General features: G+C 39.0%; 7 protein-coding genes across 16 annotated transcripts; 3 read left to right on the top strand and 4 right to left on the bottom strand.

Moving 5' to 3' along the window:
* Positions 1 to 8,339: 8,339 nt before the first annotated feature.
* Positions 8,340 to 16,181, top strand: s1pr3a (sphingosine-1-phosphate receptor 3a). 2 transcript variants are annotated; one of them, XM_044129693.1, is made up of 2 exons: positions 8,340 to 8,583; positions 10,145 to 16,181. In XM_044129693.1, exon 2 carries the CDS (start codon positions 10,223 to 10,225, stop codon positions 11,411 to 11,413), a length of 1,191 nt encoding a protein of 396 aa, XP_043985628.1. In that variant the 5' UTR covers positions 8,340 to 8,583; positions 10,145 to 10,222; the 3' UTR covers positions 11,414 to 16,181. The 2 variants fall into 2 exon arrangements, with proteins under 2 accessions (XP_043985628.1, XP_043985627.1); XM_044129692.1 differs by having other exon boundaries at positions 10,112 to 16,181.
* An 11,096-nt stretch (positions 16,182 to 27,277) lies between these two features.
* Positions 27,278 to 49,370, bottom strand: shdb (Src homology 2 domain containing transforming protein D, b). The gene is made up of 7 exons (XM_044129973.1): positions 49,028 to 49,370; positions 48,063 to 48,429; positions 45,414 to 45,564; positions 42,435 to 42,656; positions 34,275 to 34,368; positions 30,677 to 30,796; positions 27,278 to 28,295 (listed from the first exon to the last, which is right to left on the bottom strand). Exons 2-7 carry the CDS (start codon positions 48,390 to 48,392, stop codon positions 28,109 to 28,111), a joined length of 1,104 nt encoding a protein of 367 aa, XP_043985908.1. The 5' UTR covers positions 48,393 to 48,429; positions 49,028 to 49,370; the 3' UTR covers positions 27,278 to 28,108.
* Positions 49,371 to 52,509: 3,139 nt separating this feature from the next.
* On the top strand, positions 52,510 to 67,277 carry ankrd24 (ankyrin repeat domain 24). Its single transcript, XM_044129890.1, has 24 exons — positions 52,510 to 52,637; positions 52,848 to 52,894; positions 55,305 to 55,435; positions 56,203 to 56,291; positions 56,403 to 56,467; positions 56,545 to 56,602; positions 56,781 to 56,851; positions 56,942 to 57,048; positions 57,529 to 57,701; positions 58,161 to 58,183; positions 58,433 to 58,525; positions 59,748 to 59,870; positions 59,967 to 60,086; positions 60,205 to 60,334; positions 60,458 to 60,636; positions 61,726 to 61,889; positions 62,296 to 63,056; positions 63,138 to 63,454; positions 63,607 to 63,840; positions 64,439 to 64,615; positions 64,712 to 64,879; positions 66,004 to 66,069; positions 66,636 to 66,752; positions 66,943 to 67,277. Exons 2-23 carry the CDS (start codon positions 52,859 to 52,861, stop codon positions 66,702 to 66,704), a joined length of 3,354 nt encoding a protein of 1,117 aa, XP_043985825.1. The 5' UTR covers positions 52,510 to 52,637; positions 52,848 to 52,858; the 3' UTR covers positions 66,705 to 66,752; positions 66,943 to 67,277.
* A 654-nt stretch (positions 67,278 to 67,931) lies between these two features.
* shc2 (SHC (Src homology 2 domain containing) transforming protein 2) lies at positions 67,932 to 86,189 on the bottom strand. Of its 5 annotated transcripts, none has more exons than XM_044129886.1 (15): positions 86,109 to 86,189; positions 85,531 to 85,620; positions 81,791 to 82,057; positions 77,785 to 77,855; positions 75,625 to 75,685; positions 75,366 to 75,485; positions 74,221 to 74,274; positions 73,980 to 74,031; positions 73,698 to 73,824; positions 73,120 to 73,300; positions 72,410 to 72,503; positions 71,369 to 71,536; positions 70,936 to 71,282; positions 70,695 to 70,846; positions 67,932 to 70,338 (listed from the first exon to the last, which is right to left on the bottom strand). In XM_044129886.1, the coding sequence occupies exons 3-14, from the start codon at positions 81,971 to 81,973 to the stop codon at positions 70,718 to 70,720; spliced, it is 1,587 nt and encodes a 528-aa protein (XP_043985821.1). In that variant the 5' UTR covers positions 81,974 to 82,057; positions 85,531 to 85,620; positions 86,109 to 86,189; the 3' UTR covers positions 67,932 to 70,338; positions 70,695 to 70,717. The 5 variants fall into 5 exon arrangements, with proteins under 5 accessions (XP_043985821.1, XP_043985823.1, XP_043985822.1 ...); XM_044129888.1 differs by having other exon boundaries at positions 85,531 to 85,634; positions 86,109 to 86,140; XM_044129887.1 differs by lacking the exon at positions 86,109 to 86,189 and having other exon boundaries at positions 85,531 to 85,661.
* A 4,150-nt stretch (positions 86,190 to 90,339) lies between these two features.
* Positions 90,340 to 94,072, top strand: cks2 (CDC28 protein kinase regulatory subunit 2). The gene is made up of 3 exons (XM_044129700.1): positions 90,340 to 90,541; positions 90,874 to 91,001; positions 93,599 to 94,072. The coding sequence occupies exons 1-3, from the start codon at positions 90,483 to 90,485 to the stop codon at positions 93,640 to 93,642; spliced, it is 231 nt and encodes a 76-aa protein (XP_043985635.1). The 5' UTR covers positions 90,340 to 90,482; the 3' UTR covers positions 93,643 to 94,072.
* odf3l2b (outer dense fiber of sperm tails 3-like 2b) lies at positions 93,772 to 97,081 on the bottom strand. 4 transcript variants are annotated; one of them, XM_044129695.1, is made up of 5 exons: positions 96,740 to 97,081; positions 96,571 to 96,650; positions 96,031 to 96,141; positions 95,466 to 95,579; positions 93,772 to 94,621 (listed from the first exon to the last, which is right to left on the bottom strand). In XM_044129695.1, exons 2-5 carry the CDS (start codon positions 96,608 to 96,610, stop codon positions 94,131 to 94,133), a joined length of 756 nt encoding a protein of 251 aa, XP_043985630.1. In that variant the 5' UTR covers positions 96,611 to 96,650; positions 96,740 to 97,081; the 3' UTR covers positions 93,772 to 94,130. The 4 variants fall into 4 exon arrangements, with proteins under 4 accessions (XP_043985630.1, XP_043985631.1, XP_043985633.1 ...); XM_044129696.1 differs by having other exon boundaries at positions 93,772 to 94,618; XM_044129698.1 differs by lacking the exon at positions 95,466 to 95,579.
* Positions 97,082 to 98,847: 1,766 nt separating this feature from the next.
* On the bottom strand, positions 98,848 to 139,693 carry cpamd8 (C3 and PZP like alpha-2-macroglobulin domain containing 8). Of its 2 annotated transcripts, XM_044128365.1 has the most exons (45): positions 138,913 to 139,693; positions 135,953 to 136,104; positions 135,558 to 135,580; positions 134,987 to 135,152; positions 134,193 to 134,245; positions 133,681 to 133,698; positions 133,184 to 133,238; positions 132,899 to 133,012; positions 132,602 to 132,686; positions 130,847 to 130,955; positions 130,368 to 130,595; positions 130,096 to 130,266; positions 129,879 to 130,007; positions 129,535 to 129,733; positions 129,233 to 129,408; positions 127,131 to 127,280; positions 126,836 to 126,997; positions 126,610 to 126,752; positions 125,685 to 125,747; positions 124,127 to 124,358; positions 122,679 to 122,832; positions 120,428 to 120,558; positions 120,260 to 120,311; positions 119,786 to 120,084; positions 119,303 to 119,371; positions 119,054 to 119,210; positions 118,324 to 118,500; positions 116,737 to 116,818; positions 112,961 to 113,117; positions 112,013 to 112,087; positions 110,466 to 110,631; positions 110,019 to 110,105; positions 109,764 to 109,900; positions 109,214 to 109,369; positions 108,517 to 108,579; positions 107,382 to 107,644; positions 107,210 to 107,297; positions 105,013 to 105,087; positions 104,797 to 104,902; positions 104,523 to 104,633; positions 104,235 to 104,447; positions 103,584 to 103,679; positions 103,153 to 103,224; positions 99,920 to 100,115; positions 98,848 to 99,806 (listed from the first exon to the last, which is right to left on the bottom strand). In XM_044128365.1, coding segments are annotated over exons 1-45 (5,697 nt in total). In that variant the 5' UTR covers positions 138,999 to 139,693; the 3' UTR covers positions 98,848 to 99,805. The 2 variants fall into 2 exon arrangements, with proteins under 2 accessions (XP_043984300.1, XP_043984301.1); XM_044128366.1 differs by lacking the exon at positions 103,584 to 103,679 and having other exon boundaries at positions 138,913 to 139,691.
* Between the last annotated feature and the right edge of the window lie 1,198 nt (positions 139,694 to 140,891).

Here is a 140,891-nt window from a genome sequence, read left to right as displayed (position 1 = left end):
TGTGCAAATGTCAGGTTTACTTTAGCTCTTTCAGAGATGCTGGAGTGATACTAGGCTTGTGGTGGACCAGTGCAAACACAAAGCTCTTGGAAACAATGATCTCACAAAGCAGGCAATTCTTTCTTTACCACAGAGTTTTCCCCAAACCTGGAGGAACCTGGACTGAAGAGGGCATTGCTGGCGCCCCCACTAGCGGCCTGTTTAATTTATTTTCACACCACATTCCCTCTGTTTAACCTTTGACAAGGTCTTCCACCTCCTATCCTTCTCCTCGTTCCTCTCACACTCCATCAATAAACAAACCATAAACCTCACAGCAACTCTTTCTCATCAAGTGTTGAAGTATGTTGCTGTTCCACCACCAGTGGTCCCACCGTGTAGTCACAGATGAGAGAGCAGGACACGTGGGTTGTCCAGCAGGCACAGTGGGAGGCGACGCTGACTGTTATGATCTTAGCACTGTGGTGGATCATAATGTTTCAGACTTATAAACACAGGTGGGTTACAGTTCTGCAGGCCATGAAATCAAATATGTGCAGGCATATGTGTGTGTCTTTCTGTGTGTATAAATCACCAGGCGACATGCAGCACCATATGCCCAGCAGACGCTGAGGACCTTGGAGACATATTGCATCTACAGTATCTATGTGCTTTTATTCCACGATTAACTGGATGACACAACATGCTCTTACACATGCAGCTCCTCAGGTATTTGGTTTAGTATAAATCCAATAAAATGTAAAGGCTTCCACTGCATGACATGTCTTTCAACTGGCTTATTCATTTCGATATCAAGTTTATGGCTTAAAAAATATATTTTCTGGAAAATGTATGCATATTTATATATTTATGTATATATTTTATTGTATATCTGTGTTCATTGTCTTGAATGTGTTTTTGTTTTTTGTTTTATTCTCTCTTGGAAAATAAATCTTTTTGATCTATATGGGACATACCTGGTTAAATAAAGGTTATGGTTATTATTCCTATTATTCTTATAGAATCAGTTTAAAATCAATCCCAACATGGGGGTTATTTGTTTTAGAAACAAAGACAGAAATAATGATAATAAAAAAAATCTACCCCATACATGTTATCTAAAATGTCTGACTTTTAAGCTTTGCCTGGAATACAATTTGGTTGGTTTAAATGGCGGGACTGTCTAGGCTCCCAGTCAGATGTCACAGTGGCCCTGACTAATGAGATGTGAAGTGTGTTTTTTCAGCCTTTATTTAAACCTGCATGTCTCTGGAGCCTGGGAGCTTCAGGGTGTCAGCGTCTGATGGTCGGCATGTCTCACTGTTGTTGCTGGATGAGCTGCCACCCACTAGTCTTTACTACCTCTGCAGATCTCTATCAAGCTTTTCTTATTGTGAGGCATCGCGGTGTAAAACATGACCATGGAGCTTACTGATAGTCAGAGGCCATTAAACCAGTTCGTCGCCATTCACAGGGGTAATTCATTCACAAACGAGGATCTTTCATTCAAAACAACTCCCACAGCAAGGCTAAACATGAGCATGTAGAGCATTATACAAGTACAGGCCATTTACCATGAGAACATACTCCAACTTTCCTGTACTGTGGGACAGGGAAAAGAAAGCCCAGTGTTTATCTTCTAACATTCTTGTTTATAATTTCCCAGTAAAAACATTTGATGGACTTGTATGTTGGGGGAATTAAACTAATTTTAACACAGACATACCTTAAATAGATTTGGTAAACGTCTAAAACAATCAGAGATATTTAAAGTCATATTGAAAGGTAACCAGGTTAAAAGTGATATCTGCTTTTTGAGTATTTATGTCATTTTATATATATATCAGATTGGTCACTGACCACAACAAATGGTAAGTCCTGATGCTTCTCATGCTTGTATGGCATAACATTGATCATGAGCTCATCACAAGATCTCAACATGAACTGCTGCAGGTTTGATTAAGATAAATAATTTGGAGAAGTGATGTTTGATACTATTTTATTTAATTTCCCTTTGGGATTAATAAAGAACTTTTCTTTCCCTTGCAATCGCATCTCTGGGAATTAACCTTCAGTGCACTAAGATAGCCAGTATTGCTGCTTTGGATAGGATGCATAATAGCCCGTCTTCTGAGTGTGCCTTAAATCTCTTTGGATTTGCTTTCGGTAAAATAATTATTGTGTTAAGGGAACTTGAACACCCAACTAAACAAAACCAAGAAGTCTTCTCTAAAAAAATATATATATTTCTGATGTTGTCGTAGTTTATAACTAAAAAAAAGTGTCTAATCCCGGCACTCTACCTACACAGATAAACACACACACGCCCACCCACCCCCAAGCACACACACATACCCACGCGCACACACACACACACGCACACTGGGTTCTTTCCCAGACATCAGAAAGGCAGTTCTGAGGGGAAAAAAAGAGCATGATTGTTTACTAAGCCAGCTCAGAGGTATTTTTAATGTACTTTGGCCAAGAAATGACTTGAAAACTATTTAGAGTTTGAGGCTCTTTTCATAAAGAAAATAAATAACAGCATACAGATTGTGACATTCCGGACTGATTGTGGTCGAAAAACGACGTTGACGCTGGAATGATAAGGGGCTGCAATCAGGCGTTTGGATATGTGGCTGTGTTTTATCACAATTTAAGGTGAAAAGTGGAATACTGGAAAATCTCTCAGTGATGCCAACTTCCTAATTGAAATGTGCTTAAAAACAGGATGCAGTCTGGCAAAACTCCCCACAATTCCAAATCTTTTCTCCTCACACATCCATTTTCAGAGATGTAAGCGTAGAAAAGGCAAACGTCCATGTTGAAGCTTTTCATCCCCAACAAGACTAACCTATTTACTAAGGATATACATGAGAAATCTCTCCCTCTTCCAGGTTCTATCTGAGCAGGCTTTTGTTACAACTTGGCGATGAATCCTGATAAAGACGTTATCTAGAGGAAGCAGCATGGCAGTCCTTGCACCCACTGCCTGTGTGGCAGTTTTTGTGTCATGCAGTCACCTTGTGTCTTAAAAGATTTCAGACAGCTGCTGATAACCCAGCAGCAGCACCTCGGCCCTACAGATAAATCCATCAGGCCTCAGCTTTACTCGCACCCTCCTGCAATGATGTGGGAAGCTCAATTTAACAGAGAACGTGACAGACCTGGAGATTCAGATAACATTGCAATGGACTGAGTTACTTTCTTGTAGTAATTTATTCTTGGTGCTGTGTAGCTCCAATGAAATAAATGTAAAATCATTAGGCAGAGATATGGCAAATCCCTATAACGAAACCCTACTAACAATAATGATGAAGAATAAAATAAAGAAACGTAAAATAATCAAAGCAAATAATCAGAATGCAACTAAGTACATATTAGTTCCCTTTAAAGCACAATCTAGAGACTAGAGACTCTGAACATCCAAACAAAATCAATAACAATCACTGTTTTAACACTGGCCACAGAACACCTTAATGTGATCTGGGATGATGCTCACAGTAAATTTACAAATGATAGTTAAATCAATGCTGCAGCTCGCAAACAGCCCGTGGTCACGTTGGGCTGTGGGATTAATATTTTAAAATTTATACAAATTTTAAAACATTCTTTTAGAGGGAGCAGAGGAGTTTGCTTTGCAGCGGTCTTTGAAGTGTTGTGAATTAGCTTTTCAAGTGACTATGAGGGAAATGCTCCTTGACGTGCTAACAGAAGTTTACACAAAGGCTTAATGAACTGCAGCATCTGAGTCAGGTTTGCACACACACACCCACACACCCACACACGCGCACGCACACACACACACACACACACACACACACACATCTTTTTCTGCTCTACTCACAAGTTTTCTATGGAGCTGTGATCAGAGTTTAGTGATGATCACTCCAAAACATTGACTTTGTTGCTGTCTTAGAGCTAATTTGACACTAATATGTGAAGTTGTTGCTGCAATAATGTTTTTGTCCTCATGATGCCATTTAATGCGCAGTCGGCTCAGGAAGACATCCTCACAACATGATGTTCTTAGGCTACGTGTCTGTCCCACAACCTCCAATATGTCATTAGAGGTAAAGAACAACAACAACATGTCTCCAAAAGTTAAGTACTTTGTCCCAGCTGAGTGATTACCAGGCTTCTGCAGCACTTAATTGTATACCAAGGAAGCAATGCATTCATTCGATTCAGGTGTGCTGGTCCAGGGATACATCTAAAACATAAAGGACAGTGGGTATATGTTGTCCAAATTGGTCCGCCATCCCGTAAAAAGTGCATTTAAGATGTTTCTGTGTGTCTGGTGGTTGATGCACCACAATTTTTTAATGCCGAGGGTAAAAATCAGGAGATGGGTGAGGGTTGAGGTCTTTCTTTTCCATTTACCACAGTTCTTGTTCTTTTCCCACTGCACTTTGCATTCCTGAACATCTTACTCACCATTAGAGTGTGCGTCAGCATGCCCTGCCTCCCAGTCCTGCAGTTCATATGCACACAAGTACAGTACAGGGCATTATTGGTGCAACTGTTACAGAAACATTGATACAAGGCCAGTTTTTCCCTCCTCTGGTCCATCATTTATTTATTTTTTTTAATTAACTGAGCATCAAACATCCAGAAGTTCTGGGTTGAGCTCCTAAAAAATAAATTTGAGGCTTTGGGGTTGTTTTTATGCTGTTATAAATGGGCTGTCAGAGGGTCTGTACATCCCTTGCTGCTCAGGGTTAGATCAACAGCTCTGAGGGTTATTCATTAATCAGCACCAGTCTGATTTAGGTGGGCTAAGCTGCCTGGGACCCTTCGAAGTGTGATGCCACCAGGAGGAAGAGGTCAGAAAAACCTGCCAGCTCTTAGTCTCCTGCTCTTTTTTTGCTCTCACCATCCTCGCTTCTTTTTCATCAATATTTGTTACGTCTCATATAAATCAACACTGTCATCCATCACAAGCTCTTTTCAAGGAAGCAAAAGCAAACAGAAAAAATAAAATTAATGGATAAGCTTGAAAATATAAACACTTGTTAGGAGTAGAAAATGCAAACAGTAAATAAACCTTTCCCGCTCTTTCCAAACAACTCATATATGAATTGTGGCATTTTTTTAGCTTTGTTTTTTCAGGCAACACGAGTTATCAGAACCACCATCTGTGAGTTTTGCAAGCTTTATTTTGTGCTTTTTTCTGATGCTTTTTATTGTGCAGCTGCTGTCATTTCAGCTCAAGTTTTATCAAAATGTACAAGTTTAGACTTACGATTCTTTTTCAGGCATGACTAAAGCGTCCAATTTGTTCTTCAAAAACAGATTGTTCCACAAACATTGGAGCAGAACAGATGTTGAAAATGTGATTTTTTTTTTTTAAAAAGACTTGTGGTTGGTTTAGACTGAGAGAACCTTTCTGACTGCAAATGCTGTCAAATGGTCTGAGTATTTTAAAATGATGACAGAAAGTTGAAAGGGTTTTATATGTTGCAATTGGTTTCACAATAACAGGCTATATGTACTGAAACAAAGACGTGAGTCTTTTTCTCTGCCATTTTATGCTTTTGTTTTCATCACAAGGGTCAGTGTTCATGAGCAAATGGTTTAATAAAATTATCAAATCAAATAAAATCTTATTTGTGTAGCACCTTTCAGCAGCAAGGCATGTCGAAGTGCTTCACATCATAAAAAACACAAAAATACAAAGTCATAGAACACACAGTCAGAAACATTACATTTTACCGTGACTACACATCAGATTATTAATTAATGTTTCATGATTATGTTTCAAAAGCAACTCTAGACAGCTGGGTTTTAAATCTAGATTTAAAAGAACTCAATGTTTTGTTTTGCAGTTTTCTGGAAGTTTGTTCCAGGTTTGTAGTTCATAGAAGCTGAATGCTGCGTCTCCATGTTTGGTTATCAGGTTGGTTGTAATGAGTCTATCCTCTCTGGTGGGACACCTTTTGTTTCCTGATGAGGAAACTGATTCACCAAGCCGACGTGGTTTCCTCATTATTTCCAACGGTGTGATCAACATGGCGACACCTCACTTTGACTACATCTCTAAAACAGAGTTGCTTGGTTCAATGTTTAATTTAAATGTGTAGCCGAACTCAACAAATCAGCCAAATCTGATAAAACATCTGGTTTTTGTGTGATTTGGTGTGTCTATGTTTTATATTTTCATTTCATATTTATGTTGGCAGTGATTATTTGGTGAACTTTGACTGTACTGATAGATGGTCTGTGATCTTATGGCTCCAATGAATGTTTTGACCTCCGTTTAATAGGAAAACTCCCTCAAAATCACATTCTCTTTTTAAAGGTGATTTTCCTGCTGACTGTTAACAAATGCACCATCTGTCTCCTCCTTTTTTTTACATCTTCCCACCCCATGAATTTGATTTCCCCAACTGGAGGGGATTCAAACACCTGCTATCACATATTTCAATAAGTCACACTGCCTATAAAGACCAGTAGGAACTCTTAGCTGCCAGGTTGTCATTAATCATTACTAGTTTCTGTAATCAGTTCTTGTCATATTGCTTCCAGTTACTCCTTGTTGCTCATTCTCCATTACTCAACTTCATTCTACAATAAGTAGGACTGGAAGTTATGGGAGTTTGACCTGGGTCAACTCCCACAAGGGTCTACTGCTCACTGTAAGAGCAAAACTTTGCTTTCCTCCAGTTGTCTTCTGCTCTACTCTCTAACCTTGTACCACCACTGAGATTAGTTATCAATGTGACAACTTACCAATCAACATTTTGCTCTCACATTAAGATCTTAAGTAACCACATCCAGAGCTACTCAACCAACCAACAAGTAAGAATTATTTCTCCCATAATGTAGTTTTCTCAGTACTTAACCACCTTTGATCTTTCACTCAACGTCTCCAGATGTTCACTACACCTCAAATCGAGCTGCAGTTATTCATATCTTTACAGTTTGATAAATGTCAGCATCATACTCTTTTCAACAGTCTGCTTAGTGAATCCACACCAAAACTTTCAAAACATGACACCGGTGACCTGCTGTCTTCCCCCTGTTTTTTTTACAGATGACTTTTGTCTCAAAAAGTACATAAAAGGACAAAAAAAGAATAACTCATCTCCTCCCATCCTTTCCAGTTGGCTCCAATGCAAGAGGTCAGACCTATCTCACACTATAAAGTACCAAAGGGGCCAAGAAATATTTTATTTAAACAAGAAACAAAACAATGACTCATTATATCAGAAAAAAAACATGGATTCCAACTTCTTAGGTTATGAGTTGAAAAGATAAAGCTCTCGGAGGAGACAAGAGAAACATGCTGATTGTAAGAAAAAACATGGTCAGGAAAAATATTTGTATTTTATTACTCTTTTTCGCCTCCTTTGCCTAATAAACAAAGACCTACTGATACCTTAAAAGTGTGGTAAATTTTACATTATTTAAGCTTTACTGACAATTTGCCTTTCATTTGATTTGAGTTTCTGACTTTCTGAGTTAATGCACACTCATTCAAAAATTAAAAAAAGGACAGTTTATTTTATTTTTTTTTCACTTGGGGCAATTTTAAATTCTGGTTTGAACCGGCTCTTTGATAAATCAATATTTTTTTTAAATTAATCATTTAAAATAGGATAAAGGTTCAACTATTCATAAACCTTTAAAGACATCTACATTTATTGTAGCATACTAATAACCCATTAGACACGTTTGAGAAAAGTCAATCTCTTTAAATAAGCTCTAAAATGACTCAATCCAAAATTTGAAAGTCAGCTTAAGTAAATTCATATACCTGTTTACTGTTGCAGCAGTTTATGAGTAATATACCCAAATGGTGCAAATAGAAAAAAAGGGGGAACCCTCCAGGTCATTCCACCCAGGGCAGAGAGCCATATTGCCTACATCAAAAACTGCTGCAAAATTTAATGAATAATTTATGAAGTCACTCACACGAAGGTAAAAAAAAAAATTAAGTTGCAACAGAGAAGCACAACAGATGAAATTATTGGCTATATAAAGTCCTTCAGACATAAATTACCAGAGCGCAAAATCCCCGTGGGGCAGTGAACTAACGTGTTGGGCCAAGTATGGTGGCAATTACATGATATGATAAGTAATCTGCTTTCTGGTTAAGATAAGTAAATTAAAACTTATTCCAGCAACTTTTCTTTTGAGACTCAACAGAATCAGTCGAATTCACCGTGACTTTGAAAATCCAAATATGTAACCACAGTTTGGCACATCTCTTTCAAAACAGTTCATTTTGACACGCAGTTCATTTTGTGCCTCCTGACTCACAATTGAAAGGAATAAACGTTTCAGGGAAGATCCCGCCTCAGCTGGAGCTACGAAAAAGAGGAGGACGAGAAGGAGGAGGAGGGTGAGCGGAGTTATCCGGACTGAGAAGTCACTGTGCGCAAAGGGGAACAGAAAACTTCCACAAGAGGACTCATTCTGGATCTTTTCAGGATAATAATGAGCTATACGACGCTTAGGTGTGCACAAGTTCAAAATACGGACTTTTGACTTCACTTTGGACCGGAGCCACGTTTTAAAATTTACTGCTGTTCGCAAAGATATTCTGCAAGTCTCGCTTCTCTTCTGCGATGTTTAAAAGAAACCAAGTCATTTAGAAAGGTAAGGTTGTTCCCGAAAAGTAAAGCCCGATAGTGTAATAAATAAATGTTTATATGCTGTGATGTGTGACTATTATCTGAGTGCACGTCTGAATAACTTAGGAAAGGTTCTTAAAGATGTTGTGTTTTTCTCCCCAAGAGAAAAACCTGTTTTGAACCTTTTTTCCCCCACGCTAATTTAGCTTCAATAATAATTTATTAATTCAATGTAACATAACGTAGAACAAAAAATAACAAAGTGAGGATAGTTGATGCTGCTTGTATCTTTTTTTCCAACTTTTTTATGTCCGACTGTTTAGAGTTTAATGTTGTCTCACGTGTAAGTTGTATTGGTTAAAATATTACATTTCTGTAGCAGTAATGCACTTTTTTTTGTTAAATTAAATTCCAATTGAAGGGATATGTTATTTTTCTGGGCTTAAAATAGAGAAGAAATAATAATTAGAATGATACTTCTTACTGATTGGATTCTTAAACAAAAACTAAATTTCAGGCTCTTAACGTGATAACACTGGGCTTCAGGCATAAGAGGAGTATTTTATGAAACTAGAAAAGTTTTCCATCATAAATGTTAATTTATGGTCATGGTAATATAGAAAAAGTGGTCTCAGTATAATTTGAAGTATTTCTAGTAGAAATGTTTTAAGAATTATTTTTACGTTATTTTATTTTTTTCAGTGATGAAGTGTAAACTCTCAAACTGCCTTGACCCAATTAAGGAGAGATAATCAATCTAGGGTGCTTGGATGTAGGAAATAAGCCATTGCCCAGTTTTTTGAAAGAGTCTCATCGAGAGGTGTTCAACCTGTACGGTGAATCAATGGGTGGTGTTGTCCTGCTAGATCAAATAGTCAGCCTGTACCACACAGAATCTGGGGAAAACATTCAGTGCCCACCAGATGCAGGAAGCCACACAGCACAGGAAAAACACACTTCTACTGTAACAAATGTAAAATCCACCTGTGCTTCATGCCACTCTGAAACTGCTTCAAGTTTTCTCTTAAAAAGTTAGAGATTACATGACAATGCCCAGAAAGGTGATGCTTTGATAACTGTGTAATCGGTTGTTTCCTGTTTAGCAATACTGTACATAAAAGCATGCCAGTGCATTTGAATGTTCAATCAAACATTAGTAAATGCAAAACTAGATTTTGTATTCTTTAGGCTCCTTTCTGACATTTTCACAAACAAAATATACAGACATTCAGTTTCAAAGGTTGAGCTCACACCTAATTAGTTATGACATGAAATCCATGTGAAAAGTAGAGATTTTGTTTCTTACATTTTAATGACATCATTTAGTCATAGTGTCCATTACAATGGATATCAGAAAAACATATAAAAACATTTATTATTTATATGATTAAGAGGAGCCAAACTGTTTTGGCTCGCTAGAAAAACATCAGGTCTGAAGAGGTTTTTTGACAAATTTTCTTTACTTAAATTGATATGTTTTAATAAACATAATATTGTAAAAAATAAAAATAAAAATAAATAAATAAAATTACTCTGTTTGGCCTGTTTGGCAGGTTTGTGTGTGATGGCTGATGTGACACTTCCAGGGTGAGCAGCTCCTGTTTTCAGTGCTGTGACGCCCTCTGCTGTGTGGCTGAGGAAGATTCAGGACTGGGAAAGCAAGGATGGAGAATGTTATCAAGGAGGGGATGAACACTGTCATCATCAACCACTACAACCACTCGGGGAAGTTGGACCGACCTCGTAACGGGGGCGTCTGCAAGACGGTGTTGCTGCTAATCATCTGCATGCTCATCATTCTGGAGAACATAATGGTTCTGCTCGCTATCTGGAGGAACAAGCGCTTCCACAGCCGAATGTACTTGCTCATTGGAAACCTGGCATTGTCTGACCTTCTGGCTGGTGTGGCCTATGTGGTAAATATCTTCACCTCGGGGAGTAAGACCTTCTACCTGACACCAGAGCAATGGCTGGCTAGAGAGGGAAGCATGTTTGTGGCCCTCAGCGCCTCCACCTTCAGTCTCCTGGCCATTGGCATTGAGAGGCACATGACGATGGTGCGTCTGCGGCCCAATGAAACAACCGGACGAGGAAGACTCCTGGTAATGTTGGCAGCATGCTGGGTTGTGTCTGTGCTGCTCGGGGCCCTGCCCAGTCTGGGCTGGAACTGCCTGAACAATCTGGATTCCTGCTCCACAGTTCTGCCATTGTACGCTGAAAGTTACATTGCCTTCTGCATTAGTGTTTTCAGCGCGCTGCTGGTTGCTATTATCATTCTCTACATAAGGATTTACCGTCTGGTGACCTCCAGCGGCCGCAGGGTGAGCAGCCGGCCCTCAGACTGCTCTCTGGTCCTGCTGCGGACGGTTGTGATTGTTCTTGGGGTATTTGTCGTTTGCTGGACCCCTTTATTCGTTCTGCTCCTGCTCGATGTCGGTTGCAGCCCGCAAAGGTGTGAGGTCCTCTACCAGGTGGACTGGTTCATCGCCCTGGCTGTGCTCAACTCTGCCCTCAACCCTCTGATATACACTCTGTCCAGCAGGGAGATGAGAGGAGCTTTCTATAATTTACTCTGCTGCTCACAAACCAGCATGGAGCCATGTGGGTCTCCTGCACTGGGTAACCCTCCCCTGGGCACCATTATCCCCACACTGGAAAACAGCAGGACCAGTTTGGGTGGAGGTGGAGTCAGTGGGACTGGCAAGTCTGCTCTAAAGATTCCTGCACCAACAAACTCCGATAATAAACATGCAGATCCTTCTCCCACTACAGTGCTTCACCCGACGGGGCCGGCGGACCTACTCTCAGCTGTGCTTGTGAAGGCGGGGGCACTGCCGTCCCTCAGCAAGTTCTGAGTGGCATCACCTAAAAAATAGACTCGTATCAGACATTACTTCACTATCAGCCACTTTTTCTTTGTTTACTATTGCTCATGTAGCTTATGAAACTTAGTTTGAACGGAGAAAGTCACGACAGTTACTTCTGCTCAGACTACAATAAAAAGCCCTATAGGCCACTACTGACACATGGTTATAAATATCAAAAACCAAAACAGTGAACAAGATATAAGTTTGATTTTCACAGTTCTTAAAGTTAAGTAACATTTCTAACCATCAGACTCAACAGGAAACTGTCATGCATGCCATGATTCAATCTCTTCACCATGCACAGTTCACAGCAGAGTTTACTCACCTTTCACAATATTTATTCCTCATCATCATAAGCCAGCAGCATTCAAATGGTGGTACTTTTGACATGTTGGATAAACTGATGGTGCTACGACAAGCCTGACTTAGCCTCTTATCCCAGATTTTGTAATCCTACTTTTGTAAAACAGCCCTCTGGAGGTCACTTTTCTGGATGTTTCATTAAACGAACTGGTTATTTTCCCAGCTAAGTGATACTTTGAGGTTACATTATGGAGATCACCAGCAAGTTTTGAAACTTGTTGGTTACTTCTTTTAGGTATTTTTACCTAACTTACACTTTTTATACTTTATTAGTTATCTTGCTATTAGGTACTTTCCTGGAAAGGTTTCTGGCATGCTCTGGAAAGTAACATCTACGTTCCTGGTAAGTACTTTAGAGGTTTTGAGGAAAGTGTCCAGTATGTTTCTTTAAAAGTCCCTTGAATTACCTGGCAAGCTTCTGGAAAGTTCCAGAAAGTAAATGGTAAGTCCATTGAATGTAAGAGCTGTATTATGTAGTTCTACCAACCTTTATGGTACTTGGAGTTTATTTTACTTCACCTTTATTATAGTAATTTGTTGTGCACTATGGGCGAGAAAAGTATTGCCAGACTAGCAGCTTCATGAGGCTGTGATGAGTTTTACATACATAAAATATGTGGATAAAAATGTTTTAGATTCCTGATTTGTTTTCAGGAGGAACTTGAGGGTCTTTAATGCTTACCTTGTCACCAGATGTGTGTACTCCTCCTGCAGTCTGCAAGCAAGATTTGCATAACCACATGTAAAGATATTTGCTTCTCTCCAACACACGCAGAAACCACTTATATATTTATATTTATATATCTATCACTTAACCACTTGTGAATAAGAATGTTGGATGTGAATTATTTAATGATAGTAGACTATTGTGGTTGATGTAGTGTCTGATAAGGCAATAGAAAAAATAAAATTCTATTCTCTTTTATCAGGTTGATCGTTTGTACATTTTGCACTCTCAAGCTGTGTGTGCTCTTCTTAGCAAGTTTCCCACACCTTTTTGTCGCCATGTTTCTGGATATTTTACAATTTGACCTCTTCTCTCATCAGAGTTTGGTTGAAATTATTTTTAACTGCATGGTTTCCTAACATTGGTTTAAACTTGAACATGATAAAGTGTTCATTTATGAAGCTGAAGGTGGCAGCAACAGCACAACCACCAGCTTCTTCGGCCAACTCTTTCCTCTTCCTCCATTTGGTCCTCCTCATCTTCATTACCTCTTGCGATTTCTAAAATTTCAAAGCGCTCCGGTTCAATTTGAAAAGGCTCAAAGACAAAAGTTACATTTTTAAATCCTGAAAAGCCTATAGTATTATTGCTGTATACTTTTACATCCAAAATAATTACTTCTCGAATAAAGTCTATTGTTATAACTAATTGTGGATTTAATCAAGCGTAGGTCTGGGCTTTGAGAATCTCAGTTTAGTCTTATCCTGTTTTCCATTCTCAGACCAGTTTTGTGCAAGCTTCTGATTATTACTTTGTTGAAACACCCTGTTGTGTTTTCGCTCTGTTGAGTTTATATTTGAATTTGAGCATTTGTTATTAATTTTTACCCTTCAGAAGTTAGAGAAAACCCAATGTCTAAAGTTATGCACCTAGTTCTTTTTTTTTAAAATTGAAGTCGTTAGTTGTTTAGTCCTTTCACCCAGGAAATAAAAGCGTTTCAAATTCAAAGTCCAAAATGAATTTGCAAGAAAACTTCTCACTGGCGCTGCAGATGTTAGCTCATACTAATCCACCTTATGAAAACTTAGACGAAACATCAGTCATATATGTTATTATAGAAATTATTCAGCTTTATTAATTGCTTCCCAGTAGGAGGAGAAAAAAGAAAACTCATTAGATCTAACCTTCTGCACTCCTTTATGAAACATCCTGATGTAAAACTGATTGATGCTCTCATATTGCCTTTCATTGCCAGACCGGGGTCAGACAGGAATGAATAATGCAGAGAAATTCCTGATATTATTACTGGCAGTTTCCAGACAGTCAGGCCACTTATTAATTAGTCATGAAAGCAATATTTCATGAAACCACCTCAAAGGAAATATGTCTTGTCATCGATTAAATCCATTTCAGCTCATTCACAGGTTAAATGATTCAGTGATGTGAAAGAATTTTTTAAAAGGGCATCATATCAAAAAAAACATTGAAAGATTCAGGGTTTTTTTTTTTTCACACAAAATAACAAAAAACAAAACATCCGGCTTCACTGAAGGTTGGATTAAACTGAACTGTTCAGAGAGCTGATTAGGAAAGAGTCTGCTGCACACAGCACGATGCGCTGCGAAGATCAGACAGAGCTGACAGACTGGCATTTCATACTCACCTCCACTAAAGGATGTGTCTCGGCTCTGCACCTCCAGTACTGATGAAAAACGACAGCGAGGATGCAACACCAGCAGAGCACTTCCAGCTTAAAGGTCACTGACTTCTTCCTGTCAGAAATGTTTGAACACTCTTTCCCGAATCAACCAGGGAGGACGGCGGCCTCGTGTCACGCAGAGCATTTGAAAATGCCAAAATGCTGAACAGCGTTGATTCGTGGCCATTAAATCCATCATTTCCTGCTTTCTTCTTTATTATTTTTTCCTTGCCACTGAACTCTTTATTAATAACTGTGATTTTTTTTTAAAACAGTATAAGACAAATGTACAAATTTTAGGATTAGGTGTTGTGTTAGTAAACTTTTTTTTTAAAGCAAATTCATCACAAAAAACACAAAACATGGATTTTAAGTTTTATCTTTTCTCGAAATAACATCTTTACATAGATGGCATCAGAAAACATCCACTCCTGCGTCCATTAATCATCCATGATCAGGTTCTGGGGGTAACTGGAGAATCCCAAACATCCCTCTCTTCTCAAAACACTCTCCAGATCATTCTTAGGTAATCTCTCAGATGTAAATAGATTCTTGAACACCCAATCAAATTAGGAAGAAGTTAGTTCTGCAAAGCGCAAAACCACGACAGGCAATTTTGACAATTATGCTTGCTATGAACTCAGACCTCGTAGTAGTTAGCAGGAAAACATGGAGAGAATCCATGCATGACCAGAGAGATCATCCAAATGTTGCCATTTGAAAGCAGTACACTGCTACTGTGAAAATGGATTTCTGTATTTATGGTTCTTTTGGTCATTGGTGTATTTTAAATCATCATTGGTTAGTTTTTTGTGTTAAATTTTTAGTTCCCATGTTTCTGCTATAAATGTGATAATGATAATAATGTTCTCCGGTGCTTCTATTTTTCATTTTCCTGATTTATCTCCTCCTATTTCCAGTGAGGTCATGAAGGTGCCTCTTACTTGATTTACTTTTGTAGTTTTGTTTTTTGTCTCGGTTTTCAAAATTGAATCAAATTCTAAATGTCTGCTGAGTTAAGGTCTGGGACCTGAGGAGTCACAGCATGTGACTTACCAGCATACAGAGATAATTTCTGTCATCCATGTTTTATCAGCATCTTTGTATCATACAGGAAAATGCCATCTGGAAAATTTCTTATATATCTTTCCAATAAAACAAGCATGTGATTCCTCTTATTATAGTGAATGACCTAAAGACAAAAACTGAAAATATATAGTACACATACTTTTTTATAGAACAATTCTTTGACATTAATGTTTCTTCTGTCATAGTTTGAAATTCACATTTTTCCAAGACCTGTAGTGAACTTTGCGCTGAATGTTTGTAAAGATAATGGCATGAATTTAAAGTCAAAGATGAGAGGAATTGTTAATTAAACCTAAATGTTATATTTTGATTTTTGTATCCTATAATAATTTTTGTTTCCTAAATCAGACAGTTTGTTTCATTTCATTAGTAGAAACATTTTGGTTCTCTGTATCTCGTCAACCCTCCCAGTCTATTCTCATAATGATTGCTTTCCGGTCAAAGGTTCTTTCGCCTACTGTAAATTTTAATCCCTGATGTCATTTGTGCTGTCTTGGATCAGTCCTCTTTACAGAAACTCTCTAAATCCTTCAGGTTACTTATCTGGTACTTGGCAATTCAAAGCTTCAGCTCCATCCACAAACCTATAAATGTGTCTTCAAGATTACGATCCCTCGTGGAACAGCCTGTTTACCTGGGCTAATCCCTGAACTTTCTCATGATCATCCTCACACTATGAGGGATTTTCTTTTATGGAGTTCCAGACCAAAGGGGTAATGTGGGTCAATTTATGCATTCGTCATTTCTGAATTATCACACTAACATTTGTCAGAGTGTCTTGTTTGTGATCTTGTGGGATTTTTTTCCCCATATTTCTTCTCTGTAAACCTTTTGCTCTTTTCCATAATGACTGAGAAGTCAGAGTGGGACATTTCTTTCTGTGGACAAATGTGTTTTATAAATGCAACAAATTAAGGTCTAGAGCAGGGGTCTCAGACTCGCGTCCCGCGGGCCAACTGCGGCCCTCGGGACGATAGTTTGTGGCCCCCACCTTAATATGAAAGTTTAATGTTAGTGTGGCCCGCGGGCAGTGATGTCAGTAACGCGTTAATTTGTAACGCGTTACTGACGTCGGACCACTTTTTTCAGTAACGAGTAATCTAACGCGTTGCTATTTCAAATCCAGTAGTCAGACTACAGTTACTTCTCAAAATCATTTTTGCGTTACTATCTTCTTTTGTAATTTAATCGTATTTCCTCTACTCGTCTTGTCGAGTGACCGACGTCTCTATGCGACGGAAATGTAAACAATGGAGGGAGATGCGCATTTTGTTGGTGGAAAAACTGGAACTATTTTGAGATTCTGCTGCCAAGTCCGATTATTATAAGCGGCTTTGGGCTTCATTTTTTAAAGTCGCTTGCCGATTTAATGAGCGGCGGGTTGCGCTTTTTTGGGCTCGTTTTTGAACGTGAAGTTGCTCATTTGGGTTTGGAAATAAGCAGAGACTCATAATAGCTAAATCCCAGAATTTGTTCGTCATTAAGGTAGTCTTATTCCATCTCTCCCTGTTCATCATTTCTCAGATGATCCGTCCCGCTGTGTCTTTGTTAATGTCAAGTTAATATATTACCTCTGAATGACGTCGAGCTTCGCGTTGCGCTCCAGAAAACTACAAATATTGAGACCAATATGAACAGCGCAATAAACGTGAAAACAGCCACGAATGAACGTGTCCGGAGTTTTAAATAATTATAATGGCAACTTAATTCTAATTATTAATACTAAGATAAGTGTCAAATCTGTGCAGCCATCTGAGCTGTGAGCTGCAGGAGGAGCTCTGTGCGCAGTGACACCAAATGCAGGGCCGTAGCAGAACCTGGAGGCTGGGGGAAAAAATCCTTCTTAGAGTTTTCCAGACAACAGTGGACCACACAAACTACTCACGTTTTTATTTTCTACAATCTCCTCTTCAGTTCAACCTTATCAGTGGAGACACATTGTTGATGTTACCATTATAAAATAGCTTACAAAAAGTATTGGCAAAGCTCAATGTGATTTTCACAGGAGGCGGTGTTGTTGTTAGCACCTGCTGAAAGTAACTAAAAGTTACTTTTAATGTAACTTAGTTACTTTCCAAATCAAGTAGTCAGTAATCTAACTAAGTTACTTTTTCAAGGAGTAACCAGTAGTCTGATTAAAGTTACTTTTTCAAAGTAACTATGCCAACACTGCCTGCGAGTTTGATATGATTGGCACTTTTCAGTGTTGTGTGCGGAGCTGAACTAACTTACCAATCACAGTGCTTCAAATGGAGCTCATTGACCCGCAGTGCCACTCTGAACTCAAAGCCAAGTTCAGGGAGGTGAGTGGAAAAGCAGACAAGCTTGGGCAATTTTTGAGAGAATTGCCACCCAGCTTCCCTGAGCTTTCCCAAATGTTCAAGCGGACCATGTGTCTTTTTGGGAGCACATACTTGTGCGAAAAGCTCTTCTCTACCTTGAACTTCAATAAGTCCAAGTACAGGTCCAGACTTACTGACGAGCATCTTCAAGCTCTACTTAGGGTCTCAACTGCCTCCTCCCTTAAGCCAAATGTGGCTTGTCTATGCGAGAGGAAGCGCTGCCAGACCTCTAGCAGTAAGAAGTAGGCAGAAGAAACAGTTTATAAACTGTTATATTCATAACAGTTTATGTTCAATGTTCCATTCATGTTCAGAAAGTTAAAGGTTAAAGAACTGTTAATACAGCCATTTGAATCTGAATTATAATAATTACATTTATCTAGTCTTCTATAGCTGCTGTGTTATTATTATATTTTATTTATTTATTACTGATAAAAAATTTTTCTTATGAATTGTTAATTTATTTATTTTTTCATCTTATTTTGTGTTTAAAAAATAAAAATAAAGTCATTTGCTAACATTGGAATGTTTTTGTAAGAGCTTTTCTTGTGGAAAACCCGATGCGGCCCAGCCTCACCCAGACTCTACCTCCATCGGCCCCCAGGGAAATTGAGTTTGAGACCCCTGGTCTAGAGTCTCTGTTACTGATTTATTAACTTTAATTTTAGCACAACATGAGCAATGTTATTTTTTGCTGGGTAAAACCAGGGAAAAAAAATTATTGGCCTTGCCTTTGATCAAAATAAAAATTTGATAAAAACTCTTTCAGAATGAAATTAACTAATATTTTTGGCTACTAAAAACAGAAGGAGATGAACTCTAATCACATCTAATTGCAGTTGTGTGGGACAGTTACATTGTAAAGCAATACAAATAGAGTCTGAATGAATAACATTATCACCTTATTTATGCATCAGTACTATATCAGTTTGTGTCAATGCTCAATTGTTTGCAACAATCCAAGTTGGCTGCATATCTATTATTAAATGGGAGAAGCTATGTAGGTTTTGAAGCAACATGAGAGAAGTCATAAGTGAAAAGTATATATATTTTTTTTGTCAAAGCAAATGTTTTGTAGTTGCACATTATTTATGTTACCTGAAGTTCAGATTGAAACAGACACTTTGCTCATTAAAACTGAACTAAATTTCAACAAGCGCAAACAACAAGCAGTTGTTGCCAAATAGTTGTGCTTACAAAAAGAAAATAGCTCCAGGTGGGGAGCCCGATTGCAAGAACATCAAGAAAACCCATCTAGTATATATCTGAACATTAATTTTTATTTGATGTAGTATGTCACGCTTTGACACAAATTAAATTTGTTCAATCACCTATAGTGAACAATAAATGGCCCATGCAATAACTGGGTCAAAAACCTTCATAAATCATGTTAACTAAATAGCCGTCACTAGTCCTCTTTGAGGATTTAGACATGGTGGATTTGTGTCTTTCTTTGTGCACAATGTGCATTTGCATATGACAAATGCGAACACAACAGAGGACAAGAGACTCACACCCCCGCCTGCCATCATGATCCTGGTTTTAAACTGCTGTGGGCAGGGTAACGTGTGCGTGCGCTCGTGTGTGTGTGTCAGGTTTGGGAGTTTTTTGTGGCTTTTTTTGCACACAGCCACGTTTCAGCCATGTGTGTTTGAGCAGCGGAACAAAGAATCCATCTGGTCTGAGCCACTGAATGTGCCAGTGTGAGACACTCTCGCTCTCAGGTCCCTTTTTGATGCAGCCGGGAGGTGGAGTGAGAGCAGGCCGAGAGCGGAGAGGGGTTTTATTTGATTTGTCCGCTCATGCTGGGAGCCACCGAGTTGAAGACAAGCCCCCCCACGTCCCCCCATCTTTGCAGCCGAGCAGTGTCACTCTCACCCGAAGAGAAGGGCTCATTCATTTTCCCTGCCTTCACCTGCACTAGATTTCGCTTCAATGTAGTGTAATTACACGTGGAACAAAGAAAGCGAAGAGACAGGCAGACTTTGGTGATAAGCTCTCAGATCAGAGGGCTTTATCCAGGAAGCAGCTGGGAAGAAGCTGGAGGAGCATAAAGCAAAGGTCACGTTGTGGGAGGATATCTGAGGGAGGAAGCTGAGATTTGGATCGGTGAACTGTCCTCCTTGCATTCCCCTTTAAATCCCTACTTCCATTAAATTTTCTGTCCTGGGATGATCAAATTTCTGGAAAATGAGACGTGTTTGAATCTTGTCGTATCTTGCGCAATAACAGGACCTAGTTTATGTTATGAAACTGAACAAAAGGCAGCAGGAAATTCACATTCAAAATAGTGGAAACAACAGGTTTTTTTTAAGGAGATGTAAAATATTTTCACTTTAAAACATGAACTCACTTAGAGACAAGCGTGTTTGCTCATTCGAATAATCAGCTTTTACAAGGGCTCCACAAATCATGGAAGACTGACAAGAAGGCAGCTGTTGCCATGACTCCTATTTGCAATTGGCCAGGGACCATAAAGGGAACAGATCCGGTTGGATGAGACAAAAACTTTTAATTTTCACCTGGATGCAATATACATCAACCCTGAACAGAATTATCGCCACAGTCAAACACGGTAGTGGCAGCGTTATTCTGTGGAAACACCGACTTCAGCAGAGACAGAGGAGCTGGTCAAAGTTGACTTAGAGATGAATATGGCATTCAAAGAGGGAAACCTTTTAGAGGTAGAATCTGTGGTAAGATCAAATTGCCGATGCTCTTCATGTAATCTGACTTCGCTTGAACTATTTTGCAGAATGGTCTCCAGACTGGTAAAAGTAAAGCGCAAATAACTGGCAACTGCAGTTTAAGAGAGGTAATAATACAAAAGATTGGCTCAGGGAGAATGAGATTCAGATATTTATTTGTAAACATTTTCAAAAGCCATGCATTCTCTTGTTTTCACTTCAAAGCTTTGTAAATAGGCAACTATTGGTCATGTAGTCCACAAATCTGGTCTGTTTGGAAGTGTTGAGAAGAGTGTCAGAGTTAAAAGAAAATCATAGGAAATCCAATTTGCACTTTGCAATAAGCCGTGTGATGCACTCAGCACCTGTGAAATAAGACGTTTTGCTTAAGTTAATACTGCATTTCTGGCAGACATGCAAAATTAATTAAAATATAAGCGATGGAAAAACAGCACTGTAACTTTCAATACCATCAGCACTGCAAAAACACTGTGGTTATTATGCTGAGTGAATGCTTTTCAATAGCAGTGACAGGAAAGCTGTTGAGAAGATTAATGGAGCTAAATACAAACGCCACACTTTTCCAATGTTTAATTGGAAAGAATTTGGAAAAACGTGTCCGTTTCTGACTACTGGCACAATTATGTTGATCTTGAGTCAAAAATATTACACTTTGTTAATGTATCTTCAGCGTTTTGTTGAGTCTCAATCATATTATCCTTCATCGCATAAATAATTCATTCTGACAGTCAGCTAAGCTAACAGATAGGTGGCAGAAGTGCGTAGGCGATCTTTTTCAAACTCTTCCCCCACTCCGATCCCCCGAAAAACAGCAGCTGCTTTTCTCTCCAACCCCTCTCTGATTGCAGCTCTCTGGCAGGAGCCTGACGACATGCGCACACCTGCTCACTCTGACCTCCAATCTATCTCCTCCACGCCTGCCTGCCACAACTGTAGGGATTATCATGTCTGGGTACGGTGGGGGGATGAGAGAGGGGGTAAGGACGGCAGCCTCCGATCTGACACGTATGTTTGGGCCCTCACTTGTGGCGCTGAAAGTGTGTGCACAGCTGGCTAATTCCCTGCATCTGAGCCTGCAAACAGCCTGGAGGCCTTCATGCACAGTGTGAAGGAAAGGAGCAGCTGGAGGTGGGGACAGCCGTGAATAAAGTTACATTGATTTTTTTGATGACTTCTTTTTCTTTTCTGGCAACTTTCAGCTGGTTTAATTCGTGGTTTACAAATCATGAAGATTGGCTCAAAACAGTTGAAAGAAAGAAAAATTCCCACCTGGTTTTCATAGGCACATTTTCTTTTAACACCCACCACGTCTGTTAGCTGGTGTCCAATGGGCAGCAAGGCTTTTACAGTATACTCACAAATACTCAATATTCACCGATTCAATCTCTCACATATAACACAAAGTCATTTTCTCTAGGAAAAAATATTCTATTGCACACAGTTGTTGCGACTAGAAGTGGACAGATAGTTTTGTGCTTTTAATTTATATAGAGGTATTAGCAAAATATTTTGGTAAAATAAAGTACAAGGAATCAGGATTTACAGTCATGTTCTCTTAGGCTATAAACAATAAATCTCTTACCCACAGCAGATAACTCTGTTGGTGTCTTCATTTAGTATAAATCTAGTTTAGTTGGTCCTGGAGGCTAAAGCTAACCACTAGTCTGACTGGGGCCAAGAATTTAACTTGCTTTTACCATCTTAAAACATTTGTTTGTACAAATGTTGCTATATGAACCTTTAAATCATCGCCATTGTTCTATTCTTGGGTTATGTACACAGATCTTAATGTCTACATGGAGGCCTACATGCACAGTGCATTGAGGTTGACAGTGGAATATTTGAACAGGTTTCTCTTATATCAGCAAGTCAATCTGCTCATGCAGAAACATTACATGTACATGGCCTTGTGTGAAAATGTATTTGTCCTGTAAAGTTAACAACTGACTGGGCCATCTTTAGTACCAACAACTGCAATCCCAAGCATTTGGGATAAATAGCACTGAGTTGTTTTCAGCTCTGGAGGAAGTTTGCCCCTCTCGTCTTTACAGAATCGTTCTGACCTAGAATCATAGGAAACATTTTTACAATCATGCACAGCATCTCAACAGGACACAGATTAGGACTTTGACTAAGGCATTCCAAAGTCTTCATTTTGTTTTTCTTCAGTCATTCGGAGGTCCAATTGCTGGTGTGTTTTGGAACATTGTAAAAATGCAGAACCCAAGTTTGTTTCAGCTTGAGGTCACACACAAACAGGTGGCCGGATTTCCTGGCAGACGTCAGAATTTATGGTTTTATTTATCACAGCAAGTTTTCCAGGTCCGAAGGCACTAAACCGCCTCAGGCCATCACACTACCACCTCCATGTTTTTACTGTGGGTATGATGTTTTGTTTTGTTTAGTTTTTTTCTGTAATATAGTGTTAGATTTACGGCAGATGTAAAGCAACACACACCATCCAGAGAGTTCAACTTTTAACTCGTCAGTCAACAGAATGTTTATCTCAAAGTCTTAAGGATCAAAATATGTTGTGAAAAGAATTTAGATGAGCTGTAAAGCTCTCCCTCTTTTTTTGCCATGTAGGTGATTTTGGCCCGGTTTTCTTTCTCATGGTGGAGACATGACCTCTGAACTTAACTAAAGCTTGTGAGTTCTGCAGTTCTTTGGATGTTGTTGTTGGGGTCTTTTGCGCTCTGAGGGTCGGCTTGCCGCTCCTGGGAAGTTTCACCACTGTTCCATGTTTTCTCCATCTGTGGGTAAGTGCGCTCACGTTTGTTAGACTCCCAAAAGCTTAGAAATGGCTTTGCAGCCCTTTCTAGACTACTAGAGGTCAATTACTTTCCTCCTCAATTAGTCTTGAATTTCTGTGGATCTCTTTTGACGATCTTTAGGTGTATAAGTGTTGTCTTGATTGAGAATGAAGGAAAAAGTGGTCATTTTTTTACATAAGGCCATGCAGGTTTGATTATTTTTTCTCATTATTAATAAACAATTAATATTAATATTAAAAACTGCATTTTGTGTTTTTGTGTTCCCCTTTTTTAAGTATTTAAATTGGTGCCTGTTCTGAATCTGTAAAGTGTGACAAACACACACAAAAATAAGGGACTCAGGAACAGGCAAGCACTTTTTCAAATTATGTAGCTACAGATATAAATGTCTTTATTTTAGTTTTTGCTGCACATTTGAGTCATGAATCTCTCCTGGTTTCATAAAACGCCGCATTGCTCTGTGGCAATCACAGGTGTTCATTCCTCCAATCTTATCTGGTGGATTAACAGCTGCCGCCTGCGCCCGCCAAATCTGTCATCCCAACACCCATTCCGACTCTGATGTGACAGACAATGAAACACTTGGGAGGGCACAAACTTCCCAATACAAACCCAGAGGCTATCTGAATAACTTTAAAACGGTCAATGCAATTTGTTAAAGCATGGAAATAAACAGGAAAAAAAAAAACCTCAGTAAATGTTTAAATATGATGTAAATTAGCTGAAAGAAAAACTCAAACGCAGTCAGAAGCTAAGAGCCAGACAAAAGCCAGAAGAATACAAGCGTATATTTGTTTGATTTTTACATGCTGCCTTGCTGCTGTCGTTATTATTCATATTCATCCCCTGGGAGGCTTGTATGAAAAATGGGACTGTATCAGCCCCCACCCTGTATGTCACCGTCTCACTCTTCCTCTCTCAAGCACACACACAGACACACGCACTAGTTTGGAGTCTTGTTGAGGAAGTAAAGCCAGGGTGCTCCTCCCTTCTCTCCCTCATCTAGCTGGCTGCCCCCCTCCCTTTTTTCCCCTTCTTCAGTTTTTCTCCCCAACAAAGAGCGATCCAGCTCCTCTCCTTTCCGTCACGCGGGTAATCAGCCTCTGCTATTTCATTTGGCTCAGTAATGAAAGCAATCCCAGTGCTTTTCACAGCAGCGCAGCCCAAATAATGAGTGCTGGCTTACCCTGCCTCCTCCTCCTCCTTCTCAGCCACACCTCACCCCCCAGTCCTCACCCTCTTCCTCCCAACCCTGCTGTTAATGGATGAAGAAAAGCAAATGTGTGACTGTGTGTGTGTGTGTGTTGGTGCACGGGTATGTGAATCGCGCAATCTTGCCAAATCCTTTGTGCCTCTTTTTTTTCCTCATTGGGCTGTAAAGGAGTCTATTGTGTCAAATTTGATCAGGAAAGCTCTTAAATAATTTGAAAATTGTTAAACAATTTGAAAAGCCAAAGTATTTTAGCCAAACAAATCACAGAAAAACTAAAAAGTACATGGTTGTCCTGGGTTCACTTTTAAGACCCGGGTTATTTGGTCCAAGTCTTCCAGTTCCCGTCCAAAACCATAATGATCTTTACATACTTTCGTGTTCAAAATGAGATGTTTTGATCCAATCAGTTTTTGATAAATCTTTCAGTATTGAAAGTAACTGACTGTACTATTAAGTGTGGCAAAGTAATAGAAAGTCACTGTGCCATGTTTGCTGCTAATTCCATGTAATTAAGTCATTCATTACTAGAGGTATGTTCAAAGTAATTTTAGTGAAATCATTCATCATGTGAAAAATCAGGTGTTAAACAGATGATCCTCATAGGAGGAAGAAGGCAGCAGATGTTGTTCATGGTGATTAAAGTGTAATCTTCTCTGAAAATACCAGTAAAGTTGGTTCTTCCATAAATTGCTCAGGGGGAGAGGTGTTGTTTTAGTAAAAAGTATGATTCAAGAGGGGAAATATAAAGAAGTGCAGAAGGCTGCTTAGCTGAAATGATGTGAAAGAAAAGCCAATGATCAGCTGCTCAGGCATTATAATACAGGAATGCTTTGCGCACTATTGTGTCAAGCCTGAAATGTTTGATTAAATCAAAAATACTAAAAGAGGTCATGTTGCTTTATGCTGAAGAGGAAAATATGGATGTTTTAACAAGTGAGCACCATGCTGGTTTCAGACCAACTAGATCAGGGGTCTCAAACTCCAGTCCTCGAGGGCCGCTGTCCTGCAGGGTTTAGATGTGCCACAGGTACAAAACGCTGGAATGAAATGGCTTAATTACCTCCACTTTGTGTAGATCAGTTCTCCAGAGCCTTGCTAATGACCTAATTATTGTATTCCACCAAGTAATTCAAATAAACTCAAACTTATCCAATTGCTTATCCCTTTTCTTACACTAGGCCTCAATTTTATGAAAAGACAATGTATAACAAACTTTCTTAAAATATTGCTTTGGTTTTAAAGAACACCTTTGAGAACTTCTTTTACAAGTAGACGACAGCAGTCAGAAATATTACTTCATAGGCAACAACCTGAAACTACAGTGTGACAAATATTTGCATTAATTTATTATCATTAACCTTTCTTCATAGTCTGTGGAATTCATCTCGGAAATGATGTTGTGCTTCATCAGGCAGTGGCAATGTCTCTCAGAATGAATTTTAGCACCTGAGCAAAGATAAAGCAGAGTTTGATTAAGCATTCTCCCCAAAATATTGCAGTTTTGTGTTGCATTAACGCTCGATGGAAACGTAGCCAGATAAGAGAGGGACAGATGTGGTGTAATCCCTAAACATCTGCTCCACTGTTTTGGATAATTTTAACAGAGAAAATGAGAGTGGCTGTATGAAAACTGTGCCTCTAACCCTCCGGATACACACACCACAAACAGTTTTAAATTGCCTCAATATTTTGCCGCCGAAATCTCAGCATCCATGTGAACAAGAGATGCGAATCAGAAAAAAGTGTTTTGCAATATTTTTGAGGTTTTGTGGGCGGGGATTCAGAGGGAAATTTTCATGGAAAAGTCAGGCTAACAATTCAACAGCAGTCATATTTTTTATACGCAAGTAAAACAACAATTGGGTTGCTATGCCAACTGTCTGTCTGCTCTAGACTAGGACAGGACAAATTCTTTCTAGTTTACTATTGTTTACTGTTGTGTAAAAAGTAATGGTTGACTAATTTTCCTTTCTTATTTTTGATGATTGTGAAAATACACCTTTAAACAAAACAAGAATTGTTAGCTTCTATTTGACAAAAAATAAATAAAAAATTAATCTGGCATGCACAAGAATAAAGGCCTCCAAATACTGCTTAAAAAGAGCCAAAATGCTCCATCTGTACATTTGTATCTTCTGTTGTCATCTCCGAGCAAGGCAGTGTAAGCCAATATACTCAAAACTCTTTTTCTGCAGACAAAACACTGCTTATCTTTCTAAAACAGCATTTGTGTCAGCTGATGTGATTTTTTTTTTACCTCCAATTTGTAATCTAGTCATTCGGTTTTATAAAAGAGAATCACCTGATTTTAGCTTGACTACCATGTAGCTTTCATTCCTTTTTTTTCCTTCCATGGCCTGATTTCATTCTGATCATAGTTACACAACTACATGTTGCAGTCACATAGCTTGTTAAATCTGTTTGAAATTATATAGAAATCCCTTCTCATAATCGAACAGCATGTGAAGTAAAAAATGTTTAAAATCTAGGAGTTGCCAAGCAAAACCAGGGTATTTATAAGAACTTTTTGTTCACTGTAATCAATTCAAGTAGTTTCAAACTTGAGCTTTGTCTGCATTTGAACTTTACAGGCAAAGAGTAACCGATGCAATTTAGATACTTTAGGGTAAGGAAACAATGACTTAAATAAAAGTGTTGGCTCTAGTGGTGTGGAAATGCTTTCCCCTAAAACTAGCTTTAACCTAAAAATACTGCAGCTTGACAGCTGACATTTAAACCCATTCCAGACGGCAAGAATCGAGTGCAGCTTACATTCATCCATGTGACGGAGTTGGCAGACAAAAATCTGTAGGAAGTGAGAACACGACTGCATACACTGCCAACATTTCTAGGTTTTTCAAGTTTGAGTGAATACTGAGTCTCTGCCTCATAATCTGTGGCTTGCAGCTCAGTTTGTAGAGTGATCAGATGTTCAAGTCATTTATAAGACAATGGCAGTAACTCTGAATAAATAAAGTGCAAAACGTGCAGGCAACAAAAGGTAAAACTCAGTTTTATCAAGTACCAGAACAACACTTTTTTTTTTTTTTATACAATGAACAAATAACACTGACATGTGTCAAGCAACCCTTACAGCACACAAAGTAGGCTGGGTTGAATTAAACAGCTGTGAGTTTGTAAAAAAAAAAAAAGAAACAAAAATGTATCCATTACTGGTGTAGGTAAAAATTGTCTGTCTTTAAAAATAGCTTTCTTTCCAGTATAGATTTTTTTCTTTAAACAATGGTTTCTTGTCTTTCTTAGCCTAATTTATTCATTTTCTTAGGGGATGAAAAAAAAAAAGCAAAACTATCAGTTTAAAGAATCTTGCAAACAGTTTTGTTTTATGGTTGTAAGGTTGTTTAGTGTTATATTGTAATAATTTATAATGTCTTCTGCTCATTTTCTTCAGTAAACTGGAGAATCAGTACATTCACAATGTGCAGGCTTTCTTGCAGCGGCTGCGCTTCCAAAACCCAGTGCATCTCTCTTGAATGAGAAAGAAATGCAACAAAGTGTAGAAAATGTTCTGAAGTGAACCCGCTTGGTTAAGCACGTAGATGAGAGGAGCTGCAGTAAAGGTGCTGATAGCTCAGGTACTGCATTTCATGGGAATTGATCCCCAAGATGTTTTGCACATGACGCAGACGCAACAGCTGAGAGCATAAGCCACTCATGTGCTGAAACACTAAAAGTAATCCAGTCAAAAAAAAAGAAAAAAAGAAAGAGATTGAGTAGTTTCACGCCGCTGAGATTTTTCGGTCGAACATTCATGGTTTTCTGTTTCTGGTCAAAATGAAATCATTCAGGTCCACAGGACTGAGTCAGTCAGAGGGTCTGCACCTGCACTGGAAAGAGCAGGGACAGATGCTCGGCACCTCGTATCGGGAGTTTATGCGTTGTGTAAAAGTGGACGGCCTCGGGAATGGTGTCAAAGGGGGGGCTGTTCTGTCCCAGCACATACTTCCCATCTTTACACAGGGTGAACTTCATGTGCATAAAACCCTGGCAGCTCCTGTGAAGAAAAGATTAAAAAAAAAACATTTAAAAGAATGAGTGTACAGCTTCTAACAAAAGCAAAAAACAAAAAACAAAAAAAAAAGTAAGAGTGTAAGGGGAGTAAAGAAGCATAAAATGAAATTTGGAGCGCCTAACATCACACATTTGATCCCATGATGGTGTGTGAGCGATAGCCTGGATTTATGTTCGCTTTTTATTTCACTCTGGGAACATGAATCCAACAAAAACCTAATAACACTGACACAAATAAGAAAGAGAAGGGGGTTTGTTTGATGGATGAATGGAGTAGTAATACAACATAAACTCAGAGGAAAAACAAGGAGGCTGTGGAAGTGGATTCACTAAGAGCCACACTTTCCCTTCAAAATCCATGCAGCTTTGAAAGGACTGCTCCTTTAAGAGTCATCGAGCCAGCAATGATGTATGTCTAATTATAGGAGCGAAGCAAAAGACAAGCGCTGGAACTGGTCAGCAAAACTATCATTGTTCAGAAAATTTAAACCTGAAACACTTAAAGTGACAAATCTTTTGAGCCTTTGAGGATTTTGTTACTTTTATAGAACTGGCACAGTACTATTTTTAGACCCATTTGATATAATGTTTTTTACAGAAAAACGATAAGTGTTTGTCTTCAGGGGTTGTTGTAACTATTCTGTTCTGTATTTCTTTCCGCTTGCGATGACTCTTTCAGTTCATCTTCAAAAAGGAATAAAAAAAACAAAAAAACAACCTTTGACAGCCACTACAGCTATTGTTTACATTTCTTTGTAATCTGGGACACAGTTTTTGGGTGTTTCATTTCTTTCCCCCACAGGAGATGATAAAACAAAGTCAGACACATTCTGATAATGTGTGCATTTCCCCAGTGAATTCAGTTGTACTGGGTTGTTACACCATAACAGTCCTTGTACAGAAGTTTTACTGACATGGCAGGGGTATTTATAGCAAAGGGACCCAGGGCCCAGTTAAAACACAGCTTGTTAAGACTAAGCTGGTGGATCCAGTTTCAAAAAGAAATGTTCTTAGTCTTGGCCTCATTAAGGCAATTTTGTGGCAATACAAGACAAGATAGTGGTGAAAAGACAATCAAGACCGTTTGACATCAATTGACAAATTTTTGGTAATAAAATGCCAAAGCTTAGGAAGATTTACAAAATGGTGTTGAGCAGTTGCTGATCTGAGCTTTAAAATTTACCCCGTGGGACAAAGCTTTTATTATATTCTGAAATAACAACAGTTCTAATACCAAACAGAGCAGAGATGTGCAGCCTCACTGTTTAGTGCATGTAAAAGCAACAGCAGCAGTAACGCAGCTTAATGAACACATAAGTTCTGTAGCTTCTAAACTTTCTGGTCAAAGTTGAGCTTTGAGACCCTTCTGAATCTCCATATGTTCTTATGCTTGACCCAAATCAAACTGATCTGAAGCTCTAATACATGTTAGTGGTTAACTTGGCATTCTTTATCCAACAGAAGCTCCTCTAGCTAAAGGCTTTATTTATGGGGATGAAAACATTCATATACATGCCCCAGCTTCATAAACTCGATGGAAAACCAGAAGCAGAACGTTTCTGCTAATTTGGGTAAAAAAAACAAACAAAAAAAAAACAATCAAGAGGTCATAAAGTTTACGGATCTTGATAAATTCACTTCTTTAATCCTCGTGTGTTCGCTGGGGAAAAGTTTCAGCACTGACCCTGTGGCCTAAGCAAACATGATCAGATGCACGCGTGTGTGTGTCAAAACCACTCCACTCGTTTAAATGAGTAATGCATGAGCTTGTTTATATGTCACCACAACACTGACGCCACTCCCCTCATTCCCATTCTTCCCTATTCCCTACCTAATTCCCTTCATGGGTGTCCCACAGACGGTAATTCATATTCATTAGCCATTATGTGGAGGATGATGTGTGCGCTGAAGTGTGCTCTACCTGACTGATTACCACTTAGACGGCCCGCTGGGGCTACGGAGGAAGGCCACCAAGGGGGAGGCCAAGGATGCTGAGAGGACAGAGTGATGAGGGAAGACCGGTGCAAGGCCGGCACAATGGATCGCGATTGTAATTACAAGGGAGAGATTTGACCAGATAAGCAGTATGGTGCCTCACACATGAGCATCAGTAGAGGAATCAGTGCAGCAGTGATGTTAAGTGAAGGTGATGGTAGATGGGAGAGGAAAGCCAGAGACAGATGGAGGGGTGTTGGGAAGCGCAATAAGAGATGAGGAGCTCAGGCGTCTGAAGTCGTGCACGTACACACAATACAAAAAAAAAACATGATAATGTGTAATTAAAGTACAGAGCTTGTCAACAGACACTGACAACGAACATAGCAAGGTGTTGAACGGATTCTAGTTTTTAGGTCTACGTCTTACCTCAGGCTCAGGGAGAAGTCCGAGCGGTTGTTCTGACTGTTCCTCACCAAGTAGCTGCACTCTTTACACAGTGTTAGCAGCGACTCTGCCTCCGAGCGCGACAGTGAGCCGTGGTACCATCTGTTGGGTTACACACACACACAACAACAATAAGGTGTATATATTTGGTAATGTCACAAGCAAACAAAATATATCCGCACTCTTTACTGAGAAATGTGGAACCCACAGCTAAGAAGCTGTGGTGTCGTGATCCTGTCATTCTAATTCGTTATTTAAACATTCCTCAATGAAAAAAAACAAATGTTGAAACACGGTAAACTGGATTTCCACCCGGTTTAGAGTGGCTTTACAAATAATTCATAGTTCATGCTTTTTCCCCCCCCCCCCCAGTTTGTCACATAACTTCCACAAGTTCTCACATATTTTAGTGGGATTCCACACTACAGAACAACAAAGTGGCATGTAGTTGTAAAGAGAAAGAAAAAGGGTGCAATGTTTTCATATATTTAGTTGTAAAAAGGGTTTTAAATTGTGGCTTACATTTGTGCTCAATGAACACCAGTAAAAATGTCATAGAAACTCCAATTGTGGCAATTACAGAAGCAAATATTTTGGGTGTCTGTCAACAGAAACTTTACAAATATACAAAAGGACGACCCCCTTGTCCTTTGGAGCAGTGGTCCCCAACCACGGGCAGCATGGACTGCAGTACCGTCCGTGGACCAATTGTACCGGCACGCAAGAACTAATAAAATATCTCCGTTCTATGTATTGAGTCTGGAGGAGCTTTTATTTTGAAAAGTCGTACATCGGATGCCGAGGGTTGAGTCTTGCGCCAGCTCACAGCGCGCGTGCAGTTCGACGATCCTCACAACGCATGCACCCCCCCACCCACCCCGGTCCGCGGAAAATTACAAAGGCTGTGGCCGGTCCGCTGTAATAAAAACGTTGGGGACCACTGCTTTGGAGAACAGCAAACGTGGATTGGACAGAGAACATCTGAACAATTTTATAATTTAACACAAATCCTGCCTTTGTTGCTTGGCACTACGTTTAGGCTTGCTGTTTTGATGAAAGGTGACTCAAGGGTTTCTTCCTGGATTAACCTGCATGTAGCTCCACCCATTACTCCTCTATCAGTTTTGACCAGATTCCCAGCCTTGGTGAAAAACAAATATCCACAGCATGATGCAAGCACTGCCAGGATTAACAACGGGAAATGGAATCCATATGTTTAGGATCATGTGCTATATTAGATTTTTTTTTGGGGGGAAGGGGGGGATTGACACGCTTTGAATGCAGCATTTTAAATGTAGCAGCTTTTTCTACTACTATAGAGTAAAAAAAGCTAAATTTTGATTTAATCTGACAAGGGCATCTTCATAAATATTGCTGATATGTCTTCTACATGGTATGTAGTGAACTGGATTGTTTTTCCTTTCTTGTCTGCAGTTGTCTGCATGATCTTTCCATTTTCAGGTAACGGATTAAAACTGTACTCTCTGAAATGTTCAAGTATTTGGCTATTGACTGATACCATAATCCTGCATAAATCTTCTCCAATACTTATTCTTAAAAAGAAAAAGCCTCTGAGGCCCTCAGTTATATTTGAACAGAAATTCAATTAGATGAAGGTGGACTCTATTTACATCTGAAGGCAGGTTGTTGCACTGGGATAATTAAGCACAGAATAAATGAGTCCTGAAGTTTGCAGATTTTTTTTATGCAACAACTTTTGAAAACCTAAGTATTTCACAAACGCACTTTACATTAAGGCACTATTTTGGGATCCTTCACAAAGAAGTTAAATAAAATATAATGCAGATTATGGTTGGAGTAAGTTCAAACGCTGACTGAATAACTTTTCACAACACTGTAAATTGTTGATGACCAGTACAAGGTGGATTCATTGACGACTGAGGAAGAAGACATGCCCACCTCAGGTTTACAATCATGTCTTGCATTTTAAAACTGTGCTGAAACCACAAATCCCCAAATAGCCCCAAAGTGATTATAATGGCGTAACGGAGCATGACAACTCGTCACGTGAACATGTTCACATGTTCACATGCACACACACTGCGTGTCTGGATTTACATCTGTGCTTAAGGGCTGCTGTACTCTGGAGTTTCATTAGGGAAGCAGCTCTTTATGTGCACATAAATTACACCAATGATGTTTGAAATTAAGACCAAGGTAAATGTGCATCTTAAACGCTTGGACTTAATTTGTTAATGTTTAAACCTCTCCCACCACTGTTTAGTTGAAACACGTAACGGCTCCGTTTGAATTTGTCCAAGCCCATAATACATCAAAGCAGAGCAATAAAAGTGTCTTTGACTTTTTAATGGGGTTCTTTCCACCACGGTGTCTGCCCTTACATGTTCATGATGACTTTTACATAAACTGTATTAAATGTATCCATGAAAGAAATGAAGAAACATTTACTGCCTTCGTAAATGAAATTGCATGCATAAGTACCGGCATAAACTTGTGAGGCTTTTAACAAATGCTAGTTTGAAAGAAGGACCTTGCGAACAGAAAGCGGTAGGTGGAGTGCACAACTTCTAAGCCCATTGTTGTACATGTTGCCTGGCAGCAGCACGACACCAAGAAGGCTTCTCCGCATACTAAGGTCAAAATAGAAGGATTTTGTTTGGGTGTGTCCAATTGTAAGAAATTACGAAAGTATTAATGTCTTTAATAAATATGAACTAAACTTTAATGGTTTCTTGTTTAAATGAGTCTTACTGCAACTATCCTAAGCACCCCAGACAACCACTTTTCTCTTTCGCAACAACCGGAGTGGGACAATCACGGAAGCATTAATCATCATTTGCTGAATGAGCTCCAGCTCTCTGCACTCATCCTGGAAACTCGTGCTACTAGCTGTTGTTGCTTCCTCGTTGTCGTTTTCCTCCTCAGTAAAACAAAAAGAAGCCAATATTAGTTTTTCTTTTTGAAGAAAGTATCAAGTTTTTCAGGTTGCAATCTCCATTTGTTTGTCAAACTCTGAGCAACAAAGTCCAGGTGCCATTTGAACTCCTGTGGTTCCCTTCAACCACTGCGGTTGGCTAATACCTAATCCAGCCAGATCAGGACTGTAATCCAGCAAACCTTGCAGATAGAAAGCAGTGTGCATTGAACTCACAAACAGAATAGGACTTGGATCCAGTTCACTTACCAGTGTTGCACTGGTAAGTAGTTTGCATAATAAGCTCAGAGGATGCACAGTTTCACAAGGTGTTTGCTAATTGCTGCTGCCACTAGTCTGAAGGAGCTAAGTGGCAGAGTTGCAGGGGAGGGGTACTCTGAGAAGCAGAAGCTCGACTTAGAGACTGCAGATCTGAGGAGCTCATTGAAAGCGAGCGTTTATGCAGCCTAAATAGCTTCCATGGGAAATTGAAGGATTTTCCAAACATGTATGAACAAATTCTGCATGTTTGAGGTGTGTTTTTGATGAGTGCATAACATTATAACATGATGAGATGCTGAAAAAACTCAATTTCACAAAATTTAATTGAAGTGTGTGCCCTTAATTGAAGCTACATTTTTGATGCTGGGTTCCTGTTTGCCTATCAGAAGACAGTATACATACACCTGTTTTTCCAGAGGCAGAGTAGGGTCTACTCTCTCCCCCATCATGGTGGGGCTTTCATGAGGCGTTCGGAACTTCATTCCTCCTCCTGCTGCTGCCTCAAACAATCATAATTTAGAAGAATAAAACCTGACGACAAGTCAACTCCATTGGAAATTACACAAGATGACAAGATGTGTTCTTAGCTAGAAGGGCAGCACCACTTACATAAAGTATTATTTAAATGACCAAAAGTACAACCCTCTAGCAGAAGTTAAAACACAATAAACCATATAATCCCTATAAATATGTTCTCACATGCACTATAATTCAAACTTTCTACACATTTACAGTAGGACTAAAAAGTACAGTAATTTTTAAATGAAGTTAATTTTTTTGTGAAATTTATGCAATTGCCTTTCTGTGAATAATCTCCAAATAATTTTATCATGGAGTGCCTCAACTGATAAGAACAAATGTCTCTGCTTAAACATTTGCAGCAACTGCATATGCCGTAATGCACAACTGAGTCTCCATTAGCTGAGCCCTGAACCAAAAAACCACCTGTACTGCCACTCTTAATCCTCACTTCACACCCATAGAGAAAACAGGATGCAGTAACAAACACAGTATGAAATTACAACACAAAAATACTGATCAGTTATCAGAAATAGAAACGTAGTAAAGATCCCCAGATCTTTATTGTATGAACCAGTGGTTTACATAGCAAAGTTTTCAGTGTCAAGTTGTAGACATTCATAAAATTTTTTACAACAATCTCTCAAATAAATGAATTTATCAACTCACAGTTTGAACACAAGATTTTAAACCAATACCTGTTCAGTTTCTTGATAGAAATCAGGCCCTCGGCTAATTTGATGGCAGCAATTCAACAGATTTAGGAATCTAGATGAGGTGAAAAATGAGCATTATAACGTTAAAGAAGGGGGCCTTACGTGACCTTGACCTGGTCATAGTTGTTGTTTCCAGATGGCTGATCTGAGCATTTTATAGTCTTCTAATCTACTGTGATTTTAATGTACAACCACATCACAGGGCTATAGGAAATTGTCTTCAGGAGTGTGGGAAAAGAAATAGCGCTTTGGTGTCAGAACAGAATAGACAGACTGGTTTGGGATGACATAAATGCTACAGTAACTACTTGTTACATGCAAGGTATCCAAAATACCCGAGCACACAACATGTGAAACCTTGAAGCAGATGAGCTACAACATCTGTCCCTCAGATGTTGTAGCTAGTTGTTTAAGAACAACTAGGTGTAGATTGTTTTTAAACCTACACCTAGTTCATGCCCTAGGTGTAATTCATGCAGGCTCAAATATGTTCAGTGGTCAAATCTAGGTGAAGACCACATGAAACCATAAATCCATCATGTCTTGTTTTCAAAGGCTAGTAGTATTGGTGTAATACTGAGTGGAATATTTCATTAACGCAATGTAGGCTGCAAAGAATAAATCCAATGTTACCTCTATGCCAGATGGTTTTGAAAGAAAAGTGTGTTCAACACAGTACAGGCTGTAATCTGGTCCACTACATCTAAACTTGATGACTGGAACCTTGTCCTAGTTTGTCCACCTCCTGCATTGGCAGAAATTACCATACATTTGGATTTTGACATTGGGAAACTGGAAAGTGGAACACATATATCTGCTCCCCGAACACGACAAAAAAAAAAACAGACTTTCTCTGATGCCGAAGGAAGTGTTGTTGCACTGAAACACTTCAATGCCAAAAATAAGGAAGTGGGTTTTTTTTGGAGGGGGGTGGGGGGGGGGTTCTCTCATTTTAACTTGAAACTATGAAACAGGTGACAGCCAGGTAGTATGGCAAAATCTTCAGCCTGCCTCAACTGGCAGGCTATTTTAGGCTATCTACTATTTACCTGCATGCTGATAAATAGTAGAATCTATTTTGTGGGAGGGCATGCTCTTTTTTTAAATGTGGACAGAGAAACCGTTGCTTCAGGTGAGAGATTACTGACTCTTAGACACAGCAGCTGTATTCTATGTGTGTTTCAAATTGTGAAAGAGCAAAGACAAGAGAACGGCTAGATTTATTCGATTAATGAAGACATCCATCCCCACACACAGCTCTGGCATAGAGTCTCTGCAAACAAAGACCTTCTTGTCAAGAGAAAGCACTCATATGTACAGACAATTACAGGAAAAGGACACATGCATTTGCAAAAGTACATCCTTAAGATAGTGGAAGCTTTATGATTTCTTTAAGGTATTTTTACTGAAATGCATTACTGATTTGATTCACCTTTCCATTTCATTTTTAAATCCTTTCCTTATATTTATTTGCTTCTAAGTGGATGATAACCTCTTATTTCATATTTGCTTGCCCTGTCCCACTTATATTGAACAGTGAAGATGAAACACAAGGAGATGGCTCTCCATTAACGTCAGAGAGGGTTCTGGCTGCAACAGGGAAAAAAAATAAAATCAGAAAAGTGACAAGCAAGCGAAAAGGGGCAGGGGAGAGAGAAAGCAAGATGATGACAAGAAAGAGGAGGTGGAGAAAGAGTGAAGGGGGGAGCCCTGTGGTTCTGCCAGTAAGTTGATGAGTAGCTGGTCAGATGGCCCAAGGGTCTGCTTATAGCAGCAAAGAGAACCATCAAGCCAGAAATGGAAATCTAATTTTCTTTTCCTGCTTGCAGGTTCTTACCGACACACACACACACACACATGCGCACGCCTATGCGCACACACACAAATATGCATGATGCAACAATGCAGGAACCCTGAGACTGTCAAAGCATACAATCACGACAAAGCTCTCACTGACACACAAACACATCATGGTTCAATGTTTTTTGTTTTCCTCCCCAATCTCTGTATAACAAATGTTTCCATTAATTAAAATGTTAAATTGCTGCCATTAAAAGAGGAAAAGACAATGCATTCTAATGTTAAGTGTCGGATACAAAAGCTGTACTTTGTTTAAGAAATCATTTGATCTCATTTCCAATGTCTGGTTCTAATTTTTGTTCTTGAAACCAAAATTCTAAAAACATTGCTAATTTATTAAACGTAGCCATGCTGAGTTAGTTATTCAGCTTATGGTTTTTGACTGATGGCACGCGTCATTTTGTCTCACCACCATTCCAGAATTTTTTTGGGAGAAAAATAGAGCAGACTTCCATGTCTTGTACCAACCATGCTTCATTCCTAACCCAACAAATTGAACAAATGCCAACAGAAACAAATCTAAAATTTACAAAATCTAAATGAGGTTTCTCGTTGTCCAGACAGAAAAATAACCTTTGTTCTTTCAGATATATGTTAATGCTGCCAAATCCAATAAGCTGAGGGCTTCAAATATAGCCTAAATATGGTTGACGCCCAATCATAGTTTTGCTTCAAATTCAAATAATTCAGTGCTTTATTTTGCAAGCAAAATAAATTGTGAATTTTATTTTCGATCCAGCAAGTGTAATCCTGAATCCATAACTGCGAGTGTTTTTATCTCAACCTTCATTTTAGGACGCACATGTTCACCACGGTGCAGAGATTCTATGAATAGTCCAGGTCTTTTTCTGTTGCTTAATGAGCAGCTGCAGTGGAACAAGTGGAGGATAAGTGCTTTGCTCAACAGCAACATTACAGTAATTGCTAGGGGTGGTGATGTTATTCCTTCTCCTTCTCTATCCAGCTGGTTTCGGGCTCTACATCATGAGCTCCGCTGCGCCAACACTCACATTCATTGGCTCAAACCTTTTGTTGTGGTCTATAAAACTTAAACACATTAAAAACACCTGAAACACCCACACGTCTGTTCATTAGGAGCAGCCATCAGAGAACTAATAAGATGGTCTCTCTCATTAGATCGCTAATAATGCAAGATGGCTGCAGGGACAGTTGTTTAATGCACGAATGTCCATTAACATCCAAGAATTAATGACTGCTGTAATCTGAGGTGGATGGTAACACTTTGTCTTTTTTTTTTTTTTTAAACCATCTACATGTCAAACTCTGAGGGACTGCTGGGATCAACTTCACACGACTGCTTGAAAATATATTAGGCGGGAAACTCATTTGGACTTATTCAGAAAAAAAAAAATAGCCGCAGTGTTGAATTTTCACACCAGCGATTACATTTGAGCCTGGATAAGCCGGGAGAATTGTAATCATAGAGATTCTGTAGAGAGGCTTTTGCATAAATAAAGTACACATAACCCCCCCACCCAGCCCCCTTTCACATCTTCACTTGTGCCAACATGCACGCACAATCCTTTCACGCTTGAATTAAGTCTGTGGTCATGATCAGGGCTGTAAAAAAACAAACCAAAAAAAAAAAAAAAAAGAGAGAAAAAGTTGGAAACCCACATATGCGTCCATGAGCCTGAGAGCAAGTACTCATGAGGGGCTGCTGGCAGATACCCCTCCTACTGCCCCCACCATTTGCCCACCCGCGGCAGGTTATCTGAGTGAGTATGTCACATCAGCAGGGAGGAGAGGACTGAGGGGACAGCCCCATCACTACTGGAGCGATTGTGTGTACATGTGTGAGAAAGTGTGCCTGTGTTAGGGGATGACTGATTGCGCCATGGCCGCAGTGGCCCTGAATCCCCCGTTACGAGCCGCTCTCCTCACCTCGCAACATCTCCTGACCATTAATACTCCTCTCCACTGAAACACCAGGCCTCCATTAACATCCACCTGGCCGCCACCAAGCATCTCGCAGCATCGGACGTCCCTTTTCATTTGCATGCAGCCTCTCTCTATCTTATTCTCCATCTCTTCTCATCTGCATCCCTCTCAAACCTCCGTCCTCATCTCTTTGTTCTGTCTTCTGTAGCCATGCCTTTGCTGCACCGTCCTTGCCATCGCTTCCCGCTCTCGCATTGTGGGCCATGCTTAGCAATGCAGAGAAAGTCCTGGGGAATATGGATTAAATGTGAGAATGGAAAATACTGTTTGTGTGTTTACACGCCGGTGCCTTTGTGCGCCGAGACAGACAGCAAGCCTGCTCGGAGAGCTGACTCCAAATGGAAAAAAATATATAAATAAATAAATAAATAGTGAAAACAAAGGGTCAAAGAACTCAGGCTGCACCAGCGTTTTACTACACTTCATGCTCTGATGGTGGTATGAGTACTCCCCTGTAGTGACACATAATGCATATGTCACAAAGAAGAGACATGAAACAAGGAGAAAACAAACAGATACAGCAACTGAGGGGGGGAAAATTAGGTGAGCGATGACTTTGGCTTTTAAATTAACATGAGCGCATCTTCATTTGACATCGTCTCCTCTGTCCAGTAAGTTACAGCGCCTCTGTGCTCTTCACTGGTTTGGCTGATTTGAGTTTTAATGCGATGAGAATGGATTTCTGTGTATGTGCATGGGTATCCAGACAATGCTGTGCTGACCGTGACTTTCCTATTAACACTGGATCAGTCACACATGTGTAGGCATGTAATTAACTGAGGGGAGGGGAGAAAGGGATGGAGGTGAGCGAGGATGAGGCGAGGTTGATTTATTATCCCATCACCTTGACCTTGGTGACTTGGAGATACAGCTCAATTAAGTTGACCTGGCCTGGCATTCTTTACACCTACATCCCCCTTCTTAATGATTTATCAGGACTGTTTGCTTTCACCATCCCTTTGCTTTAAAAATACTATGAAGCAATTGTACCTTTTCGCTTACTATCTCCTTTCCCCTTCCACACAATCCTGACATAAGAGCAAACCAAAGCTCCTGTCAGTCTTGGTGATCATCTCAAAGCTTGTTGAGAGTATAGTCAACCACATGTCAAAGCAAAAAGAAGTCAATATTTTTCCAGAAAGATTTCAACTCCAAAAGAGAGAAATATATGCCATCTGAGCTCATACAGTGAAGGTCACAGTACTCCATTTCCAGTTAAAAAGCTGTGGAGATGTAATGATGGGGGAAGGTAGATGATTTTTTAAAGGTCAGGACAGTTAGAATATTACTTTTTACCATGTACTATCAGCAGAAAAGCAGTCTGTGAGCTCAAATGAAGGTTCTGACCTTAAAAAAAAAAGATAATTTTGAAGCAAGTTCTAACCACTGAATTGCTAAAAAGAATTCTACAGAGAGAGTCTCTTCAAATGCACATTCGCTGAGATACTGTAGAGTTTTCACTCATCTAAAAGATTTAAGGGCCTTGATCTTTGGTTGGCAGACATTTACACTTGTGCTGGAAAATATTTTAATAAAATGGAAAATAGTCTATAAATTTGGGAGGGCTTTCTGTGAGAAAAACTGAGTATTGATCAAGCTTGGCAGAAGCAGAGCTAAACTAAACAAATAAACCAGTGAAATCAATGACTGACCACATCTTTGTAACAAAAGTGCCTTGGAAAAGCATTCACTGCCTTTGAACTTTTTCATATTTAGTTGCATTGCAGCCACATGTTTTTCTCCGGTTATGGGAACAGTATTAGAATAGCACCAAATCAAAACAAAGTAGCGCATAGTTGTGACATGGAGGAAAATGTATCGTTTTCAAAATGTTAACAATGAAAACTCTGAAAAACGTGCCTATTTACGTTCACAACTTTGAAATCTGATACGCCCAGAACAAAAGTCCAACAGATTACAATGACAAATCACCTACTTGCTAAATGTAGCCCACCTTTGTGTAATTTGATCTCAAAATAAATCCAGCTGTTGTCTCTTCAGTTCAGTTTGTACGTTCGTTGAAGGTCTCAGAGAGATTTAAGCAAACTTTAGCCGAGCAAACGGCATCATGACGATCAACAATCACAGTCAATAAATCACAGATAAAGTTGCAGGGACATTTTAAGCAGGGTAGATTAGAAAACCATATCTCAAATTTTGGACATCTAATTATCCAGAAACAGAAAGAGTATGATGGCTGCTCAGACAAGCGAAGAGAAAAGTAAGTAGAGAGGAAATTGATAGGCCCATGATAACTCTGGAGGAGCTGCAAAAACCCACAACTCAAGTGGAACTTCTGATCAGAGATCACTCGTCATTGTTGTCACATGCTTAGCTTTAATACCAAGTCAGTGACTCTAACTAGTTGGCTGGATTTCCTAAAATAAAAATGCCTTCTTCCAAAACTGGCATAATAACCTGAGCTCCATTCAACTGTTTAATAAATAGGATTGAATTGGAATGCATGCAAGTGACTTTGAATCTGTCTGTAAAGTTGTACTGAATTTACTGTATTTCTGTTTATAAATCAGATTGTTTTGTTTAGTGCACCAACATTTGTTGTGAATTGGAGATATATAAACAAACAGCCATATTCTACATTAGTTGTGCATATCTAAAGCCCTGTCCTTCATAGGAAAGTGCTGAAAAACAGATTGTCAAAAGAATGCTCAAAGAATGCCATAATAACACCAAACTTCACCCTGAACACACACTCCCCACAGTAACCTATAGCAGTAGTTACATCATGCTGTGGGAATGCTTTTCTTCAGGGACAAGGAAGCTGGTTGGAATTAAATACAGCTAGAGGCTTCGACAGACTTGAGGCTGGGGTGAAGACAACCCTAAACATACAACCGTGGCTGCAAAGCAATGAGTTAGATCAGATTCATGTGTTAGAATGGCCTAGTCAAAGTCTACAAAAGATTACTCTACAAGCGAGATCTCTTGCAGGTCACTCTACAACTAGAAAACAGTTGTAGATCAGTTGTTTCTGGAAAACAACTAAAAAATATTTTTGCAGACACCAGCCAGTACTTTCATCTTGAGATGTCCAAAGCTGGTAGATACATGCACAAAAACACTTGCATTGGCGGTTGCAGCTTAAGGTGATTCGACAAAATATTAAGCAGAACAATGAATAGATAAAACCAAATATGTCATTTTCATTTGTGAATACATTTTAAAACCAGGCATCCATTTCCCTCTAAGTGAGGGATCGTTTTAACTTACACCAATCTGTTACATATAATCCCAATGAAAAATTTTGTAACTGCAGTACAAAAAGATTTGACAAAAAAAAAAATAAATAAATAAATAAATAAATAATTAAATCAACTGGTTTGTGAATCATCACATAAAATGCCATGATTATCTGAAAAACTAACATTTACAGGCTTGATGCAAAGGCCAGATGAATATATTGGAATGATCATTATCTGGCTTTTCCATTTAAACAGTAGGGTTTTTTTTCCCTTCAGTTCTAGAGCATATCTTTTCTTCCTACCTGCAAATGCTTTGGAGATGTGATCCTTTTTCCATTCCCAGGGTTGGTCGTACTCGTCTGCTGGTCTCTCGTCATCTTGCGGTAGTCTGCTGGTCTCCTTGCCTTCCTCATGAAGTTCTCCGCAGACGTAGCCCAGGCGCCGCACTCGCTCTTCTTCATACGGAGTGTCGTAAAGCTGCATCCCTCCACGCATTCGTCCTCCTCCGGGGGTGCGCTGCAGTTCTGACATAGTACATGCAAACCAGAGAAGAAGAAGAAGAAGAAAAATCACACAAAAGAAGATGAATATGCAATCATTCATATATTTATCATATTTAACCAGTCAGCAAGAAAAATAGCTCGTCAGAAGCAATTACTCTTCTCAAAACACAATCCCAAAAACATTCATCCATCCAAATTTAAAATAAACAAAAAGCTTGATGATCTCCGACATGCCCAGAATTATAGAAATTAAAATAATTATGTTTGCACAGCTTGCAGGAGGTTCAGAAACCAGTGTGGTTGGCCCTAACAAGAAACTGGGTTAGACGCCGAGGGGAAACGCGGTACTTTCTCTCTCCGTGTCCATCCTGCATCTCAACCAGCAGATATCCAGCATGGCTCACAGCAGCGTTCATGTCTCCTTGTTAACATTTTCATCAATTTCTCAGTGGGGTCCAGACAACAAATGGTTCTCAGCACCTGCATCTGTTTTGTGAAGTCAAATATGGCCATGAGATAAAATGCTTCCAAAGGGATCTCCAAGCAACAGGAGTCCCAAAAATCCAACAGTGTTTGATTTATTTATATATTTTTTTTTACCAGAAAATGTAGAATGAGTTGAAATTGTATTAAAACAAAACCCATGTTTGTGTTTACATAAAAATGGAAACAGGACCACTATAGAGTTTCCCGTGACAAAATAGTGCTTTCAGGCAGCTAGTTATTACCATGGTGACCAAGAGGGAAGACCCTGACGGAGAGACCCTGAGGTTATAAAAAGAAGGGTAGAGGAGAAAAGGAGAGAAAGGGGGAGCAAGGCCAGGAGGGGAGAGAAAGAGGAGGAAAGGATGTGGTAGATTCAAGAGCAGTGGGAGTAAGAAAAGGAAAGAGAAGCCCTGATGAAACAAGTGGAAGAAAAAGGCAGAGAGAGAGAAAGGGAGGGAGGAAGGGAGAGATGGCATGAGAGATTGAGGAGGGCAGGGGATTGTGGTCTGTCAGCATTTGATGTTAAGTCATGAAGACAGAAGCACAGCAGGGTTGAATGCTGCTCTACCTGCACTGGGATCTGGTGGTGTCACGGCAGCCAGGTTACAGAGAGGAGATGAAGGCTGGGAGATAAAAACAAGACTGGAGGAAATAAAATGAAAAATTCAAAGGAGGCACGATGGAGGAAAACAGGCAGGGATTTGAGACTATGGGAAGGGGTGAGAAGACAATTTTACGGGGACAGAAGATCGAGCGAACCGATGACAGGAAGGAGTGGGGAGTGTGTTCAGGACTTTTATCCACACGAACTGAATTCATGAGTCATGACAAAGTGAAGAAATCTTTAAATTTAAACAATTTTAGAAGCCACATACTGGGTGAGGGATAAATATTATGCCAGTGTCACATTTGCCTGCTGCTTCCATGACTTTCAATGACAAAGAAAGACTGAGATAGACAGTCAGACAAAAGCAGGCTCTAAAGTGACAGACTCAATTCAAAAACCGATGACAGAGCTCTGACAAAGCTGTGCCATCAGCTGTCTGAATCTAACCTCTCAAACGGCTCCATCCAGGGTCTGTAAAAGCGTGCCTCAAGGTGGCAACAGATTAGCTCCTTTCTCTTATTCCTGATATCGTCAAATCCCTTTCACCACCAAAAGGGCACCACGAGCAGGAGCGATGAACGGGCATAATATATACAGTGGACTTTCACTAAAGGACAGATTAAAGAGACAAACCAAAGAATCCCCTTGGGGGGGGGACAGGGGAGAGCCCTCGAGATGGAGAGATGTAGAAATGGAGGGGAGGAGCGATGGTGGTGGAGGGGTAAGCCTTTACACTAAATGACTGGGACAGACCAGGGAGAGCACTGGGGAGGGGGAAAGGGTCAGAAAAAGATGTTGCAGACGGAGGGAGAAATGGAAAACGATGGTTCTGTGATGGATGATGTGGGAGTAAATTGCGAGGGCAGAAAGGGGATCTGAGCCTGGACGGTGAATAAACACTTCATGATGTTGAAAGCTCACTAGGCTGTGGTTGACAAAAATCCAGGGTAGTAAGATGTTTTAACGCTTTGGTAAATTCCAAGTACATTGTAATTAGTCAGTCTTTTCAGTCCTCTCAAAAGACATGATGCCATCATTGACATGCTTTGCTCAAAGAAACTGCTGGCAGTACAGACAGCATTATTCATGTTTTACCCATGAATTAATATTTTCAGATTGATTATGATGACTTACCTTTACAAACACAAAGTACAAAATGAAACATTTCAACTTCCCATTTGTTCAAATAACATTGATTGCATTTCTCTAGTTTACAATTCAGTAAATTGTAAACTAGTGTTCAGTTAAATGTACGCTTTAACTGTTAAAATATAATTTCCCACTGGGAATGATCAAGTAGAAGAGTAAAAACTAAAATAAGTAAAACTGAATCTGACAAGGAGGTAAATTTGATCTTTTTCTGTTAGTCTTTCCTGTCTGGTGTAAAAAGCACAAGTGTTTTTTGACCTTCTCTTTTGTACAACTAACTCTGCTATTGTGAAGCAATACACACAAACCACTCAGGAAAAAAAAAAAAAAGACTAGTGCACAAGCATACTGTACAGAGAATAACCTTAATAATAATTAAGTTGAATTTTCTTTGAACTGGTCAAGTAGAACAATAGAGCCAGAGAAAGAACATGCTAGAAATCACATAGGTAGCTGGAAAATACAGACAAACCACTTCATTTGGACTCAATTTTTTATTGCTCAAAAGTTGTCTCCATCTTTATGAGTCCACTGACCTGTTATGACCCTCTGAGCTTCATATGGTTCCATATAGCCATTATTCTCGCAAGGGACAAGACCAAGATCTGGATCCGGTCGATGTTCCAATCGCGCATCAAATGGATCTGAATAATCTGTGTCCCCTGCCATTGGGGCTGACGGGACCACCTAAAAGATGAAACAAAAACCCACTTATGAAGCAGAGACACTTTTTGAGGTAAAACTCATTTACACCTGAAGAAGAACAAAAAGGAAAAAAAAGCTGACTCAGGATAATGAATTCAAATCATCCAAAGAATTGCACAACAAGGCAAAATTCCAAAGTGGCTAGTTAGTTTGACTTTTTCAGTTTTCCCAACATGGATTTTGTAAGATTTGCATTAAAGTTTTGAAAGCATCATTTTAAAATAATCTGTGAAAGCTAAAGAAATAGTCTTGGGGAGACAGTATATCTTCAAGACTCTTAAAATTATATTTAAAAAAAATGGCCTATGATCACTGTTGAATAAATTAATCCACTAAATCTTTATGCAAAATATATAAACATAAACATAGTCTACATCTCCATATCGTTGTTAAAATCCTGAATAGTAAAGGACAGGTCCTTAAGTTTCTTGGCTTCAAAGGGAGTGGACAGAGATAAAAAAGAAGGAGACATGCAGTCGACAGCTTTTGTTTCTCCATGCAAGCACAGAAGGAAAAAAAAAAAAAAGCAGTGGTCATCTGGCAAAGTGACAGCAACACAGCCAACCATATGGTCACACAAACACGCGCATATACAAAAACACGTGAGAGCCAGTCTAGAAGCGTGTACATCCTTTGTCTCTCTTTCTTTCTCACAAAAGGAAATTACTGCAGAAAGACCCCACTTCCCAAAATCCTGCTGAACAGGCTCACGCCCTGGTGAAACAACGTCCTAATCTCTTGTTGATTCTCTAACAGGTTATCTATTGATGCACAGGAATCTGTTATGGTAATTAGAATGAGGATGTTCCCACAGATCATGGGAAATTAATGTGCATTAGAGGGAGAAGGGCAGACAGGGGAGCTATCGACTTTAGTGGGAGTATTACTTCAATCCACTTCAGAATTTTTGCCCTTTCTAGCAGTTTCCATGAGTTTGTTTGTAGATTAAAGGGCTATGATGAAGATTCTAAGATGTTCTCCAACTTAGTCAGCGCTTTTGAGTTAATGTCCTTGTGAAGCCCTTTCTTTTGCACAAATTGTTCTTTAAACATCTTTCTCATTTGTACCTAAAGGTTGAGGGTTTTTTTTTAAATCATGCATTACATGTGTGCGTTTAAAAATCACGTCCACAACGACAAAAACCATACTAAAGCTTGAAATATAATTCTTCGTAGCCCTTGATACCTCTCCAAGCAGTATAATGAATGTGGCCCTGCAACATGTGCACGTGTGATGGTCCCTCTCAGCTTGCAAAACCAAACCTCATCTATTATTTATGGACGGACATAAACTCAGGGGATCATGGCCCCCCTCTAGCTCAATGGTGCGCCAAAGCCATCCATTTTTTCCCTCCGCCTATAGTAGTAAATTTATGTGTGTAGGATGTTATGAGATTTGTGTAAGCAATACATATCTTCTGACACACATTCCCAAGAAGTTGATGATTGAATCTGATCATTAAAACTGTCACCGTGATGGAAATGGGATGAAAGAAGAGGGAGTTTTTATGTCTTTTGGTTGGCTTCTCTTTATGACTCCAGCCCATCTCATTTGACAAGAGGAAGATATTTCACACAATCTCTTTTGTTGTTTGTACATCTGTGAGGAAGTTAGGGAAGCACTGAGAAGAAGTACTTTCAGTTCAATCACCACTTAAGGGTGTGCAGTCAATTGGAAACTTAGAAAGTGAAGGCAGAGAAAGCTTAAAAGCTGTAAGGAACTATTTAAAAAAGGAAACTATGGTACCTGTGAAGGATCATTGGCTGTATATTAAGGAGACTACTAAGAACCAGACTTCCTCAGGCATTGTTTATTTTGCCATTTTTACTAAAAACATTCTGTCCACTGCTGACAACATTTTGAGGAACAAAAAGACACCACCTACCACAAGATGCTACTTTGTACCTCTACTGGGGACATGCTGCAAATCGGCCCAGAGCTACCGTCAACAGCAAACAGGAAGGCTGAACAAACTACAACAAAGTTGCTCTGTTTCATCCTTTTAAACTTTAGATCACCTTCTGTTATAGAGCATCCTGGATTTATACACATTGGAGACCTTTTTGAAAAATTTCTGTGAAATCAGCGAAAAAGTCCACCTTCCCTATGAAAGAGCCATATAGACTGCTGTTTACAGTTATAATGCTAACCATACTAGTTGTGCAAACTTCTTATATAAGTTGCAAAAGGAATTTTAAATGTCAATTCATTAGTCTTTCATTGTTTTGAATTATTAAAGCCGTGCTTTACAGCAACTGCTCCCTTTTATACACAGCAAAATGTCAACTCAACTCCTAATGCAAGAAATTATTAACTTCCTTCATCAAAGGAAGATTAGAAAAATATTTTGAAAGTTGTTTGTTGTTCTGAAAGAGAAATCAGGAAGTCAAAGGTTCACCAAATCTGGACATTTGAAGTCAGGTACAAGTCACTGATCAGTGTATGGCTAAAAACAAATGTTAAGAATCAGCAGGTCTTACAGGCTCTGGTTGGTCTTCCAAAGAGACGGAGCTGAGAAGAATCTTGGTGCGCCCCAACTCCTGGGAGTCCACTTTGATCAGCCTGTGTTTAGGAGACTTCATGTCCACACTGGAAGACTTCATGGGAGATCCGTACACCGGTGTGGAAGGGTCAAAAGTCCCAGATTCCCCTCTGGACCTGCTCTCCGCATCCTCATATGGATCTTCAAAGTCGAGGTCTCTCTGCAGGCGGTATGCTTTGAGGATCTCACTCTCTGTATAGTCCGGAGTGGGTGGCTGTGGGGGCACCTTCCTGCCAAAGCTCAGGTAGTCCTTTAGCCACTTGGCCATGCCGGTTCAGCTTCCGAACTTGGTGCTGGATAGAAAACTGTGTGAAAAATGTTGGGGGTGGGACAGATGCAAGGTTATTGCTGGGCCTTATTTCAGATGACCACTGCATAAGATATGAAGTGCTTGTAAAAGGACTGCGTACTAATATATAAAAATGTCTATTCTATCAGCAACTATATTAATCCTTCTATCCAAGATCTACCTTCTCCTAATCACAGAGCAACAGTCTGTGTGCCATTACATGCCTCCATGTGACATTAACCTACGGAGACAGCTGGGCTTCATGGGCTCCTTTTGTTTCAACCATGGGAGCAGAGCGTCTGGCAACTGGACTTTGCCCAAAGGCTTCTATTACATCTCACACCCCTGCAATAAAAGTCCGACGATAAAGCCAAGGTGTAAACATATATAAAAGACCAAGAGAAGATGTTATTTAAAAAACTAAAAAACAAAAACAAAACTAACTTCTTAACTTTTTGACACATTTTTACAAACATTAAGTGTGAGTTAAAATTTTATATAAAATAGGGGGCTAAGACAGAAATATTTTTGCCCAAACTTCTGTTCCACAAAATTACCAAAACAATGGATTTAAACATCGTAGAAAGCTGCTTTCCGAACGCGCAATCACTTACCACGCCAATTCAGTCCCTCGGCCACTTTGAATGCAAAAATTCGCGCTTCTTCATGTCACTAACGATAAAACTACACACAAAAGGCTGTAATCCTTGTCGTAAAGCCCGTTAAACCTCAGAAGAATGAGAAAACAGGAGCTTTCGGAAACCTTTCTTTCAGAAACTCGAGCGCATCGAAATCCATCCGGACTACCTCCTGAAAAATGTGCGAGTGAAGAGAGCGACGACAGCTCGGAGAGAGAGGCACAACTCAACCGAGCGATTAAAGGGGAGGCGCTTCGGTCCCAGAGGAATATCCTCCTGCTGCCTTTCGCAATCAGCAGAGCGTTCATTCATTCAAATGTCTGTACACATCATGCGCCATGCAACAAGAAATAGATCCCCTTCTTCCAAACAGTCGTCAACGCAACTGAGTCTACTGGCAGAAACAAATTTCTCAGGTGTGAATTATGTATTGCCATGACATCACTGGCATTTCTTTTTTATGTTAGAAAGTCAATTAACGTTACCGTAATTGTTTTTGGTTTCAAGAAATAACGCACCAGAAGATGTCCAGAGAGGACTGCGTAAAACCGAGAAATCCACTCATCCAAGCGAGATAAACCATGCACCGATTAAGATGTGGACATAAAACAAGACAATCTAACAAAAACATAAATTAGACTTGTCCAGTTTTAAAAGCAGTTTTAAAGAGGTATTCTTTAGTGTATACACTCTGCCTCCTTGATGTTTTTACATGTTCTCACTTATCTTCTCCCGCATGTCACATTATCCTTTGTCCAGGCTGCTAAATTGGATTGTATGCTACACTGAGCCAGGCACATCTGAGTCTGTTAAAAGATCATAAATGCCTTTTTTTTCTTTACGACTCTTGTGAGCTCACTTTCTCCCAGGGGGCGGGTGACTGTATGAGGTCATCGAGCTACAATCCACCCCCACCATGGCAATCATCACAGCCATCAGCACTGTGACATCTAGACTTTCACATCCTCCCCTTTGCATGTTCACTAGGAACTATTGTTCACCAAGAACAAACACTGGTTCTAGATCAAAAGAAACAGGTCCAATACGTCCATGTTCATTTTATTTATTTATTTATTTATTTATTTATTACTACAGTCCAATTTAAATCACTCCTCATGGCTATCTTGAACATCCTTGACTTGACTACAAACAACACTGGGAACCCCCACTCCTTATTCACAAAACATGTTTAAGCAGTTGAAATCTTATAATGGGTGCAATTTATTAAATTTGTTGTAATTAATACTTGTGCTCTCCCTAGGCTTTGCCACAATGAGACATTTTGAACATATTAAAATCTGTCACTGAGGACAGTGAACTTCTGTGGTAAAGATCCAGCAAAGGTTTTTGTTTACTTCTGCTGGACCCTGGATCTGGGAATGGCATAAGATCACATAAACTGTTTTGCAGATCAGAGGATTGAAACTTTGGATTTGGAATATTAAGAGATGATTCTAATACAAGCTGACACAGATGTACTTTCATGCATTTTGAACATACACAATGTTTTTTTTTTCCCAAACAAAACTTTTATGAGACTGTGTTTTAATGACATACAGCTGTGAACCAGAAGCGTAAATAAATAGTGTTTAAGTACAGCTATGAAGAAGTTGGTCGGCATCCATGTTAGATTTTGAGGTTGGGGTTGGTGAGCAACCCTCTAAATTAGTATTCCAGCTTGTTGGGACATTTCTGTCAACTGTTTCATATTTAAACTTTAAGAGTGGAGGTATAATGCATTCATAGTGTCTGTCTTCCTTCAAGTCCTGTTGTACTGTTTTAAAAGGTCAATCCCTATGGGAAAAATGTGCATACAAGTATATGCATTTGTTATAAAAAGTGGATGAACCGAGTGGATCTCCTTTTTTCTCTTTATGCAAAGATTTCTTTGTTCAGAGTCTCGTTTTCACATGTCAAGAGAGTTAGTATGCAGTGTTAAATGTCTCACAGAAAAAGAATTAAATAAATTGATTCATTAAATGACATATTGCACTAACAATCCGCAAACAAACATACTTTTTCAAAAAATACCATTAGATAGTCAGAGATGTAATCCTTTCCCCATATGTCAACAAAAACTACTGAGCAGCAAATTCCTTTATCCCCATCTTGTCTTTCCTGTGCCATAAATGATTTCTTTTTTTTCCCTCATGTCATATTTTCATGTTGCAGCAATCTTTCCCTTTTTGTCCCTTCTCTATCCTCCTTTATCCACTCAATTCGCTCTGTACAGCTCATTCTTTAAAACTCCCCCTCACAGGAAAGCAACATTGAAGATTTAATTTATGTTTCTATCTTGCCCAGACTGAGATCCATGAGTTTATGGATGAGGAGATTGAAACTAACCTGGGAAAAAAGCAGTGAATGTAGGTTAGGCTGAAATGAAAATCAGGAGCTCTCTAAGAGGAATCTTCAGACACAAAATTACAGGCAACCAGACAGGTATCTTTCCATTTTATTATGCTTTTATCATGGAGAAATAAAAACAGTTGCATAACAGCTCACACTCTAATTACACTTTTTAAAAAAGAAAACAGCACCAGCACAAGGGTGCTATAGAATTGATCAGAGAACTAATAACATTGTCTCATTATAAAAGGCTAAATATGGAATCAACAATTCCCGTGAAGTTCAGGCTTAACTGGCATTTCAGTATTATGAACATTATAAACATCCCCAGTTTTTCTACCGGATTCAGTGGGAGGTAGATATTAATTACATAATAACAGAACAAAAGTTATTTTTGAAAGCTTTGAATTTAATAAAACCCTTTGCGGTTATCAAAGGAGTTGGGGGGGGGGGGGGGGGGAAGCAAAACTGGAGAAATAATTAATTCTGTAATTTCATCTGCCTAGCACTTACTGCCCTCTTTTGGTGGCTCATGTGAATTGTCTTTTAAAAATAGACTGCCTTATTGTTTGGGCTCAAACTCTTGAGTATATATTATAGAACTTTGGTTAAACGTATTTACAATTTGTAAACTATTACTCTGCTGTAATAGTTTACAAATTGTTATTTTATACTTCCAGATATATATATTAGTTTCATAGCACAAAATTGCATTGGACTAAAAATAAAAATCATTTGGACTGAATTAGAGTTTATAAAAATACATAAACGCGTTGTGCTTTTTCTGTTCAGTCTTGAAATACCTTTTCTGCCATTGGTCAAACTCACAGTGACGCCATGAAGACCGCCCAACATCCCAGGACACAGGAACTTTCCCGGCACTAACTGTGTAGAAATCTAAGCTGATATGACGAGCTTCAAACCGACAAAAAAAAATGTTATGTCTTTATTCAGAGGTGAACACATTAACAATTGTCAACATTGTTTTAAAACGAAGAAAAACGATATTTGTGAATGCTCGTGCGTCGAACGATCGCTGAACAGATAAGTCGACAGCTGCAATACATCATCGCCAATCAACCACTGATCCGGCCTTGTGCGCGCTGCTGATTGGTTGATTTCGGACTGGGGCGGGCTCTGTTTGTGCATCGGGCAGTCAGCAGTGAACTCAGTATTTTTCTGTGAGAGGTTGATGTGCAAGTGAAACACCTACCTGAAACTGGACTGACATCCACAGGTAGGCGGTAGGGTTGGCCTGTCAGCTAACATTTACTATTTAATTTACTATTTAATAGAGCTAATATTTATTCCTTGGTTAGTGCCTTATGTGTTTTAAAATGTTGCTGTTTCCTGGGTTCTGGGACTATATGTGATATTAAGATGTATATTTATTAGGTCTAGAACAACGCCAATTTTATGTTTTTAATATTGTCTTTTTGTATTCCAGTTCAAGACATTATGAAAAGTCTCAAAGCAAAGTTTAAAAAGAATGAGGTAAGATGCACCTGGTGTGGACAGTAGTCAGGATTAAGTGTGTGAACTTTATAGGGACATGTCACTTATCATGAAAATTATTTTTGTCCTAACCTACAACATTTGCTAGTTGCTTTCTGCAATTTATTTAAATGAGTCTGAGGGGGATGTATTAGGATACAGTGTCACTAAACAGCAGGAAAGCAGAACTGCCAACCAGTGATCTCAAGTAGCCTTCAATTATTAACATGTAGCCCATGCAGACACACTGACTCAAACACACTGAAACAAGTCCTGCTTCATGTCTGTCACTCTTTTTCTAATTTTGGGAGCTACTTTGAATACAAGCAGCAGTTAATAGAAAAATATGTAGCATTCAATTGCAGACTGTTGAACTGCTGCTGGGCCTTTAAACCAACTGATAAATCAATTATTATATAAATTTAAAGCTATGCTCCTTCTAATGGTTTGTGTGTCAAGTCAATGATAACAACCAGTTTAACCAATATGGGTGAACATGGTTAAGGGTCTTTTTAAGGCCAGCTACGCAGACAGACTCTGCCACCCGAACCAGCAGGGCAAACAGGAGCTTATCCCACGTTTCTCCCCCCTCTTTTTGCTGAGTCCTCACATCACACAGGCCCCGCTCCGTAGCTGCAGAGAAACAGATCTCACTGTGCTGCAGGAGGGGAGCAGGGACTGGAAGAGGGAGCACAGTGCAGGACTTGAAAAAAACTAATGGTAGCAAATAAGGGAACTGCTACAGAGAAGAAGGCAGCAGGGGAAATGATCAGTTCAGAGAAATGAGGACAGGAGGGAGGGGTACTGTTGTGGACAGACCGGCTGGGCCAGTGCATGCAGTTGAAGCAAGACGAGAGGAGACTGTTTCCGAAATCAGACAGAGGAGGCTGTTTTGGGAGGTGTTGTGAAGACAGGGAGGGTTGTGTCGATGTGTGTATGTGACAGTTTATAGATCACCAGAGGTAGGATTTAAAAATTGTATAGATTCTCTGCTATGCAGATCTCTGCTGTGATGTTGCTCTGACCTCTGGAAGGTTTTTTTTTTTGTTCCAGATTGATTTTCCTGAGAGACTGAAATGTGATGTAGGTATGTAGCATACAGTGGTAAAATTGAACTCTCTGGCAGTGTTTAGTTTTGGTTGACTCTGCGCTAGCAAAATGGATCCCCAGCAGCCTGTTTTTAGCCTAATGAAGCGGTTCTGTCCTTGTCTCAGCCTGCTGCCGCTGCCAGTAGGTATCCTTTGTCTCTGTAAAAATTCTAAACAAAAATTGACCATAATTTTGCATTTTTTATTTTTTTGCCATTTATAACATAACTCAATGAATAGTACTAGCTGGAGCTATTTTTACATGAACAACAGCTTCTAAACAGTGTGTTGAATGTTCAGAGGTACAGGCCTGGTCGGGTATTTACATACACTCATCATCGGCATGATTTCTAAAGTAATTTAGGACTTTTAATGATACATTTGATCTTCTCTTGAACTTCTCTCACACAAGAAACAAATAAAGTCAAAATATTGAATTTTCTAATGGGTTCCTCTAATTTAGACAGTCAAAATAGCATATTTCCTATTAACATTTGTTATTTCGTCATTTGAGTAAGTTGAACCCTATGAACCCCTACTATGCAGTGATAGTTAGCTACAGTCTGAAAAATGTCCTTTCCATGAGCTTAATTTTGCTCTGCTACATCCATTTCAAAACCATTTGTAGTGAGTTTCGGATCATATTTCTGCTGGAACACCTCGCCATGTCAAAGTTATGTCATTCACTTTGTGCAAAGTAATCCCTGGCAACAGCCTTTACCATGAAGCTGCTACCACTACCATGACAGTGGGTGTAATGTTCTGAGTTTCAGAAGCCTTCCCGTGACTTTTTGCACAAATGTGGGTAAATAGCTCCATATTTGTTCCTTTGGACGGTGAAATATTTCTATGAAAAGTATTTGATTTGTACAGGTGGGCAACTGCAAGGTTCAGTCATGGCAGACGTTGCCTATTTCTTGGTCTACATTCTTTCAACCCATGGTGACGCATACTGACCTTCTTACACAGTGCATACCCTGGTGTTCCAAAATCTTGGAGTTTATGACGAACTTGAACTTTGGCAATTTCTTTGTCGGTTTTAGCAAAATCCTGACCAATTTCCTTCCATCGGAGGTGGTAGTTCTGGTCAGGTGAGGCAAACTTGGACACAGTTGGGTGTTTTAATGTGACAATGACTCTAAAAATACATCAAAATTGTTTTTTGAATGATGAAGGAAGGCTAATATTAGACTTTTGGCATTCATGCCACTTATGAGTATATGTAAACGTCTAGCTGGCATTGTTTAAAGAGGGTTTTCTGTTTTCATTGGGGCGTTGCTGACCTGAAGGGGAATTTTGCTTTGGCTCCCCTGACCCCATAGAGTCAAGACTGGAGCAAGAGTGATGAAAGGCTGCTGCAGGCTGTGGAGCAGAATGAACCTGACAAAGTCACTGCCCTCATTGTCAAAAAAGGTCTCTGTCCAACCAAGCTGGATGCTGAGGGCAAGTCAGCGTAAGGAAATTTTGTTATTGCTGTTAATTGTTTTGTTTTTTTTACTTAGTTTGAGCTTATTAGCTCTATTCATTATAGCTGTTGATATATATATAAAAAAAGAAAATGCAACTGCCTAAGCACAAATAATTTTTCTACTAAAAAAAAAACATTTTTTTGAGGTAAGCTTTTGCTCATAAGTTTAATTCAGTTTTTACTGCATGGCCCTTTGCTCATGAAACATGTCTTCTTTAGAACATTAACTTGGAGATAAAAATTCTTCTTTATTAACGGGAATCATTCCAGATGATTTTCCCTCGCAAAACTTTTTCCCATTTTGGAATTTTACAAATGCAAGCTTTAGTGTGTTTTTAATTATTATTATTATTACTATGATTGGTATTTTCTGTATTAAAACAACACAGTGTTTATAGTTTTCAAATGTTTTTACAAAATAAAATCTGAAAAGTTTATTATCTTTAATCTGACACCCCCAAGTAGAATCTAGTGCTACTGATTGCCTCATAATGCCACTTAAGTAGAGTGAAAACCAATTTTTATCAAGAGTTATAGAAAGCTTATCTTTTGCTATGCATAACCTCTGTAGTTTGATTGTAATACTTTAATGTGATCAGTTTCAAATATTCCTGTGGTCTTTCTTGTAACATAGAGACTAAAATATGATAAGATTAAAAATATTTGGTAAAAGGAATCAAGACAAGAAATATCAGTAAACGCCAGCTGTATTCTTCTCATTTGTATTGACTTGTTTGTATATCTTGTGTCAGATTCCACCTCTGTGCATCTAGAGGCAGACTAGATTGCCTGGAGGTAATCATATCTCATGGAGCAGACGTCAGTGTCACAGACGGAGCTGGTATGATACCTGATTATGGGAAGCATGTTATAAACATGTTATATTCTTTAAGCCTCTGCCAGATATGCAAACATATATTTTTATTTTCTGTTTGCAACCTGCTGACTACAGGTTTCAGCGCACTTCATCTTGCAGCCAAAAATAGTCAGCACGAGTGTTTAAAGAGACTGCTGCAGGTAAAAATCAGTGACAGATCATGCAAAGAAAAAATGTTGCCAAATTTGATCGTTTGGTGTTTTGTGTGGCGCCTTAGGAGAGACTGGCGGTAGATTGCACAGACAGCATTGGCAGGACACCACTGCATCATGCAGGTACCAGCAGTGTTATCTGAAAATATCAAATTCTTCTTTAGAGTTTCTTATTATAGGTTTGCATCTAAGAGTTACACGATGCTGACACCAGTTGATTGAATCATACAATGTTATAACATTGCAAAAGCTGTTCTATACCATTCTTTTTTTTTTTTTTTTTTTTGATTGGATTGTAAAGCGATCAGTGGCTGTCTGTCCAGCACTGAGACACTGTGGGACTTTAAAGCCAACCTTGATGTCCAGGACAATGTAAGTTCGATGACTGTAGTTATGTTATATGTTATTGGTTGCTGTAAGAGTGTAATGCTCTAGGTGATGTTTGAATGATGTCATTTTCAGGACGGAGCCACGCCGCTGATCCTTGCGGCCCAGATGAGCAGAGTGGAGCTGTGTGACTTTCTGTTGGGTCGTGGTGCCAATGCAAACACACAGGACAACCAGGGGAGGTACAATGTTGCTCAGATTTTTTTCTCCAAGACTAAAGAATCTGTTGCAGTAGAAATAAATGACAACTTTTGACATTTATTCTCTTAGTAGTCAGACTCAGGATGCATGGAGAGCTCCTAAGTTGTAGAAAGTGCTGTACTAGTTACATGTTTATGATCCAGCTGGGATCACAGGCTCTCACTGTTTCTCCAAATGGCAGGTTCTGAAATGCCAAGTGGAAGTTCTTGGAATAATCCAGATATCAAATTAAATTAGATTTTCTAATTGCAAATATTTGCACAGCAAAGACAATCATCATAGATGGAGAACAACTTTCAGACAGCTTTTGGAAATATAATGGACTTTCTTTTTTGAGTGAACTAAAAGTTTTGTTAAAACTAGCTCTCACTTGGGTTATTGTAGGATATTTTTTATATATCTTAGGTGGTATTATCGAACACTGGTACTTATTTTTCTAATAATTGTTTCTTGATGGTCAGGTCGGCATTGATGCTCGCCTGTGAGAGTGAAAGTGTCGAGACTGTAGAGGCTCTACTGAGAGGGGGCGCAAGCACACAACTGGTTGACCAACTTGGCCACAAAGCTGCTGACTATGCCATAACTACAAACAACCAATGCATTGTTCGCATGTTGCAGGATGGAGTACCCCCAGGTACAAAACAAGGCCTTCTGGGTGTTTTGTGCCATTCTTGTTCTTTTGAAGTGCATAAATTTCTTTTCCTGAATGGGTTCACAGGATCTCCTGTGAAGCTAATTGAACCATTTATTTGTCTTACATAAAGCTTCCCCAGAAAGTATCTGTAATTGTTCGATAAGAAGCACAACTGGGTGTGTTTGTAGACTGGAGTAAAAGAAAGAAACAAACATTTTGCCAAGTGAAACCGTGTACGCATATAACAGATAGGTCATGATAATGAAGAAGATTTGAAAATGCACGTTAAGCCTAACCACGAAATGATGTTTTAATTTGGTGGATTTACTTTGAGATTCATCAACAGCCCAGACAACAACGAAAAAACTGGTGGCAGGGACAATTCGCCAAGTTTTTATTTTATTTCAATGTATCTCTTACTTTCAACTCACTGTGTCTTTTTCCTCAATGCTTACATAGCTTCTGAGAGCGCAGGCATGGAGGTAATGTCGCATTGTTGTATGTTGCATCACTGCTTCCATCTATGAGACCATGACTTATTTTGGCCCATCATATTGTGCATGTTTCCAATATGAAGTCATTGTTTCAGTGTGCTGCCTTCATTTTCATGGCTTTCTCTCCTCTTTGTTACTGACCCTTTCTGTTATCTTGGGTTTTCTTCTGTTCTGTTTCTTATTTTGAGTTCAGCTTGACCTCTGCTTGTCTGTGAACCCCCTTTTACTCCCACACAGCCCATTCAAATCCCCTCAGCCGCTTCATCAGTGCAAGGGGGGACAACCCCCCGAAAACGGAAAGCTCCTCCTCCACCTCGCTCTCCTCTCCAGGTACAATAAAAATCATTTCAACAGATGGCAAGTATTTTTGCATTTATGGTTTTCAGCCTTAATGTACATTCATCATGTCAGCTTGCTATCTACTATTATTTCACCCACAGTACAGATTTAAATAAATTGATCTTTTATTTCAGATAAGAAATATGTTTTGGATGATTATTAATGTATGTGTCCCTTAATTATTGGTATCTAATGTTTTGCCAAAAGGGCAGCACTTAGTATTTCCTAATAACATTTCACACATCTTTGATCATTATTTCTATGAATCCAGACTCCTAAAGGTCTTTTCTCATGCGTTCATTTCTTTAATTCTCACCACATGTTTTCAATAAGATTTAGGTCTGACACTTGGTCATGGTAAATGAATTGTTTTGTATCTCGTGAACTATTTCTGTTTGGATCAATATCCTGCTGGACCACCAACATCAAGCCGTTTTCAGTTTCTAGCACAGACCAGCAGGTTTTTAATTAATTGTTCCTTTAGTTTAAATAATTCATGATGTCATTCAATCCAACAAGGTCCTCAAAACCGAAACCTTTGGAAGGGAAATGGCCCCACATCATTACACCTCCTACACCATGCTGAACAGTAGGCATGATAAACTTTTCCCACAGTTAAAGTCCAGCAACATGTTGCAAACTCCGTATGTCTAAAGTGTTGATAATAGGAACAATATATATCCCAATAATCAGTTGGGACAGGCGGTATAGTTGTTATCAATATTAAACATTTTGCGTAGTTCTGTAGCGGTAAGCTTTATAAATGTTTAACTTCCTTCACATTCAACCGAAAGATTTATTTTTCTTGTGTGCTCAACCTTCTTATGCCACCAACGCGGCAGCACCCCTAGCGGTTGTATGCGGAATTGCACAGATTAACTGAAATAACCCTAAAGAATTTATTGTAACAAGGAATTAAAGATACAAAAAGAAAAAAATATGTTGGGGTGCCTATTTTCTTACTTATTGTTTTCATTCACTATTGACTTGTTTTTTACCTCTCTACAAATGCAGATGTCGGCAAATTTAAGTACCGTAGGTATAGTCACTTTCTTGTTGTCATTTGCTGACTTTTTTACCCAAGACAAAACCATATAAAGAAAAAAGACATTTGTCTCAATCTGTGTTCCCATGTAGATATTCCTTTGGGGAACATTTGATGGGCGGTATCATCTCTCCCTTGACACTTTTTGTCCTTGTTCCAATCGCAAAGATCCAGGACCTCTCAGCAGGATCTGCCAAGTCTTCAAGTCCAGCTCTCCCTGCCAAATCCCCTGAGCCCCAGAAATCCCAAACTCCATCTCCCCAACCCCCTGAAACTCAGCAATCATCTCAGGTAAAGCTTTACTTTTACTACATTTTCATGATTTATTTGGTCCTCACGCTGCACAAAATTCTGTCTCCGATTTCTGTGGTTGTCTGTGTGGATTAGGCAGAGGATGAGGAAGTGTTTGAGGAGATCCGACGGCTGCGTCTGGAAAGAGGGCGCCTGCTTCAGAAGATTAAGGCCTTGGAGCAGCAGCAGCAGAGCGCACTATCTGCTCTGGAAGAGGTACATACTTTTAGAGAAAAGTACTTTCTTCTGCTTTTAGTGCTGAATCAGTTAACTTTATTCCTAAACTAAGTAATAAGAATTAGTTCTAATCACCAGTTATATGTGTGCACAATAGCTGTCCCAACTAAAGCAGCATCTGAAGGAGGCAGAGGCTGAGAGGGACAAGCTGCTGGAGGAGCTGAAGGGGGCTCATGGGATAGGGGCCAGTGACTCAGAGGAAATGGATGAAATGCTGGATTTCCCTGGTATACAGTCCTGAGAACTTTCCCATTCTAGGAATGGAACATGGATAGACTTCCCTGCATCACACCTGTCTGAAAGTCCATTGATTCACTTTTGTTTTGGTCTCTCCTGAATGTTCCCTGTAGAGAAGCTGCTCTCCAAGCGTTCTAGAGTGTCCCCTGCCCAGGACGAAGCCTCTTCACAAACAGATACAGACTTACCCGGCCCGTCTCCTGCTCCTGCAGACCCAGGAGCAGTCGCTGAGTTGCAGAAACAAATAGAGGAACTAATTTCACAGAACGCCGAACTTGTCCTTAAAGTGCAGGTAAGGCAAAACAGCATATCGTTGTCAATTAGATGTAGGGTTTCCTGCTGAGTGTTCCTGAGTCGCACATTAGTGATAATCACTAAAAGAAAACTCATCATGATGCTGCACTCACTTGCAGGTGACAGAATTGGAGGAGAAGTTCACAGAGAGACAGAGACAGTTGATGACTAAATCACTGAGAGAGTCATGAACAAATTAGCATCAGATGGAATCATTTTGTAAATATCACCCTACATCTAGATAATTTTGGTTGCAGAAAATATAACTCTTTATCTATGAAGTTTGTGTAAGGTTTTTGTTGTTTGTTCGCCACTGCAAATATGACCATCAGAGATCCAGGCTCAGAGTGTAAGATTGGCATTGCTGCCTGACAAGAGACCTCACAGAGAGACGTCAGCTCAGAGATCAGGGATAAAACCAGAAGAATAGACTTTGTAAGGATGAATAGAAACAAGAAACAGAAACCTCTTCTAGTGGCTGATAAGCAAATGGCAAAGTGAGTTTGGTTCGCAGGTAGACACTGGTGACTTACGGCTTTAAAATGCTAAATATCTATGGTTAGGTTTGAAGTTCTTAAGCTCTGTTAAGAATTAAACGTATACTAAACTTTTAAAGGAGGGACCATTTTCAAAACTGGTTTTAATCAGTCATTTTTGCTCCTGCGCTCTCCGATTTTCAAAACCAAGTTTGGTATCAGCTATTGACCCAGTCAAGGCCGTAATAATCTCATGGTTTTTTGTTTTTTTTCAAGCCAGAAAGAAATCTGAGGTTCTTGTGACAGAAATAATTTGAGCCTGTGTGAAATCTTGATCGAAGAAAATCACAATGAAGTTAAACTCTAAATGTAGTGTTTTTTATACAATAATGTATTAAAATACATAAATAGTTTAAAGTACAAAAAGGAATAGTAGTAGACAGTTCATATGTCGGCAACATTATTCACTACTTGAGCAAACAAAAGTCTGCTCCTGAAAGTTTTGTTTTTACAGTATGAATATAAAATCCACAAATAAGGAAGAAAAAAATGTGTCCCTACAAGATTTGACTCATCTTATTTGACTATGACTCTTTCTGTATTGTTTACAGATGCTGGAGATGTTTGAGAAAGACGATACGGACATGCAGACCTCCAGCTCAGACTGTGTGCCCATGACTCAGTATGAGACTTTGAGGAAGGAGTTTGAAGCTCTTCAGGAGCGCTTCTCTCAAGCCCAGGCTTCACTGGAAGCCTACAGCGTTTCTGACGAGCAGTGAGCTGACTTCATTTATACACCACAAGCATCTCAGTGCAGCTTCTACACGTCACTTAGCCATGAATTGTTTATTTTTAGATCAGCACAATAATATCTCTTTCAAAATCCCAGTATGTTTTTTTTTTTTTCATAGGTCCTTTATTCACAAAAGAAGCCACATATTTACTTCTGTGTAGATTTATTGCACCATGGTTTCCTTTTTATCCTAAAACACTTTTGCAAGGTTGTTAAAGCAACAGTTTATATTAAAAGTATCCTCTTTGTTGTAATAATAAATTAAATTTACTAGATTTGATAATCTCTTTACAAGTAAAAAATCTTTCACGGCTAGAAAGTGACTTTTGATCTTGTTTGCTGAGAAGTTGCATGTCAACAACGTTGACGTCACTTTATTGTCGTGCAGAAGCAAAGGCAGCTCTCAGAATGGAGGTGGAGATCCAGAAAGCACAGCAGCTCTAGAAGAAAAGTTGCGTGGTTTGGAAGAGCAGCTGGCCTCCTCCCAGTCTGAGCTGGAGGAGCTAAAAGAGCAGATGCGTCTTGGGGTGCTGTCTGTGGAGTGCGCTGAAGGAAACGTTAGTGCAGCAGCTGCTGAGGCTGCAGAAGAAGAAGGTGCGAGCCAGGAGGCGCAGCAGCTGAGAGCCAGGGTGACGGAATTGGAGGAGAAGCTCGCAGAGAGACAGGGCGAGGCAGAGGGTCAGAGCAGCCGGGACAATGACACAATCAAAGAGCTGACAGAGAAAGTGAAGGAACTCCAGGCTGCTCAGATAGAGTCTGTGCTCAAGGAAGAAGGAGAGGCAGAAAGCGTGAAGTCCCTCCGTGACAGAGTTGTCGAACTGGAGGCAGCCCTGGCAGAGAGCCGGACTTCAGGGAAAGAGGGAGCAGCGGCAGGAGATGGGGACCGGGTCCGACGTCTTCAGGAGCGCTTGGCTGAACTGGAGGGAGAGCTGAGGAAGTGCGTCCCCCGTTCAGAGCTAGACGAGGTTCAGGTGACCCTTGGTCTCCAGTGTGAACAACTTGCCAGGGAGAGGGCAGAGGTGGCTCGGCGGCTCAATGATGCCCTCCTGGAGCTGGAGAGACTCAGAACTCCTCAACGTGGAGATGAAGAGGAAGAAGAAGAGGAGGAGGAGGGCCATTCAGAGAGCTCAGAGCCCTCCGTCATATCAGGTTGGCTTACCTTTCTGGATTGGATACATTTGTGTTTATTGACAATATAGCTTCCGTTGTCTTCCAACTGTGTCTGGTCAGATCGATCCAGGCAAACGTTGGCAGCAATGAAGGAGGAACTGGAGGTGGCGAGGCAGGAAGCAGCCCAGGCTTTGGACTGCCTCTGTGCCGAGCGAGAGGGCCGTGCGCAGGAGGCCTTGCAGCTGAAAGACGCTGTGCCACTTTTAAAGCATAATGAGGCACTGTCTGCAGTGTCGGAGCAGCTTGCTCAAACTCTGCAGGAGCTCCAAGAGGAGAAAACATTAAGAGCTCAAGCTGAGGAGCAGGCAGCTAAACTCCAGACAGAGCTGCAGGGCAAACAAGATGCCATTCCCAAAGAGGAGCATGAGAAGGTCAAGGTCAGTGCAGAGGAGAAAGAAATAAAAAAAAGTAACGCAAGAAAATACTACAATTTTTTCCCCTTTTTGCTTCAGTTTGTTTATAATATTCAAATCTCCCCTGGACAGATTTTGAGACTATGAGATCTAACCTGTGCTTCCTTGTTTGAAAGGAAGAGCTCCAGCACGCCCTGCAGGCCAGTGAGAGCAGTGCAGCAGCAGCGCAGGAGGCTCTCAGTGAGAAAGAGACAGAGCTGAGAGAGCTGAAGTCCCAGAAGGCTGCACAACAGGGTCTGATCTCCAAGGAAGACCACGAGGCGCTGCGCCTCTCTCTACAGGCGGATATCAACGCCATGACAGCACGGTTCAACGACCTCACCAGGAAACACGAGAAGACGTGCACGGAGGTTTGTTCAGCATGTTACTGGGTCTGTTGTCAGTTCTCTTCAGTGGCCTCTAAAGCCAAAGTAGATGCTATTGTTTCTGCGACATACTGAGCCGCGCTTCCTTTGGGGCCTCCGTCTACCCTTTACATTATTCATCTAATGCTTTTCCTCTTCATTGCCTATCATTGTTGCAATGATTCCTTTTTGTGGTCATTGATGTTTTAAAAGTAGTGTTGAATTAGTACTCCATAGTTTTGCTACATCTTGGAGACATGTTCTGATATAAATACATATGGATGTGCATTAATGTACATACAGTCCTACTACAAATTCAAATTTTTGTACAAATAAGACTTAACATTTTTTAACGTAACATTCCAACTATGCACTACTTTGTGTTGGTCTTTCAACATAAACTGTCAGGATAATATACATTAAAGTTTGTGGTTGTATTGTGACATAATGTAACCAAAATCTTAAGTTGTACATTGATATGTTTGGCTAGTGAAGGTGAAAGAATCCTACAACTGTAATCAGAAAACCCAGTCTGCACAAGTGTTTAGACTGGTGACTGTTGACAATTTCTCTTCGGATAACATTTGTTGTCAATCTGGTCTAGGTATTCCAGGTGCAGAGGGAGGCGCTATTTCACAAAAGTGAAAGGCAGGCGGCAGAATCCCAGCTGGTGACAGTGCAGAAGCAGCTCTCTGAGCTACAATCCCAGTCCAGCCACATCCAGGAGCTCCACAAAGACATCCAAGAGTCCCAGGGTCTAGTCAAAGAGAAGGACCGCAAGGTAACAGAGTACAGCTCTGGTTTTAACAACAACAACAAGCGTGGTTGAGGTTTTGAGATGTCAGACTTCTTCCCGTCTTGTCTGACTTTTGGTTAGATAACAGAGCTTTCCAAAGAAGTCTTCCGGCTCAAAGAGGCCTTGGGATCTCTCTCCCCTCCTCTCGGAAGCCCATCCCCTCCCTCGTCCTCTGCCACGCAACATGGCAATCCAGGCCAGCAGGTGGCGCTGCAGAACAGGATTGGCATACTCACCCAACAGCTGCAGGTGAGCAAAATGTGACAGAAATAATTTAATGTGAAAAATATGAATACCATGAATATTTGTTGTATCAGATTTAGGGATGTATTGATAAATCTGAATAGTTTTTGCACACAAATTAATCCAATGTATAAGCATGATAACAACAATCAATATTTTGTTTCAGCAGACGTTTGTGCAGGACAGTTTGTTGTTTCTAAGCATACAGTAATGCCAAAGGTATTCGGTCTCCACACACTATGATCACATTCGGTTGCTTCTATCAGGTCACAGATGTAAAAAAAATAAAAAATAAAAAATGTAGACAGCTAATTCACTTGCATGGGAAGGCATTGGCAGGGTAACACCTGGCTGAAGCCGCACCATAAATCTGGGTGTGGTAGTTGTCAGGAAAACTGCCCTTACCTCACTGCGTTGTGTCAGGTGTAAAGTTAGGTGCGGAGAGAATTATGATGTGGGAATGATTTTAGGAGTTGAACTCAATCCCTTAGTTCAGATTGAATTACCTCTTGTTGCAAAGACATTTTGGGTAGTTTCATGCTCATAACTTTGTCAGAACAGTTTGGGGATGTTGCCTTCCTGTTTCAACATGAAAGTGCAGAGGAGTTTGCTCAGCTAATCCTGAAAAGACTTGTTGATAAATTAACTCATATTTTGGTGCTGTTCTAGTTAATCACACTCAAACATGGCAAAGAATAAAATAAAATAACTGTCCTTATAACCTTACCACTTTGTTTTGAATGTAGGAAAAATTTAAATTGCTCTCAGGTGAGATCACGCAGGCTGATGGGGAACTGTTGCAGACAATAGACTTTCCCTTGCAGGGCTTTTGACTTAACACCCAGACTTGTTGGGTCAGCAAAATAAGATGCTTGGGTAGTAAGACTGTGGGCTGTGATTTTACATGCACAAATTGCTATATAGATTGTGAGGGGTGTGACAGACGCAATAGCACAGATGATACAACAACAACCTGGATCAAGACATTGAGTTCAGTAAAGTACTCCAGTACAGATAATTAAAAATAGATCCAACTTAACACTTGGGTTGGATCAGATCAGGATATCTCTAATCAGTATATTGAGTATCAGATACTCTGGCTCTTAACTCTGAAGTGCTCTTTTTTCCAGGACTGGGAGAGAAAGCACAAACAGGTGGTGGCTGTGTACCGCTCACATTTACTAGCAGCTGTACAGGTCAGTTAATAATACATGTATATGCACAAAGTAAATGTAAAACTGTCTCATTGTTAAGTGTATGTTACATTCGGTTAGTTGAGTATATGTGGTTTATTTTATCTGGTTCATTCATGCAAAGCTTTCATATTTGGTTTGAGTCCTGATCTAATCAAATTATGTTTGTACTGCAAAAAAAAGGAGAACAAAATGGATTATGAGCAACTCGGCTTCTGGAATTACAGTTTGGCCAGATAAATATATGTACTAAAAAATGTAATGAGAGACTCAAGATGTAATGAGCTTATTCTGTTGATTAGCCTTATACTGTTCATACTTGAAGGTAGGAAAGAACTTCTTGGACTTCTTTAAAAATTGCCTGAGCTGACCTTGTTTGTAGTTTTAACTAACAACTACTGGTATGCCTAGGTTGGCCAGTGTCTGAAAGGGTTCAATTAAAGTTCCCAATGTGGAAGAAATTCAGAAATGAACAGTGTTCATGTAATAGTTTAATGTTGCTGCAATCAGACCAGAGATTTACAGCATAATCTTTCCCTGGTAATGGGCTTTGGCACTTTGCTCAACAGGGTCGCATGGATGAAGAGGTACAATGTCTGCTGCTTCAGATCCTGAGGATGTCCCAGCAGGGACACTGAAGTCTCTGCAACGTGCACCACACATGTAAAGCTCCATCACTCTAATCCAGGGGTCTCAAACTCCAGTCCTCGAGGGCCGCAGTCCTGCAGTTTTTAGATGTGCCACAGGTACAAAAAACGCTGGAATGAAATGGCTTAATTACCTCCACCTTGTGTAGACCAGTTCTCCAGAGCCTTAATTATTCTATTCAGGTGTGGTGCAGCAGAGGCACATCTAAAAGTTGTGGGACTGTGGCCCTCGAGGACTGGAGTTTGAGACCCCTGCTCTAATCTATAGGACCAAGATAAGGGAGACCTAAGTTAGAATGCCAAACACAGCCAATCCGCGTTCCAACATCGCTGCATGTGTATATTACGAACCTCAAACAACAACCCTAATTCTTGCCTGATTAGTAATATTCAAGAGAATTGAATGGGGATTGCTTCTGTTTTGTTTTTGTTTTTTTAATTTGTAAGAACCTAATGATAGGAGATGTGTAGATACAGACTGGGTATTTTGATGATAGAATCAAGCACTGATCGTGTGACAAGTCTACTGATTTTACATAAAGTTGTTATAATAAAAAGGAAAACAACTGCTCTCCCTTGTGATTATTTTTCACAGTTAGTCAAAAACTTTAGAGGTAGAGGTCCACTTTTCAGCTGAGTGGCCATGGTGTTCGACTGGCCCTGTCAAAGTTCAGACCTTAATCTAATTGAAGAGTAGTGGTATAACTTACAAATTGCTGTCCATAGATGATTAACAACCAATTTGGCAAAAAATAAAAAATAAAAATTGCCTTATTTGCTTTTGTTAAGATGGTACAAAGATATCTCAAAGAACACCCAGTTGTAGAATCAGCATAATGTGTTCTAAGTACTAACTCAAAAGGGTTGAAAAGATTCATGTACATAAATGGTTTACTCACTATTGAGCTTCAGTTTTGAAAACTATCTCTTTCCTTCCATTTAACAAATATACAGCACTTTATGTTGGTCTTTTGTCTAAAAGCTTCAAAATGAAATGAAAACCATCTATTTTTAGTTGATCTGAAACTAGAATAAAACAAATTAATCTTTTAACTCAGTAGCATAATTTCTCACTAAAAGTGAGAACAACAGCCTAATTTGAGTGCATTAAAGTAATTGGTTTTCACAGTCAGTGGTGTGGAACCAGTTAATCTTCCCAACAATATTTTGTAAAACAGCGTTTGGTCTCCATAGGTCAAGACACAATAAAGAGCGATATTTGACCATTCCCCTCTGGATAATATTTTTATTGATACTAGCAGGTGGGGACAAGTGACTGTCAATGAAGAAAGTTAAGGAGTCACGATTAACAACACACTATTTTATCTGTACCCTTTCATAATTTATTTTATTGACTAAACATAAGAGTGAAGAAGGGGATTTTTTTTTTTTTTTGAGAAATTCCTGAGAACACAAAGGTGGGGTAAAAAGCATTAACAAATATTCACATTCTGATCTCATCAAAAGATTTATCTAATTTAATTTTGTCCTTGATACACAGAAGAAGAAAAAAATAATCCAAAAGTACTACAGTGATACAGATGTAATGAGCCACTTCCTGGTGTGCCCTGAAGAAACAACACAAACCTGTTTAGCTTAAATATAAAGACGTGGACACAGACGTGATCGTTAAAGTACCGAATTTTCCTGAGCCTGGACAAATGGAGGGATTGCACATCCTTATCACTATTTTACGTCCAATCACTGCAGAGAAAAGCAATCGGTGAAAGGAAAGGATGTCTTTTCTGAGGATCTCACAAAAGAGATTAATAATAAAAACAGCTGAAAGACTGTGATTATCTAGCAGAAAACAGGAGCAGCTTACATCACTGTTTACAAATATAACAGCTTAATAATCCTGAACTTTGTTTATCTTTTCGTTGGCATGACAAGAAAATGTAGTCCTTTTGCAATGAGTGCAGAACTGCACATTATGTACACTGAGACAAATGTCTGCCAGTGTAGTTATTAAGGCACTGGAAAAAATACATGCAGGTACCTCTCAACAAATAATGGAATTAAAACTTTCATTTAGTTATTCAACTCAAAAAGTAAAACTCCTGACTTAAACTTCTGTCTGAGGTTCAGGTAAGGACAGTGGTCTGCCCAAATAAGCAAAGTGTTACCACGGTCATTAAAGCAGGTATAGGTACTTTTGGCAGTGTAGGCAGTTGCCAAATTCTCCTGAAAAATGAAATCAGCATTTCTTTACAGCTTGTAAGTAGAGGGCAGACTGAGTTGCGCTAAAATTCCCTGATAGACAGACGACTGCGTTGATTTTGAACTTGGAAAAAACACAGTGGACCAACACCAGTTGATGGCTGTGCCTCTTCACTCTTCCTCCAGACTCTGGAACCTACATTTTCAAATGAAAATAAAAGTTTACTTTCATCTAAAATGATGACTTTGGACCAGTATGACGCTTCATATGTCTCTATTGCAGGAGCAATTTGAATACAAGACATATTCAACGTCCTGTGATTCACCTGTGTGTCACCTTCACTGGACACAGCACTTTCTGTACAGCCAGCTACTTTAGCAGTGACGTTTTGTGACTTATTCTTCTGCTGGTTACGTCGGTGTTCTCACCTATACTATTATTGTAGAGGGCACAACATGATTGTAATATAACATTTCTTGGTTGTAATTAATTTTATTTTTTTTTTATTCTTAATATTTAGATTTTTTTTTCTTTTGGAACTTAAGCAGCTATAAGTCATAATCAATAAGATTAACATAAATAAATGCTTAGAAGATGTCACTATGTGTGATGGTGGATCTATAGAATATATAAATTTCACTCTTAATTGTATTACAGACTTAAATTATTTCAGATATTCCAATTCATTGAGATGTACCTGCACAGTTAGATAGAAATGAAGACATTAGCTTTGACTCAGGATAGAGGATTCATCGCAGAGTAAGTCCGCTCGGTCACAGGCTTGTGTAAGTTAATTATAATGCGATAAACTCCTTACAAACAGCAAACAAGACCATATTTGTTAATTGATGAAAATGTAGAAAAGCGTCATGTTTTGCTGATACTGTGGCAAAATATAAAGTACATAAGCGTGTGCAGCTCGTACATCGAACACCGAATCAGTGTTTCTTCTTTGTGCCTTCTCAGATATTGGAGACCGATGTAAAAACAGCAAGTCATTGCATCCCAAAGAGAGAGACGGCCTTCTGTTCTCAGAGACACAAACCTACAGTCATTTTCTGCATATTTGGAGAAATTTGCTTCTCAATCTGAAGGCTGACATGTCTTGAGTTTATATCTGTGACAGATAATCGGTTTCAGTTTTTCCTCAGGTCAAGTTCACTGTTGGCGGAAAGAACGGCCGGTGGTTGTGGATTACTGGAAGCACTTGTTAGTTTGTTATGCTTAATGATGTGGCATTCTGGATTCTGGTTCGCTTAATGTCCGCATGTCGAGGCATTTATGACGTACACTTAAACGTTTGGTTTAGACTGACAGCCAGAGGAAAGAAGGAGCTTGACTTGATTCTGCACTTTCATGGGAAGTATGTTCAAGGCAAAAAAGTAGAAGTGTTCTTTCAGGATGAAAATAAACCATCTATTCAGTTCTTAGGCCAAATGTTTCCCAGAGTCCAGACGAATTCAGCTGAGAAAAATGACAGAGAGAAACATATTATAGTTACTGAAGAATAACATATTGTGTGAATCATATGTATTTCCATTTAATATCACATATGTGTAAACTGCAACTAATATATATTGCTAAGATGAAACCTTCATAGTCCTTAAGTGGCTACAGTAAATAACAGGCAAATAATACAGTGTAAAGTAAAAAAAACATGCATTATTTTCTTAATAATGTTGCTTTTCGCATGAAAAGCAACAATTGCTCTGATTGGTAAAACACTAAGAATGTAAGCTGCAAGCAACTTTTAATATTTGCACGTCAAAGCATTCAAATAATGACCTCTACTTTTAAAATCAACACATGCTGTAGCTTACCATCTCACAACAACCCGGGTGGTTCACTGTTTCCTCCGGACAGCTTGTTTAAGATGAAGCTCACTTTCCGCTGCAACAATTGGCAGCTCGTTCTTCAAGTGGTACGTTATAAGATGGCTTATACTCTCAAACAACATGTCTTTAGTTCGGACCTGTGTGGGGATAAACAAGTTTTACATTATACAAACAAAATTTTGGTGTCCAAAAAACAAACAAATAGTTTTATTTAAATCAGACTCACTACGCCTTCCGGGTCCACTAGCAGCAGGTGTTTGGGCAGGCCACAGTGCATGCCTGTTAGCACGTACTGACCAGGGTTGGTGGTGCTCTCACGGACCAGGAAGTCCCCATCTCGAACCAGGAGCTTCTCTGCGTCTCTCCGGCTCATGCGACTGTGGTACCACGTTTCCCTGCGTAGTTGCTCCTCGTTTGGGGCCACGGGGGCTCTGCGTCTAGGCGGGCTCGGCCACTGATCCTCTACGTTTCGAACACCCCCACCACCAACCTGAGAACCAGAACCCACTAATACACCGGACCCAACAGCTCCTCCACATGCCTCATGGAGCTTTAGGGCATCCTCGAAGGGCCCTGCAGAGGCACAAGAAGTTTAGTTATTCAGTTTAGCTGTTTTTTCCATTTTCTTGGGTATGTCTACGGTAAATCTCAAGACTCACTCATATCAAAGAGGTCCTTTTTGGGACTATCATGTGCTCTAGCCCCTTTAAGTCCACCTGCTCCATGTGTAAAAGATTCAAGGTTTTCCAAACTTTGTGTATTTACATACTGGTGCTCTTCATAGTCCTTGCTGCCTGGTGGCTGACCATCAGCACACAAGTAACCATCTAATGCAAGAAATGAGACAAAATCCAATTAAAATAACACTTTAAGAATTTTTTTTATAACTTGTTATTGTGACTGCAGTTTTAAAATTTGACTCTCCAACAGAGTTGATTAAGTTGTTCCTAAGTGTACCTTGTTGTTTCATACAAGAATCACACAGACCTCTTTTTTAATAACTGGCCTAGAAATCAAGGAGGGTAGAAAAGGCTAATATCATCAAATATCCAGAAACTTAACTATAGTAAACTATATTTACACTGCGCTTTATAAAGCGCAGTGTAAAAGGATTAACCTCTTTGAATGTTTCATCGTTGAATAACATGCAAAAGGATCAAACTAATCAAAAACTAAACACTAATACAAGAATGTAAGTGTAAAGCAATACAAAAAGAGTGTAAGAAGTAACTAAGAAATTTAATACAAATAAATAAGTTCACCATGGAACAATGAACAATAATTGCCAAACTCAAAGAATAAAGTGAGAATCTAAAAATACAAACACTTACTGATGATGACAGAAATAAGACGTTTCTGGAAAAAAACAGTGAACCTCCACATCAACAAAAAGTTATTTGGTCAAGATAGTTATTACTAAAACATTAATGGAGGTTGTTGCTACTAAGTCAGTAAGTGTAAGGGGACAGATACTTTTTTACATCGGGCCAATTTTGATTGGATGGCATTTTTCTCTTGATCCAATTATTATTGAAAATTTCTTTTAGCAGTTACTCAAGCTTTTATTTGTTTAAAATAATTGCTTAATGATCTGAAGCATAAGTGTGAGGGGAAAAAAAGCAAAACAGAAGAATTTTATCAGGGGGCAAGTACGTCGTTTTTAACCAGCAATAGCTACTTTCGGCCGCCAGGTGTCTCACCTGAGCCACAGGTTGTCTCAGTGTCCCAATGAAGCTCATAACAGAGTTGACCGGGTGGATAAGATCCCTGCTCTCTCCTGACCTGTGAGCCCATCTGTCAACACAACAACACATTTTAAACACACAGTTATCTCTTCACCCCTCAATGCAGTTCTGAAACACACAATTTAAATATTTCCTACAGTATGTCTGTATACAGTGAACAGGCAGCATAGCGAGAGGAATACAGTTTCTTTTTATGCAATCATGTCTATAATAGTTATGGTGCAGGCACATCAAGATGAATTATAGCGCATATATTGGGAGCTTGTGTGGTATGATTCTGTTTTAATGTGGGGAAGCAGCAGACAAACACGTCATAACCAATTTGAGGGATGCTAAGTCAAACATGGCATTTTGGTAATAAACTTTAATTGTACAGCAGGTTATGAAGGTCAGCTGTACTTTATATAACATCTGTGACAATATTGGATTGCAAGATAGCCATTTCACTGCTGGCAGCTTTAGTGTTAAAGCTGAATAAAAACTATAAGAGTATGTCAATATTAAGCTGAAAAACATCAATATTACATATAAGTTATCATTTCAACTTTACAGGTGTATAAAGACAGAATTTCACCCACACTGTTCTTAGCAAAGAGTCACAAATGCACATTTAGAATCCACAGCCTGACCTGGCAGGATACCGTTTCCACATTCATGATGCTCACCTGAGTTGCTGCCTTGCTTTGTGGCTGGGTGTGGATGTGACCCAGCAGGGCCCCACTGGGCCTCAGCCTAGAGTCCACGAGTCCCCCAACAGGAGGCTCCTTCCCAGGGATGCTGTTGTAGTAATCATGCTCTGATGCATCTTCGTCCTCGCCCCACACCGGCTCCTCTGTCCTGACAGGCCTAAAGTCAAATGCACATTCTCTGAATTCATGGCTAAATGTCACAGGAAATAACCTAAGATTTTCTAAATGCTTTCCAGTTCAACTTCTTGCCATAATTAATTAGAAAAGGAAATATCAGTTCACAGTTGTGCACGTCCAAATGTGATCTACAAAACTATGAAGACTTGCTGCTGGTCACAGGAAGGTGGATGTTTATTCAAACAAACACAAAAGTAACACAAGAACAAAAGTATTAAAAGATCAACAGTAGATCAGGTTTTCTAATGTAGCCAATATGCTCTATATATGAGCTAGCAGAAAGGCCTGAAAAGCCTAATATTTAACACTTTCCTGTGTTTTTGTTTTTGATGTTTACTTATAACTTCATGTATGCAGTTGTTTCAGGACTGTGTTACCTCTCAACAGATGACATGGTTTTAGGAGGGCTGTGTAGATACTGTTTGAACTGCAGCTCAAAAGCCTGGCCAATGGTGTTGATGACACTCTGGGCTAAGCCATCCGAACACTCCAGGATGTGACATGCTGTAAAAAAGCCAAACGGTTATGGACCCATACAGAAAAACAAGTACCCACACACATCGTCAGTGTATGTAAAACGCAATGTGGATGATTTATATACTGATAAATACAAATTTAAAGGAGTATAAACACTTTGTGTACAGAAAAATAAACCTTACCTCTTTGATTTACTGGATCTTTGGCTACATATGCAACATAATCTGGTGTGTCCTGCAGCAAAGAAAATGGAAACTTCAATTAGACCAAACATAAATAAGAGGTTCTTAAATAAACTAATTGATTTTTGGGCCACAAAATTGAAAACCAGTAAAATATAATTGATATGGATATGTTAAGATGAAAATGTCAATTCCAAACAGCAGGCATGGAGAGTCTGGGGGTTAAAAATGCCACACTCACTGTGTCTCCTCCAGAGGCAAATGAGATGGACTGCATGGGATGGTGTGCAATCACCTGCAAGACACACATGTGTGAACATGAATGGCATGAGACCATTTAATACAATCAAAAAACATGTACAGTCAAATATGCTTTTTTTTTTTTTTTAAAAAAACTTGCTTGGAAATCAATGATTCAGCAGGACCAAAAATCAGTAAGTCAGTTAATTAAATTGATTGATTGATTTTTATTCTGTTGTATACAAATAGATGAAGATATTAAATAAATGTAATAAAAAAAGAAGAGCATTATCGTAATGTTTATCTTTCAACTGCCTGAGTCAGAAAACTTTGCTTTGGTGTTTCTGTTTGTGACGCTTTAGGAGAGTTTGCCTGACAACAGCAGTTGTCAGTCAAAGCCCAAGTAAGAAGTCAGAGCTCTGTTTCTGCAGCTGCCCTCTGGGACGAATGTTAGGAAAACTTTCAATGTCCTCCTCAGTTTCCCTTCACTTTCCACTATCTGCATAGTCTACATTGCAGCTGAAGTACTAAGCTGAGATGTAATAAAGCAACACACTCTCAACAACAGCTTTGTTGAGAGTGTGCTGGGCAGGAGGGATATTTGTTTCGATTTCTCCAGAAAGTGCAGGATTCCAGCGGTATTCTTGGTTTCAAAAGGATTTGATGCAATACAGTCTTTCCACTGCATTCTTTTGGTTGCTGGTCAGGCGGTAGAAAATTGTAGACTCCTAACGTCTTTTTGTCCATGTTACAAATGGACAAATTTGCATCAGCTCTCTAGGTGTTTGTCTTCTTTCCTTTACACATACTCGTTACTTCCATGAACAAGATCATGTATTGATGCAGACTTGGGTGTTAACAGAGTGAAAAATGATGATTTGCATGGCCTTGAGACACTCCAGTCCTCATTGTAATAAGAGTTAGTTTGACTTGACTTGACTTGTTCAAACAGAACAAGTAAAGTTTATCTATTTGTCTCTGGAGAATGGTTTCTGGATGAGTGTTTTTTCTGTCCAGATGAGAGAGATCTCTGTGCAGTTGGATTTTAAAGATCTTCACACCACCACAGATCTTGAAAGGCACCAACACTAAATAAGGAGAGCTGTCTAATTTAGTCTTTTAGGTCGTAGTAGTAGATAATTTCACCTGTCGTGTAGTTGGGACGAGAAGTCCAAGGCCATCTACAGAAATGTTGACAGCGATGTTCATGCCTGCAAATCGTAGGTTACTCTTGCCCATGACTGACTGTAGAGCTTTATTTGGGGTCTAAATGAAAGGAAAATGAATGCAACCACATACAGATGTTAATTGAGTTAATTAAAACCATACATGTTTTGGTAAAATAATACTCATTATAAGCATATGACACTGAAGTAAAGATTCACGGTAAAATATTACTACTGACCTTTTTCCTCCAAGCCCCCTTTCCACCAGGCACTGCCTCACAAAGCCTGTTGATGGCTTCCCTGATGAAGAAAATGTGGAGAGGATGCTGGTCACACTAATGAAAAAGACATTGGTCACTTGTCATAAACAAGTCTTCTAAAGTAAACTGAAGTCTTTTATTGAATTCCAAGAAATTGGGAAAATTAGAGCAAATTTTAGTCAGATGCGCTGTGTCCCAAATCTGTTACAATTCAATGGTGAACAACTGTTTTCTATCTGGCCTGTTGTTCACAAACTGATCTACAAAATGTTATGTGAAAGCTGAGATTCTCTGCTAAATCACAGAAAAGAATAATCACAATGTGATGGGGAAAAAATACAGTGCTTGTTGTCTTTATATGTGTTTTGCACAAAGCACCTCTCTCTCCAGGATTGCTCTAACTAACTCTGCAGTGAAACAGCTGCAACCTGTGGGAATGGTGACCTAATGGCTACAGAAAGCTTGATTTCTCCGTGTGTCTCTGATGGTGGGGGTGAAGTATAATGTAGACTTGAGGCTGTAGCTTGCTATCTGAACGCCACAGGATGGTGGGGACAGAAATCAACAGGCCCGGCTAGCCCTATCGAGTAGCTCATAAATATTTAAAAAGCAAGCGTCCTGGGCCTTGTCTCGGGTAAAGGTCTTCTCAGGGATTTTTGAAAAACACCACCACGTTCAAATGACTCATGCTGATGAAAGCAGAGGGAGGTGGAGGGACAGGAGGAGAAGAGAGAGAAGTTGTTGTTATTGTCTGCAGTGCTGGTCTTTCCCTGTTAGTCCTGGTATCTAAATGCTGAGACTCATTACCAACCTGTGTTCCTCAATAGGAGCTGAACGTTTTATTTATTTTTTTTATTTTTATGAATTGGTAGTTGTAGTCCTCAAATTGGGAGAAAAGAGAAATAGGTCAACCCAAAGGGTCTCGCAAAAATATTAATGCCGATTGAACTTTTTGAGATTTTGTCACATTATTAACAGCAAACTTTTTTTTTTTTTTCCATGATAGATCAAGACAAATGAGTGTTGATCTCATGGAAGAAAAAGTAGAAGAATCTGAAACGTTTGTCATGAATTGACTGAACCACCTTCCAGTTATACTACTGGTTGTTTTGAAAACTGATCAATACCAAATTTGCACATATAGACCTTTTTTCCCTAGATTTCTTAATATTCTTCAAGCTCAGTCAGATTGAACGGACAAGGTCTGTAACGATCAATTTTAAAGTCTTGCCACAAATTTTCAGTTAGATTTAAGTCAGGTGTTTACCTGGGCAAATCTAACACCTAAATATAACCGTTCTATAACCTAACCCTAATATATCCCTGTCTGGTTTCTTCTTCTGTCTTCATGTTGCTATTTGTCACTAATATTGACACAGAGGTAAAAAATAATTACCTGAATTTATCTGAACAACCAAATCAAATTAGGAAAAGCAAAAAGAAAAAGAAAATATGTCCAAAACATTAGCAGCCAGAATTGCCTTAGCAGGGTTCATCCCTTTGTTTTTCTTTTGCTGTTTTGTTTTGCACACCCGTATCCGCCTCCCTCTCCAGAACTTGCAGCCAAACACATTATGCGTTCACAGAGACCACTGCAGCTTTCTACTGTCATTAGCAAACATCATCAATTATAGATCCCCTCCTATATCACTCCATCTCTGCTGCATCTTCCATCTCCTCCTCTCCCCCTGCACTTCAGCTTTGGAAGCATGGTAGGCTCAGATTACTGATGATCGATTGTAGAGGAGAGATAGGAGGGTGAGAGGTGGAGGGGAGGAGAGGCAGAGAGGAGGAGGGCAGAGGAGTGAGCTGCTTCTTTGGGGTTGAGGATGACAACAACATCACATGCAGCGCAGGGAAACAAAAAGGATAAACAAAAAGAAACTCGCATGCCAAGAGTTTCAAGTCTGAACAGCAGGAATTGGAACCATCTTTGATGCATTTATGGGAGAAAAAAAATCTACTGATCCACCAATTACTAATCAAATTAAGTGATTTAATTAAGCAGTTTGATCTAAACATTCATCTAAATATTCAAGCACTGTAATATTACAGCCATGTACATGTAAATAAACACTATGCTTATTGGGTCAAATTCTACTGACTCAACACAGGCAGTAAAGACGGTTGCTGACTTACCTTGTCACCTGAGTCCGTGTGTTGAAGTCCAGGGAGCGCATTGACTTCAGCACTTCAATGCAACCCATATACTACAGAGGAAAACATTAAATCAGATGGGGCTCTGCAATATGCATAGAAACATATTTTTGTTCTGATTCTGACCCTGTTCTACACTTAAAATACAAATAGTTTTATTTCTGAACCTCCATGCTTTTAGACCGTTATATCTTCCATTGTTAAACGTGATAATTCCCATTTATATTTTATGTTACATCCACAGACTAAACATGAAAGCAACTGTCTAGCACAGTGTTGCACTAATGGCTGTCAAATCAGGGTGCTAATGGCACCTTGACTAGATTAGCATCACTCAGCTCCAGATTGCGTACAATCTGCAGCTTCTGAACCCTCTGGGGGGGACGATTATCTGTGAGGGTGTTTGATCCTGCAGGCAGTTCACGTGAGTATGTCGTCTTGTCTGCATCGATGTGAGAAAAAAAATAAAAAAACTGTCATAGAATAAAATCCGGGATAATTTTGTCTGCTACAATTAATAGCGCAAAATCACCTCCAGAAACACTTCTCAATAGCTGGTTGATTGTTCCTGCTACAAATGAATAATAGAATCAGTGTACTGAAGTGTCATAAAGTTTATGCTCATATTTTGTCTTCTGTCTGGTTAGTTTAGTGTTGAGCAGTTTTTAACACTGTTAACACTTCTTATGAGAAGTGCTCTCAAAAGTGATGCTTTTCAGTTTGTCAAGCAAATGGGATAAACGTTACAGGAGGCTCCATGACATTTTTAGTTTCATACAATGCCTTGAAAATATTTTCACATTTTCTGAAGTTATAGACCCAAACTTCAATACAAAAAAATTATTGTTATCCGTATATTTATTGCATAGAGAGGAAAGAGAAGCATGATTTTCAAATTCATTTAATGAATAAAAATCAGAAAAATGTGGCATGCATTTGCATTCATACCCCTGTACTTCAATTAAATTGTCAAATAAGAGTTCGATTTAATCTCAGCACAAATTCAACTGTTCTGTTGGAGAACATTAATGAACAAACAGCATCATGAAGATCAGGGAAGACAACAGACCGGTCAGTAAACAAGTAGGAAGCTTTGGGTATTAAACAATAACTTAAGCTTCATAGATCTCACAAATCACAGTACCCCATACACAAATAGAAAGACACAACTACAAACCAAAAGGCTGTCCACCTAAGGTTTCTAGGCTGTGCCAGGAAAGACTTGATCAGAGAAGCAGCCAAGAGGCCCATAGTAACTCTGGAGGAGCTGCAGAGATCCAGAAACCAGAAGGGAGAATCTGTCAACAGGGCAACGCTCCACAACTCTTCAACATTATTATTGAAGCTGTTAGTGGTGCAAATTATAGTTTGTAACAAGGCATAAAGGCGACACAACAAGCATTTGCAAGAAGATTCTCTGGTCTTATGATATCATGATTGAACTTTTGACCAAATGCAAGGAGAGGAGAAAAGCTTGCAAGTAAACATGGTGAAACATGGTGGTCAGTAAAAAGTACAATAGAGGGTAGTCACTGAAGAAAAGCCTGCTAGAGGAAGCTAAAGGTTTAGGATTGAGAAAAGGCCACACACATATAATCAGAGCAACAGTTTGAAAACCGTCCTTTTCATTTCACTCTGTTTTAACATATAAAATCCCACCAACATACACTAAAGTTTGTGGATGCAACATGACAAGATGAGGAAAACTTCAAGGGGTAGGAACATTTTTACAAGGCAGCGTATTTGGAGGATAGTTTTTTGCAAGAAGCAACCGCACAGCAGAGATTAGGAGACAGAGAGAGGACCTCTGAGTCTAAATGAGCTTAATAAGCTCTCTAATCAGATTAAGGCTTGAGGGAAGTCTTCCATCAAGAAATTTGTCCCTTTTTTCATTTCCATTTCATCTGCTGATGCAACGTTCCCCACACTCACAACCTCCACCCTTTCTCATCATCTGGATGTTGTCCTTCTGGGCTAATGCTCTGACTTATACATCCCATGACTAGAGATACCAGGTTCTCAAGAAACATTCCTTACAAATTCAATAAAACTGGTATCCTCTTCTCAAACTCTGTTGTACATGCCTCTCTCTTTGAGATAAATTCTGGCAGCTGGATTGTTTCTCATGTCAGGTAGTCACAATTTTGTATCTGGAGGCAAGAATCACAATAGATGTTGCATAATGTTGGCTAAACGGACAAAAACACCAAACAGATTCTCTTATTAGAGCTCAGTCAGTGAATGCTATGTCTTTTCTGTGTGGGAGTAAAATTTTGTTTGTTTTTTTTGTTATCTTAACAAGTCACATTAAAGAAGATCAATATGCATAAGATGACTGTTAAAAAAAAAAACTGCAATGAAACAGAGTACAAAGAGCTTAATATGTGTAATAATAACACCCGCTGTGGCAGCTGCAGTGCTTGTTTTAATGGCTGCGGCAGCGCTCTGGCTAACAGAAATAGCAGATGTACGAGAGACACAACACAAGACATGTCTTTGTGGACACCAGGAAGATATAAACACATGACTAAGAAATCCATATGTCTGCCATGAAGAGGACTGGAAGTCTGTCAATGACTGACTATATGTGCAAACTGAAACAGAGAGAGAGAGAGAGGGGTGCTCACTGGGATGATTACAGTGCAGCACCAATTCACTGTCCCTTTGACACTAATACATGCAGCGAAACGCTCCTCCCTGCATGGATTTGCCACTGAATTGCTCATACGGGAGCACAGCAATCCTGTTATTTTCCAAACTGCCTCTTACAGGTCGTCTGTGACGACTGTTACCACGCCTACAATGCCGGACTCTTAGAAACACGTACGGATCATTAACAGGAGACATCGATCAGAGTCAAGAAGAGCCTGCATTATGAAGCTCGGAAAGCAGAGCTTTGTGACGAGAAATCACTTTTGCGAAACATTCCGACCTCTTCTGCTGCTGATCCAACTGCCTCATCCTCGTCACATGATGCAAATAACTGTGATTAAACGTAATTGAATATAGGAATGAATGGTGCTCGTATAATGTCATTAGAAATTGCACTGGGGCCCCCAGACTGCAGTAATCAAGAGCCGTGTCATTAAGTTTGAGGAGGAGGGGGAGGGAGCAGAGGTGAAGTGTCATCAAGGAGGACGCCATGGGGAGACGAGTGATAAACAAGACGCATAAGGATTCAGATAGCTCGGATTTATGAGATTTACCATCTAATAATTACTTTATCTATCCTGATTTTATTTATTATTTATAAAACCCAACAAAGTTCTTTAATCTCCAAGGTTCCCCTTATCCTCCCCAAACTAAACAAACAACAGTATATCATATTCATAAGCAACAGATAAAATTGATGCATAAAATCAGTCTATTCACTTCATAGATAAATGTAAACAGGCTCAAATCCACACAAAGAGAACCACTCCCACACTCAGAGCTAACAATCAGGCAGATTACATGCTCCATAAACACAGTTTTTGTTTAAAATACAGTGTGACAGAAGCCATATTTATTTAAAAGTGTGGTTGAGCAACAATAGTCTCCACAGTCAGGAGACATAATTTCGTGATTTATTTTTTCTCTATCCTGAAATCGTAAGAACAGCATGATACAGACTCTTAACCAGCAGCACCAAGCCGTCTATCTGGATGAAATTATGTATTCCCTCGGCACTGCCACATGAGCTGCATAACAAAGTGCCTGCTGTTGAGATGCTTTGGTTTGTTTTTTCACATTCACATTTGGATGAAAGTGAATAAATAAAACAATTGGAGCCTTGATATTCTCTTCTTACTATGGGAGTCTTTAATTATAGATGCATCACTTATTTTGCATTAGAATGATCAAATTTTCTCTTTATAAGCAAGCATTTCTGATCTATACATAGATCAAAGGGCAATAGTTAGGGACGTAAGTTTTGGTGCATAAATGGGAATTAGTGTGTCACTAGGGTTAACAGTTAACTCATTATCCTCCTTTCAAATGTACTTACCCTAACAATGTAAGAAGCTCCTTGTCCCACAATTTTCTTGTCTGGGTGCAGCCAACCCTGAGAGGGCTTGTGGATGAAGCTGCCCTTGGTGTGGAGCTCATCTCCCCCCAGCCACATGCCCTCCACCCTTGTCCTGCGGTTCATCCCTGACCTGGAGCTGCTGGAGACACCAGGGCTCACCATGACCTCTGCTGCAACCCCAAATCCATGTCCTGCTGGACCTCCAGAGGCTGCAGCTTGTGCTACGGCCCGCTGCCCTCGGATGGCCTGTAGGGAACAGGGGGTGACACAGACAGGGTCACAGGAGTTAAGTACGGCCGCAAGGCTGGCCACAGGGCCGCTGGCTGGGCTCGCCCCATTGGTCCTGTTTGATGGTGATGAAGATGAGGCCTGGGAAGAAGCTGTCTTGGTTGAGTCCTTGCTAGAGCTGGAGCTGGATGGGCTTCTGCTGAGTAAGGAGTTGGAGAACTTCCACTGGGGCATCTTGGGGATGAGCATGCAGAAGGTTGTGGTGGCCTCCTGCTCCCCATCCAGGCAGGGGGAGTCTGCCAGTGCTGCGGCCCCAACCAAGGAGGAAGACCTGGCGCTGGGATCCAGAGGAGGCAAAGGAGGCAGGGGGAGACTCTGTGCGGAGGAGGAGACCCCCGGTGTGGCCACGACTTTGCTGCTCATGGCTAAGCTCTGCATCAGGTCGTCAGAGGAGGTTACAGACTCGTTGCGAAAGCGGTCATACTTTGGCTTAAGGAGCATGCCCGGAGGAGCCGCCTGAAGCAGGAGCTCAGAGAGGGGATAACTTTCAGAGGATGGAGGAAAGAGGGGAGTGGGGAGGGGGAGGGATGGAGTAATGAAAGAGGAGAGGAAAACAAAAGAAGAAAAATTCCCAGACCGCGTCCTATATCCTTGTCAAAGTCAGCTCAGCACTGTGTGCACCTCCGCCTCTCAGACATTCTCCCGCTCTCATGCTGCTGCTGCTCTCCGCCTCCTGCTCTGAGCGGGCCTGCTTCCTCTTACTGCCTGAGGAGAGATTGCTTGTGCGCTTTCGACTGTCTCTCCTTCTTCATGGATGATGTCATTGGCCTGTGAGTCCTGCCCTGCCCAGCTGCTCTCAGACAGTATTTGCTGAAACACACATGCTTTAACCACCCTCCTCTGAGACACATACACATATTCTGCAGATCACCTGCAGCTCTGCATGAAGCTACAGTTCAGCAAATTGCTCCATTTTGGGTTATTCAATAGCAATAGCAAAATCCTAGAAGGGACCCAGAGATAGCAATGCATTTCTAATTATTAATGGGTTTATGTTGCTGCTAATTAGATGACAATAATAAAAGTCTTACTGTTCTGATACTGGTGTAAAAGAAGGTGGTAATCAATACTGTTGCTCAGTGTGTTAACCTGCAATCAATAAGATGTTTTTTTTTTTTATTTTTTTTTCTTTTTATAGATCAATAAGACGCAGACTGAATGTGAAAACAGAGGCCCAACAAATACGCAACAGAAAATATGATGGTACTTTAATAAAGTAAAAATTAACCCATGAACGTATAGTAGAGACATGGGAACAAGACTAAACCAATTAGTTGAAGTGAATTTTGTATGAGTCAGCATGATCTCATTTCACCCCAGCTACATAGAAGCACCTAACAAAAGGAACAATGGAGTCACCACCTTAGAGGACAACCCATCTGACAACATCCCATCTTTTCCATTTGCTTGGATTGTCTTTCCCTTCACCCTCTCATCCACCTCTCAGGGGAGCAATCAGGCATCTCAACGTGACCCTTTTAGCTCTTTACTTGCACCTTCCCCTGTGTGTTTCACTAATTCCCTGCCATTTCTACTCACTTTTCTACTCTCTCATATTGAGTGGGAGTTTACTCAATTAACCATAACATTATGAATAGTCAAGGGATGGCCTAAGAACATCTGGGGCTCCTGTGGGGTGTGTACTCATATGTAGAAGTTGTTGGACTCTTCTAGCTTCCTTAAAATGGAATCAAATATTTTAAGTGGATATATGGTATGTTTTTTGGGGGGACATTTCAGCTTCTAACCCTGGTGGACTCTTTACTGTCTCACTGAGGATGAAGCTGGGGAAAGTTACTTCTGTAGTAAGGTTCTGTTCCAAATATATCGAAGTTTGCCAAAATTGTGCAGCTGGTGATATGCGTAATATTAACATCTAATGTCAGCTCATATTTTACCTAGTTGATAAGTGTTACATTACCTGTCAGTTGATATGCTGCATTTAATGAATTGCAATTTGGACCTCTTTCCTTTTAAGAGGCTCCTGCTCTTTTTGCCACTTTGCCTTCACCACCTTATCACAACAATGTTTCTCCATTAAGCCTTTAACAATGTTCTTGAGAGCATTGCACCAAGATGTAGGTCATGTGATGAGCTCTGCAGATATGCAGTTCCACCAGGTGTTTGCTAATTGCCGCTGCCACTAGTCTGGGGGAGCTCTGCGAGGGAAACACGGGGAGGGATGCGGTGCTTGGTGAGAGCAAGCATTAATGCACCCGGAATGGTTGCCAGGAAGACTAAAGAACGTCTCTAACATACTTGAAAGAATAAAGCAGCTCTACAGGTATGTTTTGATGAGGGAATAAAATTATAATTTGACCTAAAGCTCAAAAAAGTCAATTAATACACCAACTTTAAAACAAGATGTTTGCATGTAATATTTTATCTTAGTTTAATACTAGAATCACATGTAATTTATTCAATTAGATTTCCTAAATTGAAAGAAAAAAATACTAACTAAACAGTATTTCAGATATTATTGCATCATTTCTACTTCTTGAAATTTACCACATCTTAATAAAAAATGTCTCTGAAGGAAACATGTAAACATTCAGAACAATACCAAACAAAAATATGTTTGGTGTACAGAGCCATGAAAAAGTATTTTTCCATGTGTAAATTTCTATTACTCCTAAGGATTGTTTATCCTAAGTAGTGTTGTGACCATGATCAGGTCACAACAGAAAAAGGTCCATAATTAATCCCAATGTATAAAAATGAAAGAGCATTTCAGAAAAATAATGTCCATACCTCTAATAAAACACGGTGGTGGTAGTGTGATGGTCTTGGAGTACTTTGCTTCTTCGGGCTACTTGTCAAAATTAATAGAACCATCAATTTGTAGAGCTGAAAATCCTTACGGACAATTTCCAGTCATCAATTTGTGACTTCAAGAGCACTCAAGTTATTTAGCAGGAGAATGATCTGTAGCACACCAGCAATTTTCTCTAATACACTTAAATGAAAGTTTTGAACTGACCCAGTCACAGTCTTGATTTAAATGGAATTGAGAAGTTGTGATATGAAATTAAGGAGATTGTTTATGCTTGGAATGCCTTTCCTGTGGTTGAATTAAACCAATTCTGCTAAGATTTGTTGAAAAAAGAGATGCAAAAAAATACAGACTGTGGGTGGCTGCAGCTGTTGCCTTCAAGGGCTGCACAACCAATTATTAGATTTTTGGAGGCATTCGCTGATTCATGTACAGACAGGTTGTTGTCATTTTCTTTCAACAAATGGAGTCATAATTTGAATACTGTGTAATTTATTTTTTCAGGCAAACATTGTCTGATATAAGAATTTATCTAATGGCATATGAGACTCAAAATTATTTAAATAAGCGAAAGAAACCTGTAAGGAAACACATACTTTTCATAGCATTCTAATAGTGGGAAATAATTCAGAATGATATCAGGATTTTAAATATTTACCTCAGAATGAAAAAAAGATCAAGAGCTCCTCATTTCTGGCAACTTCTAGCTGAAAACATCTGATACGACGTGTTCTTCAGCCTCCAAGTTCTGCAGAACAATGACTGAAAGTAAGAGCAACTTATTTTTGCAATGGATAACATGTAACATATAAAACCACTGTGCCTTTCGGTAAATAACCACTTATTTTTTGTTTGCTGTTTAGTCATAAAGTTACTGATAAACCAGATGTAATCGATGTATGTTGACAAATGCAGCAACAGCGAGCATTTCTCTGTATGTTTTGCTCTCTCTTTCCAAGAAAAAAAAAACTACACTAACACAGAGAGTGATAAAAATTTAAGTTTTTATTCAAATTAAATCCAATAATCAGATGTCATTACTATGCAAACAGAACCTTTTTGTACTTTATGCTGATTATTAATTTGAATAAAATTTTTTTTTTACAATATTTGGACCAAGTGAATATAAAACTATGAAACTCTGAGTAGAACATATTTACGGAAAAAGAATTTATGGACAAAGATGGTTTTTTTCTATATTAAATGCAAAACGTTGATATTTTTGTACAGTTTTACCTTAGATGCTGCTCGTTGTTTAGGATTGTAGCTTCGCTTCAGTCAGTTTTATTTTATGCAGCTGCGTTTCATTTTTTAATTAAAAACGTCCACTGTATGTTGAGCTGTTTTTGACTGTGGCAGAGTGGTGCTCGAATGTCCTGAAGCAGCAAACGCACCATCTGGACAGCTGCAGGTGCAGCCTGGATTTTCTGATTGGCGCCACTTGTAAGAGAAAATGACCCGAAAAAGCTGCACAAGAAGCTTTTTAACGATTAAAAACTCCCCCCAAAATTTAAGATAAAACAATATAAGGCCATTGTGGGAAATTAAACGCCGTTTTTAATTGGAGCTGAGGTGAAAATCACCGTTCATGCTCGGCTCTGGAGAACTCGAACAACTCTAAGTTTGTATGTTTGTTTTCATTAGATGAACTATTAGAACTAAAACCAGAACCCGCTACGAGCTGAAAAATAGAGCAAAAAATGTCCAAACAGCTAGCAAAGAAACCACAGGCATATATAAAGAATCGATTTAATTTATCATAAATCGCTAAACGCCTTTTTGCTGGAAACCTTATCCAGACAGCTATCATAGCTATCGTAGCTATTAATTTTTTTAAACAATAAAAAAACACATTGACTCCAAACAACTTTTAAAACCTATTTGTCGCTCTGTTCAATACTCCCATCCCTCACTTCCAACGTCTTGTCATGGCGTCTCGAATGATTGAGTGATGCAGTTGCAAAGGATAAATTTTTTGGGTCATGTGGAACTGATCTGATCGTTTCCATAGAAACGAGCAGAAACAAGACATTGCCTCAGAAGTACAGTGAGGTCATTGTAGCTATGACCTCATCTGTGATGTAATCAGAAGATCAAAGAACTTCTGAGGTTAAGAAAGCTTGTATTTCAAAACATCAGTTCATACTCGGTCAACTCTTCGAATCTCAAAGGTGTCTTTCAAGGATTTTAATTATGAGCAAGATATTAGCTGGCGTGTTTTTCCCCCTTGGTTTCGGTGTTGGGTATTTGGTTAGCACCAGAATGCAGAAGTTTTTTGATAAACTACTGCCTGGTAACAATTCAGACGAAAGTGTCTCCAAGGAAGCGAGCACTGAGTCTGCCTATGATCCTTTTGATGCTTTCCCTGTTGAACCTTCCTCGACGGGGAAGGTTCTTTGCAATCCTTCCCTGACTGGGAAGCAAGCTTCTCCAGCTGGGGAATCTTGCTCTTTTGAGTATGATGCTGTCAATGCTTTTCTATTTGAACCTTCCCCGGCTTGGGAAGCTCGGATCTCTAAGTATGATGGAAAGGAAAAAGTTAAGCCTGAAAATGCAACAGTTCCCTTGACGAAGGCAGCACTAGAAGATTGGTCCCAGGCGACAATTGATGCCTGGATCCAACAAGACCTCGCTTACCAGGCCACTCTCCGAAGGAACGATTTGTCCAATCTTCCCTCAGAGTAGTAGACGGTCGAGTCTGAAAACTCAAGCTTTGCTTTGACGAAGGCAGCACTAGAAGCCTGGACCCATTAAGAGAGCATTTTCCAGACTCTATGGGTACAACTTTTGTTATCGCGGCTTGCCTTTACTTTGGTGGGTTTTTTTCTGGATCCTCCGCCTTCCCAAGACAATCTGATGAAGAGGATGGTCAGGATTGTCCCTAATATTCTTGATCCTATGAAGAATCCTTCTCTGCAGGGGCGATTCTAGGATCTGACTTTTAGGGGGTCTTAGCCCCCTGCAGGGTTTTTTGTTGACTCGTTACATCCAAGTTGCATTGCGCTTTTTTTTTTGTTAAAATGTGAAGTTCAGGGACTTTACAAGGCGCTGTAAAATCCAAGCAATTATGTGACTTACTAATTACGTGTGTCTGTTGTTACCCATCGCCTCCTCCTTTCACTCGCACGCGGAGCTCCAAGACATCCGCAGTGGCTTCCTCCAAGTGAGAGATGATTCTGTCTAATCGTCAGTAATAGAATTTCGCTACATAAATCATAAGATTTGGCGACATGTAAAATCAGCAGCGTTTCACTTTCACGGACGGTGGGGACTTCGTCCAACTTTTGGTGTCACTTGGAAAGGAAGCTTAAAGATAGGTAAGCTATGTGGACGTGATGTTAGCAAAGCTAACTGTACAGAGACAAATATGTTGCATCTTCGATGTAAACACGTTGTCAGTCATGCGCTTAATTTTGAGGATTGAGGATATATGGGACAACGCTGTGACCAAAGTCTGCTATATAGTGATATAAAATTCACGAACGATCCAATTCTTCTGGACGGATCTTTACTAAGTCCTATAGGACTGAAGCCTCACTGAGAGATGTTCTTTGTTCTTGTAACGCTCTGCATACACTGCAGAAGCTATTATTATTTAATGTTTAAAGGAGCTGACATGGGTGATATGGGCAAACGTCCAGGGCATTATCTTTTAGGGATGGTAGGAAACCATTGCGGATTGTGGCACAGAGATGGAAGCAAAGCAAAATGAAGAAGAGTTTGAATTGATAATGATACTGATTAAATTTATTTCAACTCTAAGTATTTAATATCTGGGTGTTTTTATGGAAATGTGGATTTTTCAAATCAATTTGAGAAGCAATTTTGATAGGTACAATTAATTTTATTGTGTCATGTAGCTTGGGACGCTGGTCTTGACTACAACACTGCTACGTGGCTCCTTGGTTGCATGTTCTCCCCCTCCCACAATCTTTCCATTCCCTTTCTATTGGATTTCTTTCAAAATAAATGCCACTAGTGGCAAAAAGAAAGTGAAGTTCATGCTATGTTCAGGAGACAAGATATTTCCATCCCTGAAATTATGGCACAAAGAATCACATATCTAAATCTAAACTGTCACAGAGAGTAAACACAATAAAAACATGCTTTATCTGTGGCATTGTTCATTAAAATGGCACATATTTCATATATTAAAATTAAATACGATAGGTACACTTAATGATATTGTAATTAGAGATTAAGTAATGCATTCAGCAAGTACTTTTACTTTTAATACTTAAGTATTTTTAAAAGCCAGTACTTTTTTACTCAAGAAAAATGTTAATGTGGTATATATACACACGTATATATATATACACACATATATATATACACACACATATATATATACATGTGTATATATATATATACGTGTATATATATATATATATATATATATATATATATATATAGTTATATATATGTTTGCAGCAAGAAGGTCCTGGGTTCGATTCTCGGCCCGGGGTCTTTCTGCATGGAGTTTGCATGTTCTCCCTGTGCATACGTGGGTTCTCCGGCTTCCTCCCACAGTCCAAAAACATGACTGTCAGGTTAATTGGTCTCTCTAAATTCTCCCTAGGTGTGAGTGTGTGTGTGAATGGTTGTTTGTCCTGTCCGCGACCTGTCCAGGGTGAACCCCGCCTCTCGCCTGGAACGTTAGCTGGGGATAGGCACCAGCAACCCTCCCAACCCCATTAGGGACAAAGGGTGTATAGAAAATGGATGGATGGAAGGATGGACATTTATACTGGATGTTAAATTTATCTCAGAAGAATGTTATTTGCAGTCATTGTTTTGACAATAAGAAATTAAATGATATCAGACTCGCATAGAACCTTTCAGCAACCTCAAAGATGTTTTACAAAACATTTATTTACATTCACACACCCACACACACACCTACACACACGCAATAGTCAATTCACACCTTTGGCCTAAACCTAACTCCTAATCCAAAAACAGCATTTCCTCTCTTAGGGACCAAGAAATTTTATTGCAATTTTCAATAAGGAGCAGTGACTCTCACAACCCCACATTGTAGACAGAACTAGGTCCCCACAAGGAAACAGGGACCTGGTTCACACACACAGAATATAACTTTTGAACTTCACTCAACCTTTGGTGCGTCGTCGATCTTTTTGTGTCTGCTTTTCTTTGTTATATAAGGTAGAAATTATACTTTAGTCTTGTACAGCATTGCGAAAGGTGAGCATACAGTATGCTTGTCATTCTTGTTTACGATTTTATGGAGTCCTGTAACGCAGAGATAGAGAGACGCTAAAGCTCTCAAGATATTCTGCTTACTCAAATCCTACCACGAGCCAGTTTTCGAACTAACCATAAATTTTGGCTAAATATATACTGCTTTCCTATTCAAATAAAGAGAAGACATCATAAAAGCTCATATTTCTGGAAGAGTGGCTCATCTTTTCAGAGCTAGACGATCACTCTGAGTCAGCGAGCTGCCGACTAGCCAATCAGGAGGAAGCGGGTAACGGTCGGGATTTGAATTGTCGTTGGAAAACAGCGGCAGATGACAGCAGGTTGTTACGCTCGTAACTAACGCAAGCCAGTTTATTCACTCGGGAACAGGATTATAACTGAGATAAGATGTCCAAGAAACAAATTTTCTATTCTGACAAGTACAACGATGAGGAGTTCGAGTACAGGTACTGCACTGTTCAAGTTTTCTATGCTGGTTTTATAGGCTAACATTAACATAAGATCACGATTTCTCAGTTCTCTAGCATTGTAGCTCGTCATATAACTTAATATATACTGCCAGCTTATATTTTGATTGCAGCATTTTTGTGCATGAGTTAAGTGACTATTATAAATATATCAGTATTAAGTTACCGTTTTCCTGTAGAATCAAAACATCATCCGGCTAACTGTTAACCATGCTAACAGGCTTATGCTAACCTCGGTCTCATTAATATTTAAATAGTGTCTTTGAACTTGGCAGGTTGTTTCAAATGTGATCAAATTTATCTCCATACAGACATGTTGTGCTTCCGAAGCAGCTGTCTAAACTGGTCCCCTCCTCCCATCTGATGACAGAAGAAGAGTGGAGAGGACTGGGGGTGCAGCAGAGCCAGGGCTGGATCCACTACATGATTCACAAACCAGGTTAGTAACCAAGGATCCAATGGACAAGTTTCTGAGTAATGTAAAACCTGTTCTGCAGAACTTACTTGTTGCTCGAATATTGCTTAGTGTTCTAAATTTCTACAGTCACATTTCTATACAAACATATAAACTGGAATTTTCTTAAAGAAATCTCTGAGCAAACTTGAGATTTTGTTATGAGAACTATAAAAGCAAGTTAAAATGTAACATTCAACCCATCATTTCACAGAGGCAGAAGGTATTCAGCACTCTATTATGTGCTGATGTACTGTTTTGTCTTTAGCAAAGAGTCATATATATATATATATATATATATATATATATATATATATATATATATATATATATATATATATATATATATATATATATATATATATATATATGACTCTTTGCTAAAGACAAAACAGTACATCAGCACATAATAGAGTGCTGAATACCTTCTGCCTCTGTGAAGAAGGTATATATATATATATATATATATATATATATATATATATATATATATATATATATATATATATATATATATATATATATATATATATATGACTCAAGATTATCTTGTTTGTGCATCATAGTTTATGTCCCTCTGATTCTTTTTAAGTTCTTAAGTGTGTAGAGAATGCATGCTGTTGGTAAATGTAAATAGAGAAAATACATTTGGGTGTTCTGAGTTTGAAAACATTTAACAAGTGGAGTTGGTGGGTGTCTTGTTTCTTCCCAACATTTAACCAGCTAATCATTGATTCAAGTTTCCCCATAAACTTGAATTAGTGTTTTGTTCATCTAAAATAAAACTAGAAACTGGTGTCAGCCAAATTGTTGTATTTCTGCTTAATCCACCTTTACCTCACAGTATAAATTTATACTTTATCTAGCTTTCATGTAACATTTTAGATGTTGTTGATGATGAATCCAACTTTTGTCCTAAGCCAACAAATCAGATGGTATAATTTCATTCCCATTTGATTTAGACATTAAAACAAATTTGTGTCCTACATGAAAGATGTTGGAGTTAGTAGAGCAATTCCAAAACTGTTTACTCTCTAATACTGCACTATTTGTGCTAGGTTTTACCATGCAGTGAAGAGCACATCATGGTGGAAGTCGATGATCTCACATATTAGTAGTAGGGCGAACAGAAGCACTCTGTTATTATTAAAATAACAGGAATCTAATTTTCCTGCTTTTACATTAATGTATTTTTGGAGGAAATGCCTTCATTTAATATTATTCAGTCTTTTCTTAAAAATTAAGGTTAGAATTTCGACTTATTACAATTGAATTACATTTTTAACAATATGCAGAGATTTAACCTCTTTAAATCTGTTTTTTTATGTTATTTGTTATGGAGTCCCACTTCCCACATTTTGCTCACTTTAAAAAATGTTTGTATAAGAGAGTATTTATACAGACTCTTACTCAAAATTAAGGAAGAATCATACTTTAACAGGTAACAATCATACTTGTTACCTTTATAGGTAACAAGAATCATTATGTAAATGAAGGGATTTACCATAATTTACTGATTGGAAACATTTCTTATTTCCATCAGTTTAGTTTACCCTGTAAATCAGAATAAACTACTCACTACTGGATGTCTCTCATCATATTAGGCATGACTTAGCTTTTATGTACCTGAGGACAAAATCTCACTACAAATAAAATATTCTGATTTACAGTGTTCTACACAGTCATGACAATGTGCAAAAACATTTTATTACATTTTCAGAACTAATAAAGTATGAAAAAATCTTTCACATGGTTACTTATTCAGTTTTCCAAAACAATAAGTCTAAATGTCTACAAATTATGTGCTTTTCCTTCAACAATTTCTAAGTAAATCAAATTCTATCTTTGTTTTGCCACATCACAATTTGATTTTTACATTTTTACAGTTACTATTTTTGGTTTACTAGATTCTATCTGATAACCCTCACATAAATTCACAGCCTTAAACATGGGCCTGTGTCACTGCTTTTATGGCTTCAAGACAGCTTTCAATCTTGGATTCCTAATCTTAACACGATGAGATTACATAGTATGCAGCTCATTTTTAAAATCTTCAAAACAGAATAAATTTATCATGGATCAAAAACCATAGAGTCAGCAGTTTATTGGAAAGCTTAACCATTCTATATTTTGAAATGGAAGTGAACTCAATAAGTTAAGAAATCATAACGCAGTGACATAGAAGTCCTTTACCAGGAAATGAAAACTAACTCCACTGCTTAGTTCATAATTTATACAGATCTAAAAATCTAACTTCGAGAATTTAATGTCCACAACGTTCTGAAAACTGAAATTGATTATTATTATTTTATTTTAAAGAATATGTTTTTTTCACTCCTAAATATATACAGTCTCTGCTAAAATAAGTTAAAAATCTTTTACTGTTTGGGACACTTTTCTACTTGGCTGTGTTTTACTTTTGTTCTTCATTGTTGACTGTTAAATCCCCTGCTTTGTATCACTCCCAGTGAGCGAATGAGCCGTATCGCTAATTATGTAAAAGAAAAACCACACAAGTCTGCCCTTATCTTATATTCTATATAATCTGATTTGTCTTGTCTTCTCTTGCTTTGACTATACAGAACCACACATACTCCTTTTCAGAAGGCCTCTTCCCAAGGACTGAATGGGAAGAATCTTCAAGCTGTAAAGCTCCTTTGCATCATTGAGCTGCACTTCTCTTCTACTTATATATCTCTAAAAATGTTCTAATGATTTTTGTAGAAAACTTTCCATTTTCCTTTCAGAATCCCTATTTTTCTTTTTTCTTTTTTTTGCTTGTATTGAGAGGCAAGCTGCTTGTGTTCACTGTGAATAAAAACCTTGTATATGCTACTATATGAAGGGGAATGTTTACTTGTCCGTTGTACACTTTAAACAAATTTTTAATGTCTTTCCTTGTTCTTCAAGATGCATTTATGTACTGAGTGACTATAGGGTTTTTTTTCTGTTAAACTTTTGTTTGCGTTATGTAAATTCAATGTTATTAAATGTTCGAAATGTTGCAAACAAGTACCTTGTTACTTAAAGAACAAAATAAAATGTTAACTGCAATATGTTGTTGCTTGTTTTTTTATTTGTTTTCAAAATTCCAGGCTTGTTTATTTGACTCTGTTAGTCAGAAAACCCGACCACTAGTGGCGTGACAAATTCTGAGTGTCTGACGCCCATGGAGTATGCTGGTGCTCTGGTCTTGTGAGCCGTGACGTTCTCGGGGTTGTACGTCCCTGGACCGGGCTTTTTGGTCTTGTCTTTGGGTACGTCGTGACGTCCCAACATGGAGAACGCAGGCTGCCGCGGTCGATACACACTAGGGTCCGTACTGTTGTATCGGCAGGGTCCGGGAGTCTTGGCTAAATCTTCAGATGCTCCCCCGGTGCTGAAAGTACCCAGCATAGTGTAACTTGCGCTGGCTCTCTTATTTGGGATGTGAGATCCCAGGAGAGGAGGCAGGCTGTACTTGTTGGGAGCGGGGACCGGGTCTACGGTACGGTAGCGGGTACGACGGCCCATCGTGTAGGAGGGCGGTTTGCGCTGCAGGTTGCAGGGTGGAGCTTTCTCAGGACTGTATGTACCAGGTCCAGGTGTGCTGAATGACTCTTCTACTGATCAGAGAACAGGAAAATATAAATACAAAATAATAATGGTGGAGCCTAGTAGGCCTGTCACAATAAACATTAAATCAATTAATCGCATGATATATTAAAAAAAAACAATTTTCATTTGCTTGATGTATCGTTTTTCCTCTTTTCTATCTCTTTTGGCCAAAAACTGAATGATTGTCAGTCTCGTGTTTTGCTCCCAACTAGCCTTTTTGTGAAAGATAATTTTGTTTACAGAGACTTTGCAATTCATTTTATTTGTTGTTTTCTTTATTTTAGATCAGGGGTAGGGAACTCCAGGCCTCGAGAGCCGGTCTCCTGCGACTTTTAGATGTATCTCAGCTTCAACACACCTGAGTCAAATAATGAGGCCATTAGCAGGACTCTGGAGAACCTGACTGCACTGAGGAGGTCATTCAGCTGTTGGATTCAGGTGTGTTGAAGCTGAGATACATCTAAAAGTTGCAGGAGACCGGCTCTCGAGGCCTGGAATTCCCTACCCCTGTTTTAGATCATTAAAATGTCTTCCGGTTCCAGTCTTTAAATGTTATTGATCCTTCAAAATGTGCTCTTGTGTTATTGTGCCATTATTACTATTGGCATTACTATTGCTTTTATATTACTTGAAAATGGGCTAAAAACAACAATATTATCGTTTATTACAATAACTTCTGGGACAATTTATCATCTAAATTGTCACTCTAGGCCTGGAAAGGCCTAGAGTGTAGTTCATATAGTTCATAGGTAACAAATGAAACTTCATTTCTGGAAAGATCCAAAGGAAATATAGATGAATAAAATGTATGAAGAGTTAACATCCAGCCATAAAGAGTGAGCAAAAACTTACTCTGTGCTTTCATTCTACTCAACATTGAATATGCAGGTGTGCCATCCTTTCCAAAGCGCGTGATTTTTGCATCAACATGATACAGAGGCCCTGGACTGGAATCGAGAGAAAGCACTGCAATAATAAAGTAAAAACCTTCAGAACCCGCTTGATGTGCTTAGGTAGAGAACTATGAAGCTCTATCTCCCTCTAGGGGTACAGAGCCATTTCTACACCACACAATGGAGTGCAATCTGGTGTGAAGGATATATCCTGGGAAGATGAAATCATTTTTTGAGTTGATGTTTATATATAAATACATGAAGAAGCATTTTTATATTAACTCAGATGTTTTCACTTATTTTTTTATCAATATCTGACCAGATCGTTTATGAACCCAGCGCAATCTGACTGTATGTAGCGTGACAGTGAGAAGAAAATAAAAGCATCTCCACAGCTTTAAACCTTTGTCTTTTTTCTTTTCTTTTGGGTGAAATTTTTGAAAACCAAAATCGTTTTTCACATGTTTTGGAACATGTGAAAAAGTTTAGTAACATACTGCATCTATAATCTTGATGCCACTCACTGTTATTACTGATCTTGCCGTGGAAAGAGTAGGCCGGGCTGGCTGGTTTTGTGAAGTCGTGGCCAACAAACCCAATGGTGGGAGGCAATCCATAGCGCCCAGGTCCTGGTCCTGGAGACAGGTGTCTGATGAATTTGCTCATACACAATCTCACGTAATCTGTATACTCTATTGCATTCACAACACAAATGTTTAAATACACAGCTACAAATAAAAACCAATAGTAATTTATTGTGTACTGTAGCTTTGTGGAGGGTTGAGAGTTTCCATTTGACCAACTTAAATCCAGACGAATTATTGTTAAGCAAACGATTCTGCTCCAGAAGATGTGTGCTGTGGAGCTGCAGCAATCATTTTTCTCAGAACAGAGCGAGTCCTGGCAGGTCGGCACACTGTGTATATTCCCTCTTTTCTCATGTCAGTTAAGTAACCAAAAGTGACTGCAAGATTTAATGCTAATGATGTTTATATGCACACAAACTGTAAAGCTAGATAAATCAATAACAGCATTAAGATTTATTATTTCTGTCAAGCACTCACCTTTCTCTTTCCAGGCAATTGCTGGGTATTTCTTCTCCATTGGGCTAAGGGTCCTTCAGGATTTAAAAACCGTAGCAGCACTACAAAGATATTCATGCAACATGTGAAACTGGATGGAGGTGGGAAATAAAAGAATTTAAAAAAAACGCCAGAAAAGCGAGTTATGCACCTCATTGAAGTCAAATTCTCATGTCAGCCAAAGGTGAAGCAGGGTATGCACCAGATGAGCATCAGTGATGCATCTTTCTCTCTACTTTATCCCACCATGGAGAACTTTTCAGCAGCCATTCAGGATCAATCCCTAGTTTTTCTCTGAAACAATCAGGAAACCTGACACCAGTAATGTACATCAAAATGACAACAAAGCGATAGACTCCTCCCTATAGCTCAAATTGTAACCCTCTGCCAGCTTGCCTCTTTTGTATAAATAATTCGTCCAAAGCAGCTCAGACAGGTGAATAGCCTCAGTCCCAAAAGGGTCGGACATTTATAGGTGCACTGAGCTGGTACTTAGAAACAATGTCATCACTCTGATTCACTCTCATGTAATGCTAGCTGTCCCCTGCAGAGCATGGAACCAAGATCCCCGTCTCCCCCCTTCCTCTTTTCACTCTTTCTGCTCATTGGAGCGTGGACGTGAAACATCACTCTTCAGCCATGCATGCAGTTGCCACAGAGACTGCCTTGGGTAGCTTGTTGCAGTCAGCCCCCCTGCAGTGGTGGCTTGTTGTCTAGAAATGTTTTGATCAATCGTGAATGCTAAGATACAACAGATGCAGCAGCCACAGAGTATTTGTCTGGTGTATCGGACTTTCACTTTTGGAAGTTGAACCAGCAGCCTCTGAGTTTATCTTCTTATAATCATTTGGTTACACTGTCTTCATTGTGGCTGAATATCAGCAGCACACTAGCTATTTTTTTTAATGTATCTAGTGATTAGAGACACAGAGGTCTGACCTGCAATCTGCTGGAGGTTGAGGTAACAGAGGGGGCCGACAAGTGCAATCGCTGAACATTAAACTTTAACACGGTCTAGCTCCCTCTCAGCTGTTGCTTTGGTGATATGAAAACAAATATGATGTACCTCCATGTTTTGAGGTACACACTTCCAGTTAGAACCTTTTGGTCATCATTGTCTTGTAATTCATTTACAAGATTTGAATTCATTTTCACAATTTGAACCAAAAATACGAAGCTAGTCTAGAAATTAAAAGAAAATAATTTTATCAGTTCTTCTGTTTTCTACAGCAAAATAGCACCAATTGAACAAGTTAATTCTATTAAATATTATCATTATTCAGAAGAAGCATATTTTTTGGCCACAAAAGTTTGATATTATTCTTGGACTATACTGTAAAATTAAGTTTTATTTTGAAAATGCAAATGCACAAATGGCTCTTTTGATTGTAAAGGTTGCTGACCCTTGTTCTACATACAACTAACCCATTATAACATTGTGGAATGTTTTTTTATTTTTTTATTTTAGCTTTTTGCCTATTCATTAAAACTAAAAAAGCAAGGAAATCACATTTAAACAATTCACAGCCTTAGCTACGCAGCTAAAAAAAAAAAAAGCTGTTCCAGATCCTTCAGATGATTCTTCAACTGAAATAAAGTCCACCTGGTAAATTCAGTTGATTGGACTTGATTTGACACACATCTGTCTATATAAGGTCCCACAGTAGTCAGACCTAATTCTAGTTGCTGAGTGTCATTGTACAAAATCATGAAAGTTTAACATAAACTGAGTTGGTGAAGGAAAAAAAGCTACACCCCAAGAGAAGACTGACATTTCTTGGTAATCTTCTCAAGAAATTAAAAGTAAGAAAGGTTTCGTATTCAGACAATAGCAAAACCTTTGGAATAGAAAAGGTGAGACTTTCAGGCCAAAGGACACTGTACAAATGTCAAGCATGGTGGCATCATACTGAGGGACTATTTTACAGCCAGTGTTGGAATAATAAAGACAAGCAACTACCTTGCTATTCTTCAACTCAATCAAAACTGTTTTAGGAGGAAATAGAGCAAATTCACATTAACCTTCTAAACTTGCTCCATTCCTGACTGTGCTTTAAAGCCAATCACATGCAAAGACACCAACTAATTTAAATCCACTCTACCAGTTCGAATAAAACAAGTGGTCAAATATCCAACCAAAAATACCCCCAGAAGCTAAGGAACAAATTGCTGATGTTTATTTTTGACCTATGTACAGTTGCACTGTATAAGGATAAAAAAAAAAAAAACCCACCATAAATTCAATCCTGGAAACAAAAGCCTGGTTTGTGTATAAATTTTATTCTCATTTGTTTCAAAAGCAGTATTTGATATGAATCAGGATTACATTTGGTCAAATTTGGTACATTTACATCAATCAATTTCCTCAACATCCTTTAGTTGATCGACAACAAAATAGCTTATGATCTGTACAATCAGCTTTCCTGGCAGGTAAGGTGAATGGTGAGAGATGGTGATTAAGAAGTTTCAGAGACAAATGCAGTGTCCAAATGCAGCGACATTCAAAAGCTCCAGTAACATCAAAGTCTGCAGTTTGACAAGACCTATCTGTTGTGTTGCTCTCCCTGTTTATGTTTCCTGTCTCTTCAAAGCTGTGCAACAAATAAAAAATGAGGATAGCATCTTACAATGAAAGAGTACATCAGCTTATGTTTCTGTAAAGCATATGGTTAACATATGTGTTTCTCCAGCAGCATACCAGCACAATAATTTTCATCAGACCTTTCAGTTATTCGGTGTTAAAGCCAAAAAAGTGTTTAAATAAGCACATCAAAAACCACAATGTGGGGAAAAAGTAGTCTGTGTGGGCAGGTAATGTACTTTAAAACAGAAATGAGGAGTTCTAACTACAAATAAATACCACAGATAGAAAATATAATAAAACATATTGCTTAACATTGAGTGTAATAACAAACTAGTGATTATAAAGGCAGCACACTGGTTAAAGATTCTACGCTGACTATTGATGAGTAAAAAGGCCTGGAGGATTCTAGTTTTAAATCATTCTCATTCACATCCTACCACACACAAAAACAGACACACATGATAAAAGCATCCATTCTTACTCCATTCAACTACCAACATAAACTCAGTTCCCAGACCACGCCGACTTTCTGTCCAAGCCAGTCCGCATAGTATCCATTTTCTTTCCATTCACAAGCATATTCACAAATATGGTACAATTTTAAGGTGGGCGTATGGGTTCGGTCTGCGTATTTCTGTGGACAAGGAGAAGAAGAGAGACGACGTTGTTACAAGAGTACCTCAAAAATCATGCAAGTAGTTCCAGTCAGAACAACCAGAGGAATATCAAATTCAGAGACACACATACCATCGCTCAGGGGTGCTCTTTGTGTCCATTGTGGGTAGCTGGGTATTTGCTTGTAGGGGCACTTTAGGCTGCACACCTCCCCCACCTTCTGGTATGTCAAAATGGTCTCCTCCCTCTCCATCAGCAAGGAAAGGATCTGAGTCATATTCGTAGGAGTAGTAGGACACCTCTGGCATGGAGCCTTGTTCCTCTTCACCTAGAGGGACAGACACACGTTCAGTTAAATAAAAGCTGATAATAGACAAGTACGGTCAATGACTGATCACAATATCCACTGTGTAAAGGAGAAATTAAGTTGTTGAGCAATAAATTATCATCTTAGTAGCATTCTAGAGTAGGGTTTATGTCAAGTCATCTCAACTGGGCACAGAATCCCTGGGATTTTGGTTACTTGCCATCATCTCTTTGCATTACAGTGGACCCCCTTGTATTCGCGGATTCACCTATTTGCAGATCTTTCTGTGGAACGCAGCTCTAAAGTATTCATGGAGGATTTTTTCTTCCATACACTTCTCTCTATATATAAAACATCTAAAATATTTGAAAGAGAATACATTTGGGAAAGTGAAATACAATGGTAAGTGACCCGATATTGGCTGGCATTTGCAAGGCTGTCAATTTAAGCGATCCATTCACTTTCCTTGGAGCTGATTGGTCGGACCCCCAAGACAGGAAATAAGGAAGACTGTAGATATTAGCTTCTGTGGTAGTACTAAGATAGTTTCCACTGTGTATATTAATGCATATCAAGGTATATTTGGTGTTATTAAACATTGTCTGAGGGGGTCTGAAGTATTTGGGGATTTATCAATTCATAAGTGGCTGTGGCCTGTATCCCCCACAAACACTGGGGGTCCACTGGTCTCACATGCAGGAAGCTGCTGCAACAAATAATGATGCATTGTCAAGAGATAGACAGAAAAGAAGTGTCCTCTTCAAGAAAAACATGAAGGAAAGTCTGCAATTTTACATAAAGTGCAAAAACTGATAGTAGAATATTTTCATGTTAATCTTCTTTCTGGTTGCTTGGTTTAGCTGGAGAATCATTTCTCCAAAGATGGAGATTAGCTGTTTGTGCAAAGGGCAGGGAATTATGAGACAGCCTTGATTATAAAAGATTATATTTAGTACATTGTATACAAGAACTTCCTAAGATGGAGTACCAAATGTTGTCCAGGAGGGGACCCCCTTCCGTAAGTTGTTTGACACAGTATGTGACTAAGTCTATTTTTCTTTAATGTTTTATGTGACTAGAGGTATTAGAGTTTCACTTTAAAGCTCAGATGGAACATGTTGCATGAAACCCCACATTTAAAGACTTGCACATGTAGGACCCAGAACAAATGATAAAAGAAATACCATAGATCAAATGAAGCCTTCAAGTCTGTATTTGACTGTATGTTGACCGTTGCAGCAGGTTCATTAATAAGACAAGTCTGCACATGGAAAGTAATTCCAGAGCTTCAACTTCCTTCGGTGCGTCTCATTTTCTTGGCCGAACTCATCTTTACCTTTTGCTTTGTTGTTGCTCTCAGAAGACTTAAGTTTAATGGTTTACAGTGACAGTGATTTTACAGTTCATATAATAATACATCTAAAGTGTCACTATAGCTGAATGTGTGTGTCAGTGTGGCTCAAGAGACTGCAAAAGACATGAGATATAATAATTAACATTTTGCATATTTGCTTTTGATTGCAAGTGACAGGCATATACCTGCATTTGTGCACTACATTCTTGTGTCGAGCATTTCGCTTTTGTACCGAGGGAGACCTTTGACTGAGAGAAGCTTTGTGAGGAGCAGCTACTGGGAGTCAGAGGCTGAGAAACAAGTCAGAGCAGGTCACACGACATCAAACATGCATGCACAAATGCACACCTGGATACCGCTAAGAAACTGTAGATAGGACTAATGTTATGTCCCCCCAAAATTGAACACCCCTTCACCCCAACACACACACACAACATTAAGGTGTTAGAACCTGACACTTTCGATAATGTGTTTTCATGCTGTCATTGCCAAAAGGTAATAAAATTAGATCCTACATCCACACAGTGAAACATCCTTTCAGCAATTCTGTGGTTGCTTATCAGGAGAAAAGGTAAGCTTCCTGACAGCAACAAGCAAGCCCGGTGTGTGGAACTTATCCTCCCATTTATCATACTGATTGTAGACATGAGGTGGTGGCAGGGGAATGTGCCGCCACACACCTACGCATCAGTTTAACCCCAATCTCCTCACCCCTTTTCCTTTGTGTCTGCTCTGTGTTCTCTTGTTTAGTCCTGCTTGCTTCTCTTTTGACTTTTTTATGCTTTGTCACGCAACAACCATAAACTTCATTTATTGGTATTTCACTTGACAGACCAACACAAAGTAGAGAATATTTGGCAAGTGGAAGAAAAATGATGTATGATTTCAAAAATGAATGACTGAGATTCTTGTTCAGTCTTCTTAGCAAAGTACACCTGTCAGACTGAATGGAGAGCATCTGTGAAGAAATAAATATCTTGCCTGAGATTCTCAATTGGATTTAGGTCTGGATTTATTTGTACCATTATAACAAGTGACTATACTTTACTCAAAGTATATATTTTTTCTTTCTGAGCATGGAAAGTAAGTCCCCTGGCTCAAATCCAAGTCTTTTGCAACTTCATACAAGTTTTGGTTCAGTTTTGTTCTGTGTTTTGCTTCACCCTTCTTTCCATTAACTCTCACCAGCTTCCCCATCTCTCCTGATAAAAAGTATCCGCACAGCATGAGCTGCTTTCACCATGTTTTACTGTGTTGATGGTGTGTTTAATGTAAAATGTACAGTTACTGTTCCGAATTATGGGAAAAGCAAAATTTTGGTTACATCTGACGACAGCACAGTTTCCACATATTTACCATGTCCTCTGCATGGCTTGTTTGGCAAACTGCATATGAGGGATACTGTGGTTTTCTTTCAGCAGATTTCTTACATTATCATGACTAAATATGAACACAAAGGTGTTTATGCATATAGTAAACACCTTTGTGTTTTGCATATTAACAATATGTGGAAACATGTTGTAAATGTTAACAAAATGACATTAATCTGACATGACAAGCTGCCTCTGATTGATGAAGAAAGTTTGCACAAGCAGAATAACGGCTACTTTTAGTAAACACAGCTGCTGATTCTTCCAGGCGTGAATGTGAAGAATCAGGAGGCAATTGTGGATGTGGTGTAGGAGGAAGGTGTGGTTTGGTCACCTGTGTGTACAGGCACTGAAGGTTGTTCAGTTTCTTGGTTCACCACTGCCTGGTTGTTTTCAGTGGTCTTACCTTGACAAACACACACAGATACAGACTTTAGATCATTCACATAAACGTGGCTTCCACTTTGCCTAAAACAAGGAATGCTGGTGTTGTCCACAGCTCAGGAGCACTTCACTGATAAACAGCGAGGTTTGCTTAGTTTTAACAAAGACTTTCGTCAAAATGTATACCTCCAAAAATAGAAGGAGGCAAATCATGAACAGTTAAACAATAACAGCCTCCTTTTCTTTCCTCAAAATGAGGAAGCCGTGAAACAAATCTGCCCCTATTCAAGCATACACAAACAAACAAGGTCAGGGAGCGCGTCAGTCCTTTTGATCATTTACAGCATGAAACACTTGGCACAAGCTCAGGACTTTTCCCACCAAAGTTTTGTCTATGCCTTTTCCCCAATCTGCTCCGCAACATGAAGGCTCCTTTGTTGTTGGGCTGTGCGTCGGAAAGGAATGTGACGAGGATTTCTGAGGAAGGACAAAAGCACTCTGTCATTTGGAGAGAGCCCTGTAATATGACGGAGAGTGAGTGAGGGTTGGGGGGCAGAGGGGTAGAAGATGGGTAGAAGTTTTTATTTTCCTCTGAGGACTTGTCCAGTAATCAGCTTGTAACCTGAACAGCTGTTTCCTGAGCTCAGATCAAGGCTCAGAAACATTTACAGGTGCACGCATTTACAGAATAAAATTGAGTTGCACAATAAGCAAAGTGTGTACGCAGCAGTCTCACACGGACCAGATATGCACATGGACCAGTGAATAAAGTATTTCTGCTCCTTGAATGTTTTTCATATTTTGTCACACTACAACAACTAAAATCTGAAAAAAGAGTAGAAATAAAAGAACCATACAGCCTAACAGGTAAATACAGTTTAATTCTGATTGTGTTCTCATTGGTTAAAATATATTTTACAAGTTGGAACAATTTAAGATGAGCTACTTTTTTAGTTTTAGATTTTAGGTGTAATAATTTGTGTATAAAAAGTCACAATTAGAACGTCCACATGCAGTATTTTGAGCACTTACTGGGTGAACACTGAGACACGGGGACTTGTTTGATGCGAGTCCCGTTTCGACAAGAAGACACCTCCATCTGACACTGGTTCTGGTAGAGCTGCCCATCCGACCCACAAACGGGCTCCCCGTCGTAGCCACAGTCCCTGTAACATGTGCAGCGCTCAATCTGCTCCTGCTCCAGGCAGCCTAATACATTGTTGCACTGGTGTCCCTGAACAAAACCTACAGAAATTGGTTAGATGACAGAGGAACAACTAAGGTGCGTGAAAATCATTATGCATTTGTTGTGTTCCTCACCTATCCACTGATTGGTTGAACTCTCGACCTCATTGCAGGTGGGCCCATCACAAAGCTCCCGTGAAAGTGGGCTGCTCTCGCTAACGTTGTAGAACCTGGTGGCCTCAAAAGCTGCATGACAAGCACAACGCAACACCATATTTGCTACTTTGCAACATGTAAAGTTAAACACTTGGCAAAGAAGAAACCTTAGTCAACACAGGAAGAAATTTAGATCCTTTGGATTTTAACACTTTACAGAACTGCACCAAAAAAAATTTTTTTAGAGGCATACCTGGTTCATAGTAATCATAGATTTTGACCGGAACAGGTGCTGTCTTGCCCACAATGTATTCCCTGATAGCTTGGAAGGCCACACATGTCATACATTGACTGGGAATCTAAGACAAAAAGTAGCACATACATACACATGCGCACTGGTGCACAAAATACAGATCTGAAATTTTGCACACCTCAGAATCATTCAATCCATACCTTTACTTCTACATACCTCATCAAAGTAGAACAAGACTTTTCTGCCATTCAGCTCATATCTCTTCAACCCCACTCTTTTATCCATCATCAGCTGTAAAGAGAGACAGAAAACAATTATCTGCCAAAATATGGGTCAATTTTGAAACCTCAATAGATCTTCTTATTGTAAATTGACACAAAACTATTTGTACACTGGAGGTAATTTGAGATGTAATTATTAAGATCACCTCAGGCAGGTATAAGATTCGTGTGTGAAAAAAGTTAAATTACAGACTTGATAGAGCGAGTCAAAAAGTTAACACATTTATTTACACCCATAAGAAAGATATGGAAAAAAACTTAAACTTCCATTGCAAACAAATTTAATCTTAAAACAAAGACAAAAAAAGAAAAATGCAACCTTTATTTTGAGCACATCTATTTAGTGTGATCCCTTTTTCACAACCTCATGAAAAATGTTGTATAGTTAGCAAGAAGTCTTTTCAGCAAGCAGGCAAAATGTAATTAAAAATAACTATTTACATTGCATGATGTTTCAAATTCACAAAATTACTGCTACAACTGATAAATATTTTTGCTTGATTTCCTAATCTTGCAAGTTGAAAATTGTCCAAGACAGATGTACAGGAACATTTGCAAAGAAGTTGAAAAGCCGATATCTGCAGTTTTAAATCAAACTGTGATAAATCGAAATTTATAAAATTAATCTTAATAGATATTAATAGCAATCAGCACCACAGCAAACTGGACAGCTCCACATCACACCAGCCCAGTGCTACTTCTCACACAGAAGGAAATTTATTTTCTGTGATTAAATGTTGTAGACCCACAACCAAAGCTTTAAATAGTTCCTATTGTCTACATGCCAATTTAGAGACTCTACATGTTTTATTGCCACTTGTGTGAGTCATGATCTTCAACTCAAGTTGCCCTTGTGGGAAACAGCAGAAAAGTGACTGCAAGGGCTCTCCGCAGAAAATGACTGGCAAATATAGAGAGTAATGAGCACACTGTTGTGAATCTGTGTGAAAATAATAATAAAAAAATCCCATAAGTTTGTTCCCCCAGTCAAAGGTGGCAGTCTTGGGACAGTGGGGGGTTTATGAGGTGCTCACCTGGAGCTGGCGCCACAGAGACACTCGTATGTAGACGCACTCTTAAAAAAAAAAAAAAAAAGCATTGTTTGTTCACATAGCAATGCAAACCGGTTGTGAACTTCCGCAACTCAAACACTAAACTCACAGCGTCCTCTGGGCTGTTAATCACGGCTCGTTATGTCAGGGTGACAGGAGCCCTAAGCAGTTACTGGACTAATCATTTATGTCCACAGCACCTATGAAATAAGATGAGGCCAAGCCGAAGCCAGGGTTGCCACTGTAAACTTGAGGAATGTGAATGGCAGTCCGGCAGTCAGCAGTAAAACCCAAGGGAGGCCAGCAGGGGTTTAAACTCAGCTTGTTAGGCACCACCACTCAGGTCAGCCTCCAGTGACATACTGACAGCACGCTGTGTGTGTGTATGTGTGCATGTTTTACACTGCTCCAGGTAGCCACAGAGGTGTCTCTGTAGTAATGGAAGCCTGCAGACTGAGGCCCTATTACAGCCCAGTAATGAGGGACATGCTTCTGACGGGTGACTGGGGAGCTGACCTGGATTCAGCCCCAAAACCTACTTCATACTTGCTGCCACCTTTCTAATTACACACATTCCTCAATATACCAATGCAACCAACGTCTAATAATGCTTTAAGTTACTCATTCCTTGGCTAAGAAAAACAGATTAATTGTTTGTTAATGTGTTACTGCTTCCAGCTGAGTTGATATTGCTTTTTCAGAGTAAAAAGACCAGATGATTCACAGCCGCTCTATGTGTGTGTATGTTACACTGTATGTCTGTAAAGTGTTGGTGTGACTTCACTGAAATGTTTTTTTTTTTTTTTTTTATCTGCCTATTTTACAATGCCTTTAGAAGATCAACCATTTCTTTTCTCATTTATCAGAACTCATTTCACTGATAATTACGCTGTCTTACTATTTCCAGCAGCATCTTAACATAACTTTTCTTGTTGTTCTGAGGTTGATACGACAGGGGGATAAAAATACATGGTTCATAGTATACAGTATAAAGCAAATAACTTGTATCAGTGCTCTGTTACTGTGAGGAACAGTGACAGTGAGTGAAAGCTGTGCATGTGTGGCTGAGTGATTCCATACTCTTTCCAGGCTTTCAACATCAGCTCTGAAACCAGAAATCATGGAAACTTCCATGACTGCCATGTTGGATGAGCCTGAATGGAGCCACCTAGACCAGAAAATTTGAAAAATAATGAACAAAATAATTTTTTTCCCACTCAGCTCTGTACACGGGAACACTGTGAGTCTCTACCTAGTGCAAACTTCTAAAGAGATGTGGAAGCTCAGTTTGTCCTGGTGGGCCGCCGGGTCGTCATCGTCGATGGGAGCCCGACGCTTCCGACTGAGCTCAGAGCGGTTGTCAGCTCGGCTTCGGGAACGTGAAGCAGAGTGCTTGGAAGTAGAAGATGAGGAGGAGGGCTGTAGGTGTCGCTCCTGTAAAGGTTCTTTCATATCCACATTGAGTTGGAAAGCTGGCTTTGCTACTGGGTCAGGCACGTTATAAGACACGTCAATCTACAGGCAGACCAAAATGAAGAAGCAGAAAACACTTAAGATAAACCACATCTTTATAAACATATAATATATTTTTTAATTATTCAGATCTGGTCTCCTCTGATTGGAGCACCTTATTTCACATGTTTGCCATATCCCACAAATGGCTTGTGGCAAACAGGAAATTTTTTGTCTTTCTTTTAACTCAGGGTTTCTTTTTGCCGATCTCCCCGTCCCCAAAAACATCAAATGCATGGAGTGCATGACTAACAATTGTCCTGCATTTCCACCTGAAAAATAAGATTCTGCAGCTCCTCCAGAATTACCTTGTTCCTCTTAGGGGTATAAGATATGAATGCTTTTGAAAAGCATGGTTTAGAAATTCATAAACGTCCTAAATGGTAATTCTGACAGTCTGCTTACAAACATGTGCAAGTGGGGACTATTTGATTGCCCAGCTCTTGCATTTAATCATAGCCCACGTGTGGGTTGGCTAATGAGCAGCAATAGATGCACAGAAAAATGGGGATTGAGTGAAAGTTGTTATAAAAAACTGTGAAGCAAAGGGATGCTGTAAAAAAAAATCATTGTATTCAGTTACAGTTACATTTCTGTGAAAATGTTTTTCATTTCAGAACAATTATCAACTTAGCTGATGAGAAATACAAGGCAAAAACCCACTACTGACAACATAATACATGAATCAACCAGTAAAATTCCCTCTAACAAGCAACTCTGAGTTTGATTTTTTTTTTTTTCATTAACTTGCTGCAGCAGCATTTGACACACCTCTTTTTGGCAGATCATTGTGAGCCATAGCATTAGAGCTTCAATTTAGGTAATTTTCCAAGACGGCAAACAGGCATTTACACAAGCTTGAGTGCATCTAATACCTGCATGAGACAGCAGCCTTCACCTTTGGCGCTGACAAAAAGGCCTGTGGGGATACTGGGTATCTACAAGATAAAAAAGCAGGATAAACAAAGAGTCAGAGGGGGCAGGGAGAGGTGACTGAGTCATTTATCAAGTGAATGAATGCTGTAGGCTGCTGCACTGATGCTAGTGGCTCCCTGGCTACTTACCAGCAGCCCTAAATTGCCCCTAATTAAGTTGACAACCCTAATCATAGCAGAAAAAAACATGCCTGGCAACGGAGCTGCTTGCATTCTCACCTGAAAGACGATGTAGTCAGGGGAGATAAACCCGTCACTGTCAAGTTTGTTTAATGTGTGAGTAAACATGTCAACGAAGCACAGATACTTAATCAAGAAATCAACAAGATGCATTTGAAAAAATCCACCAGGCTTCATTTGTAAAAACAGAACACAGAGACTGCAGCTTGACTCTGATAAATAGCTGCTCACTAATCACTAGATAGGCGTGTATATAATTGCAGCTTAAATGAATGAAATGCCCCATCCATCTTGGTTATGACATCTGGAACTAATACATAAATTTGATAAAGTGTATTAATTATCATCATGCCAAACTGGTGTTTCCATTACATTTGTGTGGAAGAAGAATGAGCAGCCTTGAAGCGGCAAAACAGGCAACTAAACACGCAGAGCAGTTGTTCTAACCCACATTCACCTTGGCCCTTTGAAGGAGTTTTTTGTTGTCCCGGTTAAGCTCAAAGGCCTCCTGGAAGTCCAGGTTGGTGGAGGCTAGAGAGATGGTGAGATTGACCCCTCCTATGTATGAAAGGATGGCATACTCCGACAAGGCATGCAGAGCCACACACGTGTCCTGAAGAGATTGGTTAGCACAACATACATTTAGAACAACCACGGTGTTGGTCAAACAGTCTTTCTTGTTTTGTTTTTTTTGTCATACTTGAATGTTTCAGGTTACCAAAAAATTTTTTTTTCTTTACATCAGAGAAAAGGAACTTAAAAACAAACAAAACATAGTTTTTTTTAATGAAACATCCCATTTATATGTTGTCAACACTCGCCTACAATATTGCTGGTCAGAGTTGATGCCTAAATGAATAACGCCAAATACGGATCAGTACATTTGGAGCATAGAGTAAGACAAATGTTTACCTTCTAATAAGTTCCCCACTGTGGGACAATAAAAGATGCTTCTATTCTAATATATATAAAAAATAGTGAACAATAAATATATTTTACAAAGTTACCTGTGTGGAGGAGAAACCACCTAAAGCATTCCTTTGCTGGGAGAGCCATTTGACAACAGGCAGGGCAGAAGCAACATCACCCAGGACAGTGTAGGTCAGAAGACCATAGGCTGTCATCTCCACCTCTGCTGACACAACTTGGAACAAACAGCTACATTTACTGACAATTCTCAGGGTTGTTTTATTTGCAGGAATTAAAATTAAAATTAGAATAGTCCAATCACACCAGTCCCCAGATATTTTTCTAAAACGTACCTGACTGAGAGAGACCATCACTGAAGCCCATGAAAGTATCTTCGTCTGTCACCGTGCTGCCAGTCAGACTCCAGTGGGTGAGCCCATCTACAACAACAAAGGTAGTGAAATGAAGGGAAACCGTAAATAGACTATTTTGCATCAATACCAATCTCTTAATTTAATGTTGCCTTAATAAGCACTAAACATTGTTTCTGTCACTGAAATTGTACTTACTAATTGTTTAATCTACACTAGCCTCAGGTCCCATGAGAGAAATTGCATTTATAAGATGAGACCTCCGAGGAGCTCTGCTCATGCTTTTAATTACTCATCCTCACACTTGGTGGGAGTATTACTGCACCTTGAATGCAGGTTTTTTTGTCTCGTGTTTTGTTGTTTATTTCTTTTGTAAATATGTTTTTTTCATGGTATGGAACTTGAACTGAATCACAGAGGTAGCAGTACCTTGAGTGATGGCCATGTGGTTGAGGCGACGCAAAGCCAACGGAGCATAAGGGCTGCGGAGCAAAGACAGGGCGTATGCAGACAGAGCTGTGGTGTAAGGGTCGTCAGCAGAATATGTGTTGCTTTCCAAGAAGTCCTTGGCTTTAGCCACTGCCACCTTCTCTTCCTGTACACAACAACAGTAGGGTCAGAAACTCATAGAGTACTGATTAAAGTGATCAAAGTCTGATATTCACATTAACACATTAGTTGTCACCCCAAAAACGTTTACGTATTAGTCAATTAGTCATGAGGACACTGATGTCCTTAAGATAGTTAACGGGTAATGAATAAATACTATATATATATATATATATATATATATATATGATCTTTGTTTTTGTTATAAGTTATAGTTCATATTCTTTTCTTCTTATTTTACCAACTAGATACTTGTATTGAAATAAAATGCTAAATATGTCTGAAATTTTCCAAGTTAGATTAACAAAAGAGGGACCAACAAATCTGTCCACATCTGAAGTTCACAATTTATTCTCCATTTTGTGTGTTTACTGGCACATTAAGAACCTACTATCTCCTCAATTTAGATAGAAAAACCTCCGGTATACCTTTGAACCGACCGTCCGACATACAATGGCCGAACGGTTTCTTCTGCCCAAAAGGAGTTGTTATATAAACACTCATTATATCCTTAGAAAATGTAGTTTACTTTCTTCTCATCCATTAGATTGTAGTCCGCTAGAGTCATCTTGCTGTAATTGGCAGTGTTGCCTTTTAATTAATGGAAACTGGAAAGGAGGTCAAGGTTTGGCATTGAAGTAAAGAATACCTTTTCATTTTTTATCAGCTCTAAAAGGGCAAATACTAAGAAGAATCCCTGTGGAGAAAGACAGCAGCATGAAAGTGGAGAGACAGATGGATGGAAACGGGCCAAAGAGATGAAATTCCAAATAAATTCAACTATTTAGAAAACTGGTAAGGAAAGATGAAAAGAGTTTCAAGAATTTGGATCCTGTACATTGAGCTTTTAAGGACTGATTTTGCTGAAGGGGAGTTTTTCGAAAAAACTCAAGATGGTTACATGTTCATTGAAGAGTGGATGAAAGAGTGAGAAAAGTGCTAAGGAGGTGTGTTTTGTGAGGCTAAAACTGTCGCTGCATGTCAGCCCGAATGTTTTGAAGCAGGTACATTAAAAGCGCTGGGGCATAACAAATTTGAGTGGGCCGACTGCCAACACATCCATCTTCACAACGTTCGGGAATGCAGTGATACGTCCATACACGAACCGGCCCGGTGGGATGGGCCTCCTTCGCTTCTTTAAGTGGGTCGGGAATAACTCTGGGTGTTTACTCTTATGATGATAAAAACCTCCCTTAGTAAATTCAACAAAAAATATAAATCAAATTCCACATCAGGAAATTTTGTATCAACGTTGGTTTTTAGATTTGTTTATAACTGTTAAATATAACTCTATTTTTTTCCATCAGAAAACTCTCTCTGAAGACTGACTGTTAAATGAAAGAAACAACAGAGGTTTTTGAACTTACCTCTGTTGTTATCCCCGTCTCCAACAGAGCTGCTACCACATAAGCAGTTAGAGATATCTTGCCATGGATCCCCCCCTACAAAAAAAACATCATAAGTTATTTTATAAATTCCTTATAAATTCTCCCCTTAATTATGTACCAAAAAGATGTTGTAAAGGTAATATTAATAAAGTCATTAAAGTAACCTTACCAATAGCATGACCATGATATTCAGACTCAATCTTTAACATCACTGGCACATTACAGCAGTGATGAATGAGGGAATGGATAGGTGGATGGATGCAATATTGTTTCAAAATGAATATTATTTCTTTTGAAACAATGTTTCTTGGCAATAACATTTATAACTGTTGGAAAGCCAGGTTATTTCTCTTCAAACGATGCCACATTTGTAAAGAAACTGCATTTGTTGAATTGCAGATTTGAGCCCATTAAAAAAATGCCAAAAAAGCTTTTTCTGCAGTGGAGTCTTGCTTGGAGGTTCTATTACTTGAGGTGATGAGAATCAGGCGCCTGATTAACAGTACCTGTGAGCATCGGTCAAATAGCGTCTGCTCTAATCTGAGAGAAATCCGTACCATTAGGGCAATTATTCCATGCACTACTCAGGAAAAGAAGTAGTTGATGTAAAACAAATAAGTTCCCAATCTGCCATGTACCTTCAAACATCAACTATACAGTCCATTAGCTGTTTGGCATTGACAGATACATTTTTCATGGGTGGAATCCAATTTCCTTACATATGAGTCACCATTTGACAGAACACTAGCAAACAAACCTTTACTGGAAAGAACAGGGATTACATGATTAAGTTAATTAAGTCTTAAACATGACAAAACAACAGCCAGGTTTCTATATTCTTTGTTGTATTACTGTTTTAAATTTAAATTGGCAGGTAGAAAAACGGCAAACTGCTTTAAACTTACATCTATCCAAACATAGACCTACCTGCAGGTCTTTATTGAGGATGCGCCCCATAGCAGGAAAAGAACCATCTTCTCGCTGATGTTTGATAAGCCACGACTTGGCTGCCTGGAGCTCTTCAGGGTCAATGAAGATAAATCCCCGAGACTGAGCAAAGGACTTCAGAACAAATGCTGTCAGCCTAGAGGACAGATGAGTGGAGATGAAAGAGCAGGTAAGAGGAAGAAAAATGAAGATCCTTAATGAGCATTTACAGTACTTTCTAACAAAAATCTGTAAATACACATCACCCACACATCAAGTGTTTTCCAAAGAGCCACCCGCTTTCAATTTGTCATCAGAGGACAGGAATGTATAGACAATTTGATGAAATGGCAAGAAGAAGAAAGGAATGAGGAGGGGAGCAGATGGGCAGTTTGATCAGTGCAACCGGATGCAACAGCTGTGCTCTTGAGAATGTGAAACTGCACACAAGCCAATCAAACATGTTTCTGGTTGGGAGTAAAACATTCCCCAAAAGCATTCCTCAACTTATGAAAGCACAGATCCTAGGGATGAAGGTTTGTGAATCCGGACGGCCCAGGAGGGCGAATGAAGGTTTGTGAGTTACGGTTTCAGTGGGCTGCAGCGGAGAAGACTCTGTGGAGTGATGGAGTTCATCCAGGTCAGTCCTGGGTTCATGGCTGAGCTCATAAATATACATAAACAATAGACCTCCTGGTAGTGAGTGGAAGCTGCTGTCTTTGGCCAATAACTGATGGGACACAAGTCTTCCATTACAGCAACCCTGACCAGAGTTAGGTAACTATAGGTGAGGTACATTGTTTACGAAGCAAAGAAAGAAAAATGAGATGGAAAGGAAGGAAAACACAAACATTCACACTTTACTTTCCTAATGTGGCCCATAAGTGAGATCATAATCCAAGAAAACAGCAACAGGGGAATAAGTAGGGAAAAAAAGAATGGTACGTACACTCATAAAGCAAAAACATAAAATCTTTCCTGACTGGAAGCTGGTTTATTCCTCCCCTGAGACAAAACTGATGCCACAGTTCTGGCTTTAAATGTTCACCCTCAAGGAAAAGCTCTGGAGAGTGTAAACGTGAAGTGCTTTGGGAAAGGAAGGAAGCACAAGGGAAGCTGACTTCCGCCCCACAACCCCCAAGCTAGAGAATCCTCCTAGTAATTTTCTTCCTCTTTCCCTGTTTTCTTACTTCCCACTTAAAAATCGGTCTTCTCCAGCTCCACTCTCTGAGAGTGTATTTAGAAGAGGCTTCATGATAAATCCAACCCGGCTGCGGCTTTACTAGGAATGTTATGATTTGGACTTAAAACTGTCCAGATTCTTTCTGGATGATTGCTTTATGGAAAAAAATAAAATAAAATAAATAAAATAAAAAAAAATAAAAAAATTTATCTATCAAAAAGATAAGAGGTCTAAGTAGTCCTGCATTTTAAGTCAATGTATGGATAATAACAACCTCTCACCAGCTTCAGTTTTGGTCTTTACAAGGGCTTTGGCATTATTCTAAGACTAATACACAAATTTTGTACCAAAACAGGCCTACTAAGTGCAATGGCTGACTATTTAACTGATACACGTAATTGGTTAAGTGTATCAATTAAAAGATACATGCCTCAGATTTGTACTTATTCAGGGTATTGTAGCACCTACAACATGTGTATATTTTACAGTGTACCTTAAGTATGGTAGATAAGAATTGTATACATATATTAAATTACAGCAGCTGCTGAGAAATTAGGCTTCTGAAGAGGACAGTGATAAGAGAAAGTAAGTATGCGTTGCTAAGCATATTTGTTATGCCTAACAAGTATATCATCTTCTCAACGTGAATAAATAAAAAATGCAATAGAACCGGAAGAATTCTGTCTGATTTAATGTCAGAACAATATATTAGTCATTTTATACGTTGAATGTGAATATCTGATTCCAACTGCAAAACAGCATTGCCAATTTTGTTATATACCAAAATCTTACTTAAATAAAACTTCACAAAATCAAAATATTCATATGAAAACAAATGTTTTTTCCCAAGACTGTAAAAATTATTATACTTCATGAAAATCTTATTTTTAGTTTTTTTTTCAGCTTTTTAACAAAATACAAGTAGATAAGAATGAAGCTTTATAATTTAGATTAGCCAGACCAAGAGTCAATATTTGATAACATAAACTAAATCGTTGATACTGCTTTTGCATAAGGTAGGTAATCCATTTCTGTGATTTCAGACCATTGACACAGTGAGTATCTTGTCTCAGTTTATTTTAGTCCAAATAAAATGGAATAACTAAACAAGTAAACATTAGCACATAAATTGGGGAAATTAAAGCTTGACCCTTTGTTTTTGACAGTGAGCAATGCATTTCTGCATTTGGGAAGAGGAGGAGCAGACTGATCTTAAAAGAAATTATTTGCTTCACATTCTGCTATGTGAAATGCAACATGGAAACAGTTTACAAATATGTAATAAAACACATTTTTTAAAAAAAGCTGCATGCTGCAGATTTAAGTCTTAAAGTATGGCACAATTTATGAAAAAAACAAAACAAAACAAAAAAACAGTCAATCCTTCTAGTTAACCTACAAAAATACTGAGCTCTTCCTTCTAAACAAGAGTCCTCCTAGTGCCAGTCATTTAGCTTTAGGTTAATTCTGTGAACTTTTAACTGCCCTGGCATGGAAAATGGTAACTACTGCACCCTAATTCACTGCCAGCTGCTGTCATTTATTCTGAATTACTATTCTCCACCAATTTCCCCTGTAAAATGTTTTTTAAATGCTGGGAAATATTAACACAACATTACAGCAGGCAATTAAAGCACTGCTCCACTCATGAACTCTGGAACAACAACAAAAACCGGGCTTGTTTTGGAGGCTAATGTGTTGCTGATTGATTTATAAAGTGTCTGTTGCAGGTTTACTCATAGTTCACTATTTATTTAGTGCCCACAAACCACATTTGTTGCCCCGAGCACCGCAAGAAAACCCCAAACTGCTGCTTGTCACATCCTCACATGCTCTCATTAAGAAGATTTAAATCCTACCACAACAGTTTAATATCACCAATTACACTAAGCATAATGAGTCATTAGATAGTATTCATAACTTTTACTTTACAAGAAATAAAAAAGGGTAAAGGCGCCAGACAACATATAATACTGACTCCAATCATGGCATTTAGAGTTTACAGGGTCAAAACTACATAGGTAAATTTTGATGAGAATGAATTTTACCTGCCTCAGGGAGCCAATCATAATGTTTGTTTTCAATCGCCTGTCGTTTATAAAAACCTGCTGTTTTACAGTCTTAGCTCTATTAAACATCACAATACCCACCTGAGCTCATAAATCAACAGGAGGAATGAACATTAAGAATGAGACCTTAAATTACAAGCAGAGGAACTCCGCACTGCAGGGATACATTTCTGTTTAAGAGCTAACTGGCTGTATGAAAAATAAAAACTACTTCATTTAAATAAATTAAATATTTTAAATACTTTTAAATATTTTATTTAACAAATAAATAAAATAACAAATAAAAAAAAATAAAAATAAAAATATCTCACATAGTGTATGTATACAATTGTGTAAATATGTAAAATTACATGCTAAATTAAAATTAGGGTATTTTTTTGTTTTTTTGTTTTTTTTTTGCTTTAAAAATGTTCCACTTTTCCCAAATACCTTTATTCCGGAACACTCTGAATGACTCTGCTGCTCCTAGGCACGCCTTGGGTGTATGCATGTAAAACTAATTTACTACACTTGCATTGGCTTACCACATACTGCCTGAGGAATCCCTTTCACCAAATGCACTGTATGAGCCGTCCTGCCGTTTATAGGTCAGCTGTCTCTGGTAACCTGGATGACAACAGAGAACAGGTTTGCTGTGAAGAGGAGAAATATTTGGAATGATTAACTCTCTGAGTTTCCCATGCAGAATTTGTGAATACTCTTATTTTCATGAGTAGAGTGAACGGTGTGTGGTATTAAGACAAGTCTTGTCCAAGCAACTACTTTTGATATTAATGGAAGAAAATGTAAAAAGAGACAAAACGTAATGTTAGTAAGGCTGAGTGATGCAATTTGTGATATACTATCCAAAATGTAAAAGTTTATATGTGTTCATAAGTTTATTTATGGAAACATTGAGTTCTTTTGTCACTCATTTCAGAAAGTGAAACTCGTAAAATATATAGATTCATTACACACAGAGTAAAATATCTCAACCCTTTATGTCTTGTTATTTTGATAATAATAGCTTATAGAAACTTTTGTGTCTGAGAAAATTTGTGAAAATGTTAAAGAGTGGAAACTCATGGTGTCACACCCTAAGTAGCTAATTAAGTCAAAATATTTTAAAATATTTTCTGAACCTCCAAATGTTTTCTCAGTCTGGGTCAATAGGCTGTTGAGCTGATAGGGAAGGGAAAATATATAAATTGAAAGCAGCTGCTGATGAAAGTGTAATTTGTATTTAATTTGGAAATCAAGATCCCAGCGTCCAGAAAAGGAGTTCAGAATCCAAGTTCAATGTGGAGTTTTCACATTCCGATAGTTTTGGGTGAAATGCCATCTGCTGATCTTGGTCCAATGTGTTTTCTGAAGTTCACATTCAATACAGCTGCCTACCAGGACTTTTTTAAAGCACTTCTTGCTTTCATCTGCTGACAAGCTTTATGGAGATGTTCATTTCATTTTCCTGCAGGCAAAGGTAGCGAAAGCTGGTTTAGTGACCATGGTCTTCCTGTTCTTGATTGGTCAGCAAACTGGCCTGACCTGAACCCCATAGAGAATCAATGGGATACTGTCAAGAGGAAGATGAGTGACACCAGACCCAACAATGTAGACAACCTGACCGTTTCATTTTCTGACATGAATATGTATTGAACATGTTTATATTTTTTGACACACTTGTGTTTGCAACGTACTTAGACCCAGTTGTCCATCTTACTGAGATGGACAACTGGGTGAAGCTGAGGGACAAAGGGGACTGAAACTTTTGTTTTTGCTTTATGTTTAATGTTTAATGTATCTGTATATGTTGGTAGTCAGTTTGTGTGTGTTGAATAATTTTCTTAGTAATTCTGAGTAATTTAGATTAAGATTTCTTTGTAACTGCTTTGTTTAGTGGAAACAGCCTCAACCTCAGTGGTCAAGACTTCTATCTATTGAAGTAGGCTGGTAGAGTGTTTGGGGAGGTTTTCTTTTTGTGAGGATGGGCTGGTTCAGAGCTTTATGTTGGCCTGACCACTGATGCTGTGACCCTGTGCCAGAACCTGTAACTGGGTTCTGCAACACAAAACTCCACACAAGTAGAAATACTTCTGAATATAAGACAAAAACTTGGCCTCCAGCTTTGTTACCTTGAAGCAGATAGTCCGTGGCTTCGTTTTCAACCTCAGGACTCAGCTGCCCAGTCTTCTGAAGGTACTTCAGAACAAAAACATTGGGTGCAAAGTGAATCATGTTCTGCTCTCCACAGCCAAAGGGCAGCCTCAGTAGATTATCCAAGTTGTTTAGAGTTGGTCCCATTACGTCTCCTGTGACAGGTGCACACATGTACGCATAACAAACTTTTAGTGTGTTACACCGAGAAAGTAATTGTATTTTAGAGTCAATTAAAGAGCGATTTTACAGTGACCACAGATAATTTCAGTACCTTACAAAAGTATTTACACCTCTTAAACCTTAACCACATTTTGTCACAATCACAAGCATCCATGTTATTGTGATGAGTTCATATGACAGACTACCACAAAGTAGAGCACAACTCTAAAATTCTTTACAAATACAAAAATGTAAACTCTTGGGGAGAATTTACATCAACCCCTACAAACCTGTAATTCTCTAAATAAAATTCTGTACAATCAGTTACCTTCAGAAGTCACTTATTTCATAATCCAAGTGTTGAGGTTAATTTAATATCACTATAAAGCTAGATGTTAACCTCAAGACTTGTCTCTATCACAAGTGGAATGAAGTTCTTCGTATCACATGAAATTCTGACAGAATATTTTGAGAATATGAAAAGTTTAAGGTGTATGAATACTTCTGAAAGGCACTGTGTATGCCTCCAACCACAAACTACCATACCAATCATAAATGCAGTGGCTCTTTCCGATCCAGGCACCATGTTGTGCGGTACCCCAAGAGTGAAGGCCTCATTGTGGTCATCATCAGACTCCTCCTTCCTCCAGATTTTAAACTCTCCTACAGAGCCCCACCCAGTTGAGAACCCAATGTGTTGCACCTAGATGGACAAAAGCATACGCATATATTTCAAAATAATCTGTAAGCATAAAGTCCCAAAAATTTGTACATCATACCATGAAAAAGTCAAACCTGTCCTGGAAACTGGCCTGCCCACTGCAGGACGATAGATTCATTGGATGGATGCAAACCATGGCCCACCTGGACAGAAGAAAATGCAGACAGAGGAAAGTAAAACATATCTTGATAATGTTTTTTATAGTTTGGGAAAATATCTATTCCTGTCAATCAAAAAGCCTCAGTAATAAAATGAATAGGCTACAGAATATATCTGATGCTTAGAAAGATGCTGTTGATCCCAACAGAATATACTTAGATATTTAATGGCCTAACATACACCACATACACCACCGCAGTTTAATTCATCACCTGATTGAACCAAAGGACGTGTAAGGCAGAAGCACACAATTATTGCATCACAAAATGATTGACTTTGTTATACATACATGCACGCACACACACACACACACACATACACATATATATATATATATATATATATATATATATATATATATATATATATATATATATATACACGTGTTTCTCTCCTACCTGTACCAAGCCTCCTTGCCAGCTGATCCAAAAACTGCGGAACTCATCCCAGGACAGTATCCCCGGTGTGGACACACTGACCAGGGGCTCACCCATTTTGCCCAAGGAAATCCAGGAGCGAGTATTTTGCCTCCCTCCGAGTACAATCTCAAGCATCTCTGCACTGTCATGAGGACTAGCAGAGAGGGCAATGTGGGCGTCGTTGTGGGTCTTCACGGCCACCTCAAACTGCGTCATCTTGGATGGCTTTTTGACATACTGGTACTCGTATTTATTAGGAGTAGAAATGTGGATTCTCTCTAAAAGGGATAATATGAAATGCATTTTTGTTGGGAAAGTTTTGGACATCATTGTTGCATACTAAATACTTACATATTTCAATTAAATGTTAGAAAAAATGACTCTTTGTGGGAAAACATTTGGTTTTTGGAAAAACATTTTTGGAAATTATAATTGAAACATATTTGCACTAACCATTGGGACAGAAGAAAACACTGTAGGTATAGTCTCTTGATAGCCCCTCTGGCTGCAAGCAGATTGTAAAGTATAGAAAAAATAAAAGCAAGCAGTTTGCCATTATAATGTGTTCAAACAGCATATAAACACTTTCCAATAAATGACAATGAATGTCTACTCTTTTACCTCGACAAGGACAGTCCTGCGAACATAATCGATGCCAGTGGGGATCCTCCGTTCATCTGCATAATTACCACTCTTGCCTGACAGTATTCCATCTGAACAGCAACTTGGTGAACTGTAGGCAATAGCTCGAGCTTTTAAGATAAAAAAATAAAAAATCATAATCATTCATGATTTCAAATTTTATATATTCTCTAGAAATATATCTGCTGCATTCTTCCTAGTAAGAAATATTTTCACAAAACACAGAGAAAGAACTATTTTTAGCTATTTCACCAAAATGCTGTTAAGCTGACAAACTCATTGATTGGAAATTTGACCATCAATTTTTACAGAAAATTAGCAGAATAACTTGGACTCCGAGTGAATATGAATAGGCAAATAAACCAAAATGAATAATCTAGCTCCCAAACTAAGGAGAAAACTAAGAATCAAGTGATGCTAAGGTAATGTGGCTTCTCTAAATCCATAGAGAATTTCAGAGCAGTCCTAAAGGCTTTCAAAGAACAACTGAAACCGGGCATTTGTTTTTGCTACAGTCCAGCAAAAAGTTAGAGATCCACCAGTACATCAGAAAAACTGCTTGATTATAGAGACTTTTCATTTGAACTCCTTAAACCCAACCAGGGCATATTGGGCTATTTTAACCACATAAATCCCTCTTACTGAGAAAAAGACATTTGAAGATTGTTTTGCTGGATGTGCTCCTGGTACTGCCAACATCTCTTTTATTTCATCTGTCCAGTTGATTGAATGGTGCTGTCAAAGAGTTTTCTTAGAATGCTCAATGTCTTATCTTTTACAGGAAGCAAGCTGCACTCCATCCTGCCCATTGAAAATAATTAACATCCGTCTGTAAACCTCTTTCAGAAATCTGGTTAGTTTTTGTTGATTCTCCGACCAAGCCAGTGTCTGGTCACATGTAGTGACTATAAAGGGCCACAGTCATCTGCAGTTTTGTGATGAGGTAGGAGTGCTGGCAGAGGACAGTCTGGTGGAGGTCGGTTGTTCCTAAAGCAGACATAACGTCTCCTTGGAAGATCTGATCCCCTCTGATTAAAGTATAAGGCAGTTAGAACCCTGTACACATGCACTGGAGGCTTTAACTTTTGGGGCCAGCATTGATTCCAGTCTTTGTAAGAACCCTTAAACAAGGCATGAGAATGTTTTTGCTTGGTCCATGCACCAGTCTATGTCAGTTGGCATTTTCTTCCCAAACCAGCAGAGGTTCAGCCATTTGATTCAGGTGTGTTGGACATATTTAAAAGTTGTAGGACACCAGGCCTTGAGTCCTGAATTTTAGAATCCCTCTAATATATTATAGTTGGAACTGTCTTTTTATCTGTATAATTACAAGTAGTGGTTGTCAGTAATCTATGCAGACTGCAGTTCGAGGTATGAGGTTCCAAAGTGGTAAAAAGGATGAGTGCCAACAATCAATAAGCACCATTAAATAGCTGCTGCGAATGTTCTCTGGGGTTATTAGCATCAGCTAAACCATAAAGCTTCAACACTGCTTAAACCCTGTCTGAAAATATACATGTCTCATAAAAACTGAATCTGAACCCCAAGGAAAAATAATATAACAATGGATTTAAGAGGTTAAAAAAATAACAATAGATGAAACGGGCCATATCCCTAATTATCTGGGTGTCAAACATGTTTCTAGATGGACACCCAGTTCGCTTCATGTGGAGGACATTGGCAATCTGGCACTGTGCCAAGATGAGTCTCTTTGTGTGTGTGTAGCGAAAAGGAAACACAAGAGGCCAGGAAACTATGAGTGGGGCTATGGGGGGCCCCTTGACCGCTGGTGACCTGAAAACTCATCAACATGCCACTGAGTGTCACAGTGCAGCTCTGGTTACTCTCCCCTACTGCTGGTCAGCTTTGTTTTCACATGCGCTCAGGAGGGAACTGCTTGTAACCGGGGTGGGTGACCAGATCACACACAGCTCAGCCTCTTGGCCCACACTCCATTCCCAAAGGGCTGGCTTTTCTGTAAGAACTCACACTGAGAGGACCCAATGTCCTAGCGAAAAGTTTATCATGCTTGATAATGATCATTACGCTTAATGATATAGTCTGATGTGCATAATCAAAAATCTGATTAGTTATCTAACAGGAATAACTGTTTTACTGCTCTGGCAAATTGGGACAATAACTGTGAACCTAACTAGTGCAGGGAAGATGTGTCTTAATGAGACTTTATCAATTAACTACAGTTTAAACTATAGATAAAGTGATGGAATACCTGTGATGTTTGCAGATCCCAGTTCAGTGAATGACAACACAATAGATGTAGGAATAGCCTCCCCAGGAGCAACACATTTCTTTCTGGTAAGATGATGCTTTCCAGGATGGCCAATAAACTTGATACCTTTTGGAATAGATACTTTCACATGTACCTAAGAGAGAAAAAGACAAATAAGAACCACTAGACCTCAGATATGATGTCAAAAAATGACATAATCTTTGTTCTATCTCTCTCATATTGCGTGTTTCCTCAAACTGCCGAAAGCAAAGAGTTAGTTGGGGTTTTTTTTAAATTAACATTTCGTCAGGCATATTTCCGTGCTGCTCAACTTAATGCCTCTCAGGCTTCGTGAAGGATTAAAGTGTGGTCGTCATCCCGTTTTCACAGGGTGCGGTACCGCAAACAGGGTCTTTTAGCAGTTCTTTATCTCCATGCCACGAGTCATAAATAACTGAGCAGCAAATATAAGAATCACATGTTTTAGGGGTGGACATCAAAGAAAGGGCGATTCTGGTTTGCATATCCACCAAACATGACATCAGGGCAGCACACGCAAAGACCATTTAACAGGCTCATCTGCACAAATCATGATGTCATGTAAATGGAGTGCAGGATGGGTCCATTTAAGGCCAGAATAAAGTTTGGATAGCTCTTCAAAGTGAGTGCTACAAACTATTTTGGAGCTAAAAATCAACTCTTCACATTGCATTCCTCAGGAATTTCAAATACCTCTTCTCAAGTACTCATCTACTTTTGAATGGTGCAAACTTTAAGATTCAGAGAAAAAGATTACAGAAATTGCTGCAATTACTGAAAAGCAAGACTAGTGAAAAAATTATCACTCGTCAATAGTCACTAATCATTTTTTTAAATGTAGGATAATTTGTGCTACAATAACAAACACCTATGAATGTCCACCAACAAATTTCTGTGGTCCATGGAATACAGAACAATAAACCTTTTTTAAAAAAAATGTATAAATCAAAACATTTTATAGTGATCCAATATCTGTAAATGGATAATAATTCACTGTTAAACTGCATATTGAAGCTGACGTATAGGGCCTGTCCATAATAGCAAAGATATTTTGCATAGCATCTGTTTCCTTTTACTTAAAATGTGAGCTGAAGAAATTATTGACAAGGAGTACAAGGTATCAGAAAATGCAGGATTTCTTTCTTTTAAATTTACATAAAGTTAATGTTGACCTGTGTTAAATCTTGATTGCGTGGCAGAGGTATCATGGTGTGTTTTGTTTGGAATTCAACTTTGAAAAACAAGGATGACCTCTTAAATTTGCACCTCTTTGTTTTCACCTTGCTACAATAAAACATACAGGAGTGTTTGGAATTATTTCTGAATGACACAGGTAGTGTGTGAAAGTAAAATATTAACATTGGAAAATGTTTATTCAACCCCCTCTCAGCAATCTTTTTTTTTTTTACCTCTGAACAAGTAGGAAGGTAGTTGTAGACTGTAAGAGGGACTTTGGTCTGCTCCCCTCTAATTAAACTGTAAGGCAGCGTGAAGTCAACAAAGAAGGGCTTGAAAGTCCGAAGCTCTGTCCTCTCTGCCAAACCCAGTCCCTTCTCCTCAGAGAGTCCAACAGCTTCTGTGACCCATGTGGTGATCGAATCTGGGACATCCAACTGGAGGCGAGTTTCCCCAGTTTCAGAGCTGTGAGTGACCCAATGAAACACAACTCAGAAACGTGTTGGACAATGATTACATTTTGACATCATTTATTGATGTCATTTAACACAGGCAATGAAAAACCACATTTGATTGATAACGGTAGATTTAATTGGACATTTTTATACTGCTAACACCTGTGTCAACACCAACATCTCAACTAATGTAACTACAGCAAATACTCCAAATTGGATGGCGGAGAGGGACGCTTGGATGTTGACTTAATCTGTTCCTCTGTATGGAATGGCTTGAGGTCATTCCTGGCAGCATGCATTTCATGTTGGTCTTGGCGAAGTCAAATGACATATTAAACTTCAAAAAGCTGCATCACACTCCTCCCTTTGATTAAAGTTGGCAAGTATTCACTGAAAAATACTTTTTAGCTAAAATCTGAGCTTTGAAGTTTACAGGAAAGCAGAACGGAATGTGGTCCTCTCCAAAGCCTTTGTAAATCTGTTGGACATTTTTTCAAGATTTACTTTAGAGATTTTCTGTACTTTTACATAACATGAAAATGGGCTGTATGGGAGCGGGGGTGTAGTCAACTTCATAGGTTTCTCAAAGAGTAAATGAAAATAATCTCTCAGAAGGATGGCAGTATGGACCTGTTCAAAATGAAGCAAATTTTATAAAAGAGAATACTGACCAAGAAATAAGCACATTCACCAAAGTCAAACTTTAGTCTGAAATTTGGCCTGCATTCACAAAAAAATTTCAGATGAAACAAAGCTTGAGCTCTTAGACTACAATGGCAAGAAGTATGTAAAAAAGAGGCGATTAGTCTTTTTACAAAATTTAAACTTAAGCACTTATTTCTTGTTATTATTTTTCAATCATTGTAGATGCATGCCGTATTATCAGCAAATAACTATCAGGTGTCTAATACATTTGGGAAACCTGAAAAATAATTACATCAATGCCCACAATAACTGTAAATTTCTTTACTTTTACTTTTTTGTTACTTTAACTTTTTATTACCCTTTTTACAACATTCTCTATTGTGCAACGTACTTCTTTTTTAGAAAGAGGAATAGAATGAAATTCCATTCTATTCTACAACCGTTTATTATCCCACAAAAAGAAATTCAGGTGTAACAGGAGCAACACACAAAACAGTTCTTAAAGTATTGAAATCCACATATAAAAACAAGCTCACCACCACCAACAACAACAACAACAATAATAATAATGTGCAATTATTTCATTGTATACATAGTGACATTTTTTAAATGTATTTTCCCTTGATAAGACAAAGCTGAGTACAAAAACAAATGCTTCAGAGAGACATGAAGAGTCAAAAGATTTATTTACCTGATGTTGAAGCAGTGCCACACCCAAGTTTCAGGGAAAAATGTGCGTCTCCGCTTCTCAGTCCTACAACACAACAACAAAAGGATTTGTAAAACAACAGTGGAAAATATCATTTACGAAGCAAATTATTTTCACTTGTTTTATTGTCCTTCATTGCTTCCTTTAGCTCATGGGGGGTCTATCTTATAAGGAGAATAACAAAGAGACAAGCAATAACCACATTGCAGAGGCATCTTTGTATTGCTGCATCAGCAATTCTGGTGTGAAACATGGCAATTAAGAAAGAGTCTGGGAGAATGTCTCTAGGAGAGGAGCAATTAGAAATTTCCCACCATGGAAAAAGTCAGATGTTCTAAGCACAGCATTATCCTCGCTTCACTGCCTGGCCAGCTTCAACGCCTGCCAGCTTACCACCCAAAGCATATTGTCACTGATTTAATGACATGAATAAAAATAAATCCTTAATCTCTGACCAAAGGTATTCTGGTACCAAGTTCACTTATAAACAACCAACTCAAAAAATAGCATATCGCTTACAGATCAGGCAGGCTGTGAATCTCTGCTGCTCCTACAGTTGGCTACTTCTTTGAATAATGGAACTCTTTCCTCAGGACTTACTTATGTGCGCAACAATGTCTTCTTCTCAGGTATGCAATTGTGCCATATTCTTTGTGTTTTTGTGTAATTTGGGTCTCATCTGACATCAGCACATTTTTGTTCATTTCACAGAAACAAATATAGTGAACATTGCTAAAAGAAATAAGATGTTACTCCTCCAGAGATAAAATGGACTTCTTGGCTGTTAATGAATAATCCTCTTTTTGTTCGGTAAGAGGTGCTGAGTTTTAGTTTTTCCTATCTCAAACTCAAATATCAGTTGTATGATAATACATAACCAACAAACTACTTCAGTAGCCTGTCCTACCTGGTTGTGGGCCTTGTGTGAATGGCAGTCACTCCAATTGATGTGTGTGGCTGAAAGGCAGGAACAGCCTCATCAGTGTACATCCCTCCGCTCTGCCGATGGTTTAAGCTCACCATATCTGTCATCACCACCAACCCTGTTTCCTGGAGAATATACACATTTAATGGAAATATTTTGTACCTCGTTTTGCAACAATGTTGTGGGTATTTAAAGTGTGTTTTCTCACTGTGAAAGCAAAGCGTGCATCTTTAGTGACGTCCCAGTGCCATGGGAACACAGATGATCGCCTCCTTCTCTTTGAGGACAGTCCAGGCCACCACATGTGTCCGTCATCTTTGGGAACACCAAAAACGTCTGACACGTCGAAATCAGCCATCTCTTTAAACACCTGCACAGTGCAAACGCATTCATATGCAGGAATGCAACTTGGAGTGTTAGGTTTCTGGAGGATCTCCAAAACACCTGCGTACACATCAAACTTCAGAATAACTGAGTTTTAGAACAATAGTAATGTGACAAACCTTGTTGGTACTAAGCTGGAAGTCAGGCTTTAACAAATAAAGACTCTTATCCACAGTGGCCACACAAACGCATGAACCCCTCTCAGCCCGGACATGCAGCATCACTGAGTCTCCAGGCATGGATTCATTGGACGAAAAAGAAACAGACACCTGGAAACCCAAACAACAAAGAACTTACAATTGATATATCTATAAAATAAAACTAAAAGGCATTTCTAAATACAAAACCACATATAAAGTCATTGTTTGTTTTGTATGTGACATTTTTATGTCCACAAAACCTTCAAGTTTTATTTTTGCCTAAATATGTGCTGGAACTAGCATGTGACATGATTTTAGGAAGGAAAGTTTTAGGAAGGAAGATACAGTTAGAAGAAGCTGCCTTTTAAAGAGGGAGGGCTGCTAAGGGTCAGCCATAAACTTTCACACTTCAACACTATTTTCTCACCCACACAGTCACAAATTAGCCTCGTTAATCTCTTCGCTGCTGCCCTCCTTTCACCATCGGCAACCTGTCATCCTCTCATATTACGACTGTACTTATCTGCCTGTGGCCTGCACAGTTGCTTTATCATCATACCCATTCAACCCCTCCTCCAGCATACTCACGCACACACAGAGACACAAAAACATACGCACACAATCCACCCACCCACGCCTACACATAGTGTTGTAAGGGCATACCAGAGAGCTGTAAATACTTCAGGGAGTTAACTCCACCTAATTCAGTAAGGAATTGGAGAGTGCTGTTAGGCCAACACAGCTGCTTGTTTACTGACATTACACTGTGGTGTAATGGCTGATGCATGGATACTTTGGCTCAGTTCCAAAATGTATACAGTAAGTCCACCCTTTACAGCTTGTGATAAATACTTTTTAAAGATTAAACAAATTATTCTGCATCCCAAAACCTTTTCCTCAGCAGAAACTCATAACACACTGACTGTGACACTGTTATGTGTCAAAACAAAGGAAATATGATAAAGTCTTTACACTTTGTCAAAATCATTTTAAAATTCAATAACACAATGAAACAAAAATAAAGGTTTATGAATAACAAACTACTACTGAGTTCTACTTTTTGCTTCATAAACTCTTTTTGGTTCTATAGGATGTAAGTTAGTCAAACTGATCATCAGTGTGACCATCTTTACAAAACAACAACCCAGCCAAGGCAAAAAGACTTGAGCAATGACTTTAAAGAGACAACTGTTGCTGCCTATCAGTGTGTAAAGATGCCATTTCCAGACAGTTTGAATGCCCCCATTCTACAGTATAGAAGATTATCCCCAAGTGAACAACATTTAAAACAGTTGCCAAGCTTGTAAAAAGTAGCCATCCAAACAAATTTGGCCTAAGGTAAAACTGTGCAATGCTCAGAAAAGCTGCAAAATAAGTAAGATGCATATCCCTGATTTTACAGGCCTTAGTTACCTGGGAAAATGTTTACATTTATTTCAACACAATTAGACATAGACTCAAGAAGAGAGACTTATTTTGGAAGGTGCTGAGAGAAGCTCCCTTGTCTCTAAAAAAGCCAAACCAGAAAGAGTTAGATTGGCAAAAATTTATATTAATGAACCAAGGTACTTCTGACAAAAAGTCCTTTCTTTAAATGCAAAATGTAGAGATGCTAATAAATAATTTACAGTAACTTGCTCAGAGAGAACCAAACACAAACCTTTCATGCTCGCTGTAAAGCACAGTAGTAGAATGGGTGATGATAAGGGCTTGTTCTGAATTTACATTGGCACCCTGCACATCAAAATATTCAAGAACCAAATGTGACTCCATCTATCTGACAGCTAAACCTTTGTTCATTCAGCAAATTAAGAAATGCTATATAAAGAAGAAAGGGAGACTAATAACGAGTTGTCAAAAAGAGCTTCTTCAAGTTATTGCTGCTGTGGAATTTAATGGATACACTGTGATTTCAGAACCTGATCTGTAGCAAACCAAGGTCATTATGGCCTAAATTGTAAAAACCAAGAATTGAGAGAGTACAGTGTGTATGCTCTCCATACACCCACGGCACCTGTGCCCAAAAATACTTTAACTGAGTAAATGATAATACTAAAATATAAACAATTATGTCAACAGACCTTGTTCTCAAGTTCAGGCTGAACAGAAATTTGCAGACTGTCTGTTACACCCTCGCCATTTTCTCTGACGTAGTACACCAGCAGACGGCTGAAGGGCGCCATGATGTGACTAACAGGAAAACGAAGATAAGACACACAAGAGTCCATCTCAGCCTGAGACAAAGATCCTGCAACACCTGACAGAGTGAGAGAAAAGTGAGCTTATGGGATGATACAGTCTTACGCATTATTCTTTCATCTGATTTCTGTTCATTAAATAAATTGGACAATCAAAAATTGAGAACACAAGGGAAAAAATCTACCAGAGGCAGAGGAAGGGAGCTGGGTGGTGTGAATGTTCTTATCAAAGGTCACGGTTGCCCTTTTTCCTCTGTGTGAGGCTGTTGTGTTGGCTGGCTCTTTGCCTGACAGGACGATGTTTCCCCTGGACGCCACCTCGTAGTGCAGCGTGAAGTTACAGGGACAGGTAGATTTTAGAGCCACTTCAGCCTCTTGGCCAACCTAGAATCACAGAAACATTCCAAATTGAGTTAACCACTTCATGACTTATCCTTACACCTTTTGGACACATCTTTTTATTGGTCCAAACCCAAGTAAATGTGAACTTAGCACAAACTTCCAAAAGGACAAATAAAGCAAACCGTACTTTTAGGGGAGCGCTGGGACTCTGGATCTGGATGTGACACCTACTTGGAGAATACCAACTGCTAATGGACAGGTAATTAGGTAAGTACTGGTCTCCCACTGTCTTGCCATCAATGGATGTCACTTTAGTCTGAAATAAAATGAAAAAAATCTAAAATTTGAGAAAATGTATTTAAATTTTTTCCCATTAGTCTTCTTATTTATAGGAAGCTACTGACCTCAAGCCAGACATATTGTGCAGCTATTGGAATAGAGGGAATTTCAAAGGTGGCTTCACCATCCTTGGAGATTAGATTGCTGGTGTAAATGTTGTCCTTTGGTGTGAGCTCTGCCTTAACACGCACCCTTACGCCATCAGCTGGGCTCCCATCAGGATAGGTAACCTCAATCTATAGATACAGAGGGAACAAGAATGGGAAAAAAGCCAACAGAGTCCATCAATAATGTTATTTCATCTACAGTGTCAATAAGTTCCTCTGTAGGATCTCACCTTCCCTTTGTAAGGCAGACCTGGCTTAAACTGCTTGCGTGTTTCCTTAGAGTACTTGATGTCAATGAGTTGTTTATGAACTGCTGCTGAATCATCAAATGTGGTTTGCCTGCTTCCATCGATGCTGGTCACTGATGCCCAAATGCTAACTGTCCCCCTGAAATGGTCAGCCACATCCAGCGGCATCATGTCTTTCACACACAAACTGAAATTTGCAGAGCCTTTAATCTGAAAAAAATGAAGTACCACAGACTTGTAAAGTTGAAGGATTGCACTTTTTCTTTGCCAAGGTGGTCATGACAAAAACACACTTACGAAAGAGACCTCAATTGTTAATTTTCTCAGGCTAAACAAAATATGAAAAAGTCTTAGAATTCAGTTAAATTTATTATTTTTTTTTTTTTAAAGAATTTTGTTAGTAAATATCTGTCAAATGTTGATTGGTTAGATACCAGTGGATAAATAATTACAGAACTGACCTCCATTGTTTTAATTACAGGTTGACCCATCTCATGGCGGTAATATCCAACTCCATTTACAGTCATATTCACTGTCAACTTTCCTGTTACTGGTTTTCCAAATGTGTACCTGTGTGAAAGTGATACATCAGAGCTTAACATAGAACATGTTGTTAGTAAGACAATCAAAGCAATACATCCTGAAACGTTTATTTATTTTAGTAACTCGATTCACTAAGAGAAATATACTATACATTCAATACAAACAGAAGAATGTTTTCAAGCCTTTACTTCTGTCATTCATAGTAGTTTTCCACCGTGAATGAAAACATGATGTTTAAGATTATCAAACCAATAAAATACTTTTAAGTTGACAAACATTCCTCCTCAGAAAGCATATTCTAATTTATTGAATGTGACTGTATAGCAGCTTGGAAAATTATTTATACCCCATAAACTTTTTTCTCATTTTGTCAATGTAAAACTTTAAACTCCAATATATTTTATTGGGATTGTATGTGTTAAGTCAACACATACTAATAATAAATATTAGCAAATAGTAAAATTAGTGTAAAGTACAAAAAAGCAGCAATAAGGATGCAGCTTGTAATACAATGGTTTAGATTGGTGGTCCTTTACAGGCGATCTGTGGTGCTTATATATTTGGGACAGTGTAAATAGACAGTGTAAATCCACAACTCAAAAACACAATGACAGAACAATTTGAATTTATTCTCCCGTCAGCACAAGACTGATGTGCTTAACTTGACCTGAGACTTTTTTCACGATAAAGGTTACCAACTTGAAACACCATTCTTAGAGCAAACGTAAAAATTTTTAACAGGAATTTTCTCAAAATTCAGAGAGAAAAACAAAAGACTGCATGCAATAGATTATCTCATCAATCTGCATTCTTGTTATTTATATGACTAGAAAGAAACAACAGCGTGCTCACTTAAAGTTGCATGGAACATAAAATAACTTTTCATTACATTTTGATGACTAAGATCTTGGTATCTTTGTTACTAAATTGCACTGGGAAAAGGGTTGATTCTTTTTTTCTTAAACTGAAATCAGCTTTTATGTTATTTTAGTATATTTGTATTTTTTTAACACCTGAGGTGCTTGACTTTTTGTGAATATAATTCTACAATGGGGTGTTGCTTGACATAGTACAATCTAGGAACTTTTGAGACAAAAGCAAAATATATTCAATATTTCTATTTGAGTATCTCCGGTATAAATCAAACCAAGGCCATGTGTTAAGGAACTACGGCAAAACAAAAGATCTGCAGTTGTAATTGTGGCAAAAGTTGGTTTGAAAATATATTAGCTACAGTAGGTAGGAAAAAATACAAATACTTGCTACACTTTTCATATTTTTATATACATAAATTTGGAAAATTTTTTCTTACAACTCTTAACTATCCACTCCCTTGTGTGAAAAAATATGTTCAAGTGTGTAGTCATAAGGTAAAAATCCTCTCAAAAAGTTAAAACTGTTATGAGTATTTTTGTGAGGAACTATAAGACAAAACGGATATGAATATACAAAACTACTACATATATATGTACAACATATTATACATATGACAAGCATTGAGCAATGTCTTGTAAAGTATTTAAACCCCTTGAGCTTTTTCAAATTCGATCACGCCCACACAACAAATCAAGCAATGATTTATTAACTCCATAGTCCAATTGGGGAGGTCTTGTGAAAGTTATGAACACTTGGACAAGGAACTGTGTAATAAAGTTAAATGTAAAGTCACCTACCTGGCTGTGACACTGGCTTGCTCGCACGAACTGAGATCACGGATGTAAGGAGGAGGAACTATAACCAGCTCAAATTTGGGCATCACTATGAGAGAGGAAACAAAACAGGCTCCTTTTTGTCGTTTTATATCATTTGCCTCATAGAACGTTGTAAAATACATCTTTATATATTCTTTGTAATAGTGTCTGCTTGGAAGATATTAAGCAACTTAAAAAGCGCTGGGCTATAACAATAAAATTTTGTACTTAGTTGTAAAGCAGAAAGTGAAGCTTGTATGTCTAGATGGGTGTTCTCACCATATTTCTGCACTTCAAATGACTTGTTGTAGGTTTGACCCTGCACTTCTACAAAGATGAACCACTCTCCAAAAACAGGCTGGTCAGACAAAGGGAAACTCATGTTCACAATCCCTATGATAAAGGTGGGAGAAAAAAAACAAAATATTACAAGTCTGGCTACTCCTAATCAACTATCGATGTAATAATCCTGCATTGTATACTGATTATTATAATGTTGCATTGATTTCTAACTGTTTATAAGCAAAGTGATGATTGTGATATTGTGCAGGAATTGTGGCTTACCACAGCAGACAGATTTTAGGCTCTTCCACTGGATCATCCGAGATCCTCTTGGATCCTGAAAGAGTTCATTAAGATACTTGTGGATCTGCAGTCTGTTGTGCAGTGGTATTGTCACAAAGAATCCTATTTAAACCAATTTAATCAAGATCAGGGTTGGGAGAAACTAAAATTCTAGATGGAGTCTGTCTACTACCAAAAACTCTTCTAAACCCATTTCAGAATAAATACTTAAAAAGGCCCCATGTGCATGTTGCTAACTTTTGAGAATAGTAAAAAAGAGAGAATAGAATAGAAGAGAAAAGTAGTAAAAATATAGGACAAAAAGTTTCCTTTTATGTTGTTTATATTTGCCTTGTTTCAAAGAGCACCCTGTTATCTAGGTGAGCTGCCTTGACTTCTGATCTTTAATCTTAAATCATGTTGGAAACTGAAAATTGCCACTGTCTCCTTCCTAGACACAGCTCTGCCAACTCTGGGTGGTCCGGTTGCTCACTCACCAAAATATATGCTTCCATCTGCAAGAAATGAAGGAAAAAAGCTTACACAACTTATAATGGTAAAAATACCTACAGCCATTACAAGAAAATATACTTCATCTTAGGTTTTTATCACATGTTGACATTCATTTATCCGTGGAAGTGAGTCCAGCTTTGTAACTGCAGTACTTTTATAGCTGCAAACATAAATAAACTGCATGTCAGCACAGTAACACAGTATATTTGAAGCTACTGCAAACATTCCACATGAAATGACTCTAACTTTGCCTCTGTAAATAGGTGACTGTTCACTTCACTGCACACAGGGCAAACTATGTTTCTCATCTTAACTCTCCAGGTGAAAAATGTCAAGCTGGAAGACAAAAACATTTTTTTTCATATAAAATAAAACATCTAAGACTACAATGTGAATATTCTGAATTTCAATTCAGCAATGAAGGGTACTATAAATTAAAATGAATCCATTAGAGTCAGCAATATTGATCTCTTATTAAGCTTAATTATATAATTACCTTTTCATTTATGGGCCTCATATCAGGTGCCACTGTGTAGACTTTAATAAGCACTAAAAACAAAAAACAAAACAGTAATTTTTAAAAAGTAAAAAATAGCAAATGAATATGTAAGATTTCACAGATTAACGATGTATTAAACGCTAAACTGTTTTAGTAGAAATGTTTTACAGTGATATTTACCATGACTACTTAATTAAAGATTTGTTTATTTGCTAATATCTACAATCTACAGTGCCAAACAAAAGTATTCCGAAACCTTTAACTTTTCTCATTATGTTATAACCCAAACTTCAAGAAAATTTTTTGTGAACATATGTGACAAACGCAAGGTTTTCTACAATCATCAAGCTAAGTGAAAAATAAAATGTCTGTTTCAAACCACTGAGACCTTCACAGAATAGCTGTATTTGTATTAAGACTGAACTGATCAAAGACAGAGTTCATTTACTAATTAAGCAACTCTGGAAGCAAATGGTGCTGTTGGATTTAATTTAGAGTATCAGAGTAAAGGGGGACCTGTCCAGGGTGTACCCCACCTCTCGCCTGTTGAAAGCTGGAGATAGGCATGAGCACCCCTCCTGACCCCAATGGGATAAGGTTGCAAGAAAATGGATGGATGGATGGATCTATCATATACAATTCAAATAAAATACAAGCTTGTGGATGTAACATGACAAAATGTGAAGAAGTTAAAGGCATGAATAATTTTGTAACACGCTGCAAAGGTACCTTTATCCTCTACAATTCTGAGCGATTTAACTAATTAACTACTAGCGGCCCTATAAGGGAACCTTTTTGCTTGGGTTTGTAGATGGGTTTGTCAGTTTGGATGAAGACGGCTGAGCCCTTGCTCTCCACGGTGATGGTGGTGTAGTTGTGGAAAATGTAGCCTCTCTCTGTGAGCTGACGGTTTCCCCAGACCTTCAGAAGAGCCTGCCCTCTCAACCCAGAAGGAACCTGGTGGTGGGAAGGCAAACATTCAGATGGATCAAGGCTAACTTAAAAAAGAGAGAAAAACTTAAATGACCCTGGAACCTTGATATATATATATATATAGCTGTCAAAGGAAACATTGGAGCACTGAGATATGTTTAAAGATCAAAGTTAGGCTATGACAGGAATGAGCATCACAGTGAGATGGGGAGGGGAATAAAATCGTGCAACTTAGATTGATCGATTCCTGCCTTCGGGAGTGGCGGAGCAATACATGCACGTCAACAGCTGTTGTATATTACATAGGGGCTGTTACCTTATTCTCAATGAATGAGCAGGCACAGATGTTGAACTACAAATAATGCACATGTTGATTTGCATACTGCCTGAGGACAAGAGTTCAGCTGCTGCACACATTGCGGTACTCACCTTCAATTTGATGGTGCCTTTATCTGTAAAAGTAGCAGAAGAAGAGAGAACACTATGTGAAATGCTTTTGGAAACTGTGTTGCCCACACATTTCAGTAAGTTATTGTCAAGGTATGAGAGCTAGAAGCATATAGTTGAGTTTGCTTTGAGGAGGAGTTTTGCTTATTTTAGCAGGAGATCCAGCTGCAACCCATCTCCATGCAATTCTGAGCAGAACAGAGTGAGTAGCACCATCGATTAGCAGTGCTGTCAAACAAATCACGCTCTGTGTACACTGAAAGGCTGGGCGGATAGACTAAATCGATGCAACTTTTGTGTGTCGTCCAGGAACACACAAATACTCCTCCTAACTGCAGATTTCCCCTTAAATACAGTATTAGAAATTTTGTCCTTACCATATACTGTGCTGTGACTGTGGGCGACTGCTTGTCCTTTCACAGACAGCTGCACCTGGACGTGTGTTTCTGCTTTTGCATTGAAGATAGTGACGCTCACGCTCTCCTCTACACCGGCTCGAAACAGTGAGGGGGCAGCAACCAGGTATCCTCTGACAGAAAACCATGAGATAGAATGAAGGAAGGAGAGAAGAAAACATAGGGACAAATTAGAGGACAAGAAAAGAGGAAAAAGGAGTCATAATTTGAACAGATAAGACAGATGTCAGAAATACAAAGATCCCGCACAGCTCAACACTGACCCATAACTCTCTTGAGTCTAGGATTAAGCCTCTGATTCAAATAACCAACCCGCATAGCTATGGCACATTACAAGTAACTTCACAAGAAATCTAACTTAAATAGGCACTTTGCAACATCAGTTTGGCTCTTGCAAATATCATAAGTCTTTATCCAATATAATGGGTGAAATAATTCTTCTTTTGCTTGAACAAGAGTTTTTCCAGAACACTGTCAACAGAAAGCTTGGGGCATATTTATTTGGACGGCAGTGTGTTCCCACTTTATTGAAAAAATAAATAAATAACTAGAGAAAATTTGAGGGCAGGTGAAGAAATAGGTTTTTAAAAAAATCACCACAAGATAAACTGCATCCTAAAGTAACGTAAGGTAACGTACAGCAGCACATGGTGTTGCAGAATTTATGGTCTACCAAAAGGGTTAACACCACTGAAAATAGGCCAGATGCTGCAGGCTTTTCCCTCAAAGATAGCTAAAAGTTTGCTTTTTTGACAACCTGATGGTAGTACCTGATGGGTCAGCTAAGCGAATGAATAAAGTGGTAATGACCAAACAATGTAGAAGCCCATGTGTCTCAGCCACTGTCACAGAAGGCAAGAATTTCAATAAAACAGGAAAAATGGTGTGTATGCTTGGTATGCAGTGGTCAGGATCTATCACACATATCTCAAGGAAGAACCAGTGCTAAACTAATAACAGTCATGTGAGTCAAAGCTCAGTAATGTTGGGAGCAAAGCTTTGCTCCTGTGGTCTTAATCAATTCAATTTGATTTACTCACAGCACAGTTCTCAACAAAAGTTAAGTCAAAGAACTGTACTAAAAATACATGGCATGTAGAATGTATGTATGCCAAGAATGTATGCCAGGTCAATGGCATACATTCTAAAAAGGTTCTTTTTATCAAAACACTGGCATCAGACAATCTATTGTTGCTTAATTTTTTTAAAACATAAAAAGAAAAGAAAAGAAATGTAGGCAAGTTCTAGAAGTTTGGGATCTAAATTGAGTTGCAGTTTTTTTTAGCTATGAGGCTGCATACCTGCAAAATAGTCATGGTGTCCTTGGTGATCCGAGTACAAAAGAATCAATGACTGGCAGGTTAAGTGATCACAAAGCAATGGAAGAAGGTGGACTGGTCTGATGAGTTATGTTTTATTTTACATCACATGAAAAGCTGGGTAATTGTACCTCTTTATGAGAACATATGGCATCAGGATGTGGGAATAAGACAAGCCAGCAAAGGAAGTGTAATACTTTGGGTATCCAAGGAAACCTTTTGTCTCACCATCCATGTGGATGTTATTTTGACACATACCACCTACCCAAGTCCAGTTACAGACGATGTAAATAGTATTCCGTGATGGCGGTGGCATCTTGCAGTAGGGATAACCCACCTTGCCAGAAGGCAGAAATGTCAATCTTGTGCTTGCGCAGCACAAGATTGAGTTTTAAATGATGTCTTGGCCTCTGAATTACCCAGATCTCAGTAGGATGGGCTCGTCAAACCATTTCAATACACAGAGGACCGCTCCAAACTTACAGGACTAAAATGATCTGTTGTCAACATTCTTCTGCCAGATACCACAACACAAATTCAAGGGTCTATTAGAGTTCATGCCTCATCAGGGCTGTTTTGACAGCAAATTAGACTACTCTATCAGAGGTCATAATACGATACTCCTCACATGCACAACACACAATTTAATGAAGAATCTGGCATACTCTGGTAAAACAATGTGTGTTTGAAAATGTTCCACACTGATTCCATCCTTTTGTAACTGAAAACCTTCTCTGAAGATCTCACAAATCAGAGCCCAGTAAAACCTTAAGCACAAACCCAATTGCATGCATGAGAGTAAGATCAGGTGGTTGGCATTACAGCACTGCAGAATTAGGGCCAGAGGCAACAGAAGTTCCTGTGCAAGAGTCATGAGAAAATCCCTGGAAAATAAGACCTCAGGAGAAGGGGGATAATATTGGGAAATTGACTGTATGTGTTTGATCTAAGGAAAGTTTAACTCGCCCTGTGATCAGGCGGTACTTATTTCAATCACATGGCTGCTGTTATCAAGCTCTTTTTGCCCAGCTGTTCTCCTTTTGAGTGGTTAGTTATTGCTTACCATGCAAGAGTGAGTATTTTAGGCGAGGTCTCAGAAAGGTGGTCACAAGGTGGCATGTTTTTAGGTGCTGGATCTGCAAGCTTTCTTCAGAGCTTGATACCAAACAATCAAAGCTCCGTTTGACCTGTCACAACTCTTTGCAACTCCTTATTAATAACACTCAAAGTCCTCCTTAGTCCACTAGAGCAGCTGTCTGAGCGCATCACTGTGCCAGAGTCTAAGAGGGTACTGACAAGCTCAGGAATCTATTTATATTTGTCATTCTCACAGCACATACTTTGAGTCACGTTCCATCACAACATCAGCAGTGTAGGATCTCAAACTATCATTTTGACCTCAGGTCAATACCACCAAATAGTGAATGAACAATGAGAAAAAAAAACATAAGCTAAGAAGACAGTGCCATTAAAAAGTCCAAAACAAGGTTTGGACTTTTAATATAAATCTCACCGATTTATAATTGCCTGGTTTCGGAATATTTACGAGAACACATCTCTGCGCTCATCTCAAAGACACTCCAAACAACACGGGCTACTTACTGTCGTTCCTGCGCACAGCTTCTGCACACGCTGCAGATAAACAAGGTCCACGAAAGACTCCAGGCTCTCCAAAACATCCGCAGCATTTTTTCTTCTTCACTTTTTTTTGGCTTCAGCAAGCTGCCAAAACTTTTGTATATCGTCTCTCTCTCTCCTGGATGAAGTTGGCTGCTTTATATCCGATAAACACGGGAACTCTTAACAGATTCCTCTCCGTCTACTGATCCATTCTGGTTGTTTTGAATGATAGGTGTGCAGAATTGTTTTGATCATCTCTCTTAAACAAATCTAGATCCAAGCATTTTATTTTATTTTTTTTATTTTTTTTTTTTTTTTTGGAGGGATCTTCCTCTTACAGCAGCTACACCACCAGTCCTCTCCCATGTGCCTTCACCCGCCCCGGCTCCGTTCTCTCATATTTCAGCATTAACATTTGTTAGTGTCCTCCCACTTCTGTCCGCTCGGAAATGTTTCAGGGAAAAGAAATCAGGTTGTATGACCTTTAAAGCAAACTCTCGCTGCTCATGTTGTTCCTTGTGATTTCAGATCGGTTTGTCTAGAAGCGATCAGCAGCAGGCACCGCTTCATTCAGATTTCTGCGTCCCCTCTGCTCACTCCTCTCTGCCAAGACAGCATGACTCTGACCAGAGCAAGGAACGAAGCGCCCAGGCAATAAGATACTCGCACAATGCGTCCATTTCACTACAAGCAACAATTACATGATATCTATTTGCTACAAAAAGCCCGGAGAGTGTGTTAAAAGTACAAACTATCAAAAACAAATAAATTAAAAGTTTGCAATAACAGTCTCATACATTTATTTTGGACACAGGCTGCGTTCATTTCTGTGGCATGTTACATAGTGGCTCCAGCAAGAGGCGCTGTTTCTTGTGCGGACATTTACCTGTAAAAAGCCCTACACCGCGTCAATCAATTAAAACACATTTTAAAGCCTTTTGTGAGACATCTGACCCACATGAGGAAGCCATTTTTTGGGAGGAGGTTTACCCTGTTTAAACCTGAGACAAGTAAGAGTCTAAAATAATTAGAATTTAAAATCAACCATTCCACTGAAATAAAATAATCTAAAAAAAGGAACACAAAAGTCAAATTAATATACTTCTGTCTGACCATCCAATTAAGCTAACCCACAATACAAAGTGCAAAATGCTAAAAGAAGGCTACAAGAATACTACATCTACATCCGACTTTAGTTATTGTTGAGATAAAACTAAATCTGTACAGAAACCAACTTTAACTTTCATAAAAGACTTGCAAACAGCAACTTTTGTCTGTCTTTCTAAAAAAAAAAAAAGACAAAGTGCTGAACAGTAATGACAAGTAAGACATAAGAAAGCATAAAAATAAGATGACAACGCTAAGTACATAACAATGAATATAAAAATCCAACTCCAGAAACAATAAGATGACACAGTTAAACATAGAAAAAAATAATAACAATAAAAGTTAGGTAAAGTCAAGTTTCATGAAGCAGAATCAGACAGAAGTGCCAGGGTTGAGGTTTCTGTGCTGCAGCAGTTTCTAGGCAGCTCACCATCAGAGCCAGCAAGAATTCATGAAAGTGAAGGGAGGAGCAAGCTTTTCTCAGACTGATGCTAAAGGCTGGTTGACTATGGCTACAAAAGAACCATCTCTGATCTTATTTCAGCTAAAGGGAGAAACACTCAGGACCAAAATATCCATTCATCCTTCAGTCATCTGTAGTTGCTTGTCCTTTTCGGGTCACGGCGAGGCTGGTACCCATTTTCCACGATCTCTGGAAGAGCGTAGTGATGCATCCTTTGCAGGTCATCAGTCCATCATAGGGCAACACAGATACAGGACAAACCATACAGACACATACACATACTTGAGGACAATTTAGTCATGTTTTTGGACTGTGGGAGGAATCCACAGTACCCAAAGAGAACCCATGCATGTCCAAATTAGGGGGGTACAGGAAAAGGCAGGATGGGTGC

This window comes from Gambusia affinis, linkage group LG10 (assembly GCF_019740435.1).
Source record: "Gambusia affinis linkage group LG10, SWU_Gaff_1.0, whole genome shotgun sequence".
Taxonomy (NCBI): Eukaryota; Metazoa; Chordata; class Actinopteri; order Cyprinodontiformes; family Poeciliidae; genus Gambusia; species Gambusia affinis.
Note: the sequence above shows the minus strand (reverse complement) of the source record. Positions and strands in the feature narration are given on the sequence as shown.

Coding starts and splice junctions, on each gene's coding strand:
- s1pr3a (XM_044129693.1), top strand. CDS start 10,223: ATGGAGAATGTTATCAAGGAGGGGATGAACACTGTCATCATCAACCAC.
- shdb (XM_044129973.1), bottom strand. CDS start 48,392: ATGGCCAAGTGGCTAAAGGACTACCTGAGCTTTGGCAGGAAGGTGCCC. Junction 30,797..34,274: donor CTGCCTCTGGAAAAACAGGT/GTATGTATACTG, acceptor GTAACCCAACAG/ATGGTACCACGGCTCACTGT. Junction 28,296..30,676: donor GACTTCTCCCTGAGCCTGAG/GTAAGACGTAGA, acceptor TTTTCTTCACAG/GAGCTGCCAGGGTTTTATGC.
- ankrd24 (XM_044129890.1), top strand. CDS start 52,859: ATGAAAAGTCTCAAAGCAAAGTTTAAAAAGAATGAG. Junction 55,436..56,202: donor GATGCTGAGGGCAAGTCAGC/GTAAGGAAATTT, acceptor ATCTTGTGTCAG/ATTCCACCTCTGTGCATCTA. Junction 64,616..64,711: donor TCAAAGAGAAGGACCGCAAG/GTAACAGAGTAC, acceptor ACTTTTGGTTAG/ATAACAGAGCTTTCCAAAGA.
- shc2 (XM_044129883.1), bottom strand. CDS start 82,540: ATGCTCCTTAAGCCAAAGTATGACCGCTTTCGCAACGAGTCTGTAACC. Junction 75,486..75,624: donor AGGGGGCTTGGAGGAAAAAG/GTCAGTAGTAAT, acceptor CCTTTCATTTAG/ACCCCAAATAAAGCTCTACA. Junction 74,275..75,365: donor TCGTCCCAACTACACGACAG/GTGAAATTATCT, acceptor TGTGTCTTGCAG/GTGATTGCACACCATCCCAT.
- cks2 (XM_044129700.1), top strand. CDS start 90,483: ATGTCCAAGAAACAAATTTTCTATTCTGACAAGTACAACGATGAGGAG. Junction 90,542..90,873: donor GATGAGGAGTTCGAGTACAG/GTACTGCACTGT, acceptor ATCTCCATACAG/ACATGTTGTGCTTCCGAAGC. Junction 91,002..93,598: donor CTACATGATTCACAAACCAG/GTTAGTAACCAA, acceptor TTGACTATACAG/AACCACACATACTCCTTTTC.
- odf3l2b (XM_044129695.1), bottom strand. CDS start 96,610: ATGGAGAAGAAATACCCAGCAATTGCCTGGAAAGAGAAAG. Junction 96,142..96,570: donor AATTGCCTGGAAAGAGAAAG/GTGAGTGCTTGA, acceptor ACCTGTCTCCAG/GACCAGGACCTGGGCGCTAT. Junction 94,622..95,465: donor GAGTAGAATGAAAGCACAGA/GTAAGTTTTTGC, acceptor TTCTCTGATCAG/TAGAAGAGTCATTCAGCACA.
- cpamd8 (XM_044128365.1), bottom strand. CDS start 138,998: ATGCTGCGGATGTTTTGGAGAGCCTGGAGTCTTTCGTGGACCTTGTTT. Junction 135,153..135,557: donor AAGGCACCATCAAATTGAAG/GTGAGTACCGCA, acceptor TCCCACCACCAG/GTTCCTTCTGGGTTGAGAGG. Junction 120,085..120,259: donor TGTTTTCTTCTGTCCCAATG/GTTAGTGCAAAT, acceptor TATCCCTTTTAG/AGAGAATCCACATTTCTACT.